This window comes from Medicago truncatula, chromosome 4 (assembly GCF_003473485.1).
Source record: "Medicago truncatula cultivar Jemalong A17 chromosome 4, MtrunA17r5.0-ANR, whole genome shotgun sequence".
In the NCBI taxonomy this organism is placed as follows: domain Eukaryota; kingdom Viridiplantae; phylum Streptophyta; class Magnoliopsida; order Fabales; family Fabaceae; genus Medicago; species Medicago truncatula.
In genome coordinates, this window is record NC_053045.1 from 59459512 (window position 1) to 59576795 (window position 117284).

A 117284-nucleotide genomic window follows, 5' to 3' on the forward strand; every position below is an offset into this window, starting at 1 on the left:
TTCAAGTTTCCACATAATAAAAATCTCTTTCAATTATGGTAGTTAGTTTTGTTAAAACTATTGTACTTTTTTATTATAAGTTAGTTAATTAGGTGGTTGAAATTTAAAGTACCTTATTTAAAGGTTTTTGTACCTTGTAAAATTCAGTTGATGGAAAATAAATACCAGGAAGCAATTTCTAAATTCCTTTTTCTCTCAACTTCAATATTGTATCAATTTTATTTTGTTGTTGTTGAAAGGTTCAATGTGGTATCAGTAGTACAAAGATTTGTTGAATTAACCATTTAATTAATCAATTATACATCGATAATAATCAATTATTAAAATTTAGGTTGAAATTTAAAGTACCTTATTTAAAGGTTTTTGTACCTTGTAAAATTCAGTTGATGGAAAATAAATACCAGGAAGCAATTTCTAAATTCCTTTTTCTCTCAACTTCAATATTGTATCAATTTTATTTTGTTGTTGTTGAAAGGTTCAATGTGGTATCAATAGACGAAAGATTTGTGAATTAACTATTTAATTAATCAATTATAGATCAATAATAATCAATTATTAAAATTTAATCTTGATATAAATTGATGTATACTTGTGTTGGACTTTGTTTTTAAATAGATCGTTATTGTGAAATTGACATTAAATTGAAGTTATGAAGGAGTGCATAATTGGGCCCTGATTTGTAGAAATTGATGACCAATTTTGAGTGTGTTTCCGGCCTTTCCTTTTGACTTTTATCGGAGCTTGATTTGGACAAATCTGTGGTCGATTTTGAACACTATTTGAGACTTCATTCTTCATGTTTTGCGGGTGGCTTTGAGAGAGAAACTTAGGAATACAAAGGAAGTAACTTTAGGGTTGAATGTCTTTGTAGTGAGGTTCTCTTGGGTTGGAAAACATTGTAAACACCTTGGGTGAGTGAAAATCATTGAGTGTCCTGTTCATTGGTGAGATTGAGAAAAAGGGTAGAAATTACGGATTTGTTCTTTGTGAGCTTTTAAGATAATTTATTATAACCCTTTTGTATCTCTTTTTAAGAACTCATTGATAGTGTATTAGAGAGATCAATCTCTCCCACACATTAGGTCAAGTTGGACCGAACTGGGTAAACATTTCGTGGTGTGTTTGTTTATCTTCTCTTTTTATCTTTTGCTTGTGATTTTGTGCTCTTCACTCCGATTCCTAGACAGGGCCGGCCCTAGGCATAGGCCACGAGTGCGACGGCCTAGGGCCCATGCCGGTAGGGGGCCCTAAAAAAAATTTATTGGTCGGGGTGTATATAGTAAGAATTGGTTTTCTTGGGGTTTATATAGTAAAATATTGGCAGCCCCGAAAATTGCATGAAAAGCTGGGTTGCAGTCCGTTATTGTTTTGGCCTTTTTGATGCAATTTGCTATATATACTCCATATGAAACAAATATTTCTATATACACCCTCCCAAAAAAAATTGGCCCTTTGTTTCTAATAATGTGCCAAGAATTTTATTTATATTTTTTGGGGCCCTTTGGTCCTAATAATATGTCTTACTAATATTAAAAATATATGTGATATTTATTATCCAAAAAATTGGGAGAATTTTCATAACAAAACAAATTATATTTTAGTTGAAAATGGGCCTACCGGAGAAATTAATCTTAATCTTGCCTTGAAAGTATCCAAAATAAATTAATTATATCAATATAGTAATATAAACTTGGTACTTATAGCATATAAAAAGATGAATGATTTATTTGTAGTATAACAAATGAGTTATTGTATCTTAGATTACTCTAAAAAATTTAACACTAATTTTGTTTATCAAGTATTATTGTTGTTATGTGTTTAGCATTGGAGAATTTTGTATCCAAATGTCTAAAATTTAATTAATTACGTGTTGATATACTTTTATTTTTTTGGTTTTACTATCATTAGATGTCAAAAATTAAGTGTCTACTATTTAGGTGCTAAAATTTCAGTCTATTCGGAGAAGCTATTGTATCTGTTTAGTTTTGTTTAGTTTTGGTTTCTATAGAGTATTTGATTTATTTGAAGATGTTGCCTAAAAAAGTTGTTATCTTATAGTGAAAAGTGAAGGAAAAGAAAATGAAGCGTTAGTAAAATCATAACAAGAAACTAAAAAAGTTTATGATGTATTATGTAAGGGCCCATTTTTTCGAACTATGCCTAAGGCCCCTTAAACACTAGGAACGGCCCTGTTCCTAGATAATCTAGGTTTTGTTATTGTTGTTGCTTGTGACTACTTTGATATTGATTACTACTTTCATTTGCTCCACCAAAGTACTATCGGTGTGAGTTTTGAGTCCGAATTCAAAACAGTTATAGGTTGGACCATTTAGCTAAACTTCAATGAGAGATCATTGTACTTGTTAGATAATAAAGTATTGAAACTATTGAACATTTATATTTGTAAGTTAGCAGTCCATTAAGTTTTATTATATATTTGTTTGTAATCTATGTTATTGCAAGACCATTGTTAATCATATTGAAAATCTAGCCGTCAATCTATGTTATTGCAAGGTCATTATTAATCATATTGAAAACCTAGTTGTCTCTTTGTTCTCTATTGAAATCCTATATTGTTAACAATCCTCTGTTTAGTTATTTAAATGTGATCCAATCAGACAATTATACATATTGAACATAAGGCGAAAACCAAGTATAAACCTAAATAGCTTTGGTGGTAGTTCAACGTCTCATGGCTGCTCTCTAATCGGTTATCTCGAATCCATAAAAGGCACGCCGTTCATTCTTGATCTATTTCTATATTATGAACTATATCTATTGATCCATGACTATATGTTAGAAATTCCGACAAGATTAGGTTTTTACAATAGACGATATTGCTTCTCTTGCGGTTCAATTTGTTGCTTCATCTTACTCATTCGTTTTTATCGTTGCAATCTATTGATCCATGACTATATGTTAGAAATTCCGACAAAATTAGGTTCTTACAATAGACGATATTGCTTCTCATGCGGCTTAATTCGTTGCTTCATCTTACTTATTTGTTTTTATCGTTGCAATCATGACAGCTCTAGATGATCATGACTATCCCTATTTTCCATCACAATGGCCATTCTGGCTTAACCTTGGTTTAACACCAACTCATTGGTGAAAACATCAGCTCGTGGTGTCGAACGATCAAAATGGCATTAATCCGCAGAAACAAATTCTGATTTGTTGACGATCTTTACCAGCTCTAGCGGAGGATGGTCCTCTCTTCCCGCATTGGCTTCACACCAACAACATTGTTGCATCTTGCAGATCAATTTGACTTCCAAGGAATTCACTTCCAGTGTTATCTACTTTATCATCTCGACGAACATATGGAGCCAAGCCAAGGCCTCTTCATATGTCAGTTTAACTCTGCTAGTATTCTTTGTACAAATAGTACAAATGTGGCTTCTATTCCTACAAATAATGTCATTACTGATCAATGCACTTTGATAAACAATGTAGATGCTGATTTGTGGTCTCTAGGCTATAGCTATGTCATCTATCTTACACTATTTTGAAATAGAATTTCTTTCTCAGTTCCTCGTGATTTTCCTTCTCAGTGTTGACATGTACGTTTGTCCATTAGCCAACAATAGAAATTTTCCTCTTGATTTCAAAATAAAGTTCCCGTTGTATTCTTTGATCTAGTACCCTATGACACACGGGGACCATTCTCCCATCCCACACATGATGGTTAGATATTTCTTCTCACCATTGTAGATGATTGCACACGTTTTACATGGATTCACATGATGAAGTGTAAGTTTGAAGCACAAGATTTATTAAAAACAATCTTTGCATTTGTCAAAACTCGATTTTGGCAAGACCATTAAAGTCTTGAAGAGTAGTTCTAGCAACACTCTTTTTTTAACACTCTCTTCACACTCATTTTCTTATTGGCTTAAATCATAGTGGGTCTCACACTTTGGAAATAGGTTTCACTTAAAGCGGTGGGTCGTACATTGGTTTCATCAAATAAAAGAATGAATGTTGAAGAGAGAGTGTCGCTACCATTCCTCAAGTCTTGAGGTCAACAATGCAAATAAATTTGTACTTACCCCTTTTTTTGCAAGACCAATATTTATTTCCATATTGACCTCAACAAAATTCGTTGGCAGAGAGAAAGCACATACACCTTCTCAACATTGCTTGAGCACTCTAGTTTCAAGCGCACTTGCCTATACGATTTTTGGGGTGATATAGTTTCAACCCCTGAGTAGAGGTTGAACATTGTATGTCACATCGTTTGGTTACTAGGGATAATTTGTTCCGTGCATGGTTAATGAGACATAAAAACAAACACATATATTTTTGCTATTTTTATCTCTTTATCATTCTACATTACCTATTTTGTTAAGATAAAGCTATTCTCTTGCTTCTTAAACACATTAACATATGAATAAGGTAGATTAAGATAGAACATCCATATTGCTAACTAAGTGATTGAGCGCAGGTGGTTAACGAGCTCCTTGTAAGACAAACTATTCAAAAGAACCTGTTTGATTCTTGGGTGGAACAATTCTTAGTCAGATTTTACTTATCTCCTGACCGAATTCTGGATTACCTGACCTCCCTTCTCGTAGGAATAAGAGAGTTAAAAAAAATATTCTTAGTGCTTTTGAAGGGTATGGCTTCCCAATTGGCTTGTATATCAAGATATGAAATTCTTGTGATTATTATAGAAACATCTGTTTGCATTAATCTTTTATTGTTATTTATATATTTACACATGGCTTCATGTTTGTGAAACTTGAGTTAAGAGAATTTCTTATCATCCTTAATATAACCGCTTTGTAAAATTAACACATTTAATTTCTCACCAAGTCTTCCCTCACACATTTGTGAAAAGTTTTCATACTCAATTCACATCCTCTTTTAAGTTTGGTGCCACTTGAGATAACATTTAGCTCAGCAATGACCTGTTAATCTGTCCATAGTTGGGAAGCTTTTGATTTTCTCATGGTCATTACATTGCTTTACGCTCAAAATCAAATTTTCGTTACAAATACATGGTGAGATGAGGAAAAAGATAGGCTAAATTACAACAAAATTTGTTCCGGATATCTAACACCTCCCAAAAAATGAGTTTCGACAATTGAACTCGAAGAAATACAAGTGTATATATAGATATAATGTGTAAAGAGATAGACATCTGGAGTGCAATAATGTTTGAAAGTTCCTTAGATGGGAACTAACTAGCAAAAAAAAAAAAATGATGCAACCAAAATTGAGTAATATAATCAATTTATGACAATACAATGACTTTTTTCTTTCTTTCTGGAGATCAGAAAGACGTATTTGCAAAGCAAGTGCAGAAGAAAAGTATTGAAAGAATGAAACTTTGGTGGTTTGGTCTTATCTCTATCAGTTGAAAACCAAATTATGGCATGTTTTGTCACAAGGGTAAGGACACCCAATAGCTTGGACACCAACTCGGTCAAAAAACCAGTTCCCGACAGAATCTGCGATCCCCTGCTTGTATTTTATGACAGACACTCATTACTATTAGAAGGGTCTTGTATAATATAATCTAATTTGATCAAAATTACTATAACTATATGGAATAGTTAGAATAGAATACGATAGACTTACTTTATTTCCAATATGAGGAGAACCGCGTGCATGCCATGTATCCTGTCTTTCAGATTGGCAGTGAGCAAAACACGAATTAATGAATAACCCGTTTTGGCGGGACCTTGAGAAGCGTCTTGTAACTCTAAGCATCTGATTTCGAAAACCTATTTCATTTTCATTCAAGAACAACTGATATCATGAATATGCTACTCAAACCACTAGAAACAGCTACTCTTTGAAAGTTCTGATTAATTAATTACCTTGTAGATATTGTATCTGTGGTGAACTACAGCGTGCATAATTTTTTCGGCAGTCATACCAATTCCAATGGTAGTCAGCAGATGGTGGAGCTAGACTGGCTTGAATCTGCCAACAAAACGGAACCAATCACAAATAATTAAGGATCTGGCGGGTGCGACCTTCCTCCCAATAAACATCAACTCTTTCAATGGATAAACAAATTTAATGATGTGAAATATTGAAAGACGTAAAATGAAGATTTTTTATGAAAAGAAAATTATTTTTCCTTTCTTTATTTTCTTGTATTTAGTGGGGTATGACTCTTACATTGTATGTTATATTCATTTAGTGTACAAAGATTCAAGCTTCAGTGAAACAAAACTTCATCCAAACCTTTGAAAATATTATCGAGGAGTCCTTAACTCCTTATACCTTATTCAGAATTTGTTGGTAATATAGAATGATCCTAAGTTCAAATCAACTAAGCATAAGTTCTAGCATAATTTCATGAGGACCACAATGTGTATGAAGACTAATTTTCATGCTATGGCAGATATTATTGGCCCTGTTTTCTAGAAGCATCAGTTAAAGGAGATGGAGAAAAATGGCTTAAAGAGCAAGCTTATGGACAATTGTACTTGAGGATTTAGAGTGAGCTCATTTTTACTCCTCATTTTATTGTCATATTTCTAAGGTTAAATATAATGGCATGTTGACTGTATGCATTGTCCTATTTATATTTCATCAAATCACTATGCAGATGGAATAGTATTGACTCTTCAAGTACCATATATATTCCTTTCAAATAAAAAGTACCATATATATAGACGACAAACTCATACATAACATAAACTACATATTAGACATATTAATGTTAATCTGTTATTCACCGGAAAATGCAATCATCTAAAGAAATACAAATAGAATAAATTTGCATAATTATTATTTTCATGTGCATCACTGGTTAGTAATGGTTATTTTTAAAAGGATTACTGTCTCTGACTTCATGTTGAACCAACTGTAAGGTATATGGTGGAAGGAACTTACCTGCCAAGTATCATAAGCTGCATTGAGAAGAAATAGTGGCGTCCTTACACTTGCAATTAAATGCTGAGGGAAAAAGCACTGCGAATGGAATATCAAAAAAGAAAGGGAAATGAGACGCCTCTATGTTTTAAAAAATCGACAGTATTAGATTTCCACATGCTATAATTTTAGTATACTAAGACCAGTTCTGTAAATTTGCAATGTTGAAAAAGGAATAGTAGTTACCAAAATTGGATTGAGGTGATTGGTACAACTTCTTGGAAGGCTCTTATGCGCACCCTGCAGTGCAAAGATACATCGAATAACTTTCCGCCGCACCAGTTATACATATATGTCTTGCCAGTATTCAAGCAATCAGAAGTTACAGATATCATTCAACCATGAAACTGAAGTAAATTTCCACAATATGAATACATTTAGAATCACAATATTACTGTTGGTTGTCGTTGTTCTAGTTTAGTAATTATTAGAGTATAGATGTGTTGAGTTAACTGCAAGTTGCAACTGTTACTAGTTAACAATAGTAACCAACTTTAACCAACTTAGCTTCTCCATACTCTAATATTAATGAAGAAAACCAGATTTTTTTTTTAATTTATTTAGTTGGGAATCAAAGATGCTTTCCAACATACAAAGTAATTTCAAACAGCGTCTTAACCACCAATATACTATGTGACTACTAGGTGGTTAACCAGAGGCAAATAATTGTTTAACCATATTTCGGTGCCTAATTCCAGAGATTTTATTTTCGGCTAAACCATATTTTATTTTCTATTAGGAAATAGAACAGAAGGCAGCAAGAAGAAATTCTCAAATGAGAAAATACCTGTAAAGTCACTACACTGCCAAACAAATTCCTTAAACTGCGACGGCCAGATACATCAACACTGCAATTCCAGACAATTATTTTGTCATTAAATCAGAACGGAGATATAGATCAGACCGAGTGAATAATAGATTAGAATTGAAAGTTCATTGGTTAATGTTTACGAGTCAAGGAATAATCCGGCATCACTAAAGCACTTTACTCTAGTTGTTCTTGGAAACAATTCCCGAAATTCATCGCAATGTAGTATAGCTGATAAACCTCCTGCAGAACATCCAGATAGAAGAGCCTAAAAAACAAAAACAAAAATGTCAAACAGATTTCAGGCAGGGAATTATTTTTCTTTGAAATTTTCAGATGTAAACCTGTTTGGCATAGCGCATCCCTTTCGACATTAAATCTTCCATTGCAGCTTGCCATATGCGCTGCCCTCGGAAATACAACCTTGCTGCCTGTGTAGAAAATATAAATTCAGACCAATACTTCAATCACATTCAATCATCAACATAATCCAACAATGCTACCTAAAACTTTAAGGTGCTCACTTAAATGAGATAACGTTGGAAAACAAATTTAAATAATGAAAAAGAGAGAATAGAATACCATTAGGGATAACTGGTGAAATAAATATATAATGTTTACATCCCCTCCTTACCTCATTTTGACTGTCCCCACTAAACGATGCGCCATCACAATAACGAATTTTTACTCTATTCCAATTGAAAAAATCTGCATGTATAATCATCCAAATGAAAGCTGTTAATTTCTATGTGTATAGTTGGGAAAACAATAGTGATGTTGCTGAGTCTAAGATTTATGACCTGGATTTTCCGCAGCTTTGTTGCTCAATATTCCAATAAATGGTATTTGTTTTTCCATAAAATATGATGAACCATGTCGCGTTTTCTTACTGTAAATACAATTTCTCACAGTTCCACACCAGCCTCCTCCCTGTCACCAAAAGGAATGTTATTGTTATTTCTTTTCTAATTACTCTATGCCTAATGCCTGCCTTATGTGATACTTTGTACAAAGTTCATGTGTCTCGCCATAGATTACATACCTCCAAATGTATTAGCCAACTGTTTGAACCTGAACCGTATCCACGATGGAAGTGGTAAGCCGGTAAAGATCCATCAAGGCAGACTACAAAAAAAAAAAAAAAAAAAAAAAAAAATCAATCACATTGAGCAATTATCTGATAGCTTTTATGTCTTTACAGCTGTGAGTTGCATATCAATGATTCTAAATAATGAAAGGGCCCATATCACATATAAAGTCAGCTATATAATCAAGAAAAGTTTGATTTTCATCATCTCTCCAGATCTCAACTAAAGCAGGAAACGTGTAAAAAAGAAACTAATTGATTTTGGAGGTGTAGAATTGGTTTTGACATGTTTGGATTGAATGTTCTAACATGGAATTGATTCTAATTTGAAGCTAGAAATGTGAGTTTTTGTCTATACAAAATTGATTTTTAACCTTGAATTTATTGTTAAACCCTTTTTTACATAAATTGTTTTACATTCAACTGAATTGTAGGCAAAATCAATTGTCAACGCCAAACCAAACACACACTAATAGCTATGCTTTAGAAATGAAGAATATATTTCTTCTTCATTCTTCAATTCAATAAATCAGTATCCACAAAACAAATAATATGCTTCGAAAACAACATTAGAAAAAACACATTAAGGAACAAAACATAGTAGTATCTATAATCTATGAGTAAATGGTAAATGCATAGAGGAACATGTATAAAAGGAATACCAGCTCCTTTAGCAGCAGCTCCATTAATAAGAGTAAGACCAACCATCAAAGGTCTATAGTTGAAACCTCTTCCTCTGACATATTGCATGTCTGTCACATTACCATTCTCTAAACCTTTCAGTTCCACATCCACACCTTTCACAATCACAAAGCCTATGAATCCAAACACAAATAGCAGCTTCATGCTTACAAAACTCTTGTTTGTTTCACACATTGCCAGCCATATACAGTTAAAAGTATGAGTTCAAAAAGAGAAGGAGTGTGTGAATGGAATGGAGAACAAGTATATGTAGTAGTGTAGGAGGAAAAATAAAAGTACAATAAATAAAGTTTTATTAGGAAAGGTATGGAATATATAGAAAAGGTGAGTCACAAGTCAGAAAATGATAATAAATAACATGGTTTTGGAGTTGGGTATAGATTGGTTATTCAATGCAGCAAGTAATAACAGATCACAGAGAGTTAAAAGGGAAACAGAAGAAAAAGAAAAGGAGGGCACTTTTTACATAAATGCAATTGAAAAGGTGCTTATGTGACAATGCAATACAAGTACTCTCAAGGGAGTATTTTGATAAGTTTTTCAATAAATTTAAAAAGTTATTTTTTATTTATAATGATGATTGGAAGGAGTATTTAGGAGAAAGCAAAAGTCATAAAATGAATTTTGTTTTTGGTTATCGTTGAATTGATTTAATGAAGTTATTTATTTTTTTATTAAAAGTGAGTTAGAAGTAAATTGATTTACTGATACATTCATGGATAAATTTGAGAGTTAATTATATGTTACCACACAAATTAATGGATAAATTTGAGAATTAATTATATTATACAACAAAAACTAAAATTGAAAAAGTTTTTTTTTTTTGAAGAAGCTAAACTAGCCCACCTAAATTATTACCTTTTTTTGAAGAGCACACTCTCAAATCTCAAGTCAATACCGTCAGGCCAACCCAAGTGGATTCCTTTTGGAAAAAGTTAATTTTGAGATTGAAATCAATTCTAAAACCAGAAGCTAAACATTAGCAATTTATGGTCAAATCATCGTATATAAGTAAACCAAACATAATTCAGTAAGTTATAAAGTGAAACCAAACATACGCAAAGTTTGAGGAAAAAAGAATTCTTTAAAGTTACAAGGATTGCAACATATTTAGGATATAGGTTATGTTCCATCAAAATTGAACCATTAGAAGAAAAAAGATTATTTTATAATTTAAAAAATCGAACTTGAATTCGACTGATCTTGATCAAATGATCATCGAAGCTCCAAATGCATTCACCAACCAATATATGGTTGGTGAACGAGGAAATTGGCAAAATGTGACCGACATAAATGTGAGAGAGGGAAGGGCAGAGCTGTACCTCACTCCCATCACTCTATCTCAGTCTCAATGTTCATAGTTGAGGGTCATGTGACCCTATGCAGCTGTGTTGTGTTGTGGAAAAATACAATTTTCTAAACAAAAATGTGACCCACCTACTGTGAATTATAGCTACCAACTTGTCTTGTTCCTTATACTTTGGGTGGAACCGTGCCTATATTTAATTTATGTATGTAATTTTATGCAAGACCCCAGAAAACCACACTACCTATGGCTCCCACCTCCCCACATCATGAAAAATCGAATCGAATCTAACATAAATACTGTCACGGTCTCGTATTAAATACTCCTTCCGTTCCTTTTTAATTATCACTTTTAAAGAAAAAAAATATTTTGTTCCTATTTATCTGTCACTTTCAAAGTTTAATGTAACATTAAATGTTGTTTTACCAATATTACCCTTAGATATTTATTGCGGAGAGAAAAACATATGAAATGTTAAAAAGTGACAATTAAAAAGAAACGGATGTAGTATTGTTCAAGGTTATAGCATTATGTATTCTTTTTAACAAATCAATCATTATAGTACTAATCTATATACTAATAAGAAAAGAAATGTCCCTTGAATTTACCATTTTGCCCCTATAAGGGGCAATTTGGTAATCTATTTATTGGTTGAAATTTTTTTTTTTTGAACAATGATCTATGAATTTTCATTTTTGCCCCTAACCAATTTTTTTTTTAATTATTTTCTAATTTTTATATTTTTAACTTTTTCAAATTTTTATCTCAAATTCAGTTGTTTCTACATTGCCGTTGTGGGAGATTAAGATATCGTTTGATCCGACATTTTTCAAACTTATCTATTTTTAAGGAAAAGTTAGGTCAAACACAATATCAATTAAGTACTTACTAAAAAAAAGTACTTTTTTTGAACGCATAAAATTGAATGGAATGAGCTTTGACCAGAAGATGTTCAATGTTACTTTAAAAAACTACTTCTAGACAATTTATTTCACAAACACCTCTTTTCAACTTACGCCGGGAACCTTTTCTTTATTTTTTCAATGTTGCAAAATTTTGGTTTGCGCAGCTTTGATTTTCACATTTATAAAGGACAACAATTTTCTGTAATTTATAAGATTTCTCCTTCGAAACTATATTTTAAAAAAATACATTATTCAACCCGTGCGAAACACGGGTTTGTAACTAGTTTTTTTAATAAAATGAGTGTAATGACCAAAATATAGTACTAATTTTTTAATTTTTTTCTGAAGGACGTACTAATTTTTTAATAAAATGAGTGTAATGACCAAAATATCTTAGTTTTTTTTACCAAACTAAAATATCTTAGTTAGTAAAGTATTTGAATGAATTCAGATATACTCCAGTTCGTCTCGAATATAAAAGATGTGAAGTTTTTTTCTTTCCTTGTAATTTATATTCGAGATCGGAAGAAGTATTTAACAAGAGTAGTACTAAAAGGTCCTTCAAAAATAAAAGAGTGGTAATAAAAGGGAAATGTTATATTTGTTTACAAATTTAAAAATAAAATTTTATTTTGAAAATGATGCATTCAACATTTTAACGGTGTGTTTGGATGATGTAATGTTTTAAAGTAATGTAATTTTTTTTCTAGATCATTCAAATAAATCTATGTAACTTTTATTGTTTGAATGATTAATTTGAAATTTTTTAAAATGATAGAAATTTATGAAATATATTGTTTAAGTTAAATTTAAGAATTTCAAATTTGTGCTTTCTTATAATTTTTTCCAATTTTTGTAAGTTGGTCCCCAAATTTTTGAAAATTTCAAATTGACTTGTATACATTTTTAAAAAATTGAAAATTGACCCCTTTTTTCTTAAAAAAATTGCAAATTAAAAATTAATACTCAAATTAATTTTGTTGCGAGCTGAAGTAAAATTGACAATATCTTTATTTAGAAAATGTTAAAGAATATTCTTAAGGTGTTTGTTGAAGAAACAAATTTAGAACTTTGTGTTGTAAAGTGGTGTATTCAATTTAAACGCTTTTTGAAAGTTCAATATTTGTTATTTCTAATACAAATTTTTTATTTTTTTGCTTTATTTTTTGAAGAAGCTAAAATCGAATCTAAAACCAATATTACCGGATCAACCAAGTGAGTTAATTTTTTGTTTTCTTAAGTAGCGTTCTTATGCTCAATTTTTATTTTGAAGGAAGTTATTCATAGTTTCAATCATATGCATGGGAAAAAGCATTTCGTCTGATTTAATGAGAATCAATTGTATTGTGATCCTACCCCTCAGTTCATTCTTCAAGAGGTCTTTAATTAACGTGGAGATTCACTCACTTCCCCCTATTTCTTTGTTCTTTCTTTCATTCAGCTACAATTGAGGGTGGTAGCTGGAAACCTCTCTTTTGGTAGAGGAAGAAGCGTTATATTTTCTCATATTTTTTTTGCAAATGATCTGATTCTTGTTGGCTCTGATTTTTTCCAACTCTGGTTAGAAAATCCATCTGAGAAAATCATGAAGTTCTTCAGTTATCATTATAAAACCATTACTAATAAAAGAAATTGGTACTTCAACATGTCCCAGACACTAAACAAGTTAGGAGAGTCACTCACATTTAGTGTCCGACACACCTGAAATACGATTACATCCACTTGAAGGAAATATATGTAAAACAAAAACAATTAAAATAAAATAGGAACTTTTAGGAACACATTCATTGACACTTCAACAAGTGTGTCGGACACTAAATGTTGAAGTGTCAATGAATGTGTTGGTAAAAGTTCCTTGTTGGACCGAGAAGGTTTGTTGTTGTAGCTATGTTAAACACGTGTTCATGATTATTGTACATAGAAGTATGGCATATGATGCACCATTCTTGTTAGAATCTTTACTTTTTCTACTTGTGTAACTGTGCACACTTTCCATTTTCTTGCTTCTGTGCCTTCATGTAGTAGAATGGCAGCTTTGTCTAGAACACTGTTTGTGCACAAAGTTGCATGTAGAAGAGATTTATATTCTTGAATTGAATGTGACTTTCATATATGCAATAATGATGCACTTCAATTGCAACAGTTCATAGTAATAATGAATTTATCTCAGAATTTATGTTTTACAAATTGTCACCCTAATAAAAAAAAACCGGTTCTATACTATTGGTGCAACTTACACAGCAAATTATTTAATGCTTTTACTTTTTCAAAAAGAAAAACTTTCTAACATAATACAACACTTTCTATTACTACATTTGCATGTTCGGAATGACAGAATATCACAGTGACATTGATTTTATTAGAGCTGCAAAGTATAGTTTCTGTCAAATTCACAGAAGCACACCGCGATTCTATCAAATTCACCATAAATGCGAATGTGCACTCATAGTGATGGTGAATATATTACTGCAATTGTCAATTTAGCACAGTAGAATCTTGATGCTTGTAGTAAAAACAAAATTAATAAGATATCTCTGCATTAATTGATATCTACCACTTGTGATAATCTATACTGGTATGCTAATAATGTAGTACTGGTATTATTGAATATAAAATAGAAATAACTACATTTACTCCAACCTGAATTTAAAATTGAAATTGAAGAGACTTATGACTCTATTTCACCCTCCAATTCTTGACTGTGACAACCAGCACCTTCAAGAACAATTACAAAATAATAAGTATATGAAGCACTGACAGAGATACGGACATTGTCACAATACTAAAACTCTCACACGTTCGAAAACGATAATTATTTGAGAAAATTGAATGTAAGTATGTGTCATGTCGGTGTTCAACACATCTGACACACATTCAACTTGAATAGCTATATATAAAACATATGGAGGCGAATGAAGAAACGGTCCCTGTAAAATACCCAACAATGGACTCCCTCCTGGATTCGGGGTACAATAGAATCTCTTTCCAGAAACAATGCAAATTAGTGCAGCAGAAGCATATAAGAGAGATATAAGAAAACCTTTGTACCATTTGAATTGTGATCTAACATGAACTACAAAGGTGGCACCTAAGCTAACAAAAACCAATTAATCAAAGAAGCTAGCTAGTTGGAGACGGTCCTTTGGATTCTTGTCATCAAATTGATCAGCTCCTAGAGCAGGAACACAGCCTTTGATTTCACCACCACCAAGTGCAAGCAAGTATATCGAAGCGTAGAAGAACAAAGCTTTTGTGACATGCAAACAACTTTGTTTTCCACAGTTGTGGCTGAAGTTTCTCAGCATGGGATTGAATCACAAGTGATTTAATGTGTGCTTTTACTAATGGAAACTATGGGAAGTGATTTTGTGTCTGTTAAATGCGATTTTAGCAATTCTGTTGTCTGCTGTTGGGTTAGTGTTAGATTTTTTGAATAGGCAAATGTTAGTAATTAGTTTGTTAGGAGGAAGGTGAAACGTTAACAGAAAATTGATTGAACTTAGACGTAGCTCATTCTTTGTCCGAATCTAAATTATTCGGAGACTTTGCCCAGGTAGTGTTAGATAAAATTGATTTTAGCTTCAAACTATGCTTTAATTAAATGTTTGGTAAAAAAATAATTTACACTAAAATTTTGCAGTAAATTTATACAGAAACAAATTATTTCACTGTTTAGTTGATACATAATTTCACTTTAAATTCAGGGTTACAAAATCTATTCAATTCAAAATTATATTTGACGAATAATCACTCAAACATAATTGAGTGTGAAGTGAAGTGACAATGTTTTTATGTTAAAAGCTAAAAGCGTTCATTTTCCACTAAAAAAAAATGCATACGTTTTATTGTTTTTAGGTATATTGAGATTAGTACAGCATGCATAGTTCACCATATGAATTCTAACCATTATGTTACTTGATAAAAAAAACATGTTGAGATTTGAAAGTAAAATCAACTTTGTTTTATACGAATAATCTAACTATTTTTTATTTATGAAATCACAGTAGATAGGGTGGGCAAAATCATTCAATTTTGTACATTCTAACTTGAAGCCAAACACTCTTGTCAAGGGAATGATTGGGAAAAAATGTTGTTACTTGTTTGTGTGCATGTTTCGAGTGTTTGTTCAAGTCTCATGCTTTCTTCTCTGCCTGAAGAAACATTCCATGCTATTTCATCCTATGTAATATGTAATGCAACTACCGGAGAATATCAATTTTTGTGGTGCTGTCTCTTTTCTCAAATAATTAGTTCATTAGCTCAAATTTTTACACTTTCAAGTCTTCGATTAACATTAAGCAATATTTAACATTTAACCAACGACCAGTAACTGAATTATGCTAGAGGATTCATATGTGAATCAGAGATCGAGATATAGATATTTTATGCAAATCCGTAATATTCATTCATATTCAATTTGTGAGCTACCCCCTCTCAAGTGTAGACTCAATTGTCTACACATTAAAATTGCGTAACCCCGTTGTAGTTGTTCAGGAACTTCATCAACGTCCTCAGGCCTGTAACAACAACAACAAAATGAATCATTCATCCAATATTAAAATTTAAAAACGCTGTTACTTTACTTACAAATAATCTCCCATGAAAAAGATGATAAATGTTAATACGGGAAGAGGTGTAGATGATAGTCATTGGAACACTATCTGGTCGCAGATGTCTGCAGCACTGTAATACATACATGCCTCGCATAAGCTTCAGTGACCAAATATTGTTCCACGGGGACAGATGCTGCCATGGATACAGCAAGCGGAAAAACAAATCTGGAGTGAGTGAGGTAAATGGAGAAGGATGTAATGTATAAAATATACAAACCCTAACCCTTATACGATACCTTGTAAGTTGTAAAGTAACTCAATTCCAAGTGGGTTGTTATTGAGCCCAATTCTTATTGGTTTACTGACGAAAGTTGCTCATTTGACATCAGTTTTTGCTCATTGAAGCCCCAAAATTAATTACTTTTACGTCACCTGCAGCAGCAGTTAACTATCGTTCGCTTCCAACGGCAGTTAAATGCAAACAACAACAACAATTAACCATTGTTTGCCAAACTTCAAACTGTGCAAATTTCTCCATCCCACAAGCCAATTTCTTCAACTTCAAGCAAATTAACTTCAACTTCTACTTCAATTTCAAGTAAGTAATCATGATTCATTTGCATTGAGTTTTATTTGTTTTTAATGTTAGTTTTTTTTGTTCATTGTTGAAATATGTTAGTCTTTTTGGTAGTTAATGATCAAATGCTTGCTTGTTTGAACAATGAATGATGATGATTAGAGTAAGATCAAGTGCAATGTGATAGTTTATAAATTGAAATAACACAATACTTGTATGTTTTTTTATTTTTCACTTCAAGTGTCTGATGAAATGCCTAAATGAATTTTGGGTTAATGGTGTTTTACATCCGTGTAATATAGGTCATTTTCGGTTTTCCCCCTGTAAATATTTTTTTTTATTTACCCCCTGTAATTTATTTTTTTTTGGAATACCCCCTAATAGGCTAATAGGTCATTCAAAAACGAACATTTCAGCAAAAAACAAAAAATTGGTTTTTGAATGACCTATTAGGGGGGTATTAAAAAAAAAAAAAAAATTTACAGGGGGGAAAACCAGAAATGACCTATATTACAGGGGGTAAATCACTATTAACCCATGAATTTTTCATTGTTTTTGCTTGTGTAGATTTGTCTGTGAACCCACAAAGAAGCCGACTTAACAAGGAGGCCATGACCAACAACGCCCGCATGGAGAAGATGGCAGAAAACCTACTATGTCTAAGAGGGGAAGGGTGCGTAGAAGTGGCATGGAGGGGACCTCTCAGATTGATGCGTCCTAGATAGTGGACCCTACCCAGTTGTACGATGTTGCTGATCAACACTACTACAAACCCTGCTAAGGAGCACTACCAGGATTGAGAGCTTGTTGAGCCTCAATATCAGCACCACGATGAGCCTAAGCAACATGGCTCACCAGCAGCCCCACCAAAATCAGATGCTTTTTCCAGTGTCCATACTGATCTTTCAATTCTACCAGCATTCGATAAACACATCGTGTGTAAGCTATGAAGCGATGTTGAAGTAAGTATAATTATTTTTTGTCAAATGTTCAAACATTTATTTTAATTATTTTTTTTTAACGGTTTGTTTTTTGTTTTGTATTTGTATTTCAGAAGCACGAGCATACGGTAAATGCAATCACGCGTGTGAGGAAGATTGTCGCACTTTAAATGTCAGATGCCCAATACTTGAGACTGGGTTCAAGAGCATCAGTACTATACCGTGGTTACGACGTTCGCAGAGAGGACGCATGAGAAGACCAACAACTTCCATCTCCTTGATGGGGAGATGCCTATCACACTGGATGATGTGACGTGTCATTTACACATCCCCACCGAAGGTAAGATGATGGATCACGATGAGGCCATCTCTTATGAGAAAGGTCTGGAGCTGATGACGGACATGTTGGGTGTTTTTGAGAAAGAGGCGGTGGAAGAGACGTGGAAACATTGGGGTCGTTATGTAGGTCCCCATTCCTAAAGTGATTATATGAGGGGTACGTAGGGCCATTGATCAGAGGTAGATATCGATGAGGAGGAGGCAGATAGAGATGCCATGCGAGAGTAATGCAAGAGGGCTTTCTTGCTCTTTTTGGTCGGTTGCAGCATACCAACTAACAAGAGCAACAAAGATATTGACCTCATATGGTTGGACGGGCAACAAGATTTCGCCAGGATACGTGATTGGTCATGGGGTAGGACGACACTGACTAATCTCTATTATCAGTTGTCTGAGGCTACTGACCCTGACACGAGTTCCATCAACGGATACATGTCCCTACTTAAGCTAGTAATTTATTTTGTTTTTATGTTGGTAGTATATCATATTATAATATGTTAATATAAATGTGTTAACTTAAATGTGTTTGTTTTTATTTTGTTAGGCATGGGCTTCAAAGCACTTCACAATTTTATTTTCATGGGACCTTAACAAAGCCTATGCCCTAAACATGGCACATGCTATGCGTTTTATTTCGAGGAAGGGCCACACTTCGTCGACTCACTACCTAGGCATCCTGGATCGTCTGGTGATGGATTACATCATCTTTATCCCTTACCGTGATAATCAGTAGGTGCTGCCTTTTGCCGATATTTTATGGTAAATAAAAACTTGGTGTCTCTCAATACATTGTCTAAAATAACTACTCTCTTCGTTTATAAATATATGTCACAGTCAATCAGTTCATACATGAAAATACACAACTTTAACCATTAATATATTTAATTATTTTTGATAAAAAAAATAGAAAAAATCAATATTTTGTAAATATTAATCGAGACAAATTGAACAACATCGTATATACTAACATTTGTATTTATATATTAGCTAAAAATTATATGGTCAAAGTAAATTACATGAGTAATGCATATTGTTAAAGTGCGACATGTATTTTCAAACGGATGAAGTATTAAACAAGGGACAAGCTGATTAAGAAATTTAAAATAAATATTATATTCGGGACCAATTGATAAATATTTTAAAATAACTATTATACACGAGACAAATTGATAAAAAAAAATAATTAAAATCAGGACAAGCTCTGATACGAAATTTAAAATAATTATTACACACGGGACAAGTTGATGAAAAATCTAAAATCTGGACTGAATGATAGAACATTTAAAATAAATCGTATACACGGAACAAGCTGATAAAAATTCTAAAATAACTATTATACACTTGACATAGAGATAAAGAGATCTAAAATAAGTTAGACAACGAACGAGGTGATAAAAATTCTAAAGTAACTATTATACACTGGACAAGATGATAAAGAAATCTAAAATAAATATTATACACGGGACAAACAGATAAAAATTCTAAAATAACTATTATACATGGGAGAAACTGATAGAAAAAAAATCTAAAATCGGGACAAGTTGATAAATAATAAGGTTTAATTGCATTTTTTCCCCCTATGTGTTCACAATCTTGTGAATTTTGCCCCCCATAAAAAAACAATAACAAATCAGCCCTTAAGTTTACCCCTTTTTGCACTTTTGGCCCCTAGACCAATTTAGACCCAATCAACATACATCCTACTCATTTAAGTGAGGTGCCACGTGTGTGTTGACTGAGTCAAAATTAGTTTGAGGGGCTAAAAGTGCAAAAGGGGGTAAACTTAAGGGCTGACTTGTTATTGTTTTTTTATAGGGGGCCAAAATCGCAAGATTGTGAAACATAGGAGTGTAAAAGTGCAATTAGGTCAAAAATAAATAACTATGAATGCTAATATCTTCACCTCATAGTACCAAGAAGTGAAGATATTAGCATTTATAGTGTACCTTTTTAGGTAAATCCAAAAAATATATCTTTCAGCATTATGATGAAAATTCATAGCCACGACTGAGTCTCTCTATGTGACCATCACTAGATTATGATGCAAACCATATGTAACAATGAAACATAAGATTCCAGATGATATTTCATGCATTGGTGGATTTGTAAACAAATATCCAGACAATCAAGGACTCGTTTTATCTGACCATAGGCGACAATAGATGTTTCAGAAGAATAGTGAAATTAATCACAAGGAATCCAATATAATCACTTTCAAATGGATTGCGATTCAGAAGAATGAATAATCTATTGGACATCGATTATACTGAAATCATTTTGTTGAATTTCAATATTCTTGTGAATCATCTTCTGCCTCTTATGGTCAACGAGAACATATAATTGATTATTATCTCGATATTTGTTTACAATCCACCAATGCATGAACGATCGTGGATCAGAACCACATAGAACAAATCGAGACACTCTGTTTTGATGAATACACACTTTGATATCTAAAACTTTGAATGATGAAGTACATGACGTGAACCTTGTTTATAGGTGAAGAAAATCTAAGGAAAATACATGCAACATTCCAAGTGTCAATAAAAACACATGCAATAAACCAAGTGCATCACATGCAACAAGGTTAGGTGTATCACATGCAATAAGGTTAAGTGTATTTCATGCAACAATGTAACGTGTCAAGTGTGGATATCCCTACAATGTCTTGAACCTGGATCATTACATGGGCTTGGATCCAGGGATGTAAATGGATATCCATGGATGCGGATAGTGTGATATCTGTGTCCGCTCCGTTGGACAAATATGAAATTTGTGCCCTATCCATATCCACACGGATATCAATTTAGCGGGTAATCCACGAATTTTGAGTACCCGCAGGTTTATACAGATATCCATGGATAACATTTATAAAACAAATTGTTAATATTTTTTAGCTGAAATTTAAAAACCAAAGTTCATCACATGCATTTTCTTTTCTTTTTAGCAAAACATAATATCCATACATTACAATAACAACAAAGATTATTGACTCAACAGAAACATAAATAAGTTCCTTACATTTAATAAAAATAAAGTTATTTGATATGACAAAAGTATAAATAAAGCTCATCATATTCAACAAAAACAAAGCTTATTGTTTCAACAATCCCGACCACTTTCACTATCTTTTAAAGGAGTGTAGTACAAACTTGAATAATCGTGTAATAACTAATAACAACTCACAAGCAATACCGAGGTTTTTAGCTTAAAAATTTGAAAGGTATTAAGGTTATTTATGTAATTTATTCAGTTTAATAGCGGGTATGGATATCCGTGGGTGTGGATACCATTAAATCCGCATCAATTAATTAGCAGATAATTAAAATATCCGTTTATTTTATCCATAAATATCCATTAAGGTATCTGCTTCATGTCAGTGGCGGATTTTATCCAGGATATCCGCGGGTGCAGATTTTTTTGCCATCCATGAATCATTAATTGAACTTGTATCATTAGATCATTATATATATGGGCCTATATCATATCATCATGAAGCATAGGTTTAACTAATACATAACGATTTGCATCATAATCTAGTGATGGTGATACAGAGGGACTCACACGACACTTGAAGTTTCACCATATTGAAGTTTTTTTTTTTTGGATAACCTTAAAATGCACACTATGAATTCTAATATCTCTACTTCCCGTCATAGACTTGTATACATGAATATTATAACTCATATATTTGTTTTTTTATTAATTATTGTAAGATTAAATAACTCTCCACTCCCTTTAAAGATAATGATATTGCAACTCTTTTCCTTCATGTTTTAAAACACAGACAATCCTCCTTTTAAAGATGCTGAATTTGTATTTTTTTCTTTCCTTTCAAAGATGCTGAATTTGTATTTTTTCGTTAAATTTCGTTTAACCATGTTAAAAGAGATTTTTATTTTACCAAAATGACATTTATTGTCCAATTCATCTATCGGTTTTTTTGGCCATCAAAGGAGTAGTAATCCCTTGCTCTTGTTTCCCAAGCTTTAAAGTAGGTCTCTGTATAATCCATCCATCTTTTCGAAGTTTCAACACAAACAAAACAAAAAAAGCAAAATATAGTATCTTTGCAACACAACTTGTGAAAAATAAAGAAAATATATTAACATCAAACTTAATGATGGTTGACGGGATTAACTCTTGAAAATGGAAAGAGGAAGATGGAAGATATGATAGTGAAAAAAAATACAGATTTTGATCTATGGTTTTGTAAAACAAACTTTTTAATTATAAATATTTCAAAAACGTCTCTTACTCTATGAAACTGTCAAATTGGTTAATAAATTTAAATTCTTACCATCGATCTCTATATTTTAACAATTTACTATTAATTTAATCTCTATCTTTAACCACCAATTATCAATTTATTCACTAACATATTTTCAAATAGACTAATGATGAGTAAGATTTGATTGAGCAAAGTAACTTGAGAACATGAATAATCAATTTAATATTACAAAATACATGATGATGGGGTGAACAATAATGGCAATAATCATGGTCAGTGGGAGGTTTCTGATCTCTCTTCTTTGAATGGCATATCTTGGAATCTTGTCACAGAGCTTGTTGACACATTTCCATGATTTGAAGTAGTAGCTAGATGTTTGAGCAACATTTCCCTATCAAATGAAATATCATTTCTATATTTGTACCATTTTGCACAAAAGATATATATAACAAAGTTTAGCATACTAAGTATTGCCAAGAACCAATAAAATAGCTCAACATGGTTTTGGTTCAAGTCTGTTCCCTCTAACCATCCTTTATTACTCTTTGTAATCCTACTTGTCACTGTGTTTATGAGCTCAACAAAAACTGTGCTCAAATAGTAACCAATTGACAATGAAAGAAATGAGAAAGAAGTGGATAGTGAACGCATTCCTTGAGGAGCTTCTTTGTAGAAAAACTCTAATAGTCCAACCAATGTGAACATATCAGCAATGCCAAAGATTGCATAATGGAAAGAAAGCCAAAAGAGGCTGATTTTTTTGTTATTGTGATCATTGAAATAGTGCTTTCTTTTCACTTCTACTAAACCTGCTATGATCATTGAGATTGCTGATAAAACTAGGCCAACACCAACTCTTTGTAGTTCTGTTATTCCATTAGGATGACCGGTAATTTTGCGAGCAAGTGGTACAAATGCAAATTCATAAACAGGTATCAAAAGGATCATGAATACAAATGGGATCACAGGTATTGATGCTGCTGGAATGTTGAAAGTGCCAATGAATGTGTTCATAAAGGTTCCTTGTTGGACAGAAAAGGTTTGTAGTTGTGCTAAACATGTGTTCATGAGTATTGTACTTAGAAGGATAGGCATCATTCTTGTTAGAATCTTTACTTCTTCTACTTGTGTTACTGTACACACCCTCCATTTTATTGCTTCTGTGTCTTTAGGTAGAGTGGCTGCTTTGTCTAGAACCCTGTTTTTGCACAAAATTACATGTGTAAGAAATGTATAAGCTTGAATTGAATGTACCTGTTCATAATCATTCATAGTGTAGTACTTCAATTGCAACAGTTTGTTGTATTGAAGAATTTGTTTTAGGATTTATGTTTGATAATGTGAGTATGAGAGAGAACAAAAGTTGTCACAAAATGGTTGTACAAATATCATTTCTCTATATGTTGAACTTAAAGAAAATCATAGAAATAACTAAAATTACTCCAACCTGAATTGGCTAGTGTGAGGAATGAGTTTGTTCTTTAAAGTAGACTTATGAGTCTCTATTTCATACAACTCTTCAGAATTATCAGGTACTTTCACACTCCAATTCTTAACTGTGACAACCAACACCTGCAAGAATAATTACTAAAAGAATTAGTTAACACATAATTATTTGGAGAAAATGAAGAAAAGGGTACCTGTAAAATACTCAACAATGGACTCTCCCCAGGAATTCGTTTACGATAGAATCTCTTTCCAGCAACAATGCAAATAAGTGCAGAGGCAGAACATGAGAGAGATATAAGAAAACCTTTGTACCAATCGAAGATTGTGCTAACATAAACTACAAAAGTGACACCTAAGCTAGCACCAATTGTAATACTAAACAAAAACCAATTGAAGAAGCTTGCTAGTTGGAGATATTCTTTTGGATTCATATCATCAAATTGATCTGCTCCTAGAGCAGGAACACAACCTCTGATTCCACCACCACCAAGTGCAAGCAAGTATATTGAAGCGTAGAAGAGTAAAGCTTTTGTGCCATGTAAACAACTCTTTTTTCCACATAGTTCTGGCTGAAGTTTCTCATCATGGGATTGAATCACAAGTAAGGCGTATCCCTGCAATTCAAAAAATACTAACATCAAGTCAATGTCTTGAGTAAGTTAATCAAATAATGAACTTGTTTAATGTAATACTTTACCAACAACTGAATTATGCCAAAGAGGATGCATGTGTTGAGACGATTCATATATGTATCGGAGATGAACCCTCCAACGACAGTCAACAAGAAAGTAGTTCCCATGAAGTTTGTGGTAGTGGTTGAAGCACCAGGGGAATCAAAATGCATCACAAACAAGAAATATAACACCAAGCTTGCCATGTTTGCCACAAATCCTATGTTATCAAGCAACATCATTGCTGCAATCGAAACATAAATGAATTTCGGTTTATTTCAAAAACAAATTAAAGGAATTGTGATGAACATATATAGTTTACCCACCAAAGATGAAATGAGTAGCTCTATATCCTCCTTGTTTCGGTTTACTTACTGCTTGGTACTCAACATCTTTAACATTAGTCTCATCTTTTGAATCCTGTATTTTAAAATCAACACATTTTAAGCATATAGTTTAAAAAATGGTGAGAACCATTTTTGTGAGATATACTATTGGAGAATGATTCAATAACTTCAACAAAAAGAAGTTGAAGACGAATATGATGATGGTTGCATAAATAATTTTGTGTAGACACGCTAAATTTTATGTTCGATTCACTCAATCAGTTTATACAAACTTTATGCGATAGATATAACCGTGAATGCCTTCATGAATATGCTTTGAAATCCTTGAAGTGAATTGCATAAGTTTCTCTCCATTCTTCCTTTGTACTAGAGAAAAGAAGATATTAATTTGACATAATATCTCTCTTGGCTAAGATTCAAAATGTGGTTTGCCTTATCATGGGGACTAGGTCATTTCATTAAACATGTTAAGAATCTCACTTAACTAAAGTTCTAATTAAGATGGTACCAAAGCTTATCCTCGACCTATTTGGCCATCTACTATCAGATTATTGCTATCGAACCACTTGAGTCACGTTCTAGATATCCTTTTATATGTCTAAAAGAAAGCGTTAAGAGTCTCACGTTAAATAAGATATGACTTGAACATGTGTTTAAATAAATGGGAGCCGTTATCTCTTTGCACGCAAATTTTGTAAGAATCGAGTTAAAAGAAATCAAAATTCAAAGAAAACACAACCAACCAAGGTGTTTGTATAGATAGCTAAAATAATGGTCATGCAGAATATTTTTTGAACAATGTTTTACACGCAACAAAGATATATGATATAAAAGTTAAATTTTCAATTAAGCTTTAAGTAGGGGAAAACATATTAAACATGTTAACATGAACACTCTATATTATGGTGCACGAGATGAGCAGATAGTTACCATGGCTGAGGGTGGAAGGGAATAACTTTCCTGAAAGGATGACTGTATTGGTGGCTATATATGTTAATTGTGTAATGCGTAACAAATATGTACTTTTATAATGGTCACTCACTCAAGACTTCCTTGCATGAAAATTAATGACGACAGGAAAATCATACTATGAATTATTTATTGATTTATCGTAAAATGCAATGTTATTGTATTTACCGGCTGATTCCAAATTTACTAATCCTACGACCGGCGGAGAAAGAAAAACATTTGTATTGTTGAAAAATAAAATTGATCAAGACTCTTTTTTGTCAAAAGCAGGTGAACACTCTTGTTAGTATTACATTATTTTTCATACTAAATTATTTTAAGTGTAGGGAAAATTATATGAATTATTTATTGATTTATCGGAGAAATACAGTTTATATTATATCGGTTTTCAGTTATCCAAATTACATCTACAAAAATAATCTTTTTTTAAGAAGTACAAAAATAGCATACTACTACTAATATTTATTAAGTAATATTTTTTATCCAAAATATAACATACAATATACAAAAAATTATTCTTTTTTAATAACAACAATCAATCACCTCCTAAAAAAACAATGATTGATTAAAAATAGTAAAAAAAAAATTATTATTGTTTGAAATATATGAAATAGTAAAAATTGTATTAAATTAAAGGTTTAATAGTAGTTTTAGCCCCCTAACTTTTCTAAAGTTGCGATTTTGGCCCCCTAAGAAGAAAAAAAACTACAAAACCGCCCCCTAAGTTTTGCATATGTGGCAGTTTTGGCCCCCAAGACCAATTTTGACTCAGTCTACACTGACGTGGCACCCTAAGTGAGGTTCAACGTGTTATTTTTTTTTACCAAAAATTGGTCTTGGGGACCAAAACTGCTACAGTTGCAAAACTTAGAGGTGGTTTTGTAGTTTTTTTTTTCTTAAGGGATCAAAATCACAACTTTGTAAAAGTTAGGGGACGAAAACTGCTATTAAACCTAAATTAAATTCAATTTTATTAAAACTGATTAAAAATTAACAAATAATAGACCTGTAAATATCTTATACTAATTATTAAATAAATAAGTATTTACCCAAGAACACTTGTTAGCCGGACCCAAATTTATACATACAGTATGGTTTGGTTTAAGGTTTTTTCTAGATTACCTTTGAAGAATGGTGGGTAATTTACCCACCAACCAATGAAAATGAGCAATTTGTTGGTGGAGTCAAGATAGTTCATGGATACCACTTAAAAATGTGCTTATGTGGCTAATGTGTATTGGTTGGAGTAAATTACCCACCATTCTTCCATGGTACCCTAGTTGTCACCATTTTATGTGATTTTTAATTTTTAAATAATTTGCTCGTTTTTATTTTTTCGTCGTTTTCTTTCATTCCGGTACATGCTTACGGAGAACTAATATTATGGTGGCAATTTTGCAAATAGGAAAAGAAGGGGGAAAAAACCATTGTAAGTTGTAACCATAGACGGCAAAACGCTATGTTGAGATAATCGTCCTTCCACACACAACCATATATGATTCAATGTTGTTGGCCAACAAAAACATTTAACATTGGTCCCATCTTTGTTGAGTTATATAATTGTTTGGTTGGAGATGAATGAATTGGAGGGACCAAACATTTCTTTCAATTTTTGTCTTCCCTTCTTTCTTTCAATGAATATATATCCATTCCGTCAAAAATTAACCTGATTATCATTTGCAAATTAGCCATGGTCGATGTAATTGCCACCACACTAATTCTACATTATTTTAATGCTTGATACTTTTTTTTGTAAGGATTTAAAGGATGTGCAATGTACACTAACATTTGTTGCACCACATCCATTGAATTTGGACACTAGTGTAAATGGAATAGCCATTCACAAGAGAGAACGTCAAACGAGTTTCACAAGGGAGAAGGGATTACAGACTACAGAAAACTTTCAATGTCATTTACTCTTGGAAAACAAATGAGTAATGAGTGATATCTTGTAATAGAAGGTGGTCAATGGTAGTTTATGGCTTGTAATCACAATTTGATAAGGTTTTCAACTTTCGACTCATGAAATTGAATTGTGGAATTAGAAATAAAATCATCCCTTTCATTGCTGCATAAAACGGGATGGAAGAAAAGCAGCGCAGACCCTAGGCATAGGCCGGGGGTGCGACGGCCTAGAGCCTATGCCAATAGGGTAGTTTTATTTTTTACCAACAAAAAAAAAAAAAACAATGGATCGATATCAGACTTTTAGATAAGTCATAGATGACTAATTTTTGTTTTTAAAAAAATCTTGTGTAATATCGTGGAAGCCTCAAGATTATTTAGAAGAAAAAAAATGTACATATTCAAATACCTCAGCCTATATTAGTTTAAATCAATTAGTAGAAACAATCCATTATAATATGCAGATATTGAGGTTTGAACCTTAGACATCCCCACCTATCATCTTTTAAGAGGTGATGCAAATAGAATATGAAAATGTTAACAAAAGAAACAAAATATCTCACTCTTGTATTTTAAAATGGATTGTGTGACATGCATGAAAGAATGCACTGTCTGCATTCACAGATGTGAATGATAGTTAAACTACCGTTGAGGATAAAACAATCATGTCCATGTGTGTTTAGGAAATAACTAATGTGAGAAAAGCAATTTTCATATTATTTCATCTATTATTACATTTTTTTTTTAACAAGCAAAATTATCTATTATCATTAATCAACCAATGTTCAATACAACAACAATAAAAATAAAAAAATACGGTGACGCCCAAGGGCAGGTTGCCCTAGCTAAAGTATGAGCAACAATATTCGTTTGTCTTCTAACAAACTTCACAAGTTGGAATGTAATCTTCACAAATACATTTGTATTAAGGAAAAACATTTGTATCTTAACCATATACTTACTTATTCTTCCGTGCAATCCTACAAGCTCCCACCCCAACGAACGCCAGTGCCGCTCCAACTGCAATATTATAACATCCAAAAATAAATTACAAAGAGAACACACCACTTCAATCCACCTTGTCATTCCACAAATTAGAAGGACATGAAACTAAACATGCAAAATGGAAAAACAAGTATGAACAACGGTCACACACCACTTCAAGATTACAAGAGAGAGAACACCATGGAATATCAAAATGAAATATGCAACCAAATAAGTAGAACACATGAACCAAGATATACAAAAATCAAATAAAGCCAAAAGAAACTTTATGAACAACCAACAAGTCAAACCGAAAACGGATATACCTGAGACAAACATAAGAGTTTGATTTACAAGCCTATGGTACAACTTTCGTTGATTTTCATCTTCAGTTTCAGGAACGTGTAAACGATGGTATTGCTTGCGGTTTTTTCCAACTTCAGTTTTAGGAATGCTTAAATGAGGGTGCTCAGCAGCGGTTACAATTCTATGGAATAGACTGTTGAGATTTCCTAACATCGCACTGATTGGTATATAGGAGCCTCTACTCCCATGTTCCGACTAACCTACAATACACATTGACAGGTCAAAAGTTTTATTTTAATCTGTAGATAAAAGTATACATATACACAGACTACTATATGCGCGATTAATCATGTATATATGATTATGCAAATGAATGAGTTAATGAAAATACCCTAGTTGACTCTTGTACAGCCATTGGAAATGAATACTGGTCATCTTTAGCTGCAACTATAAGGCAGGGCACCTTAAAGCCAGTATGTTCTCCATGACGAGCAATTTCTACAAGGAGTTTAGACGATGCCTTCCATGAGGACTCATTAGACCTAAAATGAATATTTAGTCAGATATATACAACCAACATTTTCCCATGTTATTTAGTATGAGTTGTTCATGAAGCCAAATGAAATATGATTTTTGTAAGTGTTTTTAAATTATGATGTTGAAATATGGCATATCAGCTAAAATACTCGAACAGACTAGACATATTAGAATATGTAAGGAAGGTAGTCCATAATTTCTATGGTATATTGGCATGAACTTAAATATAAGCTCTTGCTTGTCATGAACAAAAATGGCAATGTCACAAGAGGCCAAAGACTCCTTATTAGCCAGCAGTTCTCTTGACTCCATCTTCATGAATCTCTTTCAACACAAGATATTTCTTGTTTCCCTGCAACTAATGATAAAACATGAACTTGAAGAAAGAAATGCAAGATAATAAAATAAATATATTAAAAGAAGACTGGTGCTGGAAAAGGTGAAAAGATGTAAATTTCTTTCACGAAAATAAGTTATGGTCATAACTTGTCGATCAAGTATCATTTACCATAGCAAAATCAACAACATTTACAGCATAACGATCCTCGTTGGTTGGAATACAAGTTTCAGGAAATGGAAGAGACCAGAGAATATTCTACACTACCTTGTAGCCCAAGAAAGTTGCGCAGTTAGAGACCAGAGAGTTCCTACAAATGGAAGAGCTTCATTGTGATTAAATGAAAAATTAGAAAGAAAATTAATTTAATTATCAAAATCCACCGAAAACATGGAAGATATAACAACTGACGTACATCAAGATAACCAAAAATTGCAAAAGACCAAATCTATTTAGAAGGAAATTAAAAAATGAAGATAGACTCACCTGTTATAGGATATAAGATAGTAATAATCATCAAACAAATTAACTTGGAAATCGTTCTCTAATCCTGATTCCAAATTGATATAATTCTTCCTCTCCTCTTCTAATTAACTCGCTACCCTTAAGCCTTCCATGCCAAGGAGATTTCAACCAATAGTAATAAGATCTCTAATAATAATAATAGAGGAAGAATAAAGAATCCAAAATCATTATAGTGTTGGTTAAAAATATTTTGCTCTAAGAAATGTCACCTTATTTTTAATCTATTTTTGTTTTTACAATATTGGTAAAACAAAAGAGGTTTTTGGTGTTTTCTTTTTTGTTTGTTTTTTAAAATTTGCTTTGTTTTGTTCAAACCTTTGAACATAAAAGAAGCACGTTATCATTTTATAATTATAATTAAAAATAAAAGATAGTTTTTTCTCAAAATAAACAGATCCCAAACTATCATTATGTTTGATTAGTTAATGATAAAAATATTATTCCTAAATATATTTTATTTTATATAGTATAGATTACACATGTTTTCTTCATTTTCTATTCTCGTGTATAAAAATTTCTCGTAAGAATGCAAGTTCTTCTCATATTACTATTTTTTCTATTTAGTTTTAATTATTTTATCTTATTTTGTGCACATTCAATAATTGAACCGGTCTCAGTTTAGAATCTCAATTGCATTTAATAATTAACCTATCATGGATATATTCTTAAAATTATTACATCAGTGAACAACAGAATTTTCTGCAGCAAAGGAAGAAAACTTTGAAGTCCATGAGCTACCACATACTTTCATAGTTTTGCTATTTGAAACACAAACAAAAAGAAAAAAAATCAAATATATATCATGATCATTGTGTGTTCTTTAGCAGTCTAATGATTTCAGTTCCGAATTGTTATCATTCCCTTCATCAAAATAGTAAATTGAAGCCAAATAATTCAAGAGATCTGTAAGAATAAGTTTAAAGACATAAAAAACAAACTTTATAGCAAATAAGCCCCCAAACCTACAAAATTTTAGTATACATTTAGTATACTACACTCGCATCAAATATTCAGAAATAGGTAGATGAAAGTTATAAAACCAGAGAATGCTTAGACAGGCTGGTGGCAGGCAATACTCTAGAGACATTCGTTATGAATTCCAGTACGGTGGGAAAACTTCATAGAATATAGATAAGGCCTCATTGAACATTTTCACTCGTTCCCTGTTGAAATGCATAGTTATGCAATGCTATTCCTTAATTACACAAATCTATCATAAATGCAAATAAAAAACTTACAAAGAACTACCTCGCCTTCACAGTGCTTGAATTCAAACCATCCCTCATTCGCTTGACATCTTCTGGTACTGTCGATAGCAGTAGCTTTCCTTTTGCAGAACTAGATGGAGATTTATCAGTTGAAATTCCAAGAGCAGCATTAACATGTCGCTTATAATCCACATGAATCATGATGATTAGACTTATGATCAAAATGTGTTGCTGGCAACTTCAGATCAAAATGCACATAATTGAAGAAGCTCTCCACATCCCCATGTGTTGCTGGAGATCTACTTCACTACTTCTCAACATAGTGGGCAGAGAAGACAAAAATGGATTTTTCATGCATTCTCGAAACCTACCTGATCTATCTAATGAAGCAGCTATGTTGGATCCATGCTGCGCAATGTGCAGTGGTCTATCCAGGCTACTGGAAGATGGATCTAATTTACTAGATGTTGTCATTGCACTAATTCACGCACATCCTTCGAGTAAAAAATACAGACCAGAGATTGGTGCATGACAAAATTGCAGAACAGAAGCACATAAAGGGCAAATCAAAATATAACAAGAGAACAGTTGGACAGATTAGATCAATATGGTAATAGAAAAGTCAAACACAATTGACATATATACTATTTCCAAAGCATAAATATCAAAATTTGTAGAAATAATTAACAGTATCAGCACCACAATTCTCATACAAAGCTTCTTAAAATGGAAACCCTAAAAAAATTATAAACCATTAACTTCAATCAATCAATCATAAATTATGTCAACTGAAACATAAAATTAAACAACTTTACACTTATGGTTCCTTCTAAAAAAAACTTTACACTTATGGTTAATTAATAGTGTAAATATTTTTACACTAATGCTGTATACAAATTAAATTCTATATATCAGTACATTGACAGAGGATCTCAAACACAAACTTGGAAAATTATGTAAATGCTTTTCTAAGGTTACAATCAACAGTTAAAACTTGACATAACTCAATCAATGTGTACATTTTACACTTTCTGCTTATAGCCTAATTAGTTGAAGCAAGTGTTGTTCATAAACAATTATCTCCAATCTCCAAGTATGGAAAATAGCATAAAAACCATCCAATTTGTATGCATCGTGCAAGACGAGGATAATGAAGAGATATGAGAATTAGTATATGTTCAGATTTGGCACGATAGAAAAGCACTGAAGCATATTGAATAAAAATAACCATCCATCACATTAATCAGGACAATACTCCAAAATTAACAAAATTATTATTTATAAGACTACGTATTATTCATAAGGAATCGCCTAAAGAATAATATCCATAATGACGATCGATGTATTCTCCCTAGCCCTTTCTGAACTGAGACTACACATCAGAATCATGAATGAAATAGAGCAAACTCATGATCATTAGCCTATACTGAAGTGAATCGTTTAGTATTTATCTCTTGGGCTTCTAAAAAAATGAGGAAAATAAATTTTTCATTATTGGTGGTAACAATGATCAAACTCTTGAACTTTGTCCCATGAAATTACAAAGTCAAACTCTTGCCAATGAACTGACATCAACATCTCATGGACTATTATTGCAATAAGATTAAAAATAAAATAAAAAATTGAAAGGGAAACACATGAAATATGCTTAACTGTCGGAATGAACTCTATGCTTTTGAAGAGCAGCGATTAAATCTTTAATGTATTGATTGTGAAGATCTTTTGAACTGAAAATTTTTCCCATATCTTTAGCATTTTTCCTGCACGTGCTACCTTCCTCATCCACTATTACCAACCTCAATGTTTTGGCTACAGAGTCCCTAGTAAAGGACCCATCTTGCTCACTCCTTGGTACTTCAACAGCCACTTTCTTTTCTTCTAGTAATCTTGCATACAAACACTGGTCAAGTATATAAGGCAATGTGACAAGAACATGCCCAAGATGAAGCATCTCAACGACTGAACTTCCACCACAGTGACTCATACATCCACCAATTGATGGATGAGCTAAGATTTTGATCTGGGGTACCCAGGTTTTCCAAACAATTCCACGTTCTTTTGTTCTTTCCTCGAATCCTTGAGGTAATTCAGATACACCGTCTTTACGATCTTTCAAAGCCCAAAAGAAAGGTAACCCAGAAAGTTCAATTCCATGAGCTAACTCAGTTAAATCTTGTTGATCTAACTTTGACTCGCTTCCAAATCCAATGTAAACAACAGAAGATGATTCTTTTGAGTCCAACCATGCCTTGATGTGGACCCAATCAGGGTTGTTTTCATCATGTTGGTCGTCTCTTATATGCAAGGATGGTGGAAGAACTCCAACAGGAAGCACAGGAACCTTGTATCGGTGAGAAAGATAATCTAACCATGGACCTTCAAGTTCTCTAGAGGTTCTAATAAGAAACATGTCAGCACTTGTGAATACTTTGCTGGTATCAGCAGTAGTGACTGTTTTTCCACCAGACTCATTCTTAACAGATTCCTTTATTCTCATCATCTCATAAGGTTTGAGATAAACAATTGTTTCGAAAGGAAGCCACTTTGGTGGGCTACACATGTTTACGGCTTGATCCCTAGGTGGATTAAAGAAACATACGTTCAAAGCTGCGAGTATACTGTAATGAGCACAAGGAATGTTAAGGCTTTTGGCAATTGCCGGCAACCAATCAGCTGCACAATCATAGAAAACCCAATCAGGCTTTGAAGTTTTGAGTATATCAGTAACATTGTCTTGTAGACCGTCATAAGCCAACTTAAGATAACCAATCATGTTTTTTGGAATATTCTGCATGCTCTCTTCACCTTGTAGTTGTTCTATATGTGGTAAAGGTGATTTAACCAAATTGATGAATGGTTGAATTGTTTTGGGTGGTTTAGGAATTTGATCAATGTTTTTGGGAGAGTTGATAAAGGTGACAGTGTGACCATTTTGAGCAAGAATTTTGGCCAACTCAAAATAAGGGAGTACGTGTCCCATAGCAAGCCATGGGAGCATTGCAACATGAAGAGGCTTCAAATTTCCATTCTCATTCTCAGTTGAACCCATAGAGGATAGGAAAAGTTTAAAGATAGAGTTAAGGATGGATGGATGGATGGAGTGGTAAGACTGTGATTGTGAATTATTTTTTTTAGTATATTATATATATGCAAGAAAAGACCCCGTCTCCACTGTCTCGTGGAGCTTGCCTGTCACGTGGGTATCGTGCACAACACTGCCTTAAAGTCTACTAATCATGATAAACTTGTATCGTGGGTTTTGTCGCGTGCTTCTCTTCTCATAAAGATAAAACTTATTTGATATTTTTTTTTTCAAAAGTCTCAAATAAATCCTTTTAATTTTTGAATCGTTTCAAACAAGTTCTATTGTAGATAGCATAGTTGGTAATTGCTTCCTTGAATTCATCTTTGGTACCAAATCTAACTCCTAACACCCACTTAAAATTAGTCATTTTTTTAGACATGGCAAATGGTGAATAATGCTCTTTGTTGCTATCATCTGAATCATCACCGTCATCCTCTAAAAAAACTTGTTTGAAACGATTCAAAAACTAAAAGAACTTGTTTGAAACGATTCAAAAATTAAAAGGACTTGTTTGGAACTTTTGAAACTTAGGACTTGTTTGAGACTTTTGAAATTTAAATGACCACTTTAGAAAAAACGAAAAACTTAAAGGACCTTTAGATGCATTTGACCTTTTTTTTAAGGATAAAACTTACGTAGTGATGGATATGTCTTTTCACTTTTTTTATTGTCTTAAGGCTTAATAGCAGTTTTAACCCCTTAACTTTCTTGAAGTTGTGATTTTGACCCTTAAGAAAAAAAACTACAAAATTGCCCCTTAAGTTTTGCATATATGGCAGTTTTGACCCCCAATGTCAATTTTGACTCGGTCTACACTGACGTGGCACCCTAAATGAGGTGCCACGTGTTGTTATTTTTTACCAAAAATTGACCTTGGGGGGCCAAAACGGCTATAGTTTAAAAACTTAAGGGACGGTTTTGTTGTTTTTTTTTAAAGGGACCAAAATCGCAACTTCGAGAAAGTTAGGGGGCGAAAACTACTATTAAGCCTTGTCTTAATACCGATAAATTATGATAAATGATTTTTATAAAATTTGAATTTTGATTAAAATTATACTATATTTCTCACTTTCAAACGCTAACAAATCATTATTAAATTTTTCAATAATACCAAAAATATAATATATATATATATATATATATATTGAACAACAACAACAATATAGTATTTTTGTAAACAAATTTGCTTAAAGTTATAATTAAAAGTTGAAAAGTCAGCCAAAAATCATGAATCTCAGTTAATTAATTAAACTTAACAATCTAAAAATTCTCGATCAAGAGTTTTTTTTTTTTTTTTTTTATGTAGTGATCACAAAGCATTTAATAACTATCCTATGAAGAGTGTATATTCTTTCTTTTTTTTTAGGGAAAGAATGTACATTTAAAATTGTCACATTGTCATTACCAAATCAGCGAACACCAAAATTTTATGCAGCAAGGGAGAATACAAATTGAAGTCTGTCTGCTAGACTGCTACCAAATACTTTCACAGTTGTGCTGGGGTTAAACAAACAAAATCAATATCAATCTAAAGTAAATCAGCAGAGTATAATGCTATGGAAGCTCAGAAGCAAAGGTAAAAATAAATAAAAAATAAATCAGTGTTATTCAATAGTCTGATGATTTCAGTTCCGGATCATCATCATTCCCTTGATCAAAATAGTAAATTGAGGCCAAACAAATCAAGACGTCTGTAAGAACAAGTTCAAAGACATCGAAAACAAACTTCGGAGCAAATAAGCCCCAAACCTGCAAAATTTAATATTAATATGCATTTAGTATTATATACTGGCATCAAATATTTGGAAATAGGCAAAAAGAAAATTATTGAAATAAAAAATTTCTCATTTACCATCAGGTGCCGCCTTTGAATTGTGACACACAGTATAGTGAAAGTGGTTATAACTGCTGTTATGAGCCCGTATGTTGTATACATCTATATAAAACAGAGAAAGGTCATTGTGTTGATCAAGCAAAGCATTCAGTGATCAAGTAGGATCTACAAAAGGAGAAGAACACTCACTTGAGATAATTGTGTGAAAAGAAAATGCTTTCCGAGATTACCCTGATACTTAGTTGCTACAAGAAATGGGAGTCCAAATACTGGAAGGATGATAGAAAAACCATAGGTATCAATCGTAAGAAGGATTGCTTGGCGAACAAGCATAAACTCTTCAAACCTGAAAATGAATTAATATTTATGATTGATTTACCGAGTGAGCAGTAATAATAAAAGTAAAACCAGAAAGATATAAAAAACCCCTTTAAAAGCCAATAACCAATGAGTCAGGTCTCCAGACGAACAATTTTAATATAGGCAGATTGCAATGGTTAGTTTTGTTTAATTGTGCAAGAGTTTCACATTCTTACACCAAATGTATCTCAAGTGTTTGATATATACTCCTTAAAAATAATAAGCACACACATGACATATTACTTACCCTATAAATGCAGCTCCGTAGCGGAGACCATCAAACGCACACCTGAAAAGAAAAAAAAAACAGAATGCAAGAGCAATAGAGCTGTGAATTTATAAACAATCTTTGAAAAGAAATGATAGTTAAAACTCAAAAAATTTATATTATGAAAGTACCAGTGACCACTGCAAAAGAAGACACATGTGGCGAAGAGGCTCCATTGCATAATAGAAAAACTTCTGCCAGGTCTGTTCTTGCCAGTTTCTATATTATCCAACCTCATAATGCAATAGCCTGGAAGGTAAATTCATAGACAACATATTTCTTAAGCTCGTGAAAGTAAAACCAATGCTAATCTACAAATATTAACAGCATAAACAAAGCCTGCCAGAAATGTGCCTGAAGAATCATGTACAGAAATTAAGTATACAACATATGAGCACAAAAATGAAGAGCACCTCCAACTATGGATGTGAAGGCAATTATGGGACCCTGTTTTCCAGAAAGAAGGATTACAGGTGAACTCCATGCAGACAACATGGCAGTTGTTTTCGCAACTAAACTTGTCTTGCAATCTGAACAGCTATGCTTAAATAGTTGACCACATGCCAATAATAACAATTGTCCCAAAGCAATAGCATAAACAATTCTAGGAATATAAGTTCTTCCAATGCTTTCAGGCATCAGTGCAACACCAAATCCATCACTGTCGGTGATCAAATGCACAAGTATTAGCATATAACTCAAGATAGTACCCAGTATGACATACTTCCAAGGCCAATCAAAGAAGCTGCAATTGGTGGCCTTGTAAAGCCAAAATGCTAACAGAATCAAAACCAGCATTGGTATAAGTTTTGCTGTATAGTCCCAAATAGGTAAATCAGATGCTAAGCTGGCCATCCAGGAACTGTTGTCTTTCATGAAAGCAGACGTTGCAGCCTGCTTGGACAGCCCAACTTCGATGGCGAATCGGCACAGGGTGCTCAAAAGAAGGAAGCCAATACTCTGCAGGAACATGTACCTTAGCATGCAAGAAAGTTCATAGATAATACTGAGTTTTTAAACAAAATAAGAAAGTAGAGTCAACTAAATACATACTTCTGTTAGCAGCTTCTCCTTGACAACTGATTGCCGTAATGCCACAATCCCAGATGTGCTCAAAAGAAAATTTGCTACTTTTCCTTCCTCCACTGACAACAAAGTTTAATTCAGATTCACATTATGACTATGAATTTTAAACATTTTAGATATACAAATTGGAAAGCATGTAAAGAATTTCACACTTACAAATATAACTGTTCGAAAGGAGGCTACATGAGCGTATTCCCAGTAAAAATAATGTAAAAGTTGAGGAAGTGATAATTGATGAATTTCCAGACGACGACAAATTTACACCATGTTGTTTGGTCGCCCTTAAGATAGCAAAAACTTGAAATATAAGTGATATTAACATGATTCCGATGCCAGTTCCCATCATGTTTAAATCAAACTCGGTCCATTTAGAACGAGCTAACTCGGCAACTGTTGTTAGAAATTTGAAGTATGCATCAATTTGCCACTTAAGTTCAGGCACTAATGCATCACTGGCATTGTCTTTATCAAGCAGAAGCTTTTTGGTGGAGTACAACCAACGATTCTCTGCTTGAGCATAAACACTTGCTATTTGGGATAAGTCATCATGGGAAAATCCAACAGCTGACGAAGCTGAGTAAGCATCTATATATCTTTTCACCTAAAAAAGAAGCACACTGTTGAAATGACTAAATGACGTCTTTCGCACACATGTGCACGCTCTCCCTTCTGCAAATATCTTTTTAAAATTGCCACAAGTAAACAGCCAAAAAAGGTACGGTAGTAAAGCCCAAGATTCTATCCTTGAAATATAAGAAGTCGTTTCGAAAGTATAAAAAACTAGAATGTGACAGAAACCTAATTCAAGAGAAATAGAAAGCTGTATTATAGATTCAAAACAAGAGCTATTACAGAAAAAAGACCCCCAATTCATAGAGCAGAGAACCTTAGAGAAACTATTTCAAACATACATCTCATTTCCTACTCTTTACTCAATTCTCCACTTCTTATGTTGTAAGGCCTGACAAACTTGTCAACTCAGCACTAATAACAACCTCCCTCCCCCCCAAGCATTTCTATTTATCATGAATAATGCTTCCAAGTCCTGGGCTTGCAATGATTTGATTTGAGCCCATTAATCTGGGAAAAGGGCAAAAGGATTTTACTTATAACGAATAATGCTTTTCTATTTATCAGGAATATGCTTCCAAGTCCTGGGCTTGCAATGGTTTGATTTGAAACTAAATTTTACTTGCATTATTACAAAAATGGCAAAAGGTTTTTTTTTCATGTATAAAATAAAAGACAAGTTTTAACCTGGGAATCCAAGTAGCAACAAATCAGAAAGGATAATTTAGCTGCATTGGTTCAGTCTGGAAAATATTTAAATGTTATAGTCGACTGTTTGTTTAGGTGTTTGAGCAGCATTGTGGAATCAACTATCGAATTCCAGCAGCAAATCTTTTTTCAAATATAAGCATTCAGATCTTTGAAAATTAGTAATTTGTTAAATGAGACACTAAATGAGAGACAACACTGAGTTTTGAGCAAAGTAAGAGCAAATGCAGCAGCCAGGATAGAGAGATATCCCAACTTTTTTAAATACACCATCAGGGTCCATTTCACAATTTTATAGCCAGCAAATATATAAGGAGTAGCAAAATTGTAGAAATGGTAATTTAGAATTAACCAAAGATTCAACGAGTACCTGCCAAGTATTGATGCAAAGTGCATTAGCATAATTCTTCATCCAGATATCTGGTTCTGGCTGCTTTTGAGATGCATCAGATTTCCAACTACCAGCTCCTAAAGCATATAATTCAGGATTGATGCGGCCAATGCTGAGGAATGAAAAAGATTACCTCGTGAGTTCTTAACTTAATTCCTGTGATGAAATTTCAATAACAATGGGATACCACATGATGCCATGCCATATGAAAATACAGAACCAAACATCAAAATAGAAGATTCCGGATTGAGGAAGTGATACAAGAATAGGATTCAGGCCATATAGAGCCAACAATATATCGATGTGACCAAGCAATATGGCTTAGCAAAAGCAATATTCTGATGACAGTGGTAATAGGTAGAGTTTGGTTAAAGTACTAGAAGAGTACACGTGCTTATACCCATATATTTTAAAAATCAAAGGGGTACTTAAAAAAAAATTGCATTGGTAACATTATCAACTTTACTGTTCATACCTATATAAGTATTCAGACCCATTACTTGCATTTTAGTTTCAATGCTTTTTTATCTAATGTGTCTTTTTTTATTAAAAAAAAAAAATTTACCAAAATAAAATTTCCGCTTTAATACAATTAAAAAGCAATATTTTGTGAGCTTAATGGCAACCACAGAGCTTGTTTTCTCTTAAGCAGAATCTAATGTTTAAGAAACTGTTTTAGATACCATTAGGTTTGGGCGCAATAGTCATCCCTTAACAAATCTAGAGCCTGATACACACACACACATGAAATTTATTAAAATTTAGACCAGGCCCAGCTCAATGGGTGACAACTGCCCAAGGCTTTACAAGAACTACTTTTGTTTTTAGGTTGGTATGAGTTCATAACAAGATTAAATGTTTTTCTGCACTTCATAGATACTTTTGGTAAAAAAAAAAATAACATATTCATTTATTCTCAAAAAAAAAAGTTTTCAAGATAGGCTCCCTTTCAACTCCACTGATTTTCTGTTAACACCGAGCAACACTAAAAAGTTAGACCAATACTCTCAACAACAACTACCCTATGCCCTTGCCGCCTCTAAGCATCAAATACAGAATGGCTAAATCAGAAATTATGAGGCCAAAATAGCCTTCCATTTTACCCACAGCTCATCCCAAAAAATAACAAACTAGTTTGAAATATGGAAGGTGGGTTAAGGAATACATTACAATTAAGAGCAATGATATTTGTACATCCATTCCTTGACAACTTTAGTGACAACCTTGTTTTTCTCTCTTCTTATTGGTCAAAAACAATGGAGAGAGAAAAAGGAAGAGAGAGGATAAGACCATCATGTGAGTATGAGAGAGAAAGTTGGACAAAAGTTGTCACAAATTGGTTGTACAAATATCATTTCTCTACAATTAATTATGCAGATAGGCAAATATAACAAATTAGACAATAGTAACGTAGACAAGATTCTTACACTGCACCTTCCATAAGGGAAAGGAATGCCAAGCAATGCTGACATTGTTACTGCAAAATCAAGCTGTAAAGGATGATAGAGATAAATACAGGTTTTGAACAAATTAAACTGTACACAGTTTTCAAAATTTAAAATACTATTAGAACATAATAGCTTTCCTGACCTGTTGCATAGAGCTGATACAAACATTCTTTCCATCCTGATATGTAAGACAAGATACATAATTTACCCGGAAAAAATAGTTATAATCCAAGCATATAATTATAATATATATAGATTTAACTCAGTTTCATGATCTTGAGAGTCAGATAAGAGTAACGGGGTCACCCTGCCCATGAGTACAATGATAATGTATCCATGCATATTCGTTGAGTTAGATATATTAGGTAATATTATGCAATGAATAAATAAGTAATTATGGAGACATTGGGAAAATGTAACAGTAAATACATAATACTACCTAAAGATATATTAGGTAATATTATGTATGTAATGTTACATTTTTTTCCAGTAGCTCCATAACTGCTTATTTATCCATACCATACTGTAACACTATCAGTTATTCTGTCATTCCCAACTTCCAAAATTATTTGTGCTTTCCATCTTGACTACTCTAGCATAACACTAGAGGCGGTTAGCATGGAGAAGAAAAGGCAAAAAAATTGAAAGTTGAGAAGAAAGGTTCTTAGAGCGACCAGCAAACCATCATGTCTATGCATGTTTCAAACTTTAAAGGGATGGTAAATACCAGATCTATTTGACAAGAATAACTGTCAAATTCTGGAGGCAGTGAGGAAAGAGGCTCCTTAAAACTCATGGCAAAAATGGCAGTTTCCACCTGCAAGATGTTATCGTATGTAAACATGGGGGGAAATTATATTGATCAATTAAAGCATATCGACAGACATCATAAGTATCGTACACACCTCTTCCGCACTCCCACCACCATGATCACCATTTAGGGTTTGCCCATGGTCACCCATTACCACAAGCAACGTATTTTCATGTAAGCCCCCAGGTCCAGACTGATTTTCCAGCACTTCAATAACTCTCTAACGAAAATTTAGATTAGTTTGGTTACTAACTAGGCATGGGAATCAACAAAAACTAAACCACCTAAACTGGATAAATAAAAGACAATGAAATTGGGATCAGACAACCAAAAATGCAGGAGAGGTACCATTAACCCACATATGTTGTCAGACAGCATATAACAAAAAAATGATTAGATAAATGAAGCAGAAAGCATAGGCCATAAAAGAAAAACTAGTTAACACAAAAAGTGCCACTTAACATAGTGAAAACTGAAAAGGAACGGACAACGATGTAGAGTAGACCACATACCAAACATAATTAGTAATTACCAAAACTGACCTCTAAATAGTTATTGTACTGCTCCAACTTTTCTATCATTGGAGTTGAGTCAACACCAAATATATGCCCGGCATGATCCTAAATAACAAACAAAAAACAGGACATGGTGATATTTGCTATCTAAATGATGAAGAGTGAGAATGGGAATAACAAGATACAGAATATGAATATCATGACTGCTAGGTGCTTAGTACAAAACGATATGAGACATACCACTCCAAGAAAATGAGCAATAAGAACGTCCCAATCTTCTTCATATAGGGATGGAAATAAATGTTCAACGCATCCGTTATCAACCTAAAATGATAAACCAGACAGGAAGATGCAAACCACTACTGCTCAATTAACAGGTATTGCAAGGATTAAAAATTCAGTCGAAAGTCAAACTCAACACAATATAAGGCCTACCGTATGGAGATCTTTGACATTAAAAGAAGGGTATGGATAGGATCTTTCAAAATGATGAGGAAATAACTGTGTCCATGTATCATCCCCCATCATAACAACTTTCTTCCCATTTTGAAACAACTGTAGGTAAACAGATATGTATTTAGAATAAGTATTAGATTTAACTGCCTAGTCGGCAATTCAAATTCAGAAATGTAGAACAAGGACCAATTTCAGTCTTGAACTAAACAATGTTTCAAATCATAAATATTAGAGGCAAGGAAAAATTGAAGAGAAAAAATCACCTGGTTAATGAAGTTGTCTTCAACAATAGCAGGTGCACCAAAGCTATTACCAACATCAACAAAAGTTGGAAGTCCACCGGTTGTCAAGCCCTATCAAAAAACAGATGAAAGCTATCAGCTGAAACAATGAAACATTAAGGCTCTGGTTGGTAAAATGTAGTGGATGGCTGATAGCGCATGGATAGCGGACGAGCTTCTAGCAGATAAGCAAGCTGGTTGAATTTGTAGGGCAGAGAAAGATTACAGATTGAACAAGTTGATAAATGTGAAACGACATAAAAGAATATTTTCATTTAATATTTAATTTTTTTTCAATTAAAGATTACAAGGGTAAAATTAAGAGAAAAAATGATAAGCTACAAGCTCAAATGCTACTTGAAGTGCCTTATCAAAAAATGAAATTGAATATAAATACCTTCAAGCGCTGCAAACTAGTGGTAGGTGGATCAGCAATAGCTTTAAAAATCCTAGCGGAAGAGGGTCGTGAGGATGACATGTTATTCAAAACTTTGAATTTATCCATCCAGGGTTTGGATTCTGTGAAAATAAAAATGTGTATATAATAAAAATTGAAATCATAGTTAAAACTGGTAACACGTGGATAACTAACCTTGAAAGAAGGTACTGGGAGCAACAAAATCAAACCTAAAACACAGAAAAAAAGTTAATTAATGGAAAATTGGTAATGCTGGTAGTTGCGATGGACGGACGAGTGTTGAGTACCTAAGAGCATCGAGAACGATGATAACGAGACGGTTAATTGCAGGTTTGGTCCAGCAGGAATCGTTGTTATTGGGAGAAGGAGAAGAAGGAAAGCATGGAGAGTGATATAAGTCGGAGCAATGGCTGTAATGAGGAAGTTCGGTTCTGGTAAGAAGAAAACCGGTGGTGAATAGAAGAATGGCGATGAGGTGAAGTAATAGTGTTATCCACATCGGCCATATGTATTGCCACTTTCCGATCTTCCGACGTCCTTCTTCCATTGTCGTTGAAATTGAAGATTCGAATCCTTCCTTTGAATTTAGAGATGAGCGTGATATGCAGTTCAAGCAAGGTAGAGGATAAACACCCAAGATTATTCTCAATTCTCAGTTTTGTTAGAGGATTGTTCAAAACAAAATTCTCCTTTTTTTTTTTTTTAAGGGACATTTAATTATTTTATAAAGTGGTATTATAAACGCTGAAACAAAACTAAATTTTTACCGAATAAAAATTAAGTTAATAATAAAATTAAAAAAATGACATATTAATATGAATAAGTTTAAATTACAACATTCTAAATATTTGAATATTAATTCATATAAATTTTATTATGAATTAATAATGTCATTTTACATTTATTAGTTTTATTGAACAGCTAATTTTATAAAACACTTCAATTAATTTATCAATCACTCGTCATCAACCGTAAATTATAAGTCATCCGTTGTAAGTTAGCTTATCGGTTATCTCATATTTTTACCAAAGAGCTTTGTTAAATTATACATGTCTTGTGAACTTAACTCAGCTTGGGACAATGAATATTATATGCAGAGATTAAGGATTCGAACTTTGTACACCTCACATATTCACTTTAAAGAGATGAATTTCTAGTCACTAAGCTACTTCATAAAAAATAATATCTCAAAAAACAAATTCACAATTGAGATGATTCAAGTATGAAGATTAATATTATTTCGTTGTACACAAAATCTTTTCTCAATATTATAAGAAAAAATATAACTTTCAACCAAGTTGATAGACTTGGTGTAGTTAATGAGTTAAATTTAAGGACGAATTATTTGGGAGAATATTTCAAAGTTAAACAAATATTGATTATTCTTTACTTTTTATTTAAATTTAAAAGCATCATGTGGAAAAAAGATATACTACCTATGGCACCCCATCTTTTCCACCTATCATTTGTAACGCATTAAAAAAGAAAAAATTACTAAAACTTAGAAGGATTAGATCAAAACCCAAGTTAGCATGTAGTACAAATTCAACTCTTTCGTTAAAAATCTTATGTGAAAAACAGTGGGATAAAATCAAGGTGAAGGAAAAATTATATTGTGATCAAACATCAATAAGCTAAAAACATCTATATTTGGATAAACTCGATCTATTTTTAATGAAATCATTCAAAACAGTTAGAGGAATGTTATCCTGCCAAAGGTAAATGTCTAAATATAGGCCAAGATTGGCAAGTGAGACTAGTATAAGATAGCCAATTGCATTAAAGCGGTGTAACTAAGACGACTTTGTTTGTCATGAGCAATGAAATCTTCAAGAATACGGAAAGTGTTTTGGGGATTGAAGAAGGATCGAGGCTGAAGAGGTTATGATGAAACTTGTGAAGAAGTAAATGTGAAATTTTGCAGAACTACAAGTGTGTTAAAGAGTTTAATTTTAACACTCATTATGTGAATTTTTTAAATGAGGTTATTTTTTGTTTTTAATATTAATATTTTATTATCTATAGTTGAAATTCGTATAAAAAAATAGTCATTAAAAATATATCAAAACTAAAAATAGTTTTGATTGTGCATCCAATTAGTCAAACAAGTCTATGATGTTAAACTAATTCATCAATGTTGAGAGCAACTTTTTTTTAACAAGGATTAATATAACGATATTAACGGAGCATTTAGACGATTTTGATTAACAAAATGCAATGGACTAAGTAAAAACATTTAGACTAATATTAACGGATACATCCAAGGATTATCGTACAGAAATAATATTTTCCTCCTTTCAAACAAAAAATAACTATTTACCCAAAAAAATATTACAGTTGAAATTCTGTCAAAAAGTAAAAAGATTAGAGTACTTTGTTTTTCAAACAGATATGTTGTTAAGCGTAGAAGAAACAAATAGAAGTAACATTTTGTCATGCGCAAGTGGAAGAGAATTCCGTAAGTGAAAAAAAAAATATGTCTCCAGTACGTATGCCAAAGCTACTTCGTTTACCGTACTGGAAATTGCATTCATTATACCACACGAAACTACCCCACTTGTTTCTATGCAAGTGTAAATTGTTGCTTTGCAATATTGAAAGCGAAAAAGAATATTGATCGGATCAAGTTTTGTGTTGTTTTTAGGAGAAATAGATGGTGAATTATATTGGAAGGAACCGTCTCATGGCTACATATTTATATATAAGATGAAACATGAATAACTCTATGTTTTGTGTGCATTTTCTGTTCCTACTCTAACACTAATCTTTACCAGGTATCATTAGCTTTTCAAATTTATTTCTACTATTGGATTTCAGATTCAGCCTTGAAATATTTTCATGCCTTTTTTTTCTCCTTCTGTTGAGTAGTGACAACTTTCCTTTGACCTATGCAATGATTTTATGAAATGCATATAGAGATTTATATATCTTTCATCAAGTTAGCATTCAATAATACATCTAAAATATGCTTTGGTGTACGCTTGGTTCACTTTTGGAGTTGGCAAAATTGATTTTGTCATCTTTAGTTGTTCTCGAGGAGAGTTGATTCTGTACCTTTCGAATCGATTTTAATAGTTTTTGTATTTACAATAGATTTTTTAGCTCGAATTTATTGTTCACTTTTACAAGAAAATATCCAAACATTATAGATCGCTTTATGTTCAACTCACTTTTAGTCGTTATCAACTTTTGTCCATGCAGAGCCATATACACTTATTTGATTGATGTTTTTGATTAAGCAGATTCTCCTTCGTTGCTTCTGCTGAAACTGTGATTAACATTGGACTAGATGACTTGAAAATATGGTGTTGAAGCATTTGGTAACTGTGATATGCTTGTGGGCTTGGTCCCAATCCTTGGCTTCAGCAACTTCTGATGATGGGTTAATGAGGGTTAGTCTAAAAAGAAGGACTTTAAACATTAACACTCTAAATTCTGCAAGGATCAACGAGGCTATTTATCATAATAATTATTTAACAACAGATATAGTGTATCTAAAGAATTATCTTGATGCACAATATTTTGGTGAGATTGGTATTGGGACACCTCCACAAATCTTCAAAGTTGTGTTTGATACTGGAAGCTCCAATCTTTGGATCCCATCTTCCAAATGCAAATTATCTGTAAGTTTCACAATGATCTAATTAAACACTCCTTCAGATATGCTTTTATTTAGCCAAGCTTATTTCAAAATCAATATATGACTAATTTGAGTATAACTAAATACAGATTGCTTGCTACATTCATTCCAAGTATAGGTCCAAACTATCTAGCACTTACACAAAAATAGGTAACTTTGAATTGGCATGTGTAATTGTGTTTGTTATAATGTTCTTATTCAGAAGTTTTTGTTTGGAAAATGTTTAGGAACATCTTGCAAAATCCCTTTTAGCCGTGGACACATTCCTGGCTTCTTCAGTCAAGATAATTTAAAAGTTGGGAATATCATCATCAAAGATCAGGTCAATCAATGTTTTTGACTATTTTCCTTTTTAAATCACTATTATGATTGATTGAGTTTCATATACTTCTACTATTTAACACACACTTCACATGCATTTGACACATGTGATTACATTCAATTATTTCATTTTCACAAATTGTTAATGGTGCCAACACGTCTGTGAGTGTCAATGTCTCATAGTGCTTAAATCCTTGCAGGAATTTACTGAGATTACAAAGGAAGGATCTTTGGAATTTTTAGCAATGCATTTTGATGGGATACTTGGACTTGGATTCCAAGATATTTCAGTTGGACAAGTCACACCAGTGTGGTAACTTAGCACATAACACAAACCTTATGAATTCATTTCTATTTATATAAAAAAAATGTCATTTTCACACTTTACCTTTATAATTTTTATTTTATTTTTTAAATTTGATCTGATTTTGCCTTTTTTTCTAGTTTTTTATGATGCCTTACCTATATTGATAAGTTATATTAATAAATACAGGTATAATATGATAGAACAAGGGCACATGACTCAAAAGATTTTCTCACTTTGGCTAAACCAAAACCCAGATTCAAACATAGGTGGTGAGATTGTGTTTGGTGGTATTGACTGGAGGCACTTTAGGGGTGACCACACTTATGTTCCACTTTCTCAACAGGGCTATTGGCAGGTATATATATTATAATATTTACAACTATATTCATATTTATGTGTGTTTCTTATCATCAACCATGTCTTCATTGATTTTTGGTGTTTTCATCTTTAGATTGATGTTGGAGACATTCTACTTGAAGACAACTCAACAGGTTCTCTTGCTTTTTACATTCCACTCCATGTTTCATCTATAAATGCCTTGTACTGTACTCCACTGTAAAAAAAATTGGTGGCTCAGTTTACATTATTAGTGCATACAAATTACATCATTTTATACTATTGGCTTTTCTCTTACGATATAAAAGCTAAATCAATAGGGCTATGTCAAGGTGGTTGTGCCGCGATTATTGACTCAGGAACATCTTTAATTGCTGGTCCAACGGTATGACATCTTAACATTAGACTTCTTTTTTTGTTAATTTTTTATGGTACACTTTTTTCATTAGGTGTAATTTTCTTACTTAGTTCTTGTTTGCAGAGTGTGGTGACTCAAATTAACCATGCCATTGGAGCAGAAGGATATGTTAGTTTTGAATGTAAAAACATCATCCATACCTATGGCGATTCAATATGGGAATTCATAACTAATGGGGTTTGTTCTCTAGCCCTTTTATCCTCACACTGAAAATGATTATCAATGGAATTTAGTGGAACCATTCTTTACATATCTTGTTATGTTTTCAGTTAAGACCTGAAATTATATGCGTCGACATTGGACTCTGCTCACGTAATGGATCACATAGAATAAAGTACAATATTTTTTATTAATTCCCTCCCTTCCTCTTGAGTATTTGGAGACACAGTTCCGTTGTTTCAGTTCTCTAAACAAAACTCTAATTTAAATTCGCAGCGATGATATTGAAACAGTGGTAGACGATGAAAGTTGGGATGAGACACAAAGTAGGGAGAACCCCTTGTGTACTTTATGCGACATGATTGTGTTTTGGATTCAAGTTCAGCTTAAGCAGAGAAATACAAGAGAAAGAATAATAAAATACGTTGATGAGGTAGTTAATTATTGCATATTAGATTACATCTCAAACTTATCCTTTATATCCAAAGTAAGAAAGAACTTAACCAATTTTGTATTTCTTTTCAAAGTTATGTGAGAAGCTACCCAATCCAGTGGGACAATCATTTATAAACTGTGATAATATTCCAACTATGCCACAAATTATATTCAAGATTGGAAATAGATCATTTCCTCTATCTCCAGAACAGGTACAATTTTACCTTGAAGTTTCATTTATTTCATTCGAATTTTCAATAACAATGTTTAACAACAAAGTAGAGACATTAAGTATTGTGGTTTTAATTTCATCAGTATGTACTAAGAGTTGAAGAAGGGTGTTCAAGTGTGTGCTATGGAGGTTTTGTTGGTATAGATGTGCCTCCTCCACAGGGTCCTCTCTGGTAAAGAATGATTATATATTATGCATATGATTTTCATTTCATGGTGTGTGTATGATGATTGATTGGAGTGTGATTGCATTACAGGGTTCTTGGAGATATATTTCTGGGGGCATACCATACAGTTTTTGATTATGGAAATCTCCGTGTAGGATTTGCTGAAGCTGCATAGTCGTGGTTTAGTGTTGATATTATTATCATGCCAAATTCTTCATAGGAACTTAGGAGTAAAATAAATTATTAATAAAAGGTTTACATCCCAAAGGTCCCCATAGCCAAACGGAGAACAAAAAATGGAAGCGAAAAAATTAAATGCACCAGCCGGGAATCGAACCCGGGTCTGTACCGTGGCAGGGTACTATTCTACCACTAGACCACTGGTGCTCTTGTGCTATTTCGATGTAGTTTATTATAATTTACGAACAACTGATTTTTGAAGCTATTTACAGCATTTTAGATTGAGACATTGAGTTAAGTAAATTTGTTAGCATTGGGTATTATTTATGGTGGATTTTAGGGTGAGGGTTCAATTAAGTCCCTCACCAGTGAACCACGTAAAAAATACCATTAAATTTAATCAACCGTCCAGATTTATTAGAAATCAAAATGATAATATCCAGGCATTTCTCACACAATCAAGCCACCACCCTCAACAAATTGTTCATTGAAAAATTAATCCATGAAACGTAAAACACTATATTGCACAAGAACAATGACAGTCCCACAACAATGATTATTATTTTTTATTTTTTTTGGTACAACACAACAATGATTATTAGAGAATATGAAAGATGAATTTTCTGGAAATTTCAAAAACCTCAAATGTTTGATTTCATGTTCCCGTGTTAAATTCAAGTTTAAAGTATGAACCACCCATTCAACATTGCAATCTATTTTGAAGTAACCATATCTCTTCCCATAAAAGAGAAAAGAGTAGCAATATTATAAAAAAGAAATAAAAGAAAGAAATATCAGGCTGAAGAAGTAGGGACATGAATTGGATGGAGGAAAGTAGTCAATGTTCCTCTTTTGTAAGTACCCAAAGGGAGTAGAACAGCAAAGGGGCAAGAGACGAGAGGGAGAAGAAAAGAAAGAGAGGTGCAATATAGTGTATATGGTGTATAATAAGATATGTGTACTTGATTAATCTAATGACTTTTAATTATTATTCGTAGTGGTTCACCGGTGAGGGACGTAATTGATCCCTCACCCTATAATCCACCATTATTTATAATTTTTACTGATAAATATGTCCTTTTGATATCCATTTTATCACTTCTCTATAGTCTGTTATGAAAATGATTGGATTGGTGCACATTTAAAAAGATTGTGGAACATAGGTATATTGTACACAAGGTAACAAGTATCATTGAGATGTACTATCGATGCATTTTTTTTTTGTAAGTTGTAACAGTGTCATTGATTTTCCCCCTAAAAAAAACACTTTCTTTGATTTTTATATTAGCATGAAATGAGAACTCACATCAAAAAATATAAAATCATTTTTTTTTCATTGAATTTAGTTTTGATATATCAAAGAATAATTACATTTTGAAAATAACTTTTTTGATGTCAAGTTCAAATCACTTTTTTTTACGGCAAAACCAATCCTCACTAGATCACTTTATAATCACATTTTGAAAATAACTAAATAATATTAAATCTAAGACAATAAGTTTTATATATTTTCTCATCTAATTTTAGATGAGTTATGAAATATATGTTCTCTCATATCTTAGTATAACTAAGTTTCTCATAAATTTTTAAAAAATATTAAACATGTGAAGATGAAGTAATATCCACTATTTGTCATTTTTTTTTATCAAGACAAAAAAAAACTAAAGCAGAAGAGGCATAAACCTGATTTATATCGAAATGTCTCTAAAAAACGGAAGCCCTAACTATCCCTGTACAAAAGAGGTGAAATAAAACTAAGAGGGGGCTTGCCACCATTTATTTAAAACTAGTGTCATATAATTTTTTTCTCTCATAATTCAAATTATCCAATTAAGCATTCAAAACAAACAAAAAAGAAATAATTTTAAAAAAAAGTATTTTGGTAACAAAAACTCAATATGAACTATGATAATATTTTTTTTCCCACAGGTTTCCTCATTTACGGTTAAATCCTAATTGAGGATTAACTTTTAATGTGTTTTTTAATTAAGTAAATATAATATCATGTAGTATATTTAGACAGAAGTAAATGTAAATATTTTGAGTTTTAAAATATTTTCTAACTTAGATAGGAGCACCATAAATGTTTTATTAGAAAGAAAAAAAAAAAAAAAAAAAGAGTTTAACGACCATGCACGTGTAAATAGTTTTACAACATCATCCAATAAACACTCATCAATCTCCTATGTCATACAACTAATTTTAAAATATCTTTGTAATTTGGCATAATAGAAGTTTTTCATTGAACATCAATGTAAAAATATTCTACATTGTCCATACATCTTCTGAAAATCTATTGAAGATTTTATTAAACAAGAAATTCTATATAAAAATTATATAGAACTTAAGCATTCTAAATTTTCTAAGGGTCTTACTAATGAGTATTATAAGGACATTGTTAAACGATTGCGGATAAAGAAAATGTTTATAGAAAGTTAATAGTTCAATTTATAATACATTGATTGCATCAATTTTATAAAAAATTACTACTATTTAAAGGTTGTTAAAGAGTGTCTAAGAACAGTCGTTACCATTTTTTATTTTCTAATTGTTTTTTTTTTATCAATTTGCTAGTAATTGTTTATAATGAATAGAAATAAATAAATTAAAAATATTGTTTGTCAAAAAAAAATCAAAATATTAAAAATTGGAAATAGATTAATAATTTGAGATTTTATTTTTAGCCGTGATAATTTAAGATATTCTTTTCTGTAAGAAAAAATTGAGATTTGCGTGTCAAAACAAATTTAAAATTTGAATAAAAAAGAAAAAAATATTGTTTACTTTTAGTTAAAAAATAAAAAACAAAAATGGTTAGATTATCCTTAAAAAAAAGTCAGAGATTTGTAGAGATTTTTTTTTCCTACCCTACTTTATTCACAAATATACAAAAACTACACTACTTTTTCAAAAATTTTCAAAAATACCGTAATTTTTAGATTTTTCCAAAGATGATGTGAGTATTATAAAGGAAGTTGTCAAAAAGTTGTTACAAAGTGGTTGTACAAATATCATTTCTCATTAAAAAAATATAAAAAGAAAATACCCCATAACTTTGAGTTGTCTCGTACCAGAAAAATCTAAAAAGTATGGTATTTTTGGAATTTTTGAAAAAGTAGAATATATTTATATTTTTGTAGATAAAGTAGGGTAGGAAAAAAAAAATGGAGATTTGTATGAGCAAGTGAAAGAGAAATGATATTTGTACAATCATTTAGTAACAATTTTTTGACAACTTTCTCTTTCATACTCACATTATTCTCTAATTCTCTCTCTTTCTTTTTCTCTCTCCATTGTTTTTTACTAATGAAAAGAGAGAAAAAAGAAGTTGTCACAAAAGTTGTATCAAATGGTTGTTCAAATATCACTGCTCTAAGTGAAAATAGCAGAAAACAGAAGAAGGATCGAGAAGTTTCTTGCTTTCCGCAAAAGCCCACACCGATATACCTTTCGTAACGGCCAAGGCGTGAATCACTATTTCATCTCTCAACCGAATCAAATGCATTGGCAAAATTAACACTGCAAAAAGAGAAGAACGTAGAAACAAAACCATGGAAGTAAGAATCGGAAGAGGAATTTCACGAGGAATGCTTCCACTCCTCGCCCTCCACACATTCACCGAATACTACCGATCAAACACCAAACCCCCAGTGACCGCCGCCTTAATCGCCGCCAACACTGTCATCTACCTCCGCCCTTCCTTCCTCCGCCACCTCATTCCTCCAATCGATGAAGTCCTTTTCAACTCCCACCTCATCCTCAAAAACAAAGACCTCAAACGCTTCTTCTTATCCGCGTTCTACCATCTCGGTGAACCACATCTCGTTTTCAACATGATCTCTCTTCTCTGGAAAGGAATTCACTTAGAATCTTCCATCGGAAGTCTTCAATTCGCTTCTATGATAGCTTCTCTTCTCGCTTTATCGCAGAGTATAAACCTAGTTTTATCTAAATCGTTGTTTGTTTTCTTCGATTATGATAGATATTATTATGAATACGCTGCTGGTTTTTCTGGTGTTCTGTTTGCGATGAAAATTGTTCTTAACTCGCAATCGGATGATTATACGAATGTTTACGGTGTTTTAATTCCGTCACGTTATGCGGCTTGGGCTGAGTTGATTTTGATTCAAATGTTTGTGCCTAATGTGTCGTTTTTAGGTCATCTTAGTGGTATACTTGCTGGACTTGTGTATTTGAGATTCAGACGAAATTTCTCGGGTTCAAATCCGTTGAATTCTATTGTTAGGGGTTTTAATTCTGTGTTGAATTGGCCTGTGAAGTTTTTTAGGGATTTGTTTGGGTTTAGGAGAGAAAGGATTACTGGTAGGGGAACTGTCGGCCGTACGGGGAGGAATGCTGCCCAGGTTGCTGCTGATTGGAGATGTCAGGCTTGTACTTATGATAATTCTGGTTTGATGAATGTGTGTGAGATGTGTGGTACTAGTAGGGTTGGTGGTGGTGGTTCTTCTGATGAAATGAACCGCCGTGATTATTATGATTCTGATGGTCTTTCTTTGGATGAATTGCGTCGCAGGAGAATTGAAAGGTTTGGTAGGTGATGAAATGTAATCATGATGATAGTAGAAATGAAATATTAACAAATAATGCAATTGGATGTAGAAATTTAGTTCATTCTATTGGATATTAGACTTGTTTTTATTTTAGATGGATATAAGTTTGTTGTGTAACTAGAGCTGATGATACTGCAACGAATTATTACATCAATTTAGCGAGTTACATTTACATTACATTTTTTCTTGGTACATAGAACAGTGGAAGCTTTTCTTGCAAGATTGGTTTAGCATTTGTTTCCACATTGATTTTCGTTAAAATGTTTGTATTAATATTGTCGTTTGTCAAATTTTATCTGAAATTTTGTTGCGATTGAGCAGTTGACAACTGCTACTGTGAATCTTGAGCTACCCCGACGTAATTTTCAGTAGCTCTAATGTGTAGCTTCTGATTCATAGTGATGTTCGAATCCCCAAGCATACATGTAGAGTGCTTGTTCAGATGTAACCTTGACTGTAAATATGTAATGGAATGGGGGGATGTCTTGGATTGATTTGTTTTGAATTGCTTACTTCAAATACGGTTATTTGAACAATATAGTTGTTGGTGTCTTATCTTAGGTGTTGCTGGGTTCTGGGTTTGGAGAAAAAGGGTATGATGATGAAGAAGGATTTTGGGTTTCATCTCACTCACGTGTCTCTTTTCTTCCCTCATGTGCCATTTACCTTTTTAATTTCTTTTTTTGTTTTTAATTCATTAATTGCCACGTGCCATCCACTCATTTAAGTGAATGGCTACATGGGGTCAAAATTAGGGGGTCTATGAATTGTAAATGGGGGTAAAGTTAGGGGCTAGAAAGTGTTTTTTTTAATTGGAGGTTAAAATTGCTACCATAACAAACATGAGGGGTCAAAAGTGCGTTTAATCCCTTATTAAAAAATAAAGCCGGCGGTACTGTTCATGATGATTAGTTAAATAGAACAGCAAATGTAACCACTTGATCATGAATGTATGAGTTTGTTCTGTCTAATGCCAACAGTAGTCCAGGTTTCAATACTGATGTTCTGTATGTTTTTATGTTCCTCGATTCAATGAGCCATCTAGAAGGTTAGAGGAACTGTTTTCTTCTCTATTACTAAATAACATACGACAAATATTGTGTGTTGCATTATATTATATTGATTCAAGACAGTTGATTTTGAACATTTTACTCTTTTAAACTTGACAGAGTAAGAAAAACAAAATAATCACTGATCATACATTACTTTACCATTTATTTAACAGAAAACTTCCAACCACTACTCCATGAACCTTGATTATAACCACGGATGTCACATTCCATTTCTTGTTCAGCCCAATAGGTCTCTATTTGAGAGGGGTAATGTGCTGTGCAATAGAAGTTGGAGGATAGTGATTATTAATTTATTTATAGGCTAGATTGGAAAAGAGGCAGGTGATTCTCCGAAGCTTCTTACTGAGGGTGAACGAGACCAAATTTTCTTCTTCAGCTTCGTCTGTCCTTGGCAGCAAGCGTAGCAATCATGGTTTGCTGCCCTTAGACCATTTAATAGTTTTTTCATTCAACATTATTCAACACACACTTTTTTAATTCTCAACACTCCACATCATTTTTTCTCTTATTCAACATTCGTTCAACTTTTACCCTCTTCAATGGTTTTTCATTCAACACTTTACCCCACCACTTTTTATTTCTTATTCTTATTTAATTTTATATTTACATAAAATTACAATTATTGATTATAATTAAATTAAAAAACACTTAACAATTTTTGTTTTTGTTTTTTGTAGAAACAAAATTTATTTAAATAATTTATTTTTATTTTCTTAACTTAAAATGCAATACAATAAATTAAGCACGCGACACGCAAATAATTTAAAATACAAGGCAACATACTAATAGAAAGATAATAATATTAAGATAGTGGAATTTTTTATTTTTTATTTTTGTCTTCAAATCAAATGAACCAAGTCTCTCTATTTATAGACCAAAAAAAAAAATCATGAATTTTGGTAAAAAAAATAAAAAAAAATCATTTATCATGAAATAATTGAGTTTAAATAATTAAGATGAGATTAATTCAGCAAGCCAATCAACAAGCGCCACATGAAAGACCAGTCGCGCCTGTCAGGCGTGTGTAGTGCACACTGCCTACAAACCACTTGTTTTGCGCCACATCATCTTCAACTTGCCCAACCATTCTCTCATTCAACATGTTGAATGCATTCAACATCTCTCTCCTCCACATCATCATTCAACACACCATTGGAGCACTTCCACTTGTTGAAGGTAGCTTTCAACATAGCAATTCAACACCATTGGACATGGTTAATGCCCAGAGGCATGCACTTTTTCTAAGGAAAAAATAAAAATCCATGTTCTTAAGTGACTGGCGTCCTCTCATATGAAGGACACATGGAACGTATTGACTAAATGGCTTTTCTTTAGTAAAAAAAAAAAGGCTTTTCTTCACTATGCTTTACCGTTTCACCTTTACGTTGTAGCAACTGAGCCATTGAAAGTGATGTGCATTTTAGCTTCCTTTTGTCTTTATATTCCATTATGAGTATATGTTGGCTTCGAAATGGATTTTATGAGTGTGAGACATCCCTCACCTTAAAAATTGGTGGTTGAGTTGATCATTGAACTCAAATTTTAAGATAATATCATTGCTATGCAAGTTCAGTTGGGTAAGCTGCAAACCTGAAACCGTTAAAACCAGCTAAATTTATATTTTTAACCAAAAACCAGCTAAATTTTATACGCAGCATGGTATGAATATGATGGTGCCCAAAACTTAAAAATAAAATTAATGAACAAGCAAACACCAGATGAGACTGAAACTAACTTTTTTATTATTATTATAAATTCATATAGAACAATTAGTCTTGGCCTCGTAGGATTGATATCCAACGTTGAATTAATTAATCTGTTGGAGTCACCGATCAATTTGGCCAATTATACATGAATTCCCATAATCCTGTTTGTCCATTTAAACCATAAATACCTTCAGAAGCCACTAGCCATGAACATCCAGTGTCACATCGTACGTGGTCCCTGGCATAGTTATACGCCTCAATATAATACTGAGGAACTTTTCCCCACGCCAAATCACAGAAAAATAGAGTAGTTCTAAGAAAATTAACATTGAAGTTCCACCCAAATTCTTCCCCATCTGCTATGTTCTGCTTGCCCAGGTCATCGTCTCCTGATTTGCAATGTAAGCTCATGTTTTTCCCAGACCCAAGTCTGTTTTTTATGCTCACATGTTTGGTGCCTGCAACAAGGCTGCATAATCCAATTACAAGAAACAGGATCATGACATGGTTTACCTTACATAAATATTGTGCTTCCATTTAGGCTACCCTTTTGGTTCTTTGAAGAAGAGAACATATATTATATTTTGGGTGATAGAGAAGGGATATTATTTTAGCATATACTTCCTCCGTTTTTAAATATAAGTAAAATTGACTTTTTATATTCATTCATTTAATGATATATGTGGTCCATATTATTAATCACATACATCATTAAATGAATGAATCTAAAAAGTCAATTTTACTTATATTTAGAAACGGATAGAGTATATGTATAATTTGCTATCGTTCAGCCATTGGTTTTGCTGTGCTGTGCTAAAGGGGAAAAAACAGAAAGAATAAATTTAATTAAATTCATTACTTGTTACTTGTAATTGCAGAATTCCGTTCCTACCATGCACCACCACACTTGTTAAGTTCAAACAGAACTATTTTGAATTTCATTTAATAATATAGTTTGTGAGGAAAAATGTATGTCAGAGATTACTCTATTGCTAGCATTTCTCTTCAAGCTGGTATTGCAAAAGAGTAATTGTCCTTTTGAAATATCTCAATTATTTTTTTTTCTTTTTGACTAGATTATTTTTTCTTATAGTATGGGATTTACTCTTTTCCATAATAAGACCATGGACACATCAAAAAGTTTGACTTTCTGACTATTTTATTTGATAGTATATTTAAAAATGTTGGGGGTGTTCGCGGTGCAGTTTGGTTCAGTTTTGAGCATAAAAGTCATCCAAACCGCGAGATAAAAAAGCATGCGGTTTGATTCGGTTGATTTTTAAAAAGTCTTTCCAACCAAACCAAACCAATGTGACTTTGATTGGTTCAGTTGATGCGGTTTATCGCGAGATAAAAAAATATTACATTAATTCTAATATTGCCAACTTATTACAAAATAAACATAGGACATTTTATATTGCTGTTTACATGATAAAATATGACTATACAATTATACATGAATTGCATAGATCCTAAATTTTTATTTTCAATACCAACAATGTATTGTTCTCCTTTAATATAGTCATATATTACATGTGTCATAAACTAGCATAAAATACCACCAAAGTTATATGGGCAACTCCATCATCCAAAAATAACATTTCAATACCAAACAATTTTAGATATCTTTATAGCATAACATTTTAGTACTAAGTAATTTTAAATATCCAAAAAAAAAAAAAACCTGAAGTTCCAAAATAACATTACAATACCAATAAAAGTTATCTTTCCAAAATAACATCAGAACCAAAATAACATTTAAGAACCAATAAAAGATATTCTTGCGGTTTGGTTTGGTTTGGTTCGACTTCTCAGATGTAAACCGTAAACTGAACCGAACTGCGCGGTTCAGTGCAAATTCATTCGATCAAAGTGCGGTTTTTTGCGGTTTCGGTTTGAATTGGTTTGATTTGCGGTTTTTCTATTGGGTTGGTTCGGTTTTGAACACCCCTACAAAATAATACTTATTTGGAGTAAAATCATTTAGTACTTAGCATGACTGTTTTTTTTTTGGTTAAATATGTTTTTGGTTCCTATAAAATAGGGAACTTCTAAGTTTAGTCCTTACTTAATTTTAATAAGTTTTTTAGTCCCTACAAAAAAAATTACTTCTAATTTTAGTCCCTGTTACAACAAAGTTTGTTTAATTATCCTTAAACTCTTAAATTTTTGAACGATTTTTTTTAGACAAGTTTAAACACTATGAGTGATTCATTTACTAAAATTTAGAATTTTTTTAACATGAAACAAATTAAATATGAATATTTCAAAACGAAAAAAGTTAAAGATAAAATTAACAAAATCAGGATGTAGTAATTAAATTTTGCGACAATATTTTGTACAGGAACTTTTAGTAATGTGTTTAACACGTCTGCAAGAAATTATTCAAAAACTCATGAGTTTAAGCATAAATTAAACAAATTTGAATTGAGGAGGGACTAATACTGAGTGCAGATTTTTTTTTTTAGGAACTAAAAGAATTATTAAAATTAAATAAGGACTAAACTTAAAAGGTCCCAATTTTATAGGGATTAAAAACATATTTAACCTTTTTTTAGAGAAGCGCTTACCGATGAATGTTTGAACTGAAGAAATAATTTTTTTTGTGTTGTTTCCTTTTTAGGTATTGTGTTTTATGCTTTTACCATGTTTTTCTTTTTCTTCAATTTATAGAAAAATCAAGGGTTAATAGGTCTTTATCCCCTGTAATATAAGTCATTTCTGGTTTTCCCTCTGTAAAATTTTTATTTTGATTCGCCCTACTGTAAAATATTTTTGTTTTGATTTACCCTAATAGGCCAAACAAAAACGAAAATTTCTTAAAAAAATAAATAAAATTGCTACAAGTGATTTGATGGAAGGTTCATACTTGATATGTTATGCATATAAATAAGTGAATCAAAACATCTTTCATCCATGCTCGATTACATATAAATAAGTGATTTGATGGAAGGTTCATACTTGATATGTTATGCATCGTACAACGACGGTTATTTGATTGTGACGTTAATTTACATTGTTGATGTTAACTTTAATTCAGTTTAAGTAGGTTCATGTAAACTATGAACCTACTTAAACTGAGTTTCAGCATGTACACTCAAACTCAGTTTACATGACATACTTAAACTAGATTTACACTATCTACGTAATCTAAGTTTAAGTATGTACACTCAAACTCAATTTATATGACTTACTTAAATTGAGTTTTGGAAGAGGAAAAAAGGAAGAGGGGTTAGTTTTCAGGGTGAATTGGTGAGTTTAAAAATTAAATTTTATTTAAGGGTAATTTTGTCATTTCTAGGTATAATCAGGAACATATGGAGTGTAATTAGAAAAACTGACGGATTCAAAAATTAAATATATAAATGGTAAAAAATTTCTCAAGAAGTTTCATATTTTAGAGAAATAAAATATCCTGTAAGTATTTACCGTCGTTATTATTGGTTTGAACCGTTACCTTTATGTGTTAATTATGATTTAGATTCTTGGTTTGAATTTGAGATAATGCAAATGAGTCGAAAAAGGGATGATGCTCATCAATGTTTGAACATTTTCTTTATAGCATTTTTGAACATTGTTGGTACATCACAATTGTTCATGTGTGTAAATTTAGTAGTTAGAATAAAAGTCAAATATTTTTAATGATCCTATGAAAGTGATTTCTCGACATTGTAAAGGTTTTTTGCACATGGTGCATATGAATTGCATCCTTAGTATGCACGGTAAAATATGAAAAATGTGTTATTTATACATCTAATCATATTTGTTTATTAAATAGTTTAGTTGCTAAAAATTTACCTTTTGAATTAAATAAGTGGAAAATACAGAGATCCAACTCTGACCATTATTATACTACTTGTATATTAAATATTTAAAGTATATCCATGTGAGATTTTTTTTACCCTTTTTCCTAGGAACAATTTAATTGACTACATGTCTAAGATGTTTCTACACCGTACATTGTTGTCTTACAAAAAATATATATGTGATCAAATCTTGTATTGGTCATATTGGGTTGAAGTTGAGTGATTTGCTTGTTGGTTGTATCATAATTAATTGATGTTGGAATCAATTGATGTAGAATCGATTGACACTTAAATCAACTAGCCATAGTTGTTGGTAACCATATCAATTAGAAGTTTGAAATTAATTTCAACTATAATATGGGTATATACATTTCAACATGAAAAGCATCACATGTTCCAACCTTTTAAGCATATGATCATCAACAAGCAACATCCATTGAATTACTTAAAGCTCCATCAAATTGAGTTTCAATATAGAGGAATGATATATGTACAACTATATGTGACAACTTTCATTTTCTCTCTTTTCATTGACCCAAAACAATATAGAGAGAGAGAGAGAAAAAAAAAAGGAAGAGAGAGAATAAGAATATAATGTGAATATGGGATAGAAAGTTGTCAAAAAGTTGTAATAAAGTGGTTGTACAAATATCATTTCTCTTTAATATAACTTTGTAATTTCTTCAAGTCCAAAGATGCCAACACGCCATCATAAAGATAAAAATAGGTTGTCACCTTCTCTCTTGCTCTCCAAAATTGTTGCTATATAGATTCTTGAAGATCCATTTCTTACAAATAAGTTTAACCTATCTGCTATATAATATATTACACTTTTATCTATTTACAATAGGTCAAAAGTAGATATAGTAAAAAAATTACTATAGATAGAAAATAAATACATAAATTAAACTTGAAGTTGTATGTGAAATATTATATTCATGAATGATTGGTTTAGAATGCTTAGAAATATTCACCTCTCACAATCAAATTGGTTCCACGCGGATACATACAGGTGAGAACGTAGTAGCGTTCGTAGTAGGAATAAGCCGCACTGTTATGAATCCTACCCTAGGCTCATACACGTCACGACAACAGTAGCACCCAGTCTCACTCACACTATTTATTACATGTACTATCTTATTTGATGAATACAAAATTAATTGCACACATAACTAACTAAGTGCAATTGAGAAGGTGTGAAATTATTCCTCAAATTTCTTCCGTAGAAGAAATCAAAGTTTCATATCAGGAGGTAAGCATCTAAACTTTCATGTTATTACTTTTTTTTTATAGATTGCTTCACCTGGAAATAAACGTGTTTTCCAACACTAGAATTTGAATATTAATTAATTTTGCCATTTCAAGGTTGTAGAAGTTTAACCTATCTGTACATACCTACATAGCAGTTGAACGCCCGGAACTACGTTTTTGTAATTTGATTCAGTGCTACACACGTATATATATATTCACTCTTTCATGGTTACAAATACTTCATCACACATGCACGCAGAAACATAAGAAACAGAATCACAGAACAAACATTGAAACTTTGAATCATCCAAGAAACAAAAACAGAACCAGCAAGGAAGAGCATGTAACAACAACTACCAGATCACTACCGAAACCAATTAGCGAGTTTGAGGCTAGAGCTATATATATATATAAGAAAATTTCCATCGTTCACACAAACAAATACTTAGTATATCTTCAAACAATATAGACTTATCAAATTACAATATTATTTCTCCTTCAAAAAATATACAGTCTTATTTTCTTGTTTTCTTGTTAAAAAGAAAAAATAATTAATTTCTCAAAAGCATGTGATAAATTAATCCACTCACTCTTAAATTTTCCACAATCTTGTACGTGAGTATTCTTCTTAAATTAATAATAAACAGTAATTTTTTTTAGTAAAACAACTAGTAATTATTAGGGCTTAAATGCTTACTTGGTCCCTTAAATATTTATTTGGTATCGCTTTGGTCCCATAAGTAATAAAAAGTCTGTTTGGGTCCCTTAACTTTATTTAAAGTATCGGTTTGGTCCTTTCTGTTAATTTAATTCAAAAAAATGTTAAGTTTAGGGACCAAACTAATACTAATTAAATAAGTTAAGGAACCAAACTAATACTAATTAAATAAGTTAAGGGACCAAAATTTAACATTTTTTTGAATTAAATTAACATAAGGGACCAAACCGTTACTTTAACTAAAGTTAAGGGACCAAAACGGACCTTTTATTACTTAAGGGACCAAAGCGATACCAAATAAATACTTAAGGGACCAAAAAGAGCATTTAAGCCTAATTATTATTATTTTTTGAATATTTATAATTAACTTCAAATCCTTTTAAAAATTGAATTATTTTTTTTTAAAATAATTTATCAATAATTTATATTTATTCCAAAATAATAATAATATAAATAAATTATTTTATTTAGTAATAAATTAATTTTACCAAAAAAAAAAATGTCAACAGGTCTACAAGTCATAGCTAGCTAAATTAATAAAAATGTTGAAATTGTTACACGTCATACTTGAGGTTCAAATATCAGCTCCTCCACTTGTGTGCATGAATTTTCATTGGCTATTATCATTCTATCTACGAATTTTTTATGTCAACTAGCAAAAAGACGAGCACTTACGTGCCTAAGTTCCCGTCTTTCTACTCTTTTTATTGCGTTAAGGTTTGAAAATTAAAAATAGTTTTTTTATTTTTTTTATTTTATGAAATTTTGATTTTGATTAAAAATATAAATATAAAATTTTTGTTGTTTTCAAGTTATAACAAACAAAACTAACCATGATTATTTATTTTAATGACATCAACAATATAACAAAAAAATATAATCTAATTTTTTTAATAACACCAACAACAATCTTTATTATAGAAAAAGTTATTTAATGGTATAATTGGGATAATGAAAAAGTAAGTATAAATATACTCATCTAGTTTGTTACACTTTTTAAATGATAAAGAAAAAAAAAGACACACACACACATATATATATATATATATATATATATATATATATATATATATATATATATTCATATCGTGTTTATTACATTTTTTTAATATTTAAATTTATTTTTATCTATTTGTTACATGTGTTATTTGTATTGAGAATTAAGATCATTTTTGGAAAGAGAAAAAGTCAACCCAAAAGAGCTGAAATGAGTTCTCTATATATATATATGCTATATATAGTTTTTTTATTAATACTAAGCTGTCAAAACGGGCTACCCGGCCCATTTCGGGCCGGGCCGAGCGGGTTGCAGGCTTTTCAGGGTTGGGCTAAAAAGCCTTGTTTAAATATAGGCTGGAATAATAGAGCCCGAGCTAACGGGCCAGCCCGCGTGTACTTTTTTTTTAAAAAAATATCCTTTAATGATCTCAACATAACTTGTACAAGCTAACAACAAAACACAATCAGTGAACAAAATAATAGCATATAGAAATTAAATATTTATATAATTATAATAACAATATGTTCGGGTGAGTAAAGAAACTAAACGAAGACAAGAGATATTACTGAAGATTATAGGTATCAGTGTAAGCTTTGTGCAGGCTGTGTTCTAGTAGCCTACAGAGTGTGAAAAATTAGTAGTAGCACCAATAATACCTAACATTCTAATAAATGTATTCTTTGGCTTTAATTTGTTAATCAAATATAGACAATTTAAACAAATTTGTATTAAGTTTATAAGAATTGTTATAACATATATAGACAATTTACTATCTGTTATATTGGAAAGCTTCTAATGTTATAACAAATACACCCGTATTAAAAGTAATTGCAAGGAGAGAAATTAAGGTGTGAAAAACTAATCTCTTCGTTAGATATTACTGCAGATGCTTAAAAAACCCATTAAGTCTTTCAATTTCTACACTTGATCGAATACACGGAATGGTTTCAACTCAGAATGAAAAATATAGACATTACTTAAAATTGGTTGGAAGCTTATTCCTTGCTCTGCACTTGATCCTTCATTCACTCCACACCAAAACTGAACCAACTTATTTTTTTTTTTTGCGGGCTGCCCTTAGCCCGAGCGGGTTGCGGGTTTTTTCGGGCCGGGCTAAAAAGCTCTGGAAAAATTCGGGCTGGAATTTTTGAGCCCAAACCCTAAGTTTTACTCGGGCTAACGGGCCGGCCCATTCGAACTAGCCCATTTTGACAGCTCTAATTAACACCATCTAATATTTAATATATATCGATTGTTTTAGAGGAACATTTAATATATTGATTGATGACATTCTATTTAAATCCAACAAGATTTGACCAATTAATTTTCGTAGTTGAGTACAAAAGATATACAATTAACACAAAAAAAGACCTTTTTTTTTTTTTTACATTAATATATTCCTTGTTTTGCTATATATTTTATTTTTTTGCCTAAAAAATATTTATTTTTATTTATTTTTGGACTGGATCATTTAAGTATTGTTTAGAAAGGAAAAATAATAATTTTATTTGAATAGTCTACAAAGAATATTTTGATTTGACTTATATCAAAATACAATATTGTCTTTTTTAAATTAAAAAAAAAAATTACTCACAAAGAAAAAAATATGATAACTACTACTTTTGTTTTTTTGCAAGTCCATCCACTATGGAAAAAAAATAAAAATTTCAAATCCAATTCCTTCAAGGTTCCACCAACAGAGAAAAAATCCCATCCCATAACAATAAAAATAAAATAACACCCTGGCTTCATCATCGATCTAGCCTCACTCATAATATAGGAGTGGTTAATAGTTTTTTTTTAAAGGAGTAATTAATAGTTAATTAGTTACATTTAATTTGAAAATGCTGAATATAGTAAAGAAACAAAGTCAAAAGATAAACACCACACGTAGAAAAGCAGTATATGGCATGGTTTTCGTTTAAATACTTCCGCTTGTTCTTTTGAATCTCACTACTAAGCTGTGACATTAACTTCTTTCTTTGGTCTTATCTGTAAGCCACGTATATAACGTAACAACAAGCTAGTTAGTTTCTGATACCCTTTTTTTGCTATTATGTAACTAACACCAGTGTCCTTTTTTCTTAGTATCGATCGATCGATCATTCATAATAACCAGCAACGTTAATTTTTGAAGCGATCTGAATAATCTTGGTGGTGCTGCCGCGACAACATGGCGACGCCTAATGTGACATGTCCTGCACCGATGAAAGCCACGTCTAATGGTGCTTTCCAACACGAAAATCCTCTCGATTATGCACTTCCGTTGTTGATTCTTCAGATATGTGTGGTTGTCACGTTCACTAGATGTATTGCATACCTTTGCAAACCACTCAAACAACCTCGAGTCATTGCAGAAATCATTGTAAGTTTTCGTCCTTTGTATTGTTGTTTTATCCTTGAAAGTCCCTTAATTTGATGGTTATAGTTTATATTTGAGTTTCCATGCAATAAGTTAGTGAGACAATGAATATGGCAGTTTGACATGATCGACAAATTATAATTAATCTTATAAGTGGTCCACACCATCCTTTGATTTCAAATAAAGAGAATTTTGCCTTCTGAATAGATTTCTGAGGGATTAGTTTCCGACTAGCTTACACATCAAATAGAAATTTGTTTGTTTTGTGAATTAGTGGAATAGTCGTGCATCTACGCTGGTCTTGCAACGTTGGTCATTATATTAAGGTGGTCAATATAAAATTAAAATGTTTAGAATTTTGTTTTATATTAAGATATAAGTGGAATCATTGAAACTTAATTTCTTCTGTAGCAAGTAAAACTTTTGTATGTTGCCTATTGAATGTTGCTGTCACTTTTGTAAGTTTCTTATGTGAAAATGTTCAATGCAGGGAGGAATACTGCTTGGACCATCAGCAATAGGTCGAAGCGAGAAATTCCTACACACAGTTTTCCCAAAGAGAAGCTTAACAGTCCTAGACACACTAGCCAACATTGGTCTTTTGTTCTTCTTATTCCTAGTAGGTCTTGAACTCGACATGCGTTCAATCCGTAGAACAGGTAAAAAAGCCTTAGCAATTGCCCTTTGTGGAATCACATTCCCATTTGTTCTTGGCATAGGAACATCCGTTGTTCTTAGAGCCACAATCTCCAAAGGTGCACAACCTGTCCCTTTCCTTGTCTTCATGGGTGTTGCTCTCTCAATCACAGCATTTCCCGTCCTCGCTCGAATCCTAGCTGAGCTCAAACTGCTAACCACGGATGTTGGTCGTATAGCAATGTCAGCAGCTGCTGTTAATGATGTTGCAGCCTGGGTACTTCTTGCTCTAGCCATATCATTATCTGGCGATGACACGTCGCCCCTGATTTCACTTTGGGTTATGCTCTGTGGTACTGCTTTTATTCTCTTTGCAGTTTTTGCTATAAGACCGTTGCTTGCATACATGGCTAAGCGTTCCCCTGAGGGTGAACCTGTTAAAGAGCTTTACATTTGTATCACATTGACATTGGTTTTGGCTTGTAGTTTTGTTACTGATACTATTGGAATTCATGCATTATTTGGTGCTTTTGTTATTGGTATAATTATGCCTAAAGATGGTCCTTTTGCTGGTGTTTTAATTGAGAAGATTGAAGATCTTGTGTCTGGAATCTTTTTGCCACTCTATTTTGCTTCTAGTGGTTTGAAGACAAATGTGGCTACTATAAGTGGAGGGGTTTCTTGGGCACTATTATTACTAGTTATATTTACTGCTTGCTTTGGAAAAATCGTTGGTACAATCTCAGTATCATTGCTATGCAAGGTGCCTTTTAGAGAAGCTCTTGCACTTGGATTTCTCATGAACACCAAGGGATTGGTTGAACTCATTGTTCTCAACATCGGAAAGGATCGCAAGGTACCTATCTGTCTTCCTATCTATCCAGATTTTGATCGCTTGTAGTCAGCAATCTCAAATATCCATGGAGTCAGCACATCAGTGACATTTGGGTCGAGATCAGACTATCCATATTTTAGTGCGATTTTGATTTTTCAGAAAAGAACTAAAATATCGGGTTTGAAGTTTGAACCGTCTGATTTCGATCCAAATGCCACTAATGTACCGACTGTCTTAATGTGTGGATTGCTAGCTGCAGACAATCTAAATCCTTATTGATCCTCTAATACTTAATGATAAAATAGAACTTGTTTTCTAAGTAATAAATAGAAGTATCCAATTATTATCAAATATTTGAAATCTTTCATTACTTTGGTTTGATTTTTTATACATGTAATGTAATTCTCCATGTAACACAGGTACTAAATGACCAAGCATTTGCAATTTGTGTTCTTATGGCATTATTCACAACCTTCATCACCACCCCAATAGTGATGGCAGTATACAAACCAGCTCGAAGAGGAGCACCTTATAAACACAAAACAGTCCAACGCAAAGATCAAGAATCAGAGCTCAGAGTCTTGGCATGTTTCCACAGCACACGCAACATCCCTACACTAATCAACCTTGTAGAATCATCCCGAGGAACCCGAAAGCGAGGAAGACTCTGTATCTATGCAATGCACTTGATGGAACTCTCAGAAAGATCTTCAGCTATCTCCATGGTTCACAAAGCACGTAACAATGGAATGCCCTTTTGGAACAAAAAACAAAATGATGAAGATCAAATGGTTATCGCTTTCCAAACCTATGGAAAATTGAACAGTGTCAATGTTCGTCCCATGACAGCCATTTCTGCTCTCAGCAACATCCATGAAGATATTTGTACTAGTGCTCATCAAAAGCGTGCCTCGATAATACTCCTTCCATTCCATAAACACCAGCGTATAGATGGAACGATGGAGTCATTAGGACATTCATTTCATGTAATGAATGAGCTTGTGTTGAGTCATGCACCTTGTTCTGTTGGAATTTTGATTGATCGCGGTCTCGGAGGAACAAGTCAAGTTCAAGCAAGTGAAGTTTCCTTTAAGGTTGTTGTAATCTTCTTCGGAGGACGCGACGATCATGAAGCACTTGCTTATGGTATGAGAATGGCAGAACATCCAGGAATTTTACTCCATGTTGTTAAGTTCATTTCTCCACCTGGAATGACATTGTCTTTTGGTGCTAAATTGGTTGGTGTAGCACAAGATAAGAGCAAAACAGTTGTGATTGATGATATTGAAGGTAGCCATGATGGTAGTAAAAATCAAGATGAACAACTCTGGAGTGAATTCCATAGTGCAAAGAGCATGAATGAAGAGTCAATTAAGTATGAGGAAAGGATGGTTGAAAGTAAAAATGATATTGAGACAGCATTGAAGGAATTGAGTAAGAGTAATTTGATATTGGTTGGTAGAATGCCACCAGTTGCACCATTGGTTAGTAACAGTGATTCTGCTGAACTTGGACCTATTGGAAGTTATATGGCTTCTTCTAGTTTCTCAACTTCTGCATCAATCTTGGTGATTCAACAATATAATTCAACTACTGATATTCATCCTCTTGTTATGGAGGAATTGGATTGTCCTGAAGTGCCAGACACACCAACACGTTAGTGAATTAATTAATGTGCATGTCATCAAAGGAATGATGGTGGTTATTTATATGGTTTATATGTACTTTATGTATATATAAATGAAATGAAGGTGACTTTGGAAGCTTTCAGAGCAAGACTATACTATACTGGCGGAATTAGACACTTTATTAGTCTATATCCGTGACATTTTAAAGTTGTTGGATATTTATATCGCATTATTGTACCCAGACAATGTATGGTTTGAATTTTATATATCATTGTTTACAAAATTCATGTTTTACTATTTTATTTTGGTGCCCAAACTTGTTCTTGCATATTTCACTCGTAAAAGTAAAGAGATATGAACATTTTCTCTAACACTCACTCTTTTATTATTATTTGAAATTATTGTAGAGTCTCCACTTTAGAGTTGAAGAAAATGTCAAAAAGAGAAAGAGATTGTTGTTATCATTTCACATGGAGAAAATGAGGAAATTTAAATCCATTGAAAACCTCTAGCATATAGGTTGATGTGTTGACTCTTTGTATTTTGACAACTGAACTCATATCCATTAAGTGCATGCAAACACATGTCTATGATGAGTAGAGTAAAAACCTGCACTCTAGCATCGTCGCCCACATGCTCATGACCACCACGGACTTCGACGGACGGGCATACTAATCATCTGGACTGCCCTGCCTTGCAAACATGACTTGGACACTCACTGAAGTAAGATCGCGGTACACCTGCTCTTTTGTTACCTTCTCCGGCCATATCCTGTTGAAAAATTATGATGTTGTTGATGCACACCAACATCTCATATTTGTAAGGGATTAAATTGCGGTATTTAACTGTTCCATGCGTTCTGCTTTCATGGTTCTCATTTTTGGCCTCCCAATTCGTGCACTTAGAAAGAAATGAAGTTTTTTGTGTCTACCACTAAATGCAGACACTAATTTCATGGGTCGGGTAGGATCTTATAGGTGGAAAAAAAAACTAAATGGTGCACAAAAATTATGACATTTTTAAAATTGTGCAACTAAATTTTTCCAAATTAAAATAGGATACTGTAATTGTGAATCTCAAAAATTATTCAACATAACAATATCAATATTATCGTAAAGCATCTATCTAACTTCTTCACCGCCAAACACTTACCCATTTCCCTTTTCATCCAAATTTTGTCGTCATCATGTAGACATCAGATGGTGGTGGTGCGACGGTCGGCTTTAGCCATCCGCACCATCCTTTCCAGATCTCCTGGAGGTTTCCGCGCCGGTAGACTGTGGTTGCTGTTGTTCGCGGTTTTTGTTCGTTCTTTCGTGGCGGCTGCTTCGTGTTTGTTTCGATTTGTTCCAGATCTGTGTGGAGGAAGTGATGGTGGTGTGACGTGGTGACGGTGGTGATGGCGGTGTAAGTCTCGATTTTGGTGGTAAGAGGAGGTGATGATGGTAGTTTTGGTACTGCTAGTTGCAGTGGGGCTGTTTTCTTTCTTGTGGGTGCTGAGTTTGCGGTTGTTAGAAAAACACAGGTTGTCTGGTGTTTTAGTGTGGTGGATGTTTCCTTCCGATCCAAATCTTTGTGGATGAGGTGATGGTGGTGTGAAGTGGTGATGTAGGCCACATTTTTGGTGGTGTGAGGAGGTGCCAGTGGGTCTTCAACGGTTGGGTTCGATCAGAACCTTCTCATCCAGTTGGACTACTGTTATCTGATGGTTTGTCGAAGTGGATCGATGGTGTTGCTGTTGTGAAAGTGGATTTGGTTGTTGCACTGATTGTTGTGAAGGTGTATTTTGTTGTTGCACTGGTTGTTGTCGTTGTTGCAAAACTGGATTCGTTAATGTGACATCGATTGTTGTTGTGGCGAAGGTGGTTGTTGTTGTTTCAATCTTTGTTGCTTTTCAAAAGTTGTTAGTTGTTGTGTTGGTTCTTGACGTTGTTGTTTGGGGATTGTGTGCAAGCAGCGGATCGTAGGTGGTGAAAATTGTTTTTTATGGCAACTTGTGATGTTGGTTGAGGGTTTTATTTTTTTTTGTATTTTGGGTGAGGGTTTTAGGTATAACTTTTATTTTTCTTTGTATGTTGCTATTTTACGACTCCTAGTCTAGCATTCCTTATGCTGGTTAGGAGTTATTGTGATTTTAATAAATTTCATTTTTGCTTCTTAAAAAAAAATATTATCTTAAAGCCAACTCTTATTGACATAGATATTTTTTTTTGGAGGATTTCTTATTGGAAAGTAGGGCTGACAATGAACTGAACCAACTCGAAAATAGTTCGAGACTCGATTCGGTAATTAATTCGTTCAACTTGGTTCATGAACCAAATGAGTCGAACCTGGGTTTAAAATTAAGTTCGTCAAACAAATGAGTTGAACTTGAACCAAGTATAGTTCGACTCGTAGCTTAACTCATTATGGCAGATGGGGCATAGGAGCAATTATTCGCAATGAAGAAGGTCTGGTTATGATGACGGCGACTTGGATGGCAACTTGGATCGTCTCTGGCTGGAAGGATCCTTTAATGGCTGAAACCTTTGGTATGCTTACAACTATGCGGTTTGCTAAAGAAGGAGGATTCAGACATATGATTTTTGAAAGTGACAGCTACAACTTAATCAGCAAAATGAAAGATGGTTCCAATGAAGATAGATCTTATTATGGAGACATTATCCAGGAAATCCGAAAGGAGCAATCCAATTTCGACACGTGTATTTTCAATTTTACCCCTAGATCAGGAAACAAAGTTGCTCACAATTTGGCCCAACTAGCACATACTGAACCTAATATGGTTTGGATGGAGGAGGTGCCAGAAGCAACAAATTTGTTGTACTTTCAAGACCTTATTCATTAATATAAGTTTTCCTTTACTAAAAAAAAAAAAGTATAGTTCGACTCGTTTGGTTCATGAGCCAGCTCGATATATATATATATATATTTATAATATTTATTGTTTTTTGTTGCTATTTTATTAACAACTATAAAGTAAAAAAGAATTAAATCCAATAGAGAAAGAAATGGCCACTTGAGTCAAAGGAAAATAAAATGATAATGTATGATGGTAATGCCCAGTTAAAAATGTTGACAGCAAAATAAGGTTATTCAAGAACCAGCAACTATTAAGCTTGCAGTTCACAAGTCCCACATCAAAAGTTTACATAAGGGTATTGAGCAACTTATCTTATAAAATAACAGCGCCTCCTTTCCTTACTTACTACGGGAATCTGTCCATAGTGTTATCAATTAGTTAATTTCTTAATTGATTTTTAGACCAATTGAAAGGTTTATGAGTTATTTTTTCTCATTTAAACCATAGTTTATTCTTTTTTCTCTTTCTTGATTCATTTGATTCAAGCCATTGAGCCGAACCGAGTTGTTCGTGAACCTAACGAGCCGAGCCGAACTGTACGTGAACTTTAAACGAGTCGAACTCGAGCTAAAAAAATAGTTCGTGTCGAACTCGAATCGAGTTTCGAGCCGAACAAATTCTTATCGAGTCGAGTCGAGCTCAGACAAGTTCGACTCGACTTATTTCCAACCCTATTGGAAAGTGATAAAAGCAATAAAATGTGATTGATCAAAAAAAGACGAGAATATCTAGTGTGGGCTTGGGCTTAGCAAATCCTTACAAAAGACGAAAGAGTGGCCCAATAGACAAAAACCACGGCGCCAAAAGAATCTTCTTTCAGTGAGCAAAACCAGAACGTTCTTTCGTCAATGGCAGAAACTGCAGCGGTTTTCGGTGTTTCAAATTCAACAATTCCTTCCCTCTCTCTTCGTCCTACAACCGGATCCCACACTCCCACCACTTTTACTCGCTCCTTCCTCGCTTCTCCTCCTTCTTTCCCTTACTTGTCTCTTTCCAATTCACATTCTCAACTCGCTGTTGTTTCTTCCGACTCCAAGACCACTCAATTTGATCTAAGTGCTCCAGATTTGGACAATACCGGCGGTGGCGGTGATATCAAAGGAAACGGAGACGATTTCAGCGGAGGAGGAGGTGGTGGTGAAGGAGGAGGCGGAGGAGACGATAGTGGCAAAGGCGAGGAAGGATCTGACGGTGATAAGAGAAATATGGCTTTGTCAATGTCGCAGAAATTAACTCTAGGTTATGCTATTCTCGTTGGAGGTATATCTCTCTCTCAAATGCAAATACAATATAACTGACATGTGACTAATATTTGTTTATTTGTTTTGATTTTACCTTCAATTGGCTGAGTTAGACTGAATAACATTTTGGGTTGTAGTTATATGAATGAAAATTTTCATGAACAACGTGTTTGATTTACTGCATTTTTTTTTATGTTAGTTATTTAATGTTAATTTCACACTCACACTCTAATAATGCAAGATTAATATGTGAATTAAATTTATCAAACATTTGTATGTTTGTAAACTGTATGATTTTTTGTTATAGACTTAATTTACTTTAGTGAATTTTTAAAGAATTTTTAATCCCATAGCTGTTTCAGTCTTCTCGATAGTGGAAAGCGAAAATTCCTCCATACAATATTGTGGCACTGCCATCCTTCACTAATTGGTGGTGGCTGTTGTCAAAGCAAATCGCTTTGGCCCAGTAGCGGAGCCAGAAATTTTGAGCAGTGGGGGCACCATTGCACGAAATTTGTTGGGACGGAGAGTTGGTGTGGTTGATTTTTCAATTCCATGAAATAAGGAGGAAGGGTTTTCATTTTTCTCATTGAGAAAGAGAGAAAGAGATGATCATAGGTGGGTTTAGAAATAAAATCTCACAAAAACGGCACGTGAGTTGTATTTTGCCCCCACTTATAAACACTTATCTATGTCCTTTCTCAACCGATGAGAGACTCTTTAACAGATAGTAAAGCAGGGTGTGATAAAAGTTGCTTATTTTAATTTTAAAAAATTAAATATACGAGAGAGAGTGTAACATGTTTTGTTTGTGTGATGGGGGAATTCAAAATAAAATGGAATAAATTGTATGTGGAAATTCCATATGGATAGACAAGTATGGTAGGGGGGATGTCAAATATGTTTGTGCAGGCAGGAGCCTACACAACCTTGTGTTGACAACATTAAATTGGATTGAAAAATTCAATATAAGTGAATTCTTAAGCGTAACTTTGTTTAATAACTTTGCTTAACTGTGTGCGTAAAATACGAATTTAATGTATCATATTGTTAATTTTTATTTTAGTTTTTAACAAACATATCATACCGTTAAATTTAAATAACATATGATTGTATTTTTGTGTTTGTAATAACATCTACATAATGATATTTATTTGGGTTTTGACAGCGGGTGGTGTAATGGGCTTTCTGAAGAGTGGCAGCCAGAAGTCACTTTTGGCTGGGGGTTTGTCTTCTGCACTGCTCTTTTATGTTTTTACCGAGCTACCCGGAAGACCTGTTCTTGCATCATCTGTAGGCCTTGGTAAGTCACACTGCTTAGCTAACTAGTTTGTCAAGAATCAAGATATCTTCATTATCGGTTAAATTTAAAACCTGTCTGAATAAGCTCTTTTACTGTTAGTAAATATTATGCATTCCTTTTTGTCATTTATTCATAAAGTCTTAAGAACAAAGGAATTTCGTATGTATCAGAAGGAAAAAAAAAATATTTAACATGGATGGATCAGTACTTGTAAAAGAAAACTTGTAGTATGCATTTCTTGAGTTTCTACCCACTAAGGCCGAAACATAGCCATGTCTAAATTCTGGAGATTGTTTGAATGTGAATTGTAAAGCATTCTTTGGTGACCCCTGAACTCTACACTTCATATTAAGAATTAAGAAGTAGTTTTTTATTCATACCTTAAGGTTTTATAGAACCTACCATTTACCAAAGGCATCAAACGAATTATGTTGCAAATTGATCAACTGGTTATGGAAGAGATGATGATGCATCATTCCATTGGTACACAATCGTGCTTTATAGTTAGTAATTGTAGCTTCTCAAATGAGTTTCTTTGCTTTGAAGTTTGTGGCCGTTCTAAACCACATTTGATAACGACAATAATTTTAGCACTGAAGTCCAGTGTTGAATTTTTCAAGCTCGCTTCCTGAATTCATTTTGGAATATTATTTTGGAACTACGCAAACTCTTATGAGTTTAAGGTGTTGAGTTTGAGTTTACTCTTGTGCAAATTTGACAAGTCATAACCTTGTGAGCAACTACAGTTGATATTTACAGTTAAGTTTCATGTGAAATCATTTCCTTCTCTCATGTGTTAATATTTGATCATTTTTCCTGATGTATAGGCATATCTGCTGCACTTCTTGTGGTGATGGGTTCTCGTTTCAAGAAATCAGGGAAGGTCTTTCCGGCAGGTGTTGTGTCACTTGTGTCGTTCATAATGACCGGTGGTTACTTGCATGGAATTATGCGTAGTTCGCACTAGAATGTAAATAACGGATGTGAGATATCCTGTAAACTTTGCTGAAAACAATCCCCTCTTGTTATGAAATTTGGGGTTTTTGCTGTAGACCCATGGTTTATGTTTGTCATAAAGGTAGACATTTGTTGTAAAATAAGGATGGTAAATGTGAACTTTCGTTTGGCCGTTGTTTACACACATTGCTCTTTTTTGTTCCCGGTTGTGTTTGAACCTATGCATATGCTGTTAGAAGTGTTATTTTCTCAACGCTATATGCAGAAACCAAGTGAAACAGATTGAGTAGTAAACATAAGGAAATATTGTGATTTAAAATTGGTCGAACTCACTTAATTTATATTTTTTCTATTTGTGATTCATGTCTCTCTCTCACTTCATTTTGTAGTAGTTGTTGATGGAACACATGTGTGTCTGTGAAATATAGTAATCACGGAGCTGTTTTGTTCGCAATCCTTTTCTGTTAATGATTTCCTTTTCCAAATCGTAAAAGACAATGTTTAGCATTTGTTGATAGGTGGGGTTTAGTATGGGAAAGGGAAGTTGTTTTCCATGAGGGGGGAAAGTTGATTTTAGCCATTTGATTAAATAAGGAGCACACTCTTATCATGTTCTCTCAACACTGAATTTTTTTCACACTATCTTCCCCAACAGTTCTATCTCTTCCATGTCTCTCTCACAAACCACAACCAGAAACTTTCCTCCGGACAAATTCATTTCATTGAAGTTTCAAAAAAGAACTTTGAGGAAGTAAACACACTGTTGAATCAGAATGAGCCTCTCTTGAATATTGCCATTTCATCAATTTCATGAAGAACAATTTGAGCCTACCAGCAACTCTCCTCCAAACAAATCTATTTCATCAATTGATGTACTGTATATGTAGGACAAACCAATTGTGCGGTTCAACCATTTATTCACTAAGATGTTGGAATCGACTTCTATGACATTGATGTATGAGTTTTTTATGCAATAACTATTTAAGAATGCTCGAGAAAATATAAAAATAGATTAAGAAAACTTGTGCGCTTCATTTCAACTTCAATTTTGCGCATCATTAAATAAACTTGTGCGCTTTAGTAAGGAAAAAAATAGATTTTTCTGCCACATTGTTTCTTAGATCAAATAGAATTCGTGTTTGCTCATTTATCAACCATTTGTTTATTTTCATTTATGAAAGAAATAAAAGGCAAATGAAAGATTGTCAAAACCTTTTAGTAAGGTCAACTAATCAAAATTAGTCTTACTAGCATTCCTCTGTCTTTCTTATAAAATGGACATTAATGAAGGGTTGATAAATAAAGCAAATACTCTCAGATAAAATGAAGCAAACCTAAACTCAAGAAAAAATAAACAAGGGGTGTATATAAAAGAAATTGTGTGCAAAAAGCAACCTATTATCAGGACACGAAGGTTTAGAGTAGTAAAAGAAAAGAAGGAAGAAGACGCGCCGAAACATAAACCCTGCCCTGAAGCCATAAACCTCACTCAGTGCGTCAGCAGCAACAATGGTGAAATCCTACCTCCGATACGAGCCGTCGGTCTCGTTCGGCGTCATCGCCTCCGTGGATTCCAACATCTCATACGACAGCTCCGGCAAACACCTTCTCTCTCCAGCTCTCGAGAAAATCGGCGTATGGCACGTGCGACAGGGCATCTGCACCAAAACCCTAACTCCTTTCGTTCCGTGTCGCGGTCCTTCTCTCGCCGTCACATCAATCGCTTCCTCTCCTTCTCAATTGGTAATCACAATCGAATCTCTCTTTACTGTGCAGTGAGTTTACGATTTCCTTTAACGGTTTAACAGTTATTGTTGTTATTGTTGTTGTTGTTGTAGATTGCTGGTGGTTACGGTGATGGTAGTATAAGGCTTTGGGATACTGATAAGGGAACTTGCGAAACTACTTTGAATGGACATAAAGGAGCTGTAACTGCTCTTCGTTATAATAAGCTTGGTTCGTTACTTGCTTCTGGTAGCAAAGATAATGATGTTATTTTGTGGGATGTTGTTGGTGAGACTGGTCTCTTTCGACTTCGTGGTCATCGTGATCAGGTTCGTCTTTTGCTCTTCAATTCAAATGTTTTGTGTAGCATTCAATTTAGGTCCTTTCACATAAACAACTTATTAAGTGCTTATATCATATATAAATGTTTCTATTAGCTCTTTCAAACAGCCTCACAAGTGATTATGTCAATAAATAAGCTTAAATATGTTAATCAAAACAGACCCTTAATTGATTTTTTGTTCATTGGTGGCAGGTTACTGATGTTGTTTTTGTGGGTTTTGGGAAAAAACTAGTTAGTTCCTCCAAAGACAAGTTTTTGAGAGTTTGGGATATTGATACTCAGCACTGTATGCAAATTGTTGGCGGGCATCATAGTGAAATATGGACATTGGATGTTGATCCTGGTGAGAGGTTTCTTGTTACCGGTTCTGCAGACAAGGAGCTCCGTTTTTATTCAATCAAGCAAGATTCTGTGGATGGGGAGTCTGTAAAGGATGGTGGAGATTCTTCTGTTTCAAACAAATGGGATGTTTTGACGCATTTTGGTGAGATTCAGCGGCAGAGCAAAGATAGAGTTGCCACGGTCCAGTTCAACAAGTCTGGTAATCTGCTGGCCTGTCATGTTGCGGGAAAGATGGTAGAAATATTCCGTGTGTTGGATGACGCCGAAGCAAAGCGTAAAGCCAAACGCAGGGTTAACCGTAAAAAAGAGAAGAAGCATGGCAAAGAGCCTACAGAGGGAACTGAAAATGGAGATGTTGAGAACAAAGGAGATAATACTACTGTGACTGATGGACCCATAGAAACAAGTAAAATCACAGTTACCGTACCTGATGTTTTTAAACTGTTGCATACTATTAGAGCTAGCAAAAAGATATGCTCCATTTCTTTTTGTCCAACCACTCAGAAGAATTCACTAGCAACTTTAGCATTGTCCTTAAACAATAATCTAATCGAGTTCTACTCCATTGAAAGTGGTGAAACCAAAAAAACACTTGGTATTGATCTTGAAGGACACCGTTCTGATGTTCGAAGTGTCACACTTAGTTCGGACAACACTTTTCTGTTGTCAACCAGTCACAATGCAGTTAAGATATGGAATCCAAGCACTGGTTCCTGCTTAAGGACCATTGATTCTGGATATGGACTCTGCAGTTTAATTCTCCCCACTAACAAGTATGGACTTGTTGGAACCAAAGAGGGAACCTTAGAAATTATTGACATCGGAGGCAGTACCCGTGTTGAAGCAATTGAAGCTCATGGAGGCTCTGTGCGGACAATTGCTGCCTTGCCAGATAAACATGGCTTTGTCACAGGAAGTCAAGATCATGATGTAAAGTTTTGGGAGTACCAAATTAAGCAGAAACCTGGTCAAGTGCGTTATATTCCCTATTTCAAGAAGTATTTGTTTTTTATAAGGAAATACAATGATTTACCTTTTTTCACTTCACATACAGCACATTGATAGCATAGGTAAACGTATGGAAAACCTTTTGTTTATTGTATTTCATCTGGACACTTCTATGCCATAGTTTTTCTGTTTTATATTTGATCTCTAGAACTGGAAGTGGTATATAAATAATATGAAATAGAAATTTTAAACACTTGGGACATAAAAAATTAAAAAAATAAAAACTCTTCAGTCTTCACGATTTGGGTGTGGGGTACTTTATCGCCATCCCCCTAATGCAACTTTCTCCTACTATATTTATATATCCTATTAGTCATTCTTATTTATTATGTGGAAAATTCTCTATCAGTAGACATTTATTTATTTATTTTAGTAACACTAATTGTTCTGTTTCAGGCCACTAAGCAACTCACCTTGTCAAATGTCAAGACTATGAGAATGAATGATGATGTTCTTGTGGTTGCAATTAGTCCCGATGCCAAATATATCGCTGTTGCTCTGTTGGATAGTACTGTTAAGGTCAGATTTATTAACACTACTTGTCTTTGGTTTCCAAAAATTTCTTAATGAGTTTGACTTTGTTTATTGTTGTTTTTATTGCCACTTTTCAACCTCAAAATGCTTGTTGTCAATGCATACATATTTTACCATATGTTGGCAATCTGGGAAGTGGGAACTCAAGCATTATTTCTATATTGTAGATTTGAGTGAAGCTTGGGTAGAAATTAATTAGATTTTGAATTCTTGTAGCTTGCATAGAATTTTTTTGGGGACTATAATAATTGGTACACGATCAATTGACAACTTTACTGAATATGGCCTAGTTTGGTTTAGCTTCTAGCTTATAGAGCTCAATTAAAATAAGTTCACAGTTCTTATGAAAATTCTTTATAAATGTGTATGTGCATGTAGAAATTGGCCTTTCTGAAAAAAGTTAGAAGCGGAGGCTATTTTTGATTTATACGAGAAATCGCTATTTAAAAAATCAGTGATACACAATTCTTTTAATATTCCGTTCTCTGTAAGTACTTCCTGGGAAGTTTATCCAAATTGTCTCATTACGCTACATCTAATAGGAAATGCCAATTTCAAAGTATGGTGGTCATCTGTATGTTCCCAATTGAATTATGAGCTTGTTTTGGTGGCACCTTTTATACTCTTGCATTATTTTGTTAATTTTTTCAAGTATTTTTGACAAGTTATTTATTTTTCAGATTCACTTTGTAGACACATTCAAATTTTTCCTTTCATTGTATGGCCACAAGCTGCCTGTTCTGTGTATGGATATCTCATCAGATGGAGATTTAATTGTGACTGGCTCTGCTGATAAAAATATAAAGATTTGGGGTTTGGATTTTGGTGACTGTCATAAATCCATTTTTGCGCATAAAGACAGGTGCTACATAATTCTACCCTGATAATTTTTTTTTAATTCTATTTTATTCATCGAGTAGTATGGATGAAGCTGTATTTGAAGTATCTTATCTTATGCAATTTACTTTTCAGTGTTATGGCAGTACAATTTGTTCCCAAGACACATTATGTGTTCAGTGTCGGAAAAGATCGGGTTGTAAAATATTGGGATGCTGATAAATTTGAGCAGCTGTTAACTCTTGAAGGACATCATGCAGATATTTGGTGTCTTGCAGTCAGTAATCGTGGTGATTTTATTGTCACTGGATCTCATGACCGCTCAATTCGTCGCTGGGATCGTACTGAAGAGCAATTTTTCATTGAGGTATGCATAACTTTTAGGTTATGGAGTGACACTTCTTCAATGCAGGGCCATTGTCTCTTACAATGGCAAATGTGAATGAATAGCCTAAGGACATTGCTGAAAGAATCACAATTTGAAAGTTTTTATTGAAAATAGCTTTTAAAGTTGTTAATGCAAATTTGTTGTTGGTAAAAGTCTTAGTTCACTGGAGTACGATAAATCATTTTAATTGCAGGAAGAAAAGGAGAAAAGGTTAGAGGAAATGTTTGATGCTGATCTTGACAAGGCATTTGAAAGCAATTATGCACCGAAGGAAGAAATACCAGAGGAGGGAGCAGTGGCCGTAGCTGGGAAAAAAACAGAGGAAACCCTTACCGCTACAGACTTGATTATTGAGAGATTAGACATTGCAGAAAATGAGAAAAAGCGCATTAGTGAACATCAGGTTATACCCCTTCTCTTACGGGACTTCCGTTTTCTAAACTGATATATTGTCTCATAAGTGAATCTGCAGGACATGCATGAATAGTTAGATACACAATGCCTGTATAATATAGAACAATTCTGACTTAAGAGACTGCATTAGTAATTCTTTGCAAAACATGGATATCAATTTGGTTGACCTCCAAATAAATTAGAATGCACCAACCGTATGCTCTGAACCCCAAACAAATTGTTCCATCAAGCAATTTGAAGCCTGTGAAATTGGAACAATTTCTGTATTAATCCTATTAATTAACTACTGCTATCAAGATATAAATCTCAACTTTGATTTCTAAAATTAAATCTCAACTTGAAAGCTCAGACAAACTACTAGTTGTTGCTGAACCCCAAAACATTGAACCCCATTGAGATCTATCAAAATCCCAAATATCAGTGAAATTATTACATGTATAATTAGAGAAAAATTTCTTCAATTCAATTTGGGTGCACTAAATAACTAAAAGAGCTGAGGAAGACCGTCTTGTATCTTGTTTTGTAAGGTCTAATGTTGTTGCTGTAAATTTTTTTTATTTTACATTTCAGGAGGAGGAGAAAATCAATAAAAATGCTGTTTTCCAGGCAAATCTGCTTATGAATGGCCAGTCACCTTCTGATTATGTTCTAAGTGCATTTAAAGATGTTCACTCGAATGATTTGGAGCAAACATTGTTGGTATGTTTGGATTTACATTTTTATTCATTGTTCTCAATTCTTATGCAGAAATATAACACATATCGGACTAATTTCTTTGGGCTCAGTCTATTTTTCATTTGTTTGCAACTTTTCTTAATAATTTCATTGGATGATCAGAAACCTACCTAATTTTTATTAGGATTTATTAGTGCCTTTATTCTTTATAAACAAGACTATGATGAAGTTTAATTTGGTTTCTAACCAACTCTATTATGTTAAATATCCTGGAGCGCAATAATATTTGCATCTCTTATTTTGCTTGTGAGCTTGTTCAAAGCCAAATTAACCTAATAGATGTGAATATTATTGCGCTCAAGGGTATTTAACATAATAGAGTCGGCGAGAAAGCAAATTAATCTTCATCATAGTGCTGTATAATGTCTATATTGATTGTTAGCATTTTCTAATATTGAATATGTGTGTGTGTATTTCAGCTATGTTGATTTTATCTCTTATTATTTCAGTTAATATTGATTTTATCTCTTATTAGTTATTATTTTTATTTGGTTATACATTTCAGTTAATATTGAATATGTATGTGTATGATTTATGGTAATTTATTTAATTGAACACTTTCATAATTTTTTATGCAAGTTAAACACAAGACTATTTAAACACTGATTATAAGTTAAAGGGGAGTCTAGATAGAATGATTAAATTTACAGTCTTTGTGATTAGGTATATGTCACATGTATGAGTAGTGTGCAATAAGCATCTTGCAATACTAGGATGTCAATAGCGGCAGATATAGGTCACATGTATGAGTAGTGTGCAATAGGCATTTTGCAATACTAGGATGTCAATAGCGGCAGATTGCGCCGCTTTCACGGAAGAGCAGCGTAGAGTGGGTGGTAGCTTCCACAAAGCTCCTAAGTGCATCGCAGTATATGGTGTGGCCGGATTGATGGGAATGTGCTATTCCTAAACAGTTTTGGAATCGGCTGCTACCTGCCTCTATCCATGATTGACAACCTAGCTTGTAAATGCATGCTAAAACCACCTACAATAAATCCACCCACAATGGATCAGGCCCTTCTCTAAACCCTTTTACTAGGCTGTCTTTAAAACTTGGATATCTATCCAAAGAATGTTTGTTCATATTATATTGTTTACAAGAGCATCAATGCACCTGGTCTTAGTGCAATGGTTAGAGGTTTAGGAGGTGTCATTGTTGTTAACACTCTCGCCTTAAATTTATAATCGAAGAATATAAGGAAAATGTTAAATGTACTTGTTTCCTGAAGAAGTGTTCCACCCACTAGAAAACAGAAGCATTTCCTGACCTAATTTTAGTTATGTTTTTTCCGTTTCTTTTTAAAATTTATTAGACTGCTAACATCAAGTTTAATGTATTTATGCAGGCTTTACCTTTTTCAGATGCTTTGAAGCTTTTGTCATACTTGAAAGAATGGACTTCGTATTCTGATAAGGTTATTTAGAAACTTCACTGTTCTTCAAAATGTTACCGTATTTTTCTCCTGTAATAATAATATAATCATAGCTGATTTTTTAAGATTTGGTTAAAGTCTTGCAATACTTTTTGCAAGCTGAGTAATCTATTCATGATAATTGCAGGTTGAGCTTGTTTGCCGGATAGGCACACTGCTGTTGCAGACACATTACAATCAGTTGCTTTCCACACCAGCTGCCAGACCTGTCTTAACTGACTTCAGTGACATTTTCTATGAGAGAGTCAAGGTAAATATGCAAACGAGGTCAAGGTCATCTTTGGTATTCAATGTCAATGTTTTGATAACTTGATTGGACCGGCTGGTTCAGTTAATAGAACCAGTCAGTCAAAGATTCAATCCTTTAACTAACAATTTCATGTGAAAACTATTGAAAGTAGGAATCACCCATTAAAAGAGGTGGCTAAGTACCAGTTTCAACCTTTTTTTTAAGGTTACATATATTTTTTGTCCCTACAAAATTGGGGCCTTTCATGTTTAGTCCCTATTTAATTTTTTTTTTTGTCCTCTACATATCCATTCCCTACAACATTAGTCCCTATTTGGAGGACTAAAATGCATAAGAAATAGATACGAGGAAGACTAAAATACCTTTTTTTTAAACAAAATAGGGACTAAACTTGGAAGGTCCCAATTTTTTTATAGGGACTAACAATATACTCCATTTAACCAAGGGGGAGCCTTGGCGCAACGGTGAAGTTGTTGTCACGTGACTGAAAGGTCAGTTGATTCAAGTCATGGAAACAACCTCTTGTGTAGAAAACAGGGTAAGGCTGGGTACAATACACCATAACGGGGGGGGGGGGGGACCCCTTCTCGGACCATGCATATGTAGGAGCTTTAGTGCACCAGGCTACACCGTTTTTTAACAATATATTTAACCCCTTTCTTTATTCGTAAGGTTTTTAAAAAAAAAAAAAAATTTCATCTTAGAACTCATGCAATATGATCATTTTTTTCTTTATCTAAATTTGATTAGTCATGATTTACTAACCTTTTGTATATGTAGGACATTTAATATATTTTATAATAATAAAAATATAAATTTATGAATCAATGGGTTGATCACAATTTAACCATGAATCATTACTTTTACTGGTTTAATTAATGCTGGTCCAGTTTTAAAAACATAGTTGAACTTTAAAATGTTGTTACCAGAAATCAGGTTTTAAATTTAAAATTTAAAAAAGTTGTTTATTATTGTTATTTTAAAATCTCAGTTGCCTTGGATTGATTATAAGTTATTTTGATATCACTCATTTTTTACAGTGGGCAATTTTCGATAGAGAAATTGAGAAACTGCATACGTTTTTATATTCATGTGATGTGATACTTTTTTATGAACATCATTATTAACTATTGGGCGTTTTGTGATATTGTGGTTTGTTTTACAAAAATGGGACAAGGCAATTGCTCAGTAAAACTTGTTTAGTTTTATTTTTTATCTTCTTAAAAGAAGAATAAAGCGGGACAAATATCATTAGTTTCAGATCAAGTGACAGAAAGTACTTTAATGATGGTGTTTAGTTATATCTTATTCTTATGTTTGAAATGCTTAAGAAAGCCGACGTTTGATTTTTATGTTGTTTTTTTAATGACAACTGTTAGTAATTAATTGTTATATTAGTTTTTCTCCTTTGTCTGGGTTTAAAATAAGGACCTCCAACTCCTTATCCCATAAAAGCAGCCGTTTGATGGCTTTCACTTTAGTATAGGGTAATGATTTATCCAGAAAAGGAAGTTAGTTTTACCATATAATCTTTTTCTTTTTTAAATTTAATATTTCTGTATTGCACTCTTATACAATATTTGCGTTGGATGAGTAGTAAGACTAGACGAGATAGGATTATGAATGACACCATTAGAGAGTGTTGGGGTAGCACATATAGTAGATTAGATGATAGAAAATAGGCTTAGGTGGTTTGGGCATATACAGAGAAGACCGGTAGATGTTGTAATACGAAGAGTAGATCAAATGGAGGTTTGTCAGATCAAAAGAGGTAGAGGAAGATTTAGAAAAACTATAAGAGAAACTATTAGGAAAGATTTAGAGGTTAATGAATTGGATCCAAAAATGGTTTATGATAGAACATTATGACGTAATTTGATCCATGTAGCCAATCTCACTTAGTGGGATAAAGCTTGGTTGTTGTTGTTCTACTCTTATGGAATGTGTCCTTGACAAAATTCTTGTTTGAACCTTGTATCAGGGTTGGAAAGATATCTTTGGTTTTAACCTTGCAGCCATGGATCATATCCAGGTTTGTATAAAAAGAATCTACATATCTCTTGCTCACCATTGATAGAAAAGCTAATTCGGTTTTGAAATGATCTTTCAGCAACTGATGGCTTCAAGATCAGATGCTCTTTTCCGGGATGCAAGATCAAAACTGCTGGAGATACGTTCTCAACAATCCAAACGTTTACAAGATAGGTCAGATACTGGAGAGTTTTTGCGGAAGAAGAAAAAGAAGACAAAGTAATCTGTCAGTGATATGGGTATTTCAATCAATGAGCAAAATTAACCTCACTGGAATATATGTATATCATGATGAAGCATTGCAGATTCAGAGCAAAGCTGTCACACACCTTTACTGAAAGAGAATGATAATAGAGCTTTGATCCCCAGAAAGGCATGCCTCGTAAAGTTGATATCTTCATTTTTGAGAAGCTAGGTTTTCGAAGTATTAAATTATTACTGATGCTGGTGGCTCAGAAAAGGTCAGGGACGTAAGTTGTTGTATGTGTAAACATTAAAATTTATATCCAATACGGTTTTCTTCTCAGGGCTAATACCCTGTTGGTGAGTAAAATTTTCCCTAATTTTGCTTCAATTACACTTCTGTCCCTACCGCTCTCTCTGTCTGATGAATGTTGTTAAATAATTTACAGACAATCGATATGGCTATAACAAATGTCTTCTGATAATTTTTTTCAAAAACTAATAAACATTAAGAAAGCCCAGAAAAGAAAAAAAGGACGTGAACCCCATTTTCCTGATATTATTCCATTGATTGATCTAAATTAAATGTACAAACATGTTAATACATTATATCTCTACTCTACATGTCTCACTGAAAAATAAAACGATGTATTAATAACATTACTCTTATTGTAGTTTTTGTTAAACAAGTCAATCTCTTTTTATCATGACAAACTTCTTCCAATAGTTGTCATGCATCTTCCATGTAAGAATCATACCATGATTACATTTATACACTTAAATGGACAACAAAGCCAAATAAGCTTGGCCATTAATACTATTACACAATTATGATAGTAACAATATAATTAGACGATGATGTGGTTAGCTTGAATTAAGGTAATTAATTTATGCGTTTTTGCCTACAAAGGTCTGACCAAACTGCCAACCTTTGGGGGTTATACGTTCAGAGGTGATACACCTGCCATCACTTGTCGTCACCTTGAAGGTCAATGTCTCTCCAGTTAACATGGCACCAGTCTCCCATTTCTCACCCCAATTTCTCTTCAAGTCTGTCCATGTCAGCTTGTCTTCACCCTTCACTTGCACTTTTACCACATCACCTGCTCCTCCGACATTCGCCACTTTAATTAGGTTAAAGTAAGGATTCCCTGTGATCGTGAAATGAATACCTCCCTGCCTCTTGCATGGTACCCTGAATACACACACACACACACGAGAACAAGACATTTAGTACTTTTGATTTCCTTTTACTTGTAATCATTATTCCATCAATATTATACCTTGATTTTTGTTAAGTTCTATTTTGGTGTAGAAATTATCAAACTCTTCGACTCGATTATTTACCACTTCATATTGCAAGGTTAATAATAGATTATCCAAGTCCAAAAGAATGTGATGATAACTATGTATGTTACCTGCGATATTGGACTGGTATAATTCCAGCTTTGTATTCAGCAATTTTAAGATAAGCAGGTTTGGCTAAATCAAAGTGCTCACGTGGTGGGTTGCACCATCCTCCATTCTCACTTGATTGGGCAAAATTGGGAGGACAAAGGTCTGTTGCCGTCACTTTAATAGAGGCTTGCCCTGGCTTACACCCTTGAGGAGAGTCCACACATCTGATTTCATAACATGCACCACATGCTAGACCTTTGTTGAACAAAACTGTGCTCACTGCTGCTGTGTCTAGGCCATAACCATCTTTAACCACATCCTCATATCCGCATGCTCCACCTACAATGTTAACTTATAATTTATATTCTAAAAAAATTCTCCAACCTAAAAGGACAACTTATAAAGTAAACCATGCATGTTTGCATAATGAGTATTTGGAATGATACAAGTTTCTTCCAACTTAATCAAGGATCTTGAGTTCAATTTTGAGCATGAAAATGCATCGGTGAAGAGATCACTTTGACACCGATTTATAGGTTCTGAACAACTCAAGATTGCAGGGATCGATATGCCGATAATTTATATGAAAAAAAATTGTATAACATGCTAAAGCATATTTTGCAACATCCTCCAAGATCTTTCATCGTTGAAATTAGTTGTTGGATTAATCTTATAGTTGAAATATTAATGTTCTTCGAACTTAATAGAGTTATCTAATTTTATTATTTTTTCGAGTCATGAATTTTGTTACTAATTATTTTTTCTATATAATGGATTAATCAAGAATTTTGTTACTAATTTTTTTTTTCTTTCTATATAATGGATTAATTTAATAATGCACATTGATCAGCATTAGTAAATGTTCATACCAAATGTTCCTGAGCCTCCCTCATAGAAAGTGGCATGTGCTTTTTTCCATGAACCAGCTAAAAGCATGTGGCGGTTTTGTTTAGGGGTACTGATCAGTTTTTTAGGTCCAATATTATTGTGAGCTGCATTTTTCCATGAGGAGTTGATGCTTGCATGGGCATTATGAAGTGAAAAAGCAACAAGAAAGAGCAATAATGAAGTCACAAGAGGTCCCGAAGATAATGCCATGATAAGAGATTTCAGAATATTTTGGTGTTTTCGTGCTTCCTTTTTTCTAGATTTCCTCCTAGCTTATTGATTTTGGTGAGTTTTATGGTGAAAGATTTTACTTGGTTGTTTAAGAGGTTATGTTTTAAGTTTAGGATATTGCATTAGGAAGATCGAGCTTATTTCTCGCAGCTAATTAAGCAAGATGGTAATTAATTAAGAGAACCATCCATTGATAACGTTGGCTATAATTAATTAAGAGGTTTATGATTTCTATTGTGTTCCTCACCAACCTTGGCTATAAATGGAATATATTTAACAAAGTCTTCAAACAACTTTCTTTTCATAGGTACTGATTAATCCTTTGGTTTTTTTAGAATGCATAGTTAAAATATAACTAACATATTGATGGCTAGAAATATATTTCCAATCTCAGCTCAAACAATTGAAAACGAAGCTATACTTTGTGTTGATAAATTCATTCCATTAAAACATTCACATCACAAACATTCAATCTTTCCACCTTTTAGCTATCAAATAAAAATTAAATTAACAATTCAGAAGTCCTAGTTCAACTAGCAAAATGCCGAAATTGTTAGGCCGGATGTCATGAACAGGGTTTGAACCAAATACATCCATTTGTGTGTGAGTTTATAATGACTTTGTCATTTCGTCTATCTAAAAAAAAAAAAATTAACAAAAAAATTTAGAGACAACAAATGAGATTTGTATGACGAACTACAAACATTTTTTTTAAAGGAACTACAAACATTTTTTAGTTTTAATTTTTAGCTTCTCCTCGATACCAATTGGAATGGCTAATTTATCTTTAAAAAAAAATACAAACATTTATAACATAATGGTATATAAATTTATCAGGTTAAAATCCACGGTATATCATATATCCTTAAACAAACAAAAAATACCCTAGTATTTGGGACATTGAGTTGATCAAATACCAAAGTAGCATAATGCATTTTACCATACGAAGAAGAAATTTGACTTAGCTTTATGATTAGTAATTTGACCAGAACGAATTTTTCTAGCATGGATTTGTTTCAGTAGCTTGAAAGTGTTGCAGCTTTGAAATACACAAGCTTCTTCTGAAATCTGAACCAAACCTTGTTTATGAGGGTCTCAAGTATGTTAACATGTTCAATCACCATTCGATTTGACGTTATTTGTTTTTAAATTATGAATATTCAATGTGGCCAAGTGACAAGGATGACACATCACTAAAACTGCCAACTCAACACAAAATTGTACTGAAGAGCTACGGAATCAGAAATAGGATAAACTTGAGAGTCAAAATCGCACAAAAAAAATTAAGAGAGACGAAATTGCATAATTGAAAATTTTAAAGGTTAAAAGTGCAATTAAACCTTATAAAAAATTAACAATTTTAAAAGATGATTACGAAATATCGATATATGACGAGATTGATGCAAAATGTTATGAATTATTTTTGGAAAATGCTAGGAAGGAACTTAGTTATATTTAATTATGAGAAGTAAATAAAATATCCAGCTACACTAAAAAAGAGCTCGTATAAGACTTATTTTTATGTATAGATAAAGTTTTAAAACAAAATATGAAACACCAATATAATCCCATAATCTAAGCTTTCGATAAAGTACTACTATTTTTTTGAACTTTGCAACGTATTCCATTTACCATGTGTTCAATATGATATACTTGGAAAATTGTTGTTGACACGTTTCATAAGGCTTAGGCACACAAGTAAAATACGTTTTTGTCCTTTCGACAGTTAACTGTCGAGGAATTCAAAAATCGGCTGCAGTTAATTGCCGAGAAAAACCTCAGTAGTTAACTGCCGAAAATTTGTTATAAGTACAGAACAGACATTGGAGTTTCCAAAACTCCATTGTTACGTTTTTTTTATTTTCCTAGGTGCGATTTTGAGCAATTTGAAGTCATTCCAAGCCAATTTCAATCACAAAAACAAGTAAGTTTTTTGAATCCTATTGCATTGCTGTTTTGTGGTCGAATTGTTTTTTTTTTTGTTAAATTTTGATTATATAGGTTTTATTGATTTTATGATATGTTAGGATAGTTTAGGTTAAAATGGTTAGAGAACTTTTATTGAATTGTTAGGTTTAGGTTTTGATGAATCGTTGTAGAATTGTTAGAATTGTTTAGGTTTAGGTGTAGGTTTTGATGATCGTTTAGATTTAGGTTTAGTTTTTAATTTTACGATTTTATGGCATTGTTGTTTAGTTTAGGTTTTGATCGCCATTTTTTTTTAATGTAGATATGTCTCAGAATCAGAATCAGGGTAACGTTCAGGGTGATGAGAAGAACAAAGAAAAATCGCGTATGACATGACACAATTGTTTGTGATGGTTCCGAAAAAAAAGAAGGATTCGAAGGTGCCAGTGTACAATTAGTCGAGGTTGAGGAGGAGCGGGAGGACATGCTATTTTTGGTCCTCAACCAAAACAAGGCGCCCCAGGGACTATAGCGGGCAACCCGATTGACTTGTGTGACGAGGAAGAATGAATGTAATGGCTTTTAATTCCTAATTGTTTTGAATTTTTTATGTTTTATTTTTGTGTTGCGCACATTTTGTTTGACATTATGGTACTTAGAATAAAATCGCATTTGAAATAATTTCGATTAAAGTTTCGTTTTGAATAATTGTGTATTCGAATAAAAACTAATTAAATCTAACGTGAATTCAACTAATTAAAATTGTGTAATGAATAAATAAATTCGAAAAGTGAATGAATAAGATAATTATTGCTCCATTCAAAACAACATGTATTATGCATATTCAACTATATATGTTATCACATTACATTACATTCTGGAATGTACCTTCCAACTGCAACAATTATCTTACCCTTGAATGGGGCAAATTCAAACTTGCTAAACAGCAGGACTCCAGCATGAGATGAGCATTTTAAATGATGGTATTCAAGTGTCAAAAGAATGAGGTGCATTCCTTGACACTTGAATATCATCATTCAAAATGTTCATTGAATGCTCGATTCCTGTCGTTTAACAAATTTGAATTACCCCATTAAAAGGAAGACAATTGTTGCAGTTGGACGTTTGTACCTCCCAACTACAACAATTGTGTTACCTTTGAATGGGGTAAATTCAAACTTGCCAAACAACAGGACTCAAGCATTTCGCCCGACATTCATGTTTTCCTTTGAAAATAATAAATTTTTGTTAGGCTTGCTTTAGATGATGGTATTCAAGTGCCAACGAAATGAGGTTCATTCCTTGACACTTAATACCTTCATCTAAACCAGACTAACAAGAATTTAATCTTTTCAAAGGAAAAACATGAATGCCGATCGAAATGCTTGAGTCCTGGCCGTTTGCCAAGTTTGAATTACCCCATTTCAGAGGTAAGACAATTGTTGTAGTTGGAATGCACCTTACCCTAACTAATGACGATCTTCTTGCGGAATCAAGCTGTTGATGATATCTTCAGTTGATCTCAACAACGTTACCCGCATATCGATCCACTGGAACATGTTGTGCTCCCAAAACATGCTCGTCACGTTTTCGTCGTTCGTTAACTCCACACAAGTGAATGATACTCTCCCCTCGTTGAGCGTTGAACGTTTATACCGAACGTGTTCCACCCTCCTTGTGTCTCTGGGGTTGACTCCTTGGTTGAATTCAGTCAGTTCATCCTTGAGACCTCTTAACGTTACACCAAGGCACCAAACCTTCAACCTTTGAGGTTCTACGCCATTGAATTGTGCATGAACGCCGATCCACTCGACCATTGTTTCAAATCTACACAATAAAAAATTAAAAACAATCAATGAAAACTCATTCAAACATTTCATCAAACACTTGATGTGCAAATTATACATAGACTCTAAAAATCAAAAAAATAACCCTAAAATTATAAATCACATACTCTTACTAAAATAAAAAAATTAATCATATACTATAACATAAATCATTCAACTTATTTTTAACATAATTTTTTTGTTATAACGTAAAATATAACAAAATTATTCAACTTATATTTACTCTTAAAATAAATCATATACTCTTACTAAGATAAAATAAATAAATATAAAATACCAAATTAAAATATAACCCTAAAATTTTAAACTATAAATAATCATCATGCAAACATTTTAACTAAATTAATCAACTAACATCTAATCTAAAAATGATTTATAACAAGTAAATCTAATTAAAAACTAAAATAAAAAATAAATATAAAACACCAAATTAAAATATAACCCTAAAATTTTAAACTATAACATAAACATCATACAAACATTCTAACTAAATTAAGCAACTAACATTTACTCTAAAAATGAATTATACTATGTAAATCTACTCAAAAACTAAAATAAAATAAATCTACTCAAAAACTAAAAAAATAAAAATATTTATAACAACTAAAATGTAAGTTAATAACATTATAATTACTTACTTGTGATTTTGTTGAATAAATTTGGTTGGGTTTTTTAGAGAGATTTCGATTTTTTTTTTTTTTGGAAGATGAGATGAATAATGGATGAGAGAGCTTCTTCCAGATTTGTAGCAGAAGATCCTCGACAGTTAACTGCAGCCGGTTTCTCCAAAATTCGGCAGTTAACTCTCGAGGAGTATTTATGTAAATTACTGGTGTTTCTCAGCCTTTGCATATGTGTTAACAACAATTTTCATATACTTAAGTGTGAGTAAGAGTTTTACATTAGATAAAAATGTGGATGTTGAACATTATATTATATAATTAAGTGAGATTATCTATATATCTAATATCTTAAGATTTTGAGTGAGTATGTCATGCTCAATTCATTTGTGTGGTTGCTCTTCTCTGTGATGATTTCTCAATCTCCCCTCATGACTCAAATGTGGTATACACCAATCAAATCATTATATCGATGATCTTCCTAACAATGTGGTGGTTAGACAACATGCCATGTTGATCTTGTGCCAACATTGGTGTAAGTGTGTATGTGTATATAAAGCTTCTGTTTGAGCCTTAACAATCCCAAATTAATGAATAAACTCACAATTGAGGGTGGATTATTAGTATATCAAGTGTGACCCAAGACTCCCATATTAGATGGGAAAAAAAAACTTAGACATTGTTAATCATCACATAAGTAAGCCGACTTGTATATTTAATATCTTCAAGCATTTATTTATGTGGGGTTAGTGAAAGCATAAATGATTTTTTTTTTGAAGGATGAAAGCATAAATGTTTAAACGGCATGAAATTCACGTTCCAATATATTACGTGGATGAAATATTTTGGTGTGAACCAACCGACAAGTAGCAGCAAGCAGTGTGTGATATTTATTTTCTTCAGTGGGTAGGGATGAGTGGTTAAGATTTTACCTAAAGTATATATATATTTATTTTATTTTATTTATTTATGTTATGAATTATTTAGCATATCGATAGGAAAAGATTATGAATGTTTCATGTGAAATTCACATGGCAAAAATATCATCATTCCTCTCAAAAACACAAATATCATCATAAAATATACACGTTATTTGGAGCCAAAATTTAATTCCCTCAAATATGAATTTTTTTTTTTAAGAGGCCCTCAAATATGAACAATTAATATTAATGTCTACCAAAAAATAGTCTTACATAAGTTTTTTTTTTACTCATACAAACTCTTTTTCTTTTTTTATTTTTTAAAAATGAACATTGCAAACAAAATTGCGTGAATTTTTTTTTTCTTTCAAGAAACAAAATTGCATGAATCTAATTCATATACACTAATACTATAAATATTTTTTACGTAATCATCATATTATTAAAAGATGATCGACTTTCATCATAGTTACTTTCAAAATCATGCATATGAGGCTATAATTTTTTTTATTGTAAAATATTTTACGTTGATGATGTATGAAAATTAAATTCAAAAGTTAAAATATATTTTACTGTAGAATCATATTTATTTTGCATAAATGCGATTCCTTAGATTTTTCTTGAAAAAAATAATGTAAACAGTTAAATTATATATTTAGTGAATAGTGAAAAAACTTTGCACGAAAACTAAACCGAAATTATGAAGAAAAAAAATTCCTCATTCTTAGTTTTCTTAGGTTTTGTTTGAGAGTTGGGAGAAGAGGGTTCTAGAAAAAAGGAAGAAGCACGGGGGGAGGAATAGAATACATTTGAAGAGAAGGCTTTCCAGGTTAATTTTTTTATTCATAATACAAAATCCCCTTAATTTGAGGGATCTCAAAAATTATACTGGGGAAGGTTTATATGAATTTTTTCAAATTCAATATTTGTTGTTATAATATTCTTAAAATTAAAAATATATTAATCATAAATATTACTTTATCATTCTCTAAAAAAATGTAAATGATTTCTCCATTTTTCTGTATATTTCTCACCCCTCAAAGGTCTCCCTTCCCATCCAAACTCCCAAAATGGACGTTAGAAAATCTCGTCCTTAGTACAAAGGAAACAAATGGCATCATGAAAAATACATAATTGATAATCAATTGTACAGACACATTAATAACAATTTAAAAGGCATGTGTTCTGACTTCTAAGCATAACAGTGGATATTTGGTAGACATTGACAGTTACACATTAAGGTTCAATAATTATTAATTAGGCATATAACATGGTGTGGAGAACATAACATAACATAGTAATAAATACTAAGTTTCTTGCTGCTTGTACATGATGAATGCACATGCTATTGGAGACATACCACTTCAACCAACAGTATTATTTGCCCTCAAGTGACACCATTACTAGACTGAAGTTGTTATCACTGTTGTTAGCTGCTTTTGATGATGAAGAGGTATAAGGTGCTTTGCTACGTACCCTTTATTAAAGAAACAAAAATGGAATCAATCAAAAATTTCAGAATATAACAATCAATTACAACAATGGAAATTCTAAACATGACATGTTGCTGCTAGGTAGGTAGTACTACTACCTGATTCTCCTCTTCTCAAGAAACCTTTGAAGTGACTGTCTGCGTGCTAATGGAAATTCTGAAGACAAAATATCAACCAAAAGCCATAGAAGATTTAAATTAGTATCATATTGATTAATATATAGTACTTGATGAAGAAATGTATCTTTGGTTCCACACCGACCAAAATTGATTTTAAACGAATTGACTTAGCAACAAAAATTTAAAAAGAAAATATGAAATGCGTCTCTAATTCCGTCTAAAAAGATCAAATTAGTGAGAAAGTTCATTTTCCGGTTTCCAATTTTGGTTGTGAATTCTATGCTTGTAGTAGTGAGTGTTCGAAAAGTGTTTTTAAAGAGTGTGTTACTAACGCTCCTCTTTAGTAGTAATAATATAATAAAAGAGATAGCACCTTGCATCCTGCAAATGGAACTCTTCTCAGCAGCAGGAAAACCAACTGATGGGGGAGAAGGCAAATTGTCAGAGTTTCCTTGTGGAGAAGAAGGGGTGGTACTGGAAAAGAGTGAATTGAAGGGAATTCCACTTTTCATTTCAGAAGACTTGGCATTGGCAGAAGCCATCATCATTATCTCATGCACCTAAATTGTTAATAAGCAAAGAATTAATAAAGTAAACTAGTGAAGTGCTGGAATATTATCTTTCAACAAGTAGTGTTTACCTTTTCTGCAGGAATTCCATCATAGACACACATGCTTCCATTGTAGAGGATGGCAAACTGAGTTGTACCAGGGGTCATTGCATTTAGTCCAGATGTTGACAATGGCCTGAAGGAGAAAGAGGCAAAAAAGCACTTATGAAGTCTGTATTCTATTTGCTGAGAAATGTATATATTGTTTGGTGAAATCTCTACATCTAAGTTTAAGTTTGTTTTTGTGGGATTTGGTTTATGTGCCACAAACGAACCTCGTGACAACGTGTAAACCACATCTAGATTATCCAATCAAGATCGGATGGTCTAGATTTTAAACTTGACACTTGAAATATGTATTATCTTGTCGTGATCGGACAGTCTGGATGTGGTTGACTGCATATAGTCACATAGCACACAATCCAAATCGATTAGTTTGAGTCTGAGGTATGTAGTTCGAATGGTGAGTTAAGAGAAATCAAAAGTGCTTAAAGTAGGAGGTCTAGGATTTGAACCCAGGAAACTAACATAATCACTAACTTACAAATATTTTGCCAATAAAAAAAGTGGATTCTTAAACTGAAAGTGAGTTAAGCGAAACCGAAAGTGCGTTAAGTAAGAGGTCTAGGATTTAAACCCTAAAAACTAACATAATCACTAACTTGCTTATGTTTTCATTTTGCCTGTATAAAAAAGTAAGTTCTTGTTGTCATGTTGGTTGAGAGACCAAAATAAATTTCAAGATCTAAATTATTCAAGTCAAACCCAACAATCCTTTAACAAGAATTGAGAATTGAATACAAATTGGTTGTTATCTTTCTAGTAGACCACCGAAGTATCTATATATAGTTCTTTTTTCACTAGATAAAGATTATGGGTACATAATTATTATGTTTAGTTGGAGAATATTTATGATTCATATCTGCTAGCAACAGCTGTCTTGGTCTCAGATCTGATTTAGTATGTAAATTAAACTAGACCACTTCTTTGAACTAATAATTTCCATCTCAAGTTCATAATAAACAAAATTCCAAACACCAAACTAAAACATTCTCATAGCCTAGAAGAAAACATTTAAATCCAAGAAACTTGTTGTGCTTACAAGTTCATTCCTTTCAATTTTTTCTATGATTCCTATGCTTAATAATTAAAATCCCCCTTGAGGCTTTCATGATAATAATGGACAAAAAACACAATCAAATATGGAAAGGAAAACAAACATAAGGTATAAATAGAAATATTTAGCAAGACACATAATTTTACTTAACTTTAAGCCGAACTCTAGATTACTAAAGTATAGGATTAAAACCAAAAATACATATATGATATGAGTTATGAGAGAATTACCAGTTAGCAGCAGAGAAATGTTTCACGGACTCTTGATCACTGATGCTGTTAATGTCAATATTATTGATACTATTAGAAGTAGTCATGGCTAAGAAAGAATAAACTGAAGAAGATAACACAAATTTAAACAAGTAAATTGTTTGTATGGTTAGGGAGAGTTATATTTGAAAGCTGAGTTTAGTTGTATTGATTGTACTTGCAACTCTCTCATTGGTTGTGTTCTGGTGGGTCCCTCTCCTCTGCAGCTCAAACATTTATTTGTCTATTTTATTACATAACAAGCATGAGTTTTTTGTGCTTCAATTCCTTACCTTTTTATATAGATAGCTAGATAGGTAGTACTACTTTCTTTTTGGAAAATGTAGTTGATTGTTTGTTTCTTCTTCTTTCATGTTACATCCTATGGAAATCTCTACTATGACCTTTGGAATTAACATTATTTTCATTCATTTTTATTATAAAATATATTTATTTTTTTCAAATTTATCTACTACTTCCTCCGTTTTAAAATGAATGTCGCTTTAACCAATTGCATATATATTAAGGAATGGAATAAAGTAGTCAAATTTCATAACAATTTTATTAAAATAACCTTACTTTATAAGAAAAAGACTAACTTTAAGTTGCATTGAAAATTGTGTGAGAGAGAAAAGTTAAAGTATTTATTGAGGGTAAAGTTTGAAGGAAAAAATTAAAGTTGCATTAGAAATGTAAAGCGACATTCATTTTAAAACAATTTTTTTTTGTTAAAGCGACACTCATTTTAAAACGGAGAGAGTACTTGAAAAAGACCGGTAGGAAACAGAATTTTATGTTGGATATACAAGTGTTTTTTTCTTAGGAATGATATCCAACTAATAAATTTCATTTTATGAATTTTATTTTCACTTTTCAACTGATAAATATATGTGAATATAAATCTTATATTTTTCTTTCACCGTTTTCTTTACATTTCTAAACAATTTTGAAATTTTGAAAATGACAAAAAATTTATTCTCATTGTTTCAGAAAATTCAAGCTTGGATTTATAACCACCGTGCGTGTCAATGTTGCAATTGTCTTTTCTATATAAACACTTAAAGTTCAAACTTTAGACGCACCATTTATTTATTATAAGAGATGAATTTAGAACCACTGAATAACTTAAAAATAGTTTAATCGTATTTGTATTCCTTTTGGATGCATTTAATTTGTAAAACATTATATACTAGAATGACAAAACAAAATTAAATTGGAGAGATAATAATTTTTAAGTTGGAAATAAAACGGTATTTTAGTTTTTTTTGTCTGTACTAGAAAGTTGTCTATGGTTTAGTGATCATGTTAAAGAACATGATGTCTTATTCCTCATTAGAGCTGTCAAAACGGGCGGTCTGGCCCTCAACGGGTCGGCCCTAGCGGGCTTCGGGCTTTAGCGGGTCGGGCTAAAAAGCTCGGTTGACAAAACGGGCTTGAAATATACTACCCGAGCTCGGCCCTACACGGGCCGCGGGCTAAACGGGCCGGCCCGTATTAATTTTTATTTTATTTTTTAAAGTACTATAAAACACTGCTATAATTTTTTTATAAATAATATTTTTAATATGTTTAAATAATGTCTAGCACAAAAGTAAATTGTAAATATTTTCGTACAAAACGTCCTAAACTAAAACGACGAGGAAAATGATTTTAAATAAATTAGATATGTTATGGTTATAGATATTTATATATTCGATCTTTAAAACTATAAATAACGAAATGAATAAATATAATTTTATATTACATTTATATTTGTGTTAATTCATTGAATTTTCACTTTTGTTTTTTACTTTGATAATCAACTAAGTAAATAATTATTTGAAAAATATATATAATTTATAGAATTTTTTTTTGTTATGCGGGCTAACGGGCTACCCGCGGCCCATTCGGGCTAGCCTTAACGGGTACCGGGCTTTTAAGGGCCGGGCTAAAAAGCCCTATTAAAATTCGGGCTCAATATTTTAGGCCCAAGCTCTATATTTATTCGGGCTAAACGGGCCGGCCCATTTTGACAGCTCTATTCCTCATAAGAGATCATGTTTTTTTCCAATCCTTTGCTATCTGGTTTGTTGAATCTCATTTTCAGTTTTTATATCAAACATGGTACCAAAAAAAGGGAACTTCTATGGTACACCCGCAAATTAAGGTGTACCGGAACTCTCATTTACATTTTTTTTAAATTAACTATCATTTTTTTATGAAAGAAATAGGTGTTTGTTGACATATATATTTTAGAAAATACCATTTTATAAGAAAAAACATCATTTCATTTTTTAGAAAAATCATACTAAATTTTTCTACATTTTATTGTAAAAAATAATCAAAATTCTCTATTATGAGCAATAGGAATTCAGAAAAATCAAATTTTATTGTGTTGACGTTTTTGGTAAATAAGATTTAGTTATTATAATTATAGGTGATAGAAAATATTTTTTTTCCTACAAAAAATAACTCATTTAACTATTAATTTAAGAATTTGGTGTACCAATACACTCAAATTGTTGGGTGTACCATAGAATTTGCCCAAAAAAATTGTCCAATCCAATCTCTATATTTTAACAAATCAAACGCACCATTTTATTCGAATAGTTTGTTAGCTGAGTATGATCTTCATATACTCTTTAACAATTTCATCAGAGCCATGTGATAGATCATCATTTGATAGGTTAATTTTTTTCCTTCTTTTAGAGAAAAAAAACATTCATTCGATGATTTTTCCGTGTGACATTTTTCGGATCAGACCAAAATTCTTTATACTAATTTGCCTTCAGTTTTTTCATGGTGTTTTTCTATTTCATTATGCCCAATTTTTGTATTGTGCGTGCCTTATACACTGTGTGATCAAAGATACGGACATTTTGCCCCATGAGTTTGTTTCAAGTTCCATGTTGCATATATTTTTTTTGTCGGGGTTCGAACTCCGAACCTTGCATATATTATGCATTGTTCGTATCAACTGAGTTAAGTTCACGAGGACATGTCACATACTTTCTAATCGGCTTGAAACTATGCTCAAAATTACAATTTTACTAAGTGGTAATTATTCATACATTTTCAAAATTGTTGATGACAATTATGCTCTCTTTTAGTTGACAAATATGAAGAATTCGTATAGCACAATATTTTAGTTTTATCTTTTAGAAAAACTGAAATTTCCAATATTTAAGTTCTTCACCAAATGTTTAGAAGTATAATTGTTTTGCTAACTCGAACACTCTTTAAGCATTCTAATTCAAGAAATTATCCAGTAAAAAAGTCAACTGTTTCAATTTCAAATGCATTAAATATAATAATTCCCATAAAAATTTATTATTTAAAGGTCCTAACGAGTGCTCCGAAGGCACTCGTTAACGTTTCCCTTATTTTAAAAAGTAAAGTTTTGAAAAGAGCAGTATGGTATGAATATTATTTGACTTTTAAAACAACGAGTGCACGACTTTTAAATAATATTACTATGTTAAGTTTTTTAACATGCATATTTAGTGTATATGTTAGCATTCTTACCACAAACTTTTGAGAATCAACACATCAAATGAGACGAATATACTTTTAACGATATATGACGTCTAAAAAACGATCATAAAAATTAATAATAGTTTTCTAGAATTAAATTCTTAAAATTTCATTTTTAAAATTCAAAAAACTAATATCCAAATAATTTATATTTTTCATTATTAGGGTTCCCAAATTAATTACCATACAAATATATAAAAATAAAAAGGGGGTGTATAATAAACAGTGAGGTATTAATAACATTCCCCCATTATCCACATCGATCATCCTTGACCCAAAATAACAATTTTTTATTCTTCTTAAAAAAAAAATATATATATTGTAATTATTTTTTTCCGACAAATTTATTGTTGAGATCACAATCTTCGTCTTCTTCAATGAAGCAATGAATCGATCCCTTGGACTCTGCAATGATTTGATAAATTCGATAAACAAAAAATATTGATAAGTATATAAGAAATTGGGACAAAGAAACCCTAATTTTGTTGAAAATGTCAACAACAGAAGTTCCTCCTCCTTTTCAAGAAGCAGCACGATGTGTTGTCTGCAGTTGCAGTTTCAACACCTTCCGGAGACGGGTATGCTCTTTCAATCTTCTTCATTTCCAATTTCGGAATTGGATTTTGCATTGAATTTCAATCGGATCCGTTAATTTTATTCTTTTTTGCCAAAATCCCGAATTTATGAGTTAAGAATAAAAAATTGATTGTAAGTAATTAATTTTTACTTATTCTTATTTACATAAAGAATGAGCTAATTAGATTAAAATTGTATTGGTTATGACGTGTATTGCATTTGATCAAAAAAATCTTATGCATGAATGGTAAAATATTATGTTTGTAAATTTTACTGGTAATTGACTATGTGTGTATGTTTATGCAGCATCATTGTCGTTGTTGTGGGAGAACATTGTGCAGCGAACATTCATCGGATCAAATGGTACGAATTTTTGTTTAAGTTCTGAGTATTGTTAGTGGAAGTATTATCCTTGATGAATTTTGTAGTGATGTTTTTTTGTATGTAGGCTTTACCACAATTTGGCATTTACTCGAATGTACGTGTATGTGCTGATTGTTTCAACAACTCTCGGTAAATTACTTCCTTGCTAACTTTGTAGCGTGTTATTATTTCTCAATTCTCATTTGGATACAAAACTTATTTTTATGTGTGTATTATAAGGCAAAATCACATTAATTAAGCTTAGGCATGTTTAGGATTCTGTATAACTGTTCAACATCATGAGCAACTGAAATTTAAATTTTATTTGTCCACTTGTTTGGTGGAGCTTGTGCTATGTTTAACTATAAATTTGAGAATGTATTATTAGGAAAGAAATTCTTTCTAATGTGAGGATAGTTAGATCACTAGAGGCAATTAAAGACCTAGAAAAACTATAGAAGAAACTATTAAGAAAGATTAATGAGTTGGAATGAAATATGGTTTATAATATAACATTATGGCGTAATTTGATCCATGTAGCTGACCCAACTTTGTGGGATAAGGCTTGGTTGTTGTTGTTGTTGTACATAGTGTAGGGACCAGTCACTTATTCCGTGATTGAGTAAGAAATAGTATTCAACGTGAAATGGATTTATTGGACTAGTTTTTATCTCACTGAGATCAGCCCAAAGTCTTTGCAAACATACTTTAAGAATAACCTAATAATGAAGAATTGAAGATCATGTTAAATTATGATATGTCAGGAATATAAAATGGCTGGAAATATAGTTTATAGTTGAGTTTCAGGTAGCTGTAATTAGTGTCTAACAAACATACGTTTAAAAGAAATTAGGAACTGACCACTTAGAGAAGGAAAAAACCGCAAGGACTTGTGGAAGTACTGTGATAGTTATACAGTGACTATTTAAGATTAAATTCAATGTATTTACACTGACATAAATAGATCCAGAGACTGGTTGCGTGTCTTTTTTAATTAAAAGTGAGGTCATCCTTCATAATATTTTTTTTCCTATTTGGTTACATGGGAGTCGATGCAGACCTAGAAATGCATCAAACTGGGTTCAATGTCATGTGAGCTATCAGCTATATGGCTAGTTCACCTTAATATTCTAGATTTTTTTTCCTTGAAAATGCTCTCAAGCTTTTCAGTGGTAATATTTTGTTTGACTTGTTCTGGTGAAGAAAGTACTTTCCTTTTAAGCTATATACAAGAGTTGTAAGGATTTAAATTTATATTTAAAGAATATCACGAAAACATGGATGAATTATGGGGATAAGAGTGAACAAAGAATACATCAAAGGTGCAACTCTACCCGATCCCTCAACATATTAGGGAAAATTGCAAGTCCTTTAAAAAGACTGTCGTCTACTTCATACCATTCCAAGGTGCAAATCTACATGGATTGATGCTATATTTATTAATAATTTATCTGGCATATGTGTTTCGTGAGAAACAATCAAATTTTTATTCCTCTTACAGTAGTGGACTGCAATTACATATGAATGGCCATTGTTCATTCAACTTAAAGCTCATCTCATTTCTCAACGTTGGCTTTTTCGTTTAAAAAGATATCAAGATTCCATTTTCTTTCTTATTGTAATGATATCATTATTTTCTACATGAGATCAAAATTATTTAGGAATCATTTATACATTACAAATTTCCTTTGGCACAGATCTGGGAAGGGTGTACGACAAACTTCTACAGACGGAGTAAACAGCATAACAGATGCTGTTTCTGAATTAGATATTGATGCAAATGTTGATTCAAAAAGAAAACCAACTGCAGATAATAACCTTGCATCAGGCGTTAAAGAGTGTAAGTGTGGAATGCCTCTTTGCATTTGTGAAGCTCCTCCCCCTTCCTCTTCTGCAGTTCCCCAAGAGGTAATAATTCTTACTGTCTTCAGATACCTTTTATGATGAAATCCACAAACTCATTTTTCTATTTTCCATTCTTCGCGACAGAAGAAGTCCATCCCAGTTGTTACAGCTCCATCAAATCCTAAACCTAAGAAGACAGATAATGCTTCAAAAAGTAGAAGCTCCAGTTCCACGAACAAGTTTAGGTAGGGACTGATCAATAGACATTTTTGTGTGGTAATGTCACTAATATTTATGTTTTGAACCAGTTTTAGTACGTAGTTGAGAGTTCCAATATGTAGTTTGTATCTCAGGATAAAGATCATTCTCCAACTTATGTGGATACAAATCTGGTCATGTGGAGTAAAAGATGTTAATTTCTTCTGTTGAAAGCTTGAAATCACATTCTCTTTTCCTCAACATGTATTGTTCATACACTAGTAACAAGTTTCAGAAGCTCGTTACTCTTGGTAGAAAAAAATCACTTCCCTAAAAGTGAAATTGACCTTCCAATTGACAAAAAATATATATTGTCGCATGTTATAAATTCCTTGGTTGAGATAGTAATGGCGAAGGTTTAGCATATCCATGTCTCGTCAGCTGAAGCCTATACTTTGAGAAAAGCGTTTCCCACTGAAAATAAGGAGGGGATTTTTATTTTTTTTTCAAAAAAATTGGAGAAGGGGGAAATTATTATTAATTAAAGTGGCACTAATGACAACTCTTTCAAATTCCCCCAAGGAGATTCAAACTCTGTCCCTTGAAGTTACAAGGTCAGACTCTTACCTTTGAGCTGACACATCATGGACAAAATAAGGAGGGGATTTCTTACTAAAGATTCTGGAATATGCTATAGTAAAAAATGCCTTGATGGTTGGTTGATTATGTTATTGTTCTATTCTTTACTTTGAACAAGAGAAATAAAGTGATACTCTATCTTTGTCATACAATTTGATTTTTAGTATGCAGAAATTCCTTTAGGATATTGACCATTAACATAGCAATTATGAGTCTCTTATGTCTAAGATCACAAACTTCTCATTTCTTATTCATTACTTAATTTTACTCTTGTTCATTACTTTATGACGATATCATTATTTGATGGTTTATGATATAAAATTTGCAGTTCTATGTTTAACCCTGGTCATGTAACTACTGGTACCTCAAACAGACCCCAGATTGATTATGAAGTTAATGGGGAGGTAAATGTTTTTTATTGTGTAGATTTTTTAATTTCTTATATGGCATGTTGCAAAGAGAACTTGGCTGTTGGAAGTCATACGTTGTATTTGACGTGATGCTTTTAGGGTTTACGAGAAGCAATAAAAAATGGTGACATTGCTGCTGTCAAAAAACTTCTTAATGAGGTCTGTTTCTTTCAAACGATGCACCTTTATGGTTTTGTTTTTTGAGGGAAGTAGTATTCATGGATTTCTATGCAGGGTGTGGATGCTAATTACAGAGATAAGCAGGGACTGTCTTTATTGCATTTGGTATCTCTCTCACTCTTCAGCATGTTTGTGCTCAGGATGATATAGTTTTCTTAATCATATAGTGGATTGACACTAATTTTAATATTCTGTGTAGGCTGCAGTTTTCAATCAAACTGATATAGTTTTCATTCTCATGGATTCGGGGGCAAACCTGGAGTATAAAAATGCACAAGGTAAAAAATACTTTTCCTTCCTTAAATTCAGCCAATGGCAGTTTCGGCCCGGATCCTCTGCAATGATCTTAAAGATAGATCTGAATAAATAATAGGCAGCAAATATTGTTGAGTGAATGCAAACACTAACTGCTTCTTATTCAGGAGAAACACCTTTAGACTGTGCTCCTGCTACACTGCAATACAAAATGAAAATGAAGATGCAGGAAAGTGGAGCAATGGATCAAAGGATTTGAATAGTCTACTACTTTTATTTGTAGTCTTCTTATGTGGTTCCCCAAAGAAAGCTTCGAACATACCGGCATTTAAGTTGTGATACGGCTCTCTGGGTGAAAGCAGAATGAAACTCTCTGTTACACAATATATTGTGACAGAACTGAAGTTCAAATCATCTCTTTCTGACTGAGAGTATGTCAACTTATGTAAGACACATCATAGACATTATCCATATTAAATTTGTTTGGTGTATGACATAAAGAGCATTTTTTTAGAATGCATGTGTTGTTGACCTGTACTATCTTTCTCTGTACCACCCTGGGCATTTTTTAAAGGGTAATCTGATCTAGTATTACTCTTTCCACCCATCCTAATGGATGATTTTAAGATTTAGGGAAACAAAAATCTGAATTGAAAGTGATTTTTGTGTTGAACTTTGGGGATGGAAAAATGTGGTTGGGAGGGAAGACCCCACTGAAGGTAAGTCAGGTTTTTGGTGGAGATTAGTCATCGGTTAAGCTTGTGGGTACTTCACATCACACCAATAACATGGCTACAAAAAAAGTGATTTTTGTGTGTGTATTCTCAGTATTTGGAAGTAACATTGGATCTGAGTCGAGCTGGATTGACATATTTAAGGAGACATCTTTTAGAATGCTTATTTTCCATGTTTGAAAAAGCATTTTGAGATATCTCATTTAAGGATAACAAAACTTCTGCACACTCTGAGCAATTTGTGTCGATAATCAAAAGTGTGTTTGGAAAACTTTTATTCATCTTTTCCCTTAAATTGCAAGCAATGAGTCATAGTTGACTGTGTGATCCTTTTGCCGTCACTTGCACCCCACCACTTACAAGTTTCCATACCTCCTTGTCATGTTCATCGTACTTCTTAGCCAAATTATGGTAATGTTGTGTATACATACGTTGGATCTGACTAGGATGTTAGGAATCAACACATGCAATGGGGTCCTTATGACGTTTCATGATCTTGTATAAAAAAAGTAGTTTGATTCGGTAAGCAAAGGGAATGAAAACCTTTTTTCTTTCACCTAACAAATATCATCATATTCCAACAACTGTATCAATACATAATCAAATCCCTTAATTGATGATGATTACCAATAGTTTATTAACACGATATTTTATATTAAAGCTAAAACGGTGGTCAATCACACTGTTCCATTACAATAATGTTTCAAGTGGCTTGCAAGTGACCTTGCGTGGATTTGCTATATTAAAATAGTTGTGTATTACGTATATGGTTTTGTTTTTCATTCAGAATTCAAGATACTATACAAGTGGAAAAAAAGAAGAGCTCAATAATAGAATCAAAAGATCCATTATCAAATCTTGTGATGCAACTGTACTAGCTGTAATCGGTTGTCTACGTCAAACTTTTCTTTACATTGGTCTCTCACAAAGTGACGACTATTCACACGCGTAAGAGTTTCAGGGCCTAATCGTTTTTTTTTTATTCCTAACCACTACTAGAGGACGGTGGATAAGCATTTAATTAACATATTTGACAATTAACTTTAACAGAAATTTAGAAGGTTTATTAAAAAAAATTAAGAAATAAAGTTAGAAGGTTATCACAATTTAAATACGTGATTAATTGCATTTGGTAGATGGTTAATGAATATAACAAAACATTGTTCATTCTATTTCTCTCTTTGAAGGTGTATGTATGTATGGGTGTAAAACAAAAAACATTTTCCTATTTGAAAAGCAAAACAGGAAAGAACGTAGAAGAGAGTGAAAGTAAAAGCAAAATCCAAAAGAAAAAAGAAGAAACAAAAGCAAAGTAGTTGCCTCCACCACACCCCCACCATTTTGGCTTTATAAGGAAGCCACAGAACTCATTACAACTTCCCCCTCCACCCTCTCTCACCCTATAATCTCCCTTCTTATTATTTTCTCAATCTCAATCACTTCAATGGGTTTCTACACTCAACAATCCATCTCCAATTTAACAATAAGTCAAGCCATATATGAAGCTGCTCTAATCATTGCAGTTCTTAGATGGATCATATGTTTAGTTTTCAAAATAATAAAACACACAAGAACAAAACCAGTAGAAGATCAACAACAATACTCTTCTTGTTGTCAAATGTTACCGTTGACAAGTTTCGGAGAAATCAAGGAAAGACATCCAGAAACAGAAGAAACATGTGCTGTTTGTTTGAACAAACTGAAAATGGAAGATGAAGTTAGAGAATTGATGAACTGTGATCATGTGTTTCATAAAGAATGCATAGATAAGTGGTTAGAACATGGTCATGACAATGAAAATCATAACCAAACTTGTCCACTTTGTAGAGCTCCATTGATCAATTCTTATTCACTTTCATCTGAAATTTCAAGCTGTGGATTTTCTCCTCCTCAACCTAGTTGGGCTGTTGAGAGACTTCTTTATCTCTTTGGTGATGATCTCTTGCCTTGTTAATTAATAATTTAGTTATAAGATCATAGATTAGGGAATTCATTATTTGTTGGATCTTCATCATAAATTTCTTAGCTCAAAATCCTCTTTTGTTGCTTTGTTGTGTGCTAGATGCAACAAAATTAGTAGATGTTGAGACACAAAATTTGTATGTATAATTTATGTATATGAATGTATTATGTGCATATTTTTTTTTTCACATTTGATCTATATAAAATATTACCTTTGATTATTCCATTTGTATTTATGGTTTTTTGGTTATTTTGTACAACAAACAAATTAATAATGGAAGTTCCTTGAACCATTTTCATTTTAGCCTCTTTTGTTATTTTGATTGGGAAAGTGAGAATTAGTGAGTAAAATTAGAGACGATAAAATTAAATTGACATAAAAAATGAATTTCATGTTTTTTTGTAAGGAAAAAGATCCACATTGGGGCATGTTCGATTGCTATGATTAATTTGAGGATACATTAAAAGTGAGTCTCCTTGTTTCTCAGCTGAAAATATTTCTGTGGCTAATTCTGCTTTTTCCATGCATTTCTACATAAAGCAGATGATTTATTTCTTGAATGTTGAGTAAGATTACATTACAGTTACAAAGGCATAAGAACAGAACAAAAGGAAACATTCTTTACCAGTACTATAGTATTATTGACTTTAGTTTTGATACCTTGAAAATACATACATGCGTGCATCACACTTTAAATCAAAGTAAATATGTTGTTACTTGGTTCATTTTTTAATGAAATAGGTGTATTTCCTTAGGTCAGATACAATTTTGATCTAGACCAGCAGAAAAACAAGGGCAAAATCTGTCCTCAAATAATTTTTGTTTTCACACTAGAATGAACCAAAGATTTCCCAATAATTGAAGTATCCCTATACACTTTCTCTCCACTTGAAGATCTAATATTTCTATACTATAATGCTCTAACTTCATTGAATTAAACTGTTACTTGTTAGTATCATTATGTATAGGAAATTGTTCAATATGCACCTCAATTTCGGAACTGATTCGGTTGTAACTTTTAATCAACTGTTTATGTGTGAAATATAATCGGATCGTAACTCTCAACCAACTTTTTTTTCAATAAAGTGAGCAATTTTGAAGTGCTTATTAACCAAATAACTGTATAATTCAATAAACTTCACGGGTATCATTTTACTTGTATTACTTCTACATCAAATTTCAGAAAGAAATCAAAAAACATAAGAAAATTTGTCCACCTTTTTAAGGTTATAGGGATTCAGAAAAACATTAAAAGACAAATAAATTTAAGAACAGTGATATCTAAAGGTATATCATATTTTATTACTTTTATATGTTCATGGTTTACAAGGTATGCTCAGTGTTTAAATTTTTAAATTCATATACCTGTAATTTTATTATAAAGTATTCATATCATATGACGTACAAAAAGTTTTCTCCCCTGCTTGTTTTGGAGCAAAGAAATTGCTGAGCAAGATTACACTATTGAGATAATCAAAATGCAAAGACTAGATAGCCACTAAATCATATTTATCAACAAGGTTAGCTAAAACCAAGGTCATTCGATAAAAAAAAGGGAGGTCATTTGGTTATAAAGATCGTTGCCCAAACTTTACATCAATAATTAAAAGATATGATATAATCATATTTATTTATTGTATAGTTTTCAACTTTTTTGTCACAACGTCATATTCCTTCCTTTCTATTTGTACGTCATGCATCTCCAGTAATAAATTAACCTCTCATTCAATATTTATTTATATATATATATATATATATATATATATATATATATATACATTATTATTATTTCCAAATAATTAATCAACCAAGAATGTCTTGCTTAAGCAAGCGCACATAGAGAGTGTGGATGAATTATTTTATAACATAAATGTAAAGCAGATGGTGTCGTCATTTACTCTTTCAACTTAATGTTTAAAATTGAAGGATTCGGAGAAAACGAGGGAAAAAAACTTTAAAACTTATAAATGAGAGTAAGATAGGGTCACATGTGTGTGATCGTGAGCTTGATTGATGGGAGTTTGGGTTTGACACATGATGATGCAGTAATAATTTTGACATTTTTGTCGGTTGGGATAATTTTTTTAGACATTAGTTAAGTTGTTATGATGAAGGGATTCATTAGTGGTAGAAATTAAGCTACATGTCTTTTTCATATTATTGTTTTGACATCCAAACTCATATGGTTGAACTAACACTAATGATCATTTTACAACTTTTTTTTAAAGAAATTTAATCTCTGTTCTTTGAAATTACAAAATCAAGCTCCTGTCACTAAAGTAAAAGCTATGTAACTAGGGTCGTCTTAAACAATTTAAATGCACTATTCTAATCTTAAAAATTGGGCTCTAATAAGAAGAAGCACCATCAACTCAAAGAGTTATTTTTATTCAAATTATCTTGTAAATAACATCAATAATATAAAAAAGAGTCATATTTCATTCAATAAGATCAAAATACATCTTCAAGCAAATATTGATTTTCGGTCAACTTAAAAAGAGTCATCTTTTTAACACTATTTGAAGCAAATTCATCAACTAAGTCTTCGTATTATATTGACTCCACAAAGACATTTCTCAATCGCTAGCACTATCAATGCTAACCCCGTTAAGTATTTCAAATTTTAAAAAACTATATGCATGAGCAATTATCACATTAAAATTAATATAGAGAGATTTTTTTTTCTCCAGATAGCACTTCTCTTAGTAACTGTAACTCCACAGATAATGCGTCAATATAATATTGTTTGTTGTATTTCAATTTTTTTTTCAAAAGGACTAAGACAAGACTTCAAAGTTGCATTGTCCAATGATTGTAACTAATTATGAGAAGTAAACAAGAAATAAAAAAATAGTTTCATACTCTTGGTAGTGCTCAAATCTCTTACGGAAAGAAACAATGGTTTGATCAACAAGGTAAAGAAAATAATTAACCCTTAAATGTTCCTCTACATATAGCTTAGTTGACGGGGGTATTCAAATTCCCATCAAACTGTATTTTTCTTTGAATTATACGCTTTTGAGAAAATATTTGGTCGATATTCAAATTAACATCAATTTCATTAGCATTATACAAGGCATTACAAAAATGAGTTTCTCTATATCCCTCAAAAAATGAAATCAACCTCTTGATTTTCTCTGTTTAATCTATTAATTAAATAAAAAATTGTTGTTAGATGCTAATCATCTATCTATATTACTCTATTAAAATTGATGCCATATGAAATTCCCATTTTGTCCCTGGAATGGGCATTTAAGTAATTTTCTAATTGGTGGGTTTGGTTTGGTGCCACCTCATCTTTTTTATGCCAAATTTCCCATTTTGCCCCTCACCAATTTTTTAAATTATTTTCTAATTTTTAATAACTTTTAACTTTTTTCCAATTTTTATGTTTTTAACTATTTTTCAATTTTTTCTCCCAAATTCAGTTGCTTCTACATTGCCGTTGTGGGAGATTAAGGTATCGTTTGACCCGGCTTTTTTCCAAATTCTCTACATTTTTAAGGAGAAGTTAGGTCAAACACAATATCAATTATTTTAATTTCAATATTGTTTAATCATCACAACCTCACAGATATATTTATTCACGTTGTCATTTAATGATATCAAATATTTTTATTTCCTTTCTTCAACCTCGCGAATATACATACACATTAATGTTTCGAGTAATATTATATATCTGTTTGTCTATTTTTTTGTTACGATAATGCATATAATTTTTTTTTGGTGTTGCTTGGTTGGGTGCTACCTCACCGATTTTTTTATTTTTTAGTTTTAACTATTTTCCAATTTTTTCTCCCAAATTCAGTGGCTTCTACATTACCGTTGTGGGAGATTAAGGTATCGCTTGACCCGACTTTTTTCCAACTTCTCTAAATTTTTAAGGAGAAGTTGGGTCAAACACAATATTAATTATTTTAATTTCAATATTGTTTAATCATCACAACCTCACAAATATTTTTATTCACGCTGTCATTTAATGATACCAAATATTTTTATTTCTTTTCTTCAACCTCGCGAATATATACACACACATTAACGTTTAGAGTAATATTTTATGTCCGTCTGTCTGTTTTTTTGTTACGCTGATGCATATAATTTTTTTTAGTGTTGTTTGGTTAGGTGCTACCTCACCGATTTTTTTTAACTATTTTCCAATTTTTTTCTCCCAAATTCAGTTGTTTCTACACTGCCGTTGTGGAAAATTAAGATACCGTTTGACCCGGTTTTTTTTTTTCAACTTCCCTATATTTTTAAGGAGAAGTTAGGTCAAATACAATATCAATTAAGTACTTTCTAAAAAATGTACCTTTTTTAATGCATAAAATTGAATGCAATGAACTTTGACCAAAAGTTGTTGAATGCATCTTCAAAAAACTACTACTCGACAATTTATTTCACAAGCATCTCTTCAATTCACGTTGGAACACCTTTTTTTTTATTTTTTAATATTATACTTCAATATATTTTTTTCTTCCATTTAATTTGAAGCGTTCAATTTAATTTTTTTTAAGGAGGTTCCATTTAATTTTATTACCTTTTTTTCAAAGGAATTTTATTATCTTTTTATCACTTATAATTTCAATATCGTTTAATCATCACAACTTCACAAATATTTTTATTCACGCTGTCATTTAATGATATCAAATATTTGTATTTTCTTTCTTCAACCTCGCAAATATATACGCACATACATATTAGCGTTTAGAGTAATTCTTTATGTGTGTCTGTTTTTTTGTTACGCTAATGTGTATAATTTTTTTTAGCGTTGCATAATGCGTATGATTATTTTTATAAAATTTAAATTTTAATTAAAAGTAAAATTGTAGATGTCTTTTCTTCAAAAAAAGGTATAGATGCCTAAAAATTAAACATATCTGTTTCCATGACACCAACAATGCATATATATATATATATTGCACCTTTATATCGTAACAAACTATGCATATCATTTTCATGTTCAAAAAAATTAAACATATCTGTTTCCATGACACCAACAATGTAACAAATATAATATCATATAATATAAATTCTTATCTTTTTGAAAGACACAAAAAATATGGTATTCTTATAACGAAATTTGTTATAGAGTATAATTGAAATAGAAAAAATCAAATATTTTGATATTATTTATATTATTATTCCAGACTCCTTAAATTGTTTCTCCTATTCAAATATTTAACAAGTTATTTATATGATGATATTAATTTGTATTCATGTTACACAAAATAAACGTTATTGAGTAAATATCGTATTTGTAAAAAAAATATCTTTTATTTTTTTAACATTTTTAGCCTTCATAAATTATTCTAAACATTTTATTTATTTATTATGTTAATTAATAATAAATTCAAAGTTTTGTCCTCATGAGTTTAGCTCAGTTGATAGGAACAATACATAAATACATGCCAAGTCCGGAGTTCGAACCCCAGACACCATATAAAAAATAATAAATTTAAAGTTTGTACAATATTTTGCCAAACAACATTAAACTTAAATAGCTTTAAAACTAACAAAACAAAAAAACCAAATAACTTTAGTTTCTTTCTTAAAGACCTTTATTTTTACTTTGTTTTGAAGTAACTTTTAGACTGTAAAAAACCTTGACCAAACGGTATCTAAGTTCAGTCGGGAACACTGTTTCACTTTCTTCTTCATAAGAGGTCATTTTCTTCGTCCTCGTGAGCTTAGCTTAGTTGGTAGGACAATGCATAAGATATGCAAGGTCCGGAGTTCAAACCCCGGCCACCACAAAAAAAAAAAAAAGGTCATTTTCTATCTTTTTTCATGGTTCTGAGACCATGCATGACTTGAGTTGACTGATTTTTATGGCTTAAGGGCTTCATTTTTCGACACCGTTTTAGTTTTTGCTTCATCATAGATGGTTTTCTTCCTTTTTTCATGATTATGCATTTTAAGGGTTTTTTTTTTTTTTTCCAATTGTTATTGGATTATGTACCAAAATTTGTTATGTTGCATGGCTGTAGAAAAATCGTCTTTTGTTATGTGGAGTATAGTAGAGGTCATGATGACTGAATTTTAACTGATGGTAAGGTTTTGACACAATTGTTATTTTAGCTTCTGGTACAGGAGTTGAAAATAATTGATGCATTTCAATTATTTTAGTTTTTGTGAGTAATCCTAAAGCTGTAACAGTTTTCATATTTTATTTATTCTTTCGTATATCATTGAGCCGTGCAAAAAGTTGATTGGTGTAAATTTGTTTTGATCATATCATTGGGGTCCAGAAAGTTGATGATAGAAATTTGTACATTTAAGATCAGGTTAATTTGATGATACAAAAATTGATCACATAGAAATATGTTAGCTTCTTTCGATATCAGAATGAACAAAGGGAATAAAATTAAATGATGTATTATTGTATTTCTATATATGAATTTCAATGTCAAGGGATTATGACTACATTAAGTATCTCAAAAATGATTTAGACGTTTGGAAAATAGGATTTGGAGTACTGGATTCTTGAATTGTGACTGGTAGTAATGAGAATCAACATATGAAGCTCATTATTTGTGATGCAAAGGTTAGATAAGTTAGTTAAGATTTGTAGTAATTTCTTTTATGATTTATCAATGTTACTTATTAGTATACATTTTGATTTATTTATATTTTTTGGTTTCTTTCTCGGATTTAGGGTGATCGAGTTCATGTAATAACTCGATATAGAGATTTAGAGCATTGGGAATATAGTTGATGTAACATTATGGGTAAAATACTTTGTAGCTTTATCATTTACCATTTATTTACCTTGAATTCTTTGCTTCTATTTTGTAGTCAATGACAACGCAAATAGATGTAACAATTGGTCAGGTTCGAGGCTGCTCATCAACCTACATCATCCGGTTGTTGAAAAGTTTAAGACTTAGTAAGTTTGCATTATGATTTCACAATACAGTGTTAGAGTAACTTATTATTTCACAATCTGATTTGATTGTTTATTGACCATGTTTCTTGAATTGTTGTCGTGAACTTAACACTTCTCAAGCTCAGATAGATTAAAAAGTAAAGTTTAAAAAGTACTTCGTAGAACGATTTTTCCAATCTGTCTCAAGTTAGGCCAATTGATGAATCTATAAACTTAGTCAAGGTCTGCTTTTTTTTTTTTTTTATGCACAAACATGCTTTGAGTTTTTTTACGCACAAATTAAAAATGCATATTGCACTATTCTTTATTTCACGTGCATAATTTGTGTTAGGATACATACTCCATCACTATTTGGAAAAACAACTAAATTCAATCCTAACAAGTTTGGATGGTATTATGAGAGTTGCACCAAATGTTCGAAGACATCAATGTCAAATGGTGTTAGCTATAGATGCACATGCGGGAGTGATGCTTAATTTTCATTTGTTTCAAAAATGTTAATTGGTCAACGGGGTACATATAATGCACATGCATGCATTTCTCTAGACTTTATAGGAAGATAATAGAAAAATAAATTAGAAGTCATGGTACATTTTCTTTAGCTTAAAATCAGTTATGTTACCTTCATTTCATAAGTTATATATAACTATATTCGCATACATCTTATCCATGTTAATATGCATTAGATTAATATTACAGTTATTTCCCTGTTTAGCATTTCCCAAACTAGGTGTCAAGAACAATTCTGAAAGGAAAGCGCAAAATAATCACTCTCATTGATGAACAAACATAGAGAAAGTATAAGTGTCGCCTCTATGCAATTAGAATCCATTGATTATAGGTATTTAATATGCTTCTTTTTTTTTATTTGCTTGATCACTATAGCCAAATATGATTTCATTTTTGATGATGCCGTTTATTTGTTTATAGTGTTTCTTCAATAATTTTTGTGAATTTTGCGGTTTTCAAACTCAGAGTCATAACTTCAAGCCTGATAAAAAAATTATAGAGAAACTCAATGAAGTCCAATATTTTTTTTGGTCTAAATTGTATCAAAAATAAGTTTAAACAAATTGTTAATTCTTTAATAAATTTATTTCTATACCCTTTACTCTTTTTAATTCTTTTATCAATCATCACAAATATTAATGTGTATTAAAGACTTGATAAAGCTTTCATAAATATTTTGATAAAGATTTATAATGTTTGTGCAATATTCATTAATTTGCTCATTTTTCTTTTAAAATATTTTTTTTTATAAAATACGTTATTAAACCCGTGCAACGCACGGGTTTGTAACTAGTATTTTACAATTATATGAATAATAATAAAATAAATTGAATAAATCAGAAGATTTCATTCAAAATTATTTGAATTTTTTTTAAATCCAACATCATTCATAGTGACAGACATGATCATGGCTAAAAAAAAATGACTTATGATGTTTTACATAGTGTTAATTATGTTACTTTTAATTATTTCAAAAAAAAATTATGTTACTTTTAATTAAAAAGAGCAACATAATACTTCGGCCCTAGCTCCTCTTTTGAACCAAAAAAAAAATAAAAAATGAACAACATAATACTAACAATTGATTAGTCTAAATGGTAAAGATTTAAACCCCAAAAAAAAATCATCAAAGGTTAGATCATTAGCTCTGGTATACTGAGAAATCTTGTTTAAAAGTGAAGAACTGTGTCCAACAAATTTGTAACAAAGATTAGTTATTTGATAACAGTAGTGAAAATGTTATACCAAAAGAAACATAATGCACGAAATGGTCATTATTAATTCTTTAAAAGAATATGGTGGAAGTGGCCAATATGTATGCTTGCATTTGAGATTAGTCTCTAAATGCTTTGACATACTTCTTTTTTGACAATGACAATTTTGACTTTAAAGCATTCTTTGTTTGTTGACAAATGACCATTAAGAGCATGAAAGGGCAATTAAATGCATATATTGACAAGAATAAGACAACCATTGGTCATCACAAAATAGTAAAAAACCATTAAACTCTGTACAATTATTTTATTTTTATGAGATCAACATAAGTTAGTACTTACGTCCCAATCACCCCTTGCCAAACCAACAAGCTTACTTGTGATACAAGTAACTCTAACTTAGTGAACTAACTAGGCTAATTC

The 117284-nt window shown here is 32.4% G+C and overlaps 13 protein-coding genes, 1 non-coding gene and 1 pseudogene across 16 annotated transcripts; 7 read left to right on the forward strand and 8 right to left on the reverse strand.

Moving 5' to 3' along the window:
• Positions 1 to 5089: 5089 nt before the first annotated feature.
• On the reverse strand, positions 5090 to 9986 carry LOC11443730 (pectin acetylesterase 10). Its single transcript, XM_003609863.4, has 12 exons — positions 9452 to 9986; positions 8745 to 8827; positions 8503 to 8632; positions 8337 to 8410; positions 8047 to 8133; positions 7846 to 7970; positions 7682 to 7742; positions 7081 to 7134; positions 6856 to 6933; positions 5829 to 5934; positions 5587 to 5732; positions 5090 to 5466 (listed from the first exon to the last, which is right to left on the reverse strand). Exons 1-12 carry the CDS (start codon positions 9663 to 9665, stop codon positions 5359 to 5361), a joined length of 1266 nt encoding a protein of 421 aa, XP_003609911.1. The 5' UTR covers positions 9666 to 9986; the 3' UTR covers positions 5090 to 5358.
• Positions 9987 to 22373: 12387 nt separating this feature from the next.
• Positions 22374 to 29823, reverse strand: LOC25494142 (protein NRT1/ PTR FAMILY 4.5). Its single transcript, XM_039832827.1, has 7 exons — positions 29750 to 29823; positions 29366 to 29516; positions 24790 to 24883; positions 24490 to 24707; positions 23984 to 24406; positions 23791 to 23915; positions 22374 to 23541 (listed from the first exon to the last, which is right to left on the reverse strand). The coding sequence occupies exons 1-7, from the start codon at positions 29821 to 29823 to the stop codon at positions 22617 to 22619; spliced, it is 2010 nt and encodes a 669-aa protein (XP_039688761.1). The 3' UTR covers positions 22374 to 22616.
• A 273-nt stretch (positions 29824 to 30096) lies between these two features.
• On the reverse strand, positions 30097 to 32906 carry LOC120580140 (uncharacterized). The gene is made up of 3 exons (XM_039833307.1): positions 31867 to 32906; positions 31622 to 31806; positions 30097 to 31536 (listed from the first exon to the last, which is right to left on the reverse strand). Exons 1-3 carry the CDS (start codon positions 32053 to 32055, stop codon positions 31464 to 31466), a joined length of 447 nt encoding a protein of 148 aa, XP_039689241.1. The 5' UTR covers positions 32056 to 32906; the 3' UTR covers positions 30097 to 31463.
• Positions 32907 to 33046: 140 nt separating this feature from the next.
• LOC25494145 (soyasaponin III rhamnosyltransferase) lies at positions 33047 to 34704 on the reverse strand. The gene has a single exon (XM_013602913.3). The coding sequence runs from the start codon at positions 34628 to 34630 to the stop codon at positions 33230 to 33232; it is 1401 nt and encodes a 466-aa protein (XP_013458367.1). The 5' UTR covers positions 34631 to 34704; the 3' UTR covers positions 33047 to 33229.
• Positions 34705 to 36042: 1338 nt separating this feature from the next.
• Positions 36043 to 44488, reverse strand: LOC25494146 (GPI ethanolamine phosphate transferase 3). The gene is made up of 20 exons (XM_013602914.3): positions 44100 to 44488; positions 43987 to 44021; positions 43792 to 43913; positions 43377 to 43466; positions 43093 to 43212; positions 42898 to 42981; positions 42685 to 42762; positions 42237 to 42362; positions 42059 to 42148; positions 41474 to 41509; positions 41318 to 41373; positions 39863 to 39995; positions 38371 to 38815; positions 38182 to 38273; positions 37542 to 38088; positions 37260 to 37377; positions 37108 to 37149; positions 36690 to 36846; positions 36519 to 36602; positions 36043 to 36415 (listed from the first exon to the last, which is right to left on the reverse strand). The coding sequence occupies exons 1-20, from the start codon at positions 44357 to 44359 to the stop codon at positions 36275 to 36277; spliced, it is 2856 nt and encodes a 951-aa protein (XP_013458368.1). The 5' UTR covers positions 44360 to 44488; the 3' UTR covers positions 36043 to 36274.
• A 1966-nt stretch (positions 44489 to 46454) lies between these two features.
• Positions 46455 to 50291, forward strand: LOC25494147 (cyprosin). The gene is made up of 14 exons (XM_013602915.3): positions 46455 to 46586; positions 47055 to 47435; positions 47542 to 47602; positions 47680 to 47774; positions 47974 to 48086; positions 48267 to 48435; positions 48532 to 48571; positions 48737 to 48801; positions 48898 to 49011; positions 49104 to 49168; positions 49270 to 49426; positions 49521 to 49640; positions 49744 to 49832; positions 49917 to 50291. Exons 2-14 carry the CDS (start codon positions 47115 to 47117, stop codon positions 49999 to 50001), a joined length of 1494 nt encoding a protein of 497 aa, XP_013458369.1. The 5' UTR covers positions 46455 to 46586; positions 47055 to 47114; the 3' UTR covers positions 50002 to 50291.
• TRNAG-GCC (transfer RNA glycine (anticodon GCC)) lies at positions 50143 to 50213 on the reverse strand. The gene has a single exon. It is a non-coding gene; the product is annotated as a tRNA-Gly (tRNA).
• A 3110-nt stretch (positions 50292 to 53401) lies between the features above and the next one.
• LOC25494149 (rhomboid-like protein 14, mitochondrial) lies at positions 53402 to 54797 on the forward strand. Its single transcript, XM_013602916.3, has one exon. It carries the CDS (start codon positions 53558 to 53560, stop codon positions 54563 to 54565), a length of 1008 nt encoding a protein of 335 aa, XP_013458370.1. The 5' UTR covers positions 53402 to 53557; the 3' UTR covers positions 54566 to 54797.
• A 7493-nt stretch (positions 54798 to 62290) lies between these two features.
• LOC25494151 (cation/H(+) antiporter 19) lies at positions 62291 to 69858 on the forward strand. Of its 2 annotated transcripts, none has more exons than XM_013602918.3 (4): positions 62291 to 62414; positions 66220 to 66496; positions 66984 to 67985; positions 68384 to 69858. In XM_013602918.3, exons 2-4 carry the CDS (start codon positions 66305 to 66307, stop codon positions 69623 to 69625), a joined length of 2436 nt encoding a protein of 811 aa, XP_013458372.1. In that variant the 5' UTR covers positions 62291 to 62414; positions 66220 to 66304; the 3' UTR covers positions 69626 to 69858. The 2 variants fall into 2 exon arrangements, with proteins under 2 accessions (XP_013458372.1, XP_024637339.1); XM_024781571.2 differs by having other exon boundaries at positions 62308 to 62414; positions 66269 to 66496.
• A 3371-nt stretch (positions 69859 to 73229) lies between these two features.
• LOC25494153 (protein FATTY ACID EXPORT 2, chloroplastic) lies at positions 73230 to 76156 on the forward strand. The gene is made up of 3 exons (XM_013602920.3): positions 73230 to 73712; positions 74862 to 74996; positions 75824 to 76156. The coding sequence occupies exons 1-3, from the start codon at positions 73301 to 73303 to the stop codon at positions 75961 to 75963; spliced, it is 687 nt and encodes a 228-aa protein (XP_013458374.1). The 5' UTR covers positions 73230 to 73300; the 3' UTR covers positions 75964 to 76156.
• Positions 76157 to 77290: 1134 nt separating this feature from the next.
• LOC25494154 (WD repeat-containing protein 3) lies at positions 77291 to 86567 on the forward strand. The gene is made up of 12 exons (XM_013602921.3): positions 77291 to 77696; positions 77792 to 78007; positions 78214 to 79335; positions 79768 to 79890; positions 80586 to 80767; positions 80878 to 81109; positions 81324 to 81533; positions 82115 to 82243; positions 83626 to 83694; positions 83840 to 83962; positions 85944 to 85994; positions 86073 to 86567. Exons 1-12 carry the CDS (start codon positions 77463 to 77465, stop codon positions 86214 to 86216), a joined length of 2835 nt encoding a protein of 944 aa, XP_013458375.1. The 5' UTR covers positions 77291 to 77462; the 3' UTR covers positions 86217 to 86567.
• A 478-nt stretch (positions 86568 to 87045) lies between these two features.
• On the reverse strand, positions 87046 to 90328 carry LOC11438225 (expansin-A32-like; annotated as a pseudogene).
• Positions 90329 to 95100: 4772 nt separating this feature from the next.
• On the reverse strand, positions 95101 to 97837 carry LOC11425404 (protein TIFY 3). Its single transcript, XM_003609867.3, has 5 exons — positions 97558 to 97837; positions 96241 to 96346; positions 95974 to 96160; positions 95580 to 95637; positions 95101 to 95465 (listed from the first exon to the last, which is right to left on the reverse strand). The coding sequence occupies exons 1-5, from the start codon at positions 97641 to 97643 to the stop codon at positions 95366 to 95368; spliced, it is 537 nt and encodes a 178-aa protein (XP_003609915.1). The 5' UTR covers positions 97644 to 97837; the 3' UTR covers positions 95101 to 95365.
• A 3543-nt stretch (positions 97838 to 101380) lies between these two features.
• Positions 101381 to 106180, forward strand: LOC11423859 (vacuolar protein sorting-associated protein 27). Of its 2 annotated transcripts, none has more exons than XM_003609869.4 (10): positions 101381 to 101666; positions 101971 to 102027; positions 102113 to 102177; positions 103725 to 103935; positions 104017 to 104117; positions 105038 to 105113; positions 105219 to 105278; positions 105354 to 105404; positions 105499 to 105577; positions 105722 to 106180. In XM_003609869.4, the coding sequence occupies exons 1-10, from the start codon at positions 101580 to 101582 to the stop codon at positions 105811 to 105813; spliced, it is 879 nt and encodes a 292-aa protein (XP_003609917.1). In that variant the 5' UTR covers positions 101381 to 101579; the 3' UTR covers positions 105814 to 106180. The 2 variants fall into 2 exon arrangements, with proteins under 2 accessions (XP_003609917.1, XP_013458378.1); XM_013602924.3 differs by having other exon boundaries at positions 101413 to 101666; positions 104020 to 104117.
• A 1251-nt stretch (positions 106181 to 107431) lies between these two features.
• On the forward strand, positions 107432 to 108543 carry LOC11423860 (RING-H2 finger protein ATL64). Its single transcript, XM_003609871.4, has one exon. The coding sequence runs from the start codon at positions 107733 to 107735 to the stop codon at positions 108240 to 108242; it is 510 nt and encodes a 169-aa protein (XP_003609919.1). The 5' UTR covers positions 107432 to 107732; the 3' UTR covers positions 108243 to 108543.
• Positions 108544 to 117284: the final 8741 nt, after the last annotated feature.

Excerpts from the sequence above, each read along its gene's own strand:
- LOC11443730 (XM_003609863.4), bottom strand. The coding sequence starts at position 9,665 with ATGTGTGAAACAAACAAGAGTTTTGTAAGCATGAAGCTGCTATTTGTG. Across the intron at positions 8,134-8,336 it reads GTGGGGACAGTCAAAATGAG|GCAGCAAGGTTGTATTTCCG; the intron begins GTAAGGAGGGGA and ends TTTTCTACACAG. Across the intron at positions 7,743-7,845 it reads GCCGGATTATTCCTTGACTC|TGTTGATGTATCTGGCCGTC; the intron begins GTAAACATTAAC and ends CTGGAATTGCAG.
- LOC25494142 (XM_039832827.1), bottom strand. The coding sequence starts at position 29,823 with ATGGAGTCAAGAGAACTGCTGGCTAATAAGGAGTCTTTGGCCTCTTGT. Across the intron at positions 24,884-29,365 it reads CTGTACAAGAGTCAACTAGG|GATTCAAAAGATGAGACTAA; the intron begins GTATTTTCATTA and ends TTTAAAATACAG. Across the intron at positions 24,407-24,489 it reads TTGGCATAATTCAGTTGTTG|GGATACGCCTTACTTGTGAT; the intron begins GTAAAGTATTAC and ends TTTGAATTGCAG.
- LOC120580140 (XM_039833307.1), bottom strand. The coding sequence starts at position 32,055 with ATGACAACATCTAGTAAATTAGATCCATCTTCCAGTAGCCTGGATAGA. Across the intron at positions 31,807-31,866 it reads AAGTAGATCTCCAGCAACAC|ATTTTGATCATAAGTCTAAT; the intron begins ATGGGGATGTGG and ends TGCCAGCAACAC. Across the intron at positions 31,537-31,621 it reads TCAAGCACTGTGAAGGCGAG|GGAACGAGTGAAAATGTTCA; the intron begins GTAGTTCTTTGT and ends GCATTTCAACAG.
- LOC25494145 (XM_013602913.3), bottom strand. The coding sequence starts at position 34,630 with ATGGGTTCAACTGAGAATGAGAATGGAAATTTGAAGCCTCTTCATGTT.
- LOC25494146 (XM_013602914.3), bottom strand. The coding sequence starts at position 44,359 with ATGGAAGAAGGACGTCGGAAGATCGGAAAGTGGCAATACATATGGCCG. Across the intron at positions 43,914-43,986 it reads TCCCAGTACCTTCTTTCAAG|AATCCAAACCCTGGATGGAT; the intron begins GTTAGTTATCCA and ends TTATTTTCACAG. Across the intron at positions 41,510-42,058 it reads ATTCTTGTCAAATAGATCTG|GATGGAAAGAATGTTTGTAT; the intron begins GTATTTACCATC and ends CTTACATATCAG.
- LOC25494147 (XM_013602915.3), top strand. The coding sequence starts at position 47,115 with ATGGTGTTGAAGCATTTGGTAACTGTGATATGCTTGTGGGCTTGGTCC. Across the intron at positions 47,603-47,679 it reads TAGCACTTACACAAAAATAG|GAACATCTTGCAAAATCCCT; the intron begins GTAACTTTGAAT and ends GAAAATGTTTAG. Across the intron at positions 49,012-49,103 it reads GGGAATTCATAACTAATGGG|TTAAGACCTGAAATTATATG; the intron begins GTTTGTTCTCTA and ends TTATGTTTTCAG.
- LOC25494149 (XM_013602916.3), top strand. The coding sequence starts at position 53,558 with ATGGAAGTAAGAATCGGAAGAGGAATTTCACGAGGAATGCTTCCACTC.
- LOC25494151 (XM_013602918.3), top strand. The coding sequence starts at position 66,305 with ATGGCGACGCCTAATGTGACATGTCCTGCACCGATGAAAGCCACGTCT. Across the intron at positions 66,497-66,983 it reads GAGTCATTGCAGAAATCATT|GGAGGAATACTGCTTGGACC; the intron begins GTAAGTTTTCGT and ends TGTTCAATGCAG. Across the intron at positions 67,986-68,383 it reads ACATCGGAAAGGATCGCAAG|GTACTAAATGACCAAGCATT; the intron begins GTACCTATCTGT and ends CATGTAACACAG.
- LOC25494153 (XM_013602920.3), top strand. The coding sequence starts at position 73,301 with ATGGCAGAAACTGCAGCGGTTTTCGGTGTTTCAAATTCAACAATTCCT. Across the intron at positions 73,713-74,861 it reads TTATGCTATTCTCGTTGGAG|CGGGTGGTGTAATGGGCTTT; the intron begins GTATATCTCTCT and ends GGGTTTTGACAG. Across the intron at positions 74,997-75,823 it reads TGCATCATCTGTAGGCCTTG|GCATATCTGCTGCACTTCTT; the intron begins GTAAGTCACACT and ends CCTGATGTATAG.
- LOC25494154 (XM_013602921.3), top strand. The coding sequence starts at position 77,463 with ATGGTGAAATCCTACCTCCGATACGAGCCGTCGGTCTCGTTCGGCGTC. Across the intron at positions 79,336-79,767 it reads TTAAGCAGAAACCTGGTCAA|GCCACTAAGCAACTCACCTT; the intron begins GTGCGTTATATT and ends GTTCTGTTTCAG. Across the intron at positions 80,768-80,877 it reads ATTTTTGCGCATAAAGACAG|TGTTATGGCAGTACAATTTG; the intron begins GTGCTACATAAT and ends TTTACTTTTCAG.
- LOC11425404 (XM_003609867.3), bottom strand. The coding sequence starts at position 97,643 with ATGACTACTTCTAATAGTATCAATAATATTGACATTAACAGCATCAGT. Across the intron at positions 96,347-97,557 it reads CATTTCTCTGCTGCTAACTG|GCCATTGTCAACATCTGGAC; the intron begins GTAATTCTCTCA and ends TTTCTCCTTCAG. Across the intron at positions 95,638-95,973 it reads TTCCATTTGCAGGATGCAAG|AATTTCCATTAGCACGCAGA; the intron begins GTGCTATCTCTT and ends TTTTGTCTTCAG.
- LOC11423859 (XM_003609869.4), top strand. The coding sequence starts at position 101,580 with ATGTCAACAACAGAAGTTCCTCCTCCTTTTCAAGAAGCAGCACGATGT. Across the intron at positions 101,667-101,970 it reads TCAACACCTTCCGGAGACGG|CATCATTGTCGTTGTTGTGG; the intron begins GTATGCTCTTTC and ends ATGTTTATGCAG. Across the intron at positions 105,279-105,353 it reads TCAAAAAACTTCTTAATGAG|GGTGTGGATGCTAATTACAG; the intron begins GTCTGTTTCTTT and ends ATTTCTATGCAG.
- LOC11423860 (XM_003609871.4), top strand. The coding sequence starts at position 107,733 with ATGGGTTTCTACACTCAACAATCCATCTCCAATTTAACAATAAGTCAA.